The 144,179-nt window shown below is 34.6% G+C and overlaps 12 protein-coding genes and 1 long non-coding RNA gene across 18 annotated transcripts; 5 read left to right on the top strand and 8 right to left on the bottom strand.

The window, feature by feature from the left end:
* Nucleotides 1-684: 684 nt before the first annotated feature.
* On the bottom strand, nucleotides 685-2,475 carry LOC140884101 (uncharacterized). The gene is made up of 3 exons (XR_012150549.1): nucleotides 2,180-2,475; nucleotides 2,023-2,046; nucleotides 685-1,731 (listed from the first exon to the last, which is right to left on the bottom strand). It is a non-coding gene; the product is annotated as an uncharacterized lncRNA (long non-coding RNA).
* Nucleotides 2,476-26,331: 23,856 nt separating this feature from the next.
* Nucleotides 26,332-27,221, top strand: LOC140878545 (uncharacterized). Its single transcript, XM_073282149.1, has 2 exons — nucleotides 26,332-26,985; nucleotides 27,150-27,221. Exons 1-2 carry the CDS (start codon nucleotides 26,332-26,334, stop codon nucleotides 27,219-27,221), a joined length of 726 nt encoding a protein of 241 aa, XP_073138250.1.
* Nucleotides 27,222-30,433: 3,212 nt separating this feature from the next.
* On the top strand, nucleotides 30,434-31,199 carry LOC140879386 (uncharacterized). The gene is made up of 2 exons (XM_073283074.1): nucleotides 30,434-30,964; nucleotides 31,082-31,199. The coding sequence occupies exons 1-2, from the start codon at nucleotides 30,491-30,493 to the stop codon at nucleotides 31,151-31,153; spliced, it is 546 nt and encodes a 181-aa protein (XP_073139175.1). The 5' UTR covers nucleotides 30,434-30,490; the 3' UTR covers nucleotides 31,154-31,199.
* Nucleotides 31,200-36,546: 5,347 nt separating this feature from the next.
* Nucleotides 36,547-37,623, top strand: LOC140884913 (uncharacterized). Its single transcript, XM_073291804.1, has 2 exons — nucleotides 36,547-36,678; nucleotides 36,754-37,623. Exons 1-2 carry the CDS (start codon nucleotides 36,625-36,627, stop codon nucleotides 37,513-37,515), a joined length of 816 nt encoding a protein of 271 aa, XP_073147905.1. The 5' UTR covers nucleotides 36,547-36,624; the 3' UTR covers nucleotides 37,516-37,623.
* Nucleotides 37,624-44,816: 7,193 nt separating this feature from the next.
* On the top strand, nucleotides 44,817-48,234 carry LOC140881528 (protein SOSEKI 3-like). 5 transcript variants are annotated; one of them, XM_073286911.1, is made up of 8 exons: nucleotides 44,817-45,183; nucleotides 45,262-45,325; nucleotides 45,427-45,463; nucleotides 45,550-45,765; nucleotides 45,853-45,922; nucleotides 46,027-46,142; nucleotides 46,481-47,345; nucleotides 47,631-48,234. In XM_073286911.1, exons 4-8 carry the CDS (start codon nucleotides 45,555-45,557, stop codon nucleotides 47,932-47,934), a joined length of 1,566 nt encoding a protein of 521 aa, XP_073143012.1. In that variant the 5' UTR covers nucleotides 44,817-45,183; nucleotides 45,262-45,325; nucleotides 45,427-45,463; nucleotides 45,550-45,554; the 3' UTR covers nucleotides 47,935-48,234. The 5 variants fall into 5 exon arrangements, with proteins under 5 accessions (XP_073143012.1, XP_073143010.1, XP_073143007.1 ...); XM_073286909.1 differs by lacking the exon at nucleotides 45,427-45,463 and having other exon boundaries at nucleotides 45,521-45,765; XM_073286906.1 differs by having other exon boundaries at nucleotides 45,427-45,765.
* Nucleotides 48,235-48,941: 707 nt separating this feature from the next.
* On the bottom strand, nucleotides 48,942-51,811 carry LOC140880289 (E3 ubiquitin-protein ligase RZFP34-like). Its single transcript, XM_073284607.1, has 12 exons — nucleotides 51,476-51,811; nucleotides 51,240-51,327; nucleotides 51,010-51,069; nucleotides 50,586-50,618; nucleotides 50,409-50,486; nucleotides 50,267-50,310; nucleotides 50,142-50,182; nucleotides 49,965-50,047; nucleotides 49,680-49,771; nucleotides 49,509-49,578; nucleotides 49,374-49,415; nucleotides 48,942-49,273 (listed from the first exon to the last, which is right to left on the bottom strand). Exons 1-12 carry the CDS (start codon nucleotides 51,499-51,501, stop codon nucleotides 49,166-49,168), a joined length of 765 nt encoding a protein of 254 aa, XP_073140708.1. The 5' UTR covers nucleotides 51,502-51,811; the 3' UTR covers nucleotides 48,942-49,165.
* Nucleotides 51,812-55,705: 3,894 nt separating this feature from the next.
* On the top strand, nucleotides 55,706-57,890 carry LOC140878544 (uncharacterized). The gene is made up of 3 exons (XM_073282147.1): nucleotides 55,706-55,761; nucleotides 55,968-56,217; nucleotides 56,313-57,890. The coding sequence occupies exons 1-3, from the start codon at nucleotides 55,706-55,708 to the stop codon at nucleotides 57,888-57,890; spliced, it is 1,884 nt and encodes a 627-aa protein (XP_073138248.1).
* A 9,790-nt stretch (nucleotides 57,891-67,680) lies between these two features.
* On the bottom strand, nucleotides 67,681-69,074 carry LOC140881095 (probable aquaporin TIP-type). Its single transcript, XM_073286122.1, has 2 exons — nucleotides 68,535-69,074; nucleotides 67,681-68,174 (listed from the first exon to the last, which is right to left on the bottom strand). Exons 1-2 carry the CDS (start codon nucleotides 68,943-68,945, stop codon nucleotides 67,812-67,814), a joined length of 774 nt encoding a protein of 257 aa, XP_073142223.1. The 5' UTR covers nucleotides 68,946-69,074; the 3' UTR covers nucleotides 67,681-67,811.
* Nucleotides 69,075-70,031: 957 nt separating this feature from the next.
* On the bottom strand, nucleotides 70,032-71,208 carry LOC140881314 (probable aquaporin TIP1-1). Its single transcript, XM_073286516.1, has 2 exons — nucleotides 70,742-71,208; nucleotides 70,032-70,632 (listed from the first exon to the last, which is right to left on the bottom strand). The coding sequence occupies exons 1-2, from the start codon at nucleotides 71,150-71,152 to the stop codon at nucleotides 70,270-70,272; spliced, it is 774 nt and encodes a 257-aa protein (XP_073142617.1). The 5' UTR covers nucleotides 71,153-71,208; the 3' UTR covers nucleotides 70,032-70,269.
* Nucleotides 71,209-79,809: 8,601 nt separating this feature from the next.
* LOC140882438 (uncharacterized) lies at nucleotides 79,810-87,863 on the bottom strand. Of its 2 annotated transcripts, none has more exons than XM_073288436.1 (5): nucleotides 87,385-87,863; nucleotides 83,592-86,405; nucleotides 82,779-82,832; nucleotides 81,656-82,000; nucleotides 79,810-80,497 (listed from the first exon to the last, which is right to left on the bottom strand). In XM_073288436.1, exons 1-4 carry the CDS (start codon nucleotides 87,829-87,831, stop codon nucleotides 81,764-81,766), a joined length of 3,552 nt encoding a protein of 1,183 aa, XP_073144537.1. In that variant the 5' UTR covers nucleotides 87,832-87,863; the 3' UTR covers nucleotides 79,810-80,497; nucleotides 81,656-81,763. The 2 variants fall into 2 exon arrangements, with proteins under 2 accessions (XP_073144537.1, XP_073144538.1); XM_073288437.1 differs by having other exon boundaries at nucleotides 79,811-80,497; nucleotides 83,592-86,413; nucleotides 87,385-87,525.
* A 1,020-nt stretch (nucleotides 87,864-88,883) lies between these two features.
* On the bottom strand, nucleotides 88,884-91,111 carry LOC140883594 (large ribosomal subunit protein bL9c). The gene is made up of 6 exons (XM_073290133.1): nucleotides 90,924-91,111; nucleotides 90,694-90,821; nucleotides 89,853-89,898; nucleotides 89,458-89,555; nucleotides 89,331-89,378; nucleotides 88,884-89,237 (listed from the first exon to the last, which is right to left on the bottom strand). Exons 1-6 carry the CDS (start codon nucleotides 91,071-91,073, stop codon nucleotides 89,117-89,119), a joined length of 591 nt encoding a protein of 196 aa, XP_073146234.1. The 5' UTR covers nucleotides 91,074-91,111; the 3' UTR covers nucleotides 88,884-89,116.
* A 5,051-nt stretch (nucleotides 91,112-96,162) lies between these two features.
* Nucleotides 96,163-99,856, bottom strand: LOC140881822 (pheophorbide a oxygenase, chloroplastic). The gene is made up of 7 exons (XM_073287420.1): nucleotides 99,186-99,856; nucleotides 98,773-99,008; nucleotides 98,476-98,602; nucleotides 97,697-97,833; nucleotides 96,913-97,072; nucleotides 96,551-96,832; nucleotides 96,163-96,455 (listed from the first exon to the last, which is right to left on the bottom strand). Exons 1-7 carry the CDS (start codon nucleotides 99,612-99,614, stop codon nucleotides 96,201-96,203), a joined length of 1,626 nt encoding a protein of 541 aa, XP_073143521.1. The 5' UTR covers nucleotides 99,615-99,856; the 3' UTR covers nucleotides 96,163-96,200.
* A 12,230-nt stretch (nucleotides 99,857-112,086) lies between these two features.
* Nucleotides 112,087-115,742, bottom strand: LOC140878543 (increased DNA methylation 1-like). Its single transcript, XM_073282146.1, has 10 exons — nucleotides 115,738-115,742; nucleotides 115,458-115,515; nucleotides 115,274-115,330; nucleotides 114,928-115,176; nucleotides 114,281-114,348; nucleotides 114,120-114,176; nucleotides 113,911-114,004; nucleotides 113,682-113,822; nucleotides 113,362-113,430; nucleotides 112,087-112,143 (listed from the first exon to the last, which is right to left on the bottom strand). The coding sequence occupies exons 1-10, from the start codon at nucleotides 115,740-115,742 to the stop codon at nucleotides 112,087-112,089; spliced, it is 855 nt and encodes a 284-aa protein (XP_073138247.1).
* Nucleotides 115,743-144,179: the final 28,437 nt, after the last annotated feature.

Genomic DNA, 144,179 nt, shown 5'->3' with positions numbered 1-144,179 from the left:
TCCTGAATAAAAAAAAAAAAAAGAATATATGAAACCTCAGTTGTCTCTCGCATGGCGATTAATTGTGTTGGAATTCAAAGCATATAAAATGAAATGGAATTTAGGTAACATCTGAATTTGACTATAGTCAATAAGCCATTTTGTTACAACCTTTTTTCAGTGTGTTTGGTGGACAGGATTTGATGGGATTTGGATTTACAAATACTGTTTTGGTATTTGGCAAAATGAAATTTTAAAACGGAATTGGTATTTGATGGGATTTCATGGGATTTCATTTAACTAACTGAAATCCTTACAAAATTGGTTGGATTTCATGGGATTTGAGTTTATAAAAATAATAAAATTATTTCTAATAATAAATTTATAAACTTTAGTTATAAATTTAAGTTTTTCAAACATTTTTTTTTAAAAAAAATATCACTTTCCTAAAATGTATGCTAGCACCAAAATGGAATTTTAATTTCAAATTCAATTCCAATTCTATTTCTAAGGCGTCCAAACACACTAATTCCTTTGATGGATTTCGATTAAAGCAATTCACAAATTTCATACATTTACAACCCCGTGCGGCCCGTGCATAGAGAATCAGAGATATATATTGGTTCCAAATGAAAGGGCCCGTGTCCTGATTAATATTTAATGATCAAACAACCAGGATTAATTAATGTAAACAGCGAAAACGAGTTAAAAATTTGCGTTTGGGCCTACAGAAATTTCGGCATGACCTATTCGTAAATAGGACATCCCAAAAACCTGTACAACACAACCAACAATCTATACTCGAAAATAGAGTCACAACTCCAATTTACAAACCTATAGCCGCACTGGCCAGGACTAAACACATGCAGAGCCGGCAAGGCTCGATCACACAAATAACAATTCAAAATAAGGTCCAAACTATTTATACAGATACACAGGGCATCACCCTGGCAAATATAAAACTCGCTAAACTGATATATATACATATATCTGGGAACTCAACTCCACGTTCGCCTCACTGGGTACCACTAGATGACGCTCCACCAGATGCGTCAAATCCCCCTGGATAACCTGCTATGGAATCACAAACAACCACAGCATAAAAAGAAAACAGGGGTCGGACCCCAGTACGACGAACTATAAAAATTACGACAAATATAACTGACATGAATAAAATCAAGTACAATGCAATGAGATGCAATGTAATGCGTGACAGGTATCAATGAAATAAGGAATACCAAAAGGAGTCCAAATAATCGTATCACAATAAACTCAGTGGCCACCCGTGCCAGGAACGCAGCAGACCTCGAATCATCACTGCTAATCCATACACGTAGCATCGGAGGGTGACAGGAGCGACCCGTCCAGCCTCATGCTGTCATCAAGAGTGTCGTACGTAGCATCAGAGGGCGACAGGAGCTACCTGTCCGTGCCTCATGCTATCTCAGGAGTGCACTAAAATAATGTCACTCGCTCCATGATGACTCAATACATCTCAAGAGATCAATATCAATAGTAATCAAAGGAGTCAAGGCTCAACGTGCTATGTAAACTTATAAATGAGTGAATGCAATCATATAATCCACGTAAGCACATAAAACACATTATCACTCATTACAAAATATTTAATCTCATTACATGCCATTATAGGCGTCGTAATATAAACAGCTCATACGTACCTCAACCGACACTTAATTACCACAGAAATATCTCAAGTATTTCTCGGATAGTCCAATCCCAAATTTTCAGAATCTGTAATTCGAGAAAAATTGCTCATAAATCCTAAAATTCATATTTAATATTAAAACATCCTATCAATAACCAAATATCGAATTTACGACTCTAAAAGTCGAAATATCAAAAATATAATAATCTGAATTTTTCCAAAAAATTCCCAAAAATTCTGAAATTTATATATATTAATTCTAGCACATCTAGATATCCAAACAGTGATTTAAATAGCTCTAAACTTCAAAAATCCCAATTTAAATAATCTGGAAATTCAAAATAATGCTCCAATAATTTCTGAAAAATAGTCAATACCTCCAATCGAGTCCGGTATAATACCTACAACCAATAATAAATCAAATATCAATTATCGGATGTCAATTGAATCGAAATACCCAAAATTCGAAACCCTAAATTCAAAATTATACCGCAAAGCTTGGAATTAAAGGGTTAAACAACTAACACAACCTACCCCTAAACTCCGGCGACGATCGGCGGCGGTGAACGGCGGCGGACGGCGGCGGCAAACGGCGGCAGCTGTGCGACGGGTTTTCGGACAGTTCACTAAAAATATGAAATATGGGTACCAAAAGATAGCTCTCGTCGCGAGGATTCCGGAACTATATTTACTTTTGAAATCCGGCCAAAAACGAAGGAGATACGGAGATTTGAAGAAAGGAAGAAATTGAAAATAAAAGAAACAGAAGAAAACGAGGAAGAAAGAGAGACGGTGATATCTGATAGAAATATATATTATATATGTATATATAGATATGTATTAGTTTAATGTGTGTCTTATTTTATTCATTCGGGGTTCAACTACTGTGTGCTCTATAAATAACATATTCATTTAATATCGTCTATAAACCGATATTTAAAAATACATATTTTTAACACACAAATTAATTAATATATTAATATCGGGTCCTTACATTTCTCCCCCTCTAAAAAGAAGATTTTGTCCTCGAAATTAAACACACATCAAACTTATATACAAGGTGGTTAAACATCTACCACTGATAGTACATAGGAAAATCAGAGTACATGGCATAATTTATGACATTGTCAAACAAATGAGGCCATTTTTGACGCATTCGAGACTCCAATTCCCATGTAGCTTCTTCTCTCCCATGTCTACTCCATTCCACCATAACCAAAGGAATCGTCTTGTTCCTCAGTTGCTTTTCTTTACGATCAAGAATCTGCACTGGATACTCAACATAGCTAAGGGAACTATCCAACTCTACATCATCAGCCCTCAAGATATGAGAAGGATCTGGTTCATACTTCCGCAGCATAGATACGTGAAATACATCATGTATCGCAGACAAACTCTGCGGCAAGTTCAAACGATACGCCAAAATACCAATCTTCTCAACAATCTCGTATGGACCGATATAACGAGGAGCTAATTTCCCTTTACGCCCAAATCTCATAGTACCACGAAATGGTGATACTTTCAAGAAAACAAAATCGCCAACCTGAAATTCTAAAGGTCTACGTCTGTTATTAGCATAGCTGGCTTGACGATCCTGGGCTGCTTTCATTCTTTTCCTGATCAGGTCAACTTTTTCTTTCATCTCTTGAATAAACTCTGGTCCTGACAACTGTCGTTCTCCTACTTCTTCCCAACATATCGGAGATCTACATTTTCTGCCATACAAGGCTTCAAATGGTGCCATCCCGATAGATACATGATAACTATTATTGTAAGAGAATTCCACCAAAGCTAAAGATTCTTGCCAACCACCACTAAAATCCATCACAACAGCTCGTAATAAATCTTCAAGTGTCTGAATAGTTCTTTCAGATTGACCATCTGTCTGTGGATGATAGGCAGTACTCATGGCCAATTTAGAACCCAAAGCTGATTGTATACTAGACCAAAACTTAGATGTAAATCTGGGATCACGATCTGATACTATAGTAACTGGCACACCATGCAATCGCACTATCTGATCAATGTACATTTTTGCCATTTTCGTATATGTCCACGTACGATCATATGGAATAAAATGGGCAGATTTAGACAATCTATCCACAATAACCCAAATGGCATCACAACCACGATTAGATCGAGGTAGGTGTGTCACGAAATCCATAGTAATGTGTTCCCAATTCCACTGTGGTACTTCAAGACTAAGTAACATACCACCTGGTCTCATTCTTTCAGCCTTAACTTGTTGACACGTCAAACACTTAGCCACAAAATCAGAAATATCATTCTTCATACCTTCCCACCAGTAATGGGCTTTCAAGATATGATACATCTTTCTAATTCCAGGATGTACACTATATCGACTACAATGAGCTTCTCGTAGTATATCGTCTTTCAAATCTATCAAATTCGGAACCACAAGTCTACCATTATAACGCAAACATCCATCAGAAGCAACAAGAAATTTCCCTGACTGACCAGCTGGAGTTAATTCTTTCAAATGATGAATATATGGATCAGTCTTTTGTGCTGCTTTGATTTTCGAAATTATTCGTGGTTCAACTTGTATAGATGAAACTATGAAATGATTACCTTTAGCTCGATAAGTCCATCCTGAAGTTCTCAAATGTTCATGAACTTTAGAAATAGTTAAAAATGCCAACATCTTAGTATGAACTTTTCTGCTCAAAGCATCTGCAACTTGATTCACGTTTCTTGGCTGGTATTGAATATCACAGTCAAAATCCTTAAGCAGTTCCAACCATCGACGTTGTCTCATATTCAAATCAGACTGTGTGAATAAATATTTCAGACTCTTATGATCAGAATAAATCACAAACTGCTCACCGTACAGATAATGACGCCATATTTTCAATGCATGCACAATGGCAGCCAATTCTAAATCATGAACTGGATAACGAGTCTCATGTGGTTTCAATTGACGAGATGCATACGCAATCACGCGTCCATTTTGCATCAAAACACAACCCAGTCCATTCAAAGAAGCATCTGTACAGACAACAAATCCACCTGAGTCTGAAGGTAATGCTAGTACTGGAGCCGTAGTCAATTTCTCTTTCAAAGTCTGAAAACTAGCTTCACAATCCTCAGTCCACACAAAACGTCGATCTTTTTGCGTTAATATAGTCATAGGCCTAGCTATTTCAGAAAATCCCTTGATGAAACGCCTATAATATCCAGCCAAACCCAAAAAGCTACGAATCTCAAAGACATTGGTTGGTCGAGACCAATTAAGAACAGCTTCAATTTTACTAGGATCGACAGATACCCCTTGTGCTGATATCACATGTCCTAGAAATAATACTCTATCCAGCCAAAATTCACACTTCGAAAACTTAGCATATAATTGTGATGTTCTGAGTGTCTGAAGAACTAATGTTAAATGTTCTTTATGATCCTTCCTTGACTTAGAATAAATCAAAATGTCATCAATGAAAACGATAACAAATCGATCTATAAACTCCCGAAACACACGATTCATTAAATCCATAAAAACCGCTGGAGCATTAGTCAACCCGAAAGGCACAACCAAGAATTCATAATGTCCGTAACGCGTTCGAAATGCTGTCTTGGAAACATCTTCCTCTCGAACTCGAAGTTGATGATATCCGGAACGAAGATCAATTTTAGAATATACAGATGTACCCTGCAACTGATCAAACCAGTCATCAATTCGTGGCAAAGGATACTTATTCTTCACAGTAGCCTGATTCAATTGCCGATAATCGATGCACATTCTCATCGTTCCGTCTTTCTTCTTCACAAACAAGACTGGAGCACCCCAAGGTGATACACTTGGTCTAATATAACCTTTTTCCAGCAAATCTTGCAATTGCGTCTTGAGTTCTTTCAATTCTGCTGGAGCTAATCGATATGGGGCTCGAAAAATAGGACTTGTCCCTGGCATTAATTCAATGCTAAGATCTATTTCCCTTTGAGGCGGAAAACCCGGAATCTCATCAGGAAATACATCAGGAAAATCCTTAACGACAGGAATATCTGAAACTTTCAATTTCTCTTCCTTCGTCGTATCTAGAGCATAAATCATAAATCCTTCATTTCCTATCGACAATAATCTAAACATTTCCATTGCCGATACTAATGGAATGCGAGATTGTGAATCACTACCATAAAAATTCCACTTATTGCCATAATACGGTCTAAATCTCACAATACCATGGAAACAATCAACCGTAGCTCTATAATTCATCAGTGTATCCATACCCAAGATACAGTCAAAATCAGACATAGCTAGTTTGATTAAATTGGTTATCATGATCTTCTCCTCAAATCTAATCACACAATTCAAAACTATCTCATTAGACATCAAGAAAACACCAGCAGGAGTAGCAACAGACACAGTATCCAATAACGGAGTAAAAGCAATCTCATGCTCATCAGCAAATGTAACAAATAAAAACGAATGAGATGCTCCTGTGTCTATCAAGATACGTGCAGGATACTCAAAAATATAACAAATACCTGCAATAACGCCCCCAGGTGCATCTTGTGCCTGATCCTGAGTCATAGCATGGACTTGAGCCTGCTGTGGACCTGGAAAACGCTGCTGACTCTGAGAAGATGGATACCTAGGCTGCTGAGTTGACTGTACTGGAATATAAGGCTGTGTAGGAGCAAACTGTGGTACAGGAGCATATGGTCTGAATGATGGTCGTCCAGGAAACTGGCCAAACTGTTGTGGCTGAAATTGCTGTCTTCCAGCATTTGGACATACTCGAGACGAATGTCCAGCCTGCCCACAAGTATAACAAGTTCCTGGAAATCCTGTACAATGTGCACTCAAATGATTACCACCACATCTGTCACAGTACACTCTCCCAGATGATCCAACTGAACTTCCACCACGACTACCACTGGAACTGGAGGAACTAGATTGTGGTTTCTTTTTAAATGGCTTTCCTCTAGCTTTAAACCAAGGCCTTTTCGCTTGCTGAGAAGATTGAATAGGCTGATATGAAGGTAAACCCATTGGTGTCTGTGAACTGCTTCCAGCTCCTTGAGGAACAGATGCTGGGATTGATTGTGGTTCACTCCTTAGTAGACTTGCTTCAATTTTCTTGGCCTTTTCTACTGCTTTCATATAAGTAGATGGAGTTCCAGTAGTCACCACAGTATGGATCGTTCGTGTAAGCCCTTTCAGAAAATGTGAAAGCTTTGACCGATCATTCTTTGCAACATGTGGGACATAAGGCAGAAGAGCAGAGAACTGAGAAGCATATTCAGCAACAGATTTATTGCCTTGCACCAACAGATTAAATTCATCTTCTTTAGCAGAATAGTATGATGGTGGTGCATATTCTTGTGCAAACTGCTTACAAAATACTTCCCATGTGATCTTTTCACCAGAATCAGAAAGTGTTTCTGCTGTCGTTTCCCACCACAGTTGCGCTCGGTCTTTCAGCTGAAAAGGAACTAACTTCAATCGAATGTCATCAGGATACTCTAATCCATTAAACATATTGTTGAGACTTTTCAACCAACTAGTAGCTTTCTCACTTCCTTCATTGCCAAAGAACTTTTGCGGACGCAACTCCTGAAATTGAGAAATTATTAATCGTATTCCTCCCATTTTCTCAGTCAATTGGGTTACTGGATCAGCCTCAGCCTGAATCGCTTTTCCTTTGTCAGGATTTACCCGTGGTTGTTGTTCCACCTCTAATTCCACATCTTTCGGAGGCTGAACAGCTGGTCGACCACGTCTTCCCCTGACAATATCATCAAGATTTCTAACATTTATCGCTGCAGACTCTTCGACAACTTCCTTCCCTTTTCTACCTCTTCCTCCTGGTGCCATTCTACAAGACACAAGGATTTAAATACACAGGCAAAAATATCTTAACGAATAGAAAACGATGATAGAAATTCAGAGTTCTAATAGAATTCATAAACTAATTCTCAAGCCAAGAACTACTGGTTCTAACAAATACGTTCAAAAATAAACACCACAAGTAAGTCACGTAAGAACAAGTAGTCACACACATACGCAACCATTTTGTTAGTGTCTAAACTCGAGTGTCCTAGACTCTAATTCTAGCATATCCCAGTATATGCTCTGATACCAAATGAAAGGGCCCGTGTCCTGATTAATATTTAATGATCAAACAACCAGGATTAATTAATGTAAACAGCGAAAACGAGTTAAAAATTTGCGTTTGGGCCTACAGAAATTTCGGCATGACCTATTCGTAAATAGGACATCCCAAAAACCTGTACAACACAACCAACAATCTATACTCGAAAATAGAGTCACAACTCCAATTTACAAACCTATAGCCGCACTGGCCAGGACTAAACACATGCAGAGCCGGCAAGGCTCGATCACACAAATAACAATTCAAAATAAGGTCCAAACTATTTATACAGATACACAGGGCATCACCCTGGCAAATATAAAACTCGCTAAACTGATATATATACATATATCTGGGAACTCAACTCCACGTTCGCCTCACTGGGTACCACTAGATGACGCTCCACCAGATGCGTCAAATCCCCCTGGATAACCTGCTATGGAATCACAAACAACCACAGCATAAAAAGAAAACAGGGGTCGGACCCCAGTACGACGAACTATAAAAATTACGACAAATATAACTGACATGAATAAAATCAAGTACAATGCAATGAGATGCAATGTAATGCGTGACAGGTATCAATGAAATAAGGAATACCAAAAGGAGTCCAAATAATCGTATCACAATAAACTCAGTGGCCACCCGTGCCAGGAACGCAGCAGACCTCGAATCATCACTGCTAATCCATACACGTAGCATCGGAGGGTGACAGGAGCGACCCGTCCAGCCTCATGCTGTCATCAAGAGTGTCGTACGTAGCATCAGAGGGCGACAGGAGCTACCTGTCCGTGCCTCATGCTATCTCAGGAGTGCACTAAAATAATGTCACTCGCTCCATGATGACTCAATACATCTCAAGAGATCAATATCAATAGTAATCAAAGGAGTCAAGGCTCAACGTGCTATGTAAACTTATAAATGAGTGAATGCAATCATATAATCCACGTAAGCACATAAAACACATTATCACTCATTACAAAATATTTAATCTCATTACATGCCATTATAGGCGTCGTAATATAAACAGCTCATACGTACCTCAACCGACACTTAATTACCACAGAAATATCTCAAGTATTTCTCGGATAGTCCAATCCCAAATTTTCAGAATCTGTAATTCGAGAAAAATTGCTCATAAATCCTAAAATTCATATTTAATATTAAAACATCCTATCAATAACCAAATATCGAATTTACGACTCTAAAAGTCGAAATATCAAAAATATAATAATCTGAATTTTTCCAGAAAATTCCCAAAAATTCTGAAATTTATATATTAATTCTAGCACATCTAGATATCCAAACAGTGATTTAAATAGCTCTAAACTTCAAAAATCCCAATTTAAATAATCTGGAAATTCGAAATAATGCTCCAATAATTTCTGAAAAATAGTCAATACCTCCAATCGAGTCCGGTATAATACCTACAACCAATAATAAATCAAATATCAATTATCGGATGTCAATTGAATCGAAATACCCAAAATTCGAAACCCTAAATTCAAAATTATACCGCAAAGCTTGGAATTAAAGGGTTAAACAACTAACACAACCTACCCCTAAACTCCGGCGACGATCGGCGGCGGTGAACGGCGGCGGACGGCGGCGGCAAACGGCGGCAGCTGTGCGACGGGTTTTCGGACAGTTCACTAAAAATATGAAATATGGGTACCAAAAGATAGCTCTCGTCGCGAGGATTCCGGAACTATATTTACTTTTGAAATCCGGCCAAAAACGAAGGAGATACGGAGATTTGAAGAAAGGAAGAAATTGAAAATAAAAGAAACAGAAGAAAACGAGGAAGAAAGAGAGACGGTGATATCTGATAGAAATATATATATTATATATGTATATATAGATATGTATTAGTTTAATGTGTGTCTTATTTTATTCATTCGGGGTTCAACTCCTGTGTGCTCTATAAATAACATATTCATTTAATATCGTCTATAAACCGATATTTAAAAATACATATTTTTAACACACAAATTAATTAATATATTAATATCGGGTCCTTACATTTCTCCCCCTCTAAAAAGAAGATTTCGTCCTCGAAATTAAACACACATCAAACTTATATACAAGGTGGTTAAACATCTACCACTGATAGTACATAGGAAAATCAGAGTACATGGCATAATTTATGACATTGTCAAACAAATGAGGCCATTTTTGACGCATTCGAGACTCCAATTCCCATGTAGCTTCTTCTCTCCCATGTCTACTCCATTCCACCATAACCAAAGGAATCGTCTTGTTCCTCAGTTGCTTTTCTTTACGATCAAGAATCTGCACTGGATACTCAACATAGCTAAGGGAACTATCCAACTCTACATCATCAGCCCTCAAGATATGAGAAGGATCTGGTTCATACTTCCGCAGCATAGATACGTGAAATACATCATGTATCGCAGACAAACTCTGCGGCAAGTTCAAACGATACGCCAAAATACCAATCTTCTCAACAATCTCGTATGGACCGATATAACGAGGAGCTAATTTCCCTTTACGCCCAAATCTCATAGTACCACGAAATGGTGATACTTTCAAGAAAACAAAATCGCCAACCTGAAATTCTAAAGGTCTACGTCTGTTATTAGCATAGCTGGCTTGACGATCCTGGGCTGCTTTCATTCTTTTCCTGATCAGGTCAACTTTTTCTTTCATCTCTTGAATAAACTCTGGTCCTGACAACTGTCGTTCTCCTACTTCTTCCCAACATATCGGAGATCTACATTTTCTGCCATACAAGGCTTCAAATGGTGCCATCCCGATAGATACATGATAACTATTATTGTAAGAGAATTCCACCAAAGCTAAAGATTCTTGCCAACCACCACTAAAATCCATCACAACAGCTCGTAATAAATCTTCAAGTGTCTGAATAGTTCTTTCAGATTGACCATCTGTCTGTGGATGATAGGCAGTACTCATGGCCAATTTAGAACCCAAAGCTGATTGTATACTAGACCAAAACTTAGATGTAAATCTGGGATCACGATCTGATACTATAGTAACTGGCACACCATGCAATCGCACTATCTGATCAATGTACATTTTTGCCATTTTCGTATATGTCCACGTACGATCATATGGAATAAAATGGGCAGATTTAGACAATCTATCCACAATAACCCAAATGGCATCACAACCACGATTAGATCGAGGTAGGTGTGTCACGAAATCCATAGTAATGTGTTCCCAATTCCACTGTGGTACTTCAAGACTAAGTAACATACCACCTGGTCTCATTCTTTCAGCCTTAACTTGTTGACACGTCAAACACTTAGCCACAAAATCAGAAATATCATTCTTCATACCTTCCCACCAGTAATGGGCTTTCAAGATATGATACATCTTTCTAATTCCAGGATGTACACTATATCGACTACAATGAGCTTCTCGTAGTATATCGTCTTTCAAATCTATCAAATTCGGAACCACAAGTCTACCATTATAACGCAAACATCCATCAGAAGCAACAAGAAATTTCCCTGACTGACCAGCTGGAGTTAATTCTTTCAAATGATGAATATATGGATCAGTCTTTTGTGCTGCTTTGATTTTCGAAATTATTCGTGGTTCAACTTGTATAGATGAAACTATGAAATGATTACCTTTAGCTCGATAAGTCCATCCTGAAGTTCTCAAATGTTCATGAACTTTAGAAATAGTTAAAAATGCCAACATCTTAGTATGAACTTTTCTGCTCAAAGCATCTGCAACTTGATTCACGTTTCTTGGCTGGTATTGAATATCACAGTCAAAATCCTTAAGCAGTTCCAACCATCGACGTTGTCTCATATTCAAATCAGACTGTGTGAATAAATATTTCAGACTCTTATGATCAGAATAAATCACAAACTGCTCACCGTACAGATAATGACGCCATATTTTCAATGCATGCACAATGGCAGCCAATTCTAAATCATGAACTGGATAACGAGTCTCATGTGGTTTCAATTGACGAGATGCATACGCAATCACGCGTCCATTTTGCATCAAAACACAACCCAGTCCATTCAAAGAAGCATCTGTACAGACAACAAATCCACCTGAGTCTGAAGGTAATGCTAGTACTGGAGCCGTAGTCAATTTCTCTTTCAAAGTCTGAAAACTAGCTTCACAATCCTCAGTCCACACAAAACGTCGATCTTTTTGCGTTAATATAGTCATAGGCCTAGCTATTTCAGAAAATCCCTTGATGAAACGCCTATAATATCCAGCCAAACCCAAAAAGCTACGAATCTCAAAGACATTGGTTGGTCGAGACCAATTAAGAACAGCTTCAATTTTACTAGGATCGACAGATACCCCTTGTGCTGATATCACATGTCCTAGAAATAATACTCTATCCAGCCAAAATTCACACTTCGAAAACTTAGCATATAATTGTGATGTTCTGAGTGTCTGAAGAACTAATGTTAAATGTTCTTTATGATCCTTCCTTGACTTAGAATAAATCAAAATGTCATCAATGAAAACGATAACAAATCGATCTATAAACTCCCGAAACACACGATTCATTAAATCCATAAAAACCGCTGGAGCATTAGTCAACCCGAAAGGCACAACCAAGAATTCATAATGTCCGTAACGCGTTCGAAATGCTGTCTTGGAAACATCTTCCTCTCGAACTCGAAGTTGATGATATCCGGAACGAAGATCAATTTTAGAATATACAGATGTACCCTGCAACTGATCAAACCAGTCATCAATTCGTGGCAAAGGATACTTATTCTTCACAGTAGCCTGATTCAATTGCCGATAATCGATGCACATTCTCATCGTTCCGTCTTTCTTCTTCACAAACAAGACTGGAGCACCCCAAGGTGATACACTTGGTCTAATATAACCTTTTTCCAGCAAATCTTGCAATTGCGTCTTGAGTTCTTTCAATTCTGCTGGAGCTAATCGATATGGGGCTCGAAAAATAGGACTTGTCCCTGGCATTAATTCAATGCTAAGATCTATTTCCCTTTGAGGCGGAAAACCCGGAATCTCATCAGGAAATACATCAGGAAAATCCTTAACGACAGGAATATCTGAAACTTTCAATTTCTCTTCCTTCGTCGCATCTAGAGCATAAATCATAAATCCTTCATTTCCTATCGACAATAATCTAAACATTTCCATTGCCGATACTAATGGAATGCGAGATTGTGAATCACTACCATAAAAATTCCACTTATTTCCATAATACGGTCTAAATCTCACAATACCATGGAAACAATCAACCGTAGCTCTATAATTCATCAGTGTATCCATACCCAAGATACAGTCAAAATCAGACATAGCTAGTTTGATTAAATTGGTTATCATGATCTTCTCCTCAAATCTAATCACACAATTCAAAACTATCTCATTAGACATCAAGAAAACACCAGCAGGAGTAGCAACAGACACAGTATCCAATAACGGAGTAAAAGCAATCTCATGCTCATCAGCAAATGTAACAGATAAAAACGAATGAGATGCTCCTGTGTCTATCAAGATACGTGCAGGATACTCAAAAATATAACAAATACCTGCAATAACGCCCCCAGGTGCATCTTGTGCCTGATCCTGAGTCATAGCATGGACTTGAGCCTGCTGTGGACCTGGAAAACGCTGCTGACTCTGAGAAGATGGATACCTAGGCTGCTGAGTTGACTGTACTGGAATATAAGGCTGTGTAGGAGCAAACTGTGGTACAGGAGCATATGGTCTGAATGATGGTCGTCCAGGAAACTGGCCAAACTGTTGTGGCTGAAATTGCTGTCTTCCAGCATTTGGACATACTCGAGACGAATGTCCAGCCTGCCCACAAGTATAACAAGTTCCTGGAAATCCTGTACAATGTGCACTCAAATGATTACCACCACATCTGTCACAGTACACTCTCCCAGATGATCCAACTGAACTTCCACCACGACTACCACTGGAACTGGAGGAACTAGATTGTGGTTTCTTTTTAAATGGCTTTCCTCTAGCTTTAAACCAAGGCCTTTTCGCTTGCTGAGAAGATTGAATAGGCTGATATGAAGGTAAACCCATTGGTGTCTGTGAACTGCTTCCAGCTCCTTGAGGAACAGATGCTGGGATTGATTGTGGTTCACTCCTTAGTAGACTTGCTTCAATTTTCTTGGCCTTTTCTACTGCTTTCATATAAGTAGATGGAGTTCCAGTAGTCACCACAGTATGGATCGTTCGTGTAAGCCCTTTCAGAAAATGTGAAAGCTTTGACCGATCATTCTTTGCAACATGTGGGACATAAGGCAGAAGAGCAGAGAACTGAGAAGCATATTCAGCAACAGATTTATTGCCTTGCACCAACAGATTAAATTCATCTTCTTTAGCAGAATAGTATGATGGTGGTGCATATTCTTGTGCAAACTGCTTACAAAATACTTCCCATGTGATCTTTTCACCAGAATCAGAAAGTGTTTCTGCTGTCGTTTCCCACCACAGTTGCGCTCGGTCTTTCAGCTGAAAAGGAACTAACTTCAATCGAATGTCATCAGGATACTCTAATCCATTAAACATATTGTTGAGACTTTTCAACCAACTAGTAGCTTTCTCACTTCCTTCATTGCCAAAGAACTTTTGCGGACGCAACTCCTGAAATTGAGAAATTATTAATCGTATTCCTCCCATTTTCTCAGTCAATTGGGTTACTGGATCAGCCTCAGCCTGAATCGCTTTTCCTTTGTCAGGATTTACCCGTGGTTGTTGTTCCACCTCTAATTCCACATCTTTCGGAGGCTGAACAGCTGGTCGACCACGTCTTCCCCTGACAATATCATCAAGATTTCTAACATTTATCGCTGCAGACTCTTCGACAACTTCCTTCCCTTTTCTACCTCTTCCTCCTGGTGCCATTCTACAAGACACAAGGATTTAAATACACAGGCAAAAATATCTTAACGAATAGAAAACGATGATAGAAATTCAGAGTTCTAATAGAATTCATAAACTAATTCTCAAGCCAAGAACTACTGGTTCTAACAAATACGTTCAAAAATAAACACCACAAGTAAGTCACGTAAGAACAAGTAGTCACACACATACGCAACCATTTTGTTAGTGTCTAAACTCGAGTGTCCTAGACTCTAATTCTAGCATATCCCAGTATATGCTCTGATACCAAATGAAAGGGCCCGTGTCCTGATTAATATTTAATGATCAAACAACCAGGATTAATTAATGTAAACAGCGAAAACGAGTTAAAAATTTGCGTTTGGGCCTACAGAAATTTCGGCATGACCTATTCGTAAATAGGACATCCCAAAAACCTGTACAACACAACCAACAATCTATACTCGAAAATAGAGTCACAACTCCAATTTACAAACCTATAGCCGCACTGGCCAGGACTAAACACATGCAGAGCCGGCAAGGCTCGATCACACAAATAACAATTCAAAATAAGGTCCAAACTATTTATACAGATACACAGGGCATCACCCTGGCAAATATAAAACTCGCTAAACTGATATATATACATATATCTGGGAACTCAACTCCACGTTCGCCTCACTGGGTACCACTAGATGACGCTCCACCAGATGCGTCAAATCCCCCTGGATAACCTGCTATGGAATCACAAACAACCACAGCATAAAAAGAAAACAGGGGTCGGACCCCAGTACGACGAACTATAAAAATTACGACAAATATAACTGACATGAATAAAATCAAGTACAATGCAATGAGATGCAATGTAATGCGTGACAGGTATCAATGAAATAAGGAATACCAAAAGGAGTCCAAATAATCGTATCACAATAAACTCAGTGGCCACCCGTGCCAGGAACGCAGCAGACCTCGAATCATCACTGCTAATCCATACACGTAGCATCGGAGGGTGACAGGAGCGACCCGTCCAGCCTCATGCTGTCATCAAGAGTGTCGTACGTAGCATCAGAGGGCGACAGGAGCTACCTGTCCGTGCCTCATGCTATCTCAGGAGTGCACTAAAATAATGTCACTCGCTCCATGATGACTCAATACATCTCAAGAGATCAATATCAATAGTAATCAAAGGAGTCAAGGCTCAACGTGCTATGTAAACTTATAAATGAGTGAATGCAATCATATAATCCACGTAAGCACATAAAACACATTATCACTCATTACAAAATATTTAATCTCATTACATGCCATTATAGGCGTCGTAATATAAACAGCTCATACGTACCTCAACCGACACTTAATTACCACAGAAATATCTCAAGTATTTCTCGGATAGTCCAATCCCAAATTTTCAGAATCTGTAATTCGAGAAAAATTGCTCATAAATCCTAAAATTCATATTTAATATTAAAACATCCTATCAATAACCAAATATCGAATTTACGACTCTAAAAGTCGAAATATCAAAAATATAATAATCTGAATTTTTCCAGAAAATTCCCAAAAATTCTGAAATTTATATATATTAATTCTAGCACATCTAGATATCCAAACAGTGATTTAAATAGCTCTAAACTTCAAAAATCCCAATTTAAATAATCTGGAAATTCGAAATAATGCTCCAATAATTTCTGAAAAATAGTCAATACCTCCAATCGAGTCCGGTATAATACCTACAACCAATAATAAATCAAATATCAATTATCGGATGTCAATTGAATCGAAATACCCAAAATTCGAAACCCTAAATTCAAAATTATACCGCAAAGCTTGGAATTAAAGGGTTAAACAACTAACACAACCTACCCCTAAACTCCGGCGACGATCGGCGGCGGTGAACGGCGGCGGACGGCGGCGGCAAACGGCGGCAGCTGTGCGACGGGTTTTCGGACAGTTCACTAAAAATATGAAATATGGGTACCAAAAGATAGCTCTCGTCGCGAGGATTCCGGAACTATATTTACTTTTGAAATCCGGCCAAAAACGAAGGAGATACGGAGATTTGAAGAAAGGAAGAAATTGAAAATAAAAGAAACAGAAGAAAACGAGGAAGAAAGAGAGACGGTGATATCTGATAGAAATATATATATTATATATGTATATATAGATATGTATTAGTTTAATGTGTGTCTTATTTTATTCATTCGGGGTTCAACTCCTGTGTGCTCTATAAATAACATATTCATTTAATATCGTCTATAAACCGATATTTAAAAATACATATTTTTAACACACAAATTAATTAATATATTAATATCGGGTCCTTACATTTCTCCCCCTCTAAAAAGAAGATTTTGTCCTCGAAATTAAACACACATCAAACTTATATACAAGGTGGTTAAACATCTACCACTGATAGTACATAGGAAAATCAGAGTACATGGCATAATTTATGACATTGTCAAACAAATGAGGCCATTTTTGACGCATTCGAGACTCCAATTCCCATGTAGCTTCTTCTCTCCCATGTCTACTCCATTCCACCATAACCAAAGGAATCGTCTTGTTCCTCAGTTGCTTTTCTTTACGATCAAGAATCTGCACTGGATACTCAACATAGCTAAGGGAACTATCCAACTCTACATCATCAGCCCTCAAGATATGAGAAGGATCTGGTTCATACTTCCGCAGCATAGATACGTGAAATACATCATGTATCGCAGACAAACTCTGCGGCAAGTTCAAACGATACGCCAAAATACCAATCTTCTCAACAATCTCGTATGGACCGATATAACGAGGAGCTAATTTCCCTTTACGCCCAAATCTCATAGTACCACGAAATGGTGATACTTTCAAGAAAACAAAATCGCCAACCTGAAATTCTAAAGGTCTACGTCTGTTATTAGCATAGCTGGCTTGACGATCCTGGGCTGCTTTCATTCTTTTCCTGATCAGGTCAACTTTTTCTTTCATCTCTTGAATAAACTCTGGTCCTGACAACTGTCGTTCTCCTACTTCTTCCCAACATATCGGAGATCTACATTTTCTGCCATACAAGGCTTCAAATGGTGCCATCCCGATAGATACATGATAACTATTATTGTAAGAGAATTCCACCAAAGCTAAAGATTCTTGCCAACCACCACTAAAATCCATCACAACAGCTCGTAATAAATCTTCAAGTGTCTGAATAGTTCTTTCAGATTGACCATCTGTCTGTGGATGATAGGCAGTACTCATGGCCAATTTAGAACCCAAAGCTGATTGTATACTAGACCAAAACTTAGATGTAAATCTGGGATCACGATCTGATACTATAGTAACTGGCACACCATGCAATCGCACTATCTGATCAATGTACATTTTTGCCATTTTCGTATATGTCCACGTACGATCATATGGAATAAAATGGGCAGATTTAGACAATCTATCCACAATAACCCAAATGGCATCACAACCACGATTAGATCGAGGTAGGTGTGTCACGAAATCCATAGTAATGTGTTCCCAATTCCACTGTGGTACTTCAAGACTAAGTAACATACCACCTGGTCTCATTCTTTCAGCCTTAACTTGTTGACACGTCAAACACTTAGCCACAAAATCAGAAATATCATTCTTCATACCTTCCCACCAGTAATGGGCTTTCAAGATATGATACATCTTTCTAATTCCAGGATGTACACTATATCGACTACAATGAGCTTCTCGTAGTATATCGTCTTTCAAATCTATCAAATTCGGAACCACAAGTCTACCATTATAACGCAAACATCCATCAGAAGCAACAAGAAATTTCCCTGACTGACCAGCTGGAGTTAATTCTTTCAAATGATGAATATATGGATCAGTCTTTTGTGCTGCTTTGATTTTCGAAATTATTCGTGGTTCAACTTGTATAGATGAAACTATGAAATGATTACCTTTAGCTCGATAAGTCCATCCTGAAGTTCTCAAATGTTCATGAACTTTAGAAATAGTTAAAAATGCCAACATCTTAGTATGAACTTTTCTGCTCAAAGCATCTGCAACTTGATTCACGTTTCTTGGCTGGTATTGAATATCACAGTCAAAATCCTTAAGCAGTTCCAACCATCGACGTTGTCTCATATTCAAATCAGACTGTGTGAATAAATATTTCAGACTCTTATGATCAGAATAAATCACAAACTGCTCACCGTACAGATAATGACGCCATATTTTCAATGCATGCACAATGGCAGCCAATTCTAAATCATGAACTGGATAACGAGTCTCATGTGGTTTCAATTGACGAGATGCATACGCAATCACGCGTCCATTTTGCATCAAAACACAACCCAGTCCATTCAAAGAAGCATCTGTACAGACAACAAATCCACCTGAGTCTGAAGGTAATGCTAGTACTGGAGCCGTAGTCAATTTCTCTTTCAAAGTCTGAAAACTAGCTTCACAATCCTCAGTCCACACAAAACGTCGATCTTTTTGCGTTAATATAGTCATAGGCCTAGCTATTTCAGAAAATCCCTTGATGAAACGCCTATAATATCCAGCCAAACCCAAAAAGCTACGAATCTCAAAGACATTGGTTGGTCGAGACCAATTAAGAACAGCTTCAATTTTACTAGGATCGACAGATACCCCTTGTGCTGATATCACATGTCCTAGAAATAATACTCTATCCAGCCAAAATTCACACTTCGAAAACTTAGCATATAATTGTGATGTTCTGAGTGTCTGAAGAACTAATGTTAAATGTTCTTTATGATCCTTCCTTGACTTAGAATAAATCAAAATGTCATCAATGAAAACGATAACAAATCGATCTATAAACTCCCGAAACACACGATTCATTAAATCCATAAAAACCGCTGGAGCATTAGTCAACCCGAAAGGCACAACCAAGAATTCATAATGTCCGTAACGCGTTCGAAATGCTGTCTTGGAAACATCTTCCTCTCGAACTCGAAGTTGATGATATCCGGAACGAAGATCAATTTTAGAATATACAGATGTACCCTGCAACTGATCAAACCAGTCATCAATTCGTGGCAAAGGATACTTATTCTTCACAGTAGCCTGATTCAATTGCCGATAATCGATGCACATTCTCATCGTTCCGTCTTTCTTCTTCACAAACAAGACTGGAGCACCCCAAGGTGATACACTTGGTCTAATATAACCTTTTTCCAGCAAATCTTGCAATTGCGTCTTGAGTTCTTTCAATTCTGCTGGAGCTAATCGATATGGGGCTCGAAAAATAGGACTTGTCCCTGGCATTAATTCAATGCTAAGATCTATTTCCCTTTGAGGCGGAAAACCCGGAATCTCATCAGGAAATACATCAGGAAAATCCTTAACGACAGGAATATCTGAAACTTTCAATTTCTCTTCCTTCGTCGCATCTAGAGCATAAATCATAAATCCTTCATTTCCTATCGACAATAATCTAAACATTTCCATTGCCGATACTAATGGAATGCGAGATTGTGAATCACTACCATAAAAATTCCACTTATTTCCATAATACGGTCTAAATCTCACAATACCATGGAAACAATCAACCGTAGCTCTATAATTCATCAGTGTATCCATACCCAAGATACAGTCAAAATCAGACATAGCTAGTTTGATTAAATTGGTTATCATGATCTTCTCCTCAAATCTAATCACACAATTCAAAACTATCTCATTAGACATCAAGAAAACACCAGCAGGAGTAGCAACAGACACAGTATCCAATAACGGAGTAAAAGCAATCTCATGCTCATCAGCAAATGTAACAGATAAAAACGAATGAGATGCTCCTGTGTCTATCAAGATACGTGCAGGATACTCAAAAATATAACAAATACCTGCAATAACGCCCCCAGGTGCATCTTGTGCCTGATCCTGAGTCATAGCATGGACTTGAGCCTGCTGTGGACCTGGAAAACGCTGCTGACTCTGAGAAGATGGATACCTAGGCTGCTGAGTTGACTGTACTGGAATATAAGGCTGTGTAGGAGCAAACTGTGGTACAGGAGCATATGGTCTGAATGATGGTCGTCCAGGAAACTGGCCAAACTGTTGTGGCTGAAATTGCTGTCTTCCAGCATTTGGACATACTCGAGACGAATGTCCAGCCTGCCCACAAGTATAACAAGTTCCTGGAAATCCTGTACAATGTGCACTCAAATGATTACCACCACATCTGTCACAGTACACTCTCCCAGATGATCCAACTGAACTTCCACCACGACTACCACTGGAACTGGAGGAACTAGATTGTGGTTTCTTTTTAAATGGCTTTCCTCTAGCTTTAAACCAAGGCCTTTTCGCTTGCTGAGAAGATTGAATAGGCTGATATGAAGGTAAACCCATTGGTGTCTGTGAACTGCTTCCAGCTCCTTGAGGAACAGATGCTGGGATTGATTGTGGTTCACTCCTTAGTAGACTTGCTTCAATTTTCTTGGCCTTTTCTACTGCTTTCATATAAGTAGATGGAGTTCCAGTAGTCACCACAGTATGGATCGTTCGTGTAAGCCCTTTCAGAAAATGTGAAAGCTTTGACCGATCATTCTTTGCAACATGTGGGACATAAGGCAGAAGAGCAGAGAACTGAGAAGCATATTCAGCAACAGATTTATTGCCTTGCACCAACAGATTAAATTCATCTTCTTTAGCAGAATAGTATGATGGTGGTGCATATTCTTGTGCAAACTGCTTACAAAATACTTCCCATGTGATCTTTTCACCAGAATCAGAAAGTGTTTCTGCTGTCGTTTCCCACCACAGTTGCGCTCGGTCTTTCAGCTGAAAAGGAACTAACTTCAATCGAATGTCATCAGGATACTCTAATCCATTAAACATATTGTTGAGACTTTTCAACCAACTAGTAGCTTTCTCACTTCCTTCATTGCCAAAGAACTTTTGCGGACGCAACTCCTGAAATTGAGAAATTATTAATCGTATTCCTCCCATTTTCTCAGTCAATTGGGTTACTGGATCAGCCTCAGCCTGAATCGCTTTTCCTTTGTCAGGATTTACCCGTGGTTGTTGTTCCACCTCTAATTCCACATCTTTCGGAGGCTGAACAGCTGGTCGACCACGTCTTCCCCTGACAATATCATCAAGATTTCTAACATTTATCGCTGCAGACTCTTCGACAACTTCCTTCCCTTTTCTACCTCTTCCTCCTGGTGCCATTCTACAAGACACAAGGATTTAAATACACAGGCAAAAATATCTTAACGAATAGAAAACGATGATAGAAATTCAGAGTTCTAATAGAATTCATAAACTAATTCTCAAGCCAAGAACTACTGGTTCTAACAAATACGTTCAAAAATAAACACCACAAGTAAGTCACGTAAGAACAAGTAGTCACACACATACGCAACCATTTTGTTAGTGTCTAAACTCGAGTGTCCTAGACTCTAATTCTAGCATATCCCAGTATATGCTCTGATACCAAATGAAAGGGCCCGTGTCCTGATTAATATTTAATGATCAAACAACCAGGATTAATTAATGTAAACAGCGAAAACGAGTTAAAAATTTGCGTTTGGGCCTACAGAAATTTCGGCATGACCTATTCGTAAATAGGACATCCCAAAAACCTGTACAACACAACCAACAATCTATACTCGAAAATAGAGTCACAACTCCAATTTACAAACCTATAGCCGCACTGGCCAGGACTAAACACATGCAGAGCCGGCAAGGCTCGATCACACAAATAACAATTCAAAATAAGGTCCAAACTATTTATACAGATACACAGGGCATCACCCTGGCAAATATAAAACTCGCTAAACTGATATATATACATATATCTGGGAACTCAACTCCACGTTCGCCTCACTGGGTACCACTAGATGACGCTCCACCAGATGCGTCAAATCCCCCTGGATAACCTGCTATGGAATCACAAACAACCACAGCATAAAAAGAAAACAGGGGTCGGACCCCAGTACGACGAACTATAAAAATTACGACAAATATAACTGACATGAATAAAATCAAGTACAATGCAATGAGATGCAATGTAATGCGTGACAGGTATCAATGAAATAAGGAATACCAAAAGGAGTCCAAATAATCGTATCACAATAAACTCAGTGGCCACCCGTGCCAGGAACGCAGCAGACCTCGAATCATCACTGCTAATCCATACACGTAGCATCGGAGGGTGACAGGAGCGACCCGTCCAGCCTCATGCTGTCATCAAGAGTGTCGTACGTAGCATCAGAGGGCGACAGGAGCTACCTGTCCGTGCCTCATGCTATCTCAGGAGTGCACTAAAATAATGTCACTCGCTCCATGATGACTCAATACATCTCAAGAGATCAATATCAATAGTAATCAAAGGAGTCAAGGCTCAACGTGCTATGTAAACTTATAAATGAGTGAATGCAATCATATAATCCACGTAAGCACATAAAACACATTATCACTCATTACAAAATATTTAATCTCATTACATGCCATTATAGGCGTCGTAATATAAACAGCTCATACGTACCTCAACCGACACTTAATTACCACAGAAATATCTCAAGTATTTCTCGGATAGTCCAATCCCAAATTTTCAGAATCTGTAATTCGAGAAAAATTGCTCATAAATCCTAAAATTCATATTTAATATTAAAACATCCTATCAATAACCAAATATCGAATTTACGACTCTAAAAGTCGAAATATCAAAAATATAATAATCTGAATTTTTCCAGAAAATTCCCAAAAATTCTGAAATTTATATATATTAATTCTAGCACATCTAGATATCCAAACAGTGATTTAAATAGCTCTAAACTTCAAAAATCCCAATTTAAATAATCTGGAAATTCGAAATAATGCTCCAATAATTTCTGAAAAATAGTCAATACCTCCAATCGAGTCCGGTATAATACCTACAACCAATAATAAATCAAATATCAATTATCGGATGTCAATTGAATCGAAATACCCAAAATTCGAAACCCTAAATTCAAAATTATACCGCAAAGCTTGGAATTAAAGGGTTAAACAACTAACACAACCTACCCCTAAACTCCGGCGACGATCGGCGGCGGTGAACGGCGGCGGACGGCGGCGGAAAACGGCGGCAGCTGTGCGACGGGTTTTCGGACAGTTCACTAAAAATATGAAATATGGGTACCAAAAGATAGCTCTCGTCGCGAGGATTCCGGAACTATATTTACTTTTGAAATCCGGCCAAAAACGAAGGAGATACGGAGATTTGAAGAAAGGAAGAAATTGAAAATAAAAGAAACAGAAGAAAACGAGGAAGAAAGAGAGACGGTGATATCTGATAGAAATATATATATTATATATGTATATATAGATATGTATTAGTTTAATGTGTGTCTTATTTTATTCATTCGGGGTTCAACTCCTGTGTGCTCTATAAATAACATATTCATTTAATATCGTCTATAAACCGATATTTAAAAATACATATTTTTAACACACAAATTAATTAATATATTAATATCGGGTCCTTACACCAGAATTGAAGCATGTTGCCGTTTGAAAAGAAAGAAAGAAAGAAAAAACGAAAACGAAAATGAAAAATTATATAATTCACGAAATTTTTTATTGTGAGATGAGTTATCTAATGCACAAACAAAACCCTAATTAATTTAGGACATTCGTAATGGTGGACATTTGGGGAGACCCATATTAAAATTTAAATATTCACCATTTTGAAGAACATTTTATTAACCGGGTAGAATGTAAGATATTTGAAATATGAGATATTGGATAGATGATGTTGAATAATGAGTTCACAAACATTTGGGAGAAATGTCTCTGTGGTTGCCCTTATAACATATTTTATCAAGAACTCGACCCATATTGTTCACCAATGAACAAAATGGAGAATTATTTATGTCTAATTAAAGCAACTAGGTTAAGTGAAAATGTATTTACACAAATATAACTTTTATCTTCTAAACAAGTGCTAAAAAAATATTTTGCTTACGATGCCACTCCTCTAAGTCAACGCCAGCGATTAATAACTAAAATGTGTCTTAAAAATGAATGGCAACTAAAAAATATTGATTTGATTTCTATTGAAATGATCTCACAAATCTATATGTGTGAAACAAAATTAATCTGATCTAATATTAAAGTGAAAAATAATTATTTTTGAGATAAATTCATATTTTTTCATGAGTGCATAAGAAAAATGGACTTATGAATAGTCACACTGGAATTTTTGTTGAATTGTATCAATAAACAAATAATAACGGAGAACTTCAATTTATAATTCACGTCGAATCAACATTTATTTTTTGCTCATTCTATATGGTCGTCAAATTAATTAATGTGCTACCAAGACATTATTTCTTGCTATTATTATGAGGGTGTACACATGCATTTATTTTTTTTAATTCAATGCGGCTCACTTTATAGGAGCATTAAATTTTTAGGATTAATTAGATCATCTGTTCCAAAATAATAATAGTACTAATAAAAAAATAAATAGTAGGGACTTCCTCGAGCCCATTTGTTAATTTCTTTTATTTCCTTACTTTCACACATATTGCATAATGGCTTTAATTTAAAATAACAACTCGATCGGCCGCACCTACAAATATTCTCAAGACAAATACATAGGATCATACCATTTTCCTTGGGCTATACCCAAATTTTAATTACCATATTCAACGAATTTCTCGAAGTTCTAAACCAAAAGTTAATAAATAATAATATCTGATATCTTTTATCGCTTGGTTTATAATGTTTGGATTCAGGACTTTTGGCTTCATGAATATATAAATGTGCAACATTCTTCCAAATACTGCACGTCGATAAATAATTAATCTAATCTCATGATGATTAAAGCATCAATAAAGTATAGTCTATCTCGAGTAGCATCTCGATGCAGACCTTGTCAAATTTTTCGAAAATGATTTTAAGAATATTTAGACTTTATCCACCTCAGCCATATATAACAAATACCCCTATTTCATAAAAGATTTTTGTATAATTATTTAATGATATTAATTTAAAACGGGTATATTGATTAAAAAATAAGAAATTTAACATTAAATATAAAAACTATATAATATATTTGTGACAAATAAAAAAAATAGTGAAACGCGAGGAAGTGTTCATGTTTCGTGTTGACTTCGGTCTGAGAATTAGTTAGATCCTTCCATCTTTTCCTAAAACTTACCGGATTGATTAATTTCTGGTTCTCATCACTTCTCTCCACGCATGTACATAAACTGATGCACTCGTGTGGAAAATAAAAAGGGAAAATTGCTTTTTTGGTCCTGTATGTTTGTCACTTTGCGATTTTGGTCCTTTATATTTTCAGATTGCAGTTTTAGTCCGCTATCTTTATTTTTTTGGCAATTTTAGTCTTTTTTTCGATGTGGCGCTGATGTGGAGCTGACGTGTACAGTGCCACGTCAGCATTTTCGAAGAATAAGGACCGAAATTGCCAAAAATCGAAACATACAGAACTAAAACTGAAATGTGAAAACATAAAGGACCAAAATCGCAAAATGACAAACATACAGGACTAAATTTGCAATTTTCCCAAATAAAAATTACATACGTAATAAATTCACGAGATTTATAACAATGAAAAAGTAGCCTCGATAGCAGTAAAATCTGCTGCAACCACCGCCCGTTATCAACCTTGGAAACTTTAACGTCCTCGGAAAAAAGAATAAATTCAAAATTTTGGAACTGAATCGTCAGCCCCATATATCCCAACTATAAAATTCTCACAGCAAAACAGCCAATTCTATAATCATGGCGAGTTCCACAGTGAGCATGAAGCTGCTGATTGACAGCGAAAGCAAAAGAGTTCTATTCGCAGAAGCCAGCAAAGAAACCGTAGATTTCCTCTTCCACATCCTCTCTTTGCCTGTGGCGACTGTTGTTAGCCTCCTCAGGAAACAAGGAATGGTGGGTTCCTTAACAAACCTATACGAGAGCGTAGAAAAACTGAACGAATCATATATTCTACCAAACCAAAAAAAGGACACCCTTTTGAAGCCGATGCCTCCTGCAGTTGGCATTTCTCCAGTTCATGATCTGCTCCTGGCGAACGTCGATGCAACAACCGATAGAATATACTACGTTTGCGGAAATAATGTTCCAAACTGTTATGATTGTTGTTATGACAACTTTCAATTATGTTCTTATAGCGTTTCTGATGATCCAAGGGCTATTTGCCCCCAGTGCAACAAGACAATGAACAAAGTTTTTTCATACGTGGCTCCTCCGGGAGAAAAGGCATCGACTGAAGGGGGTTTTGTGAAGGGAGTAGTCACTTACATGATAATGGACAATTTGGTGGTGAATCCCATGTCTACTATCTCCAGTATTACTTTGATTAATAAGTTCAATGTCAAGGATGTGGGGATCTTGCAAGAAAAGGATGTAACTTTGGGAATGGATGAGGTATGAATTAATATATATATATATACATGCATCATTTCTTTTTTTCTTTTTTTTTTCTTCCATAAATTTTGTGCTTCGAAACCTATCAACCCATCTAGCATGCATGCACATGCACCCTCGTACCAATTACTTGTGGGAACTATAAGACTTTATTTCTTTCATAGGCTGTGAAGTTGCTCAAGGCTTCGTTGCAATCTCAGAAGGTGCTGACTGATGTATTCCTCAACTGTAAGTGAATTAATGGATGCATGGTTTGGATATATATGAAGAAAGTATTGGCATTGTATCAAGTTTTTTTTTTTTTTGAAGTGATCTCTGATTCTCTAGTTTCAAGTTAATTGTACTCTTTTTGTTGATCAACTTTATTTTGGTCTTTTTGGAACTTCGATTCAGCCTTAATTGTGTTGAATGGAATATAATTCGTAATTGTGTTTGAAGTCCTGAGTTAATCACAACATAAAATTGTAATTGGTGTATGTAATCATGTGGTTAACTTAGATTTTATGTAATTGTGTCCGTACGTTGGGAGCTTGTAAACTGTTCTTACTTCTTAGATTTTAATTTTAACTACTTAATTTAACCAAAGTTTGAAATATCGAATTAAAATAATGAAGGAATGTTTGTAAGTTATTCATAATCAAGAGTAAATAGAAAATTAGAAATGTTGAAATGGGTTGTCTTGTATGATTAAAAATACTTTTTTTTATTGACGGAGGCATGTTTTTTTAATAAAAGAAATGTATTTTAGTGTGTATGTTATCGTGAAACATTTGGTTTGAAATTAATATTTACAAGATATAATAGTTTAAAATCGTAGTTACGAGATTGGGGACTTGATATATTCTTGAAACCAGTCGCAGCTATGAATATTATTTATTGTATATATATGTATTAAATTTTTGTTTCAAATCATTATCATTTGTTTTTTAAAGCGAAAACAATTTTGCGCTCTAACGGTCGTTTTTGGACTCTCCAACGCGTTATAAAAAAAATTATCTTGTGGCGGATTTTAAAGAGGAAAGGCAAGGAACCAAGATTCTAGGTGTTTAAAAAGTGATTTTTATGCAAAGAAGGAGATCATTCAGATTAGGTGAACACGTCTAGCGGCTAGGGCAGAGAAAGGAGAAGATCTTTTAAGAACGTTGAGATTTCTTTCATATTTCACTTTTTCATTATTTTTTTGATGATAAAAACAATTTCTCTAGTAATTATGTTAATGTTAATGGAGTAGATTTTCTTCGACTAAAGCCGCGAGATTGGACCTAAACTGATTTATATATGTTGACATGTGGTTTAATGTTTAGAATATTTTGATTATTTTCAATTATTAATTGTTGGTGTTGTTCTATCAGATTGAATGGGAATAGAGAATAGATTAGATCGAATAGTACAGATCAGAAGAGCTCGGTGTTCAGAAGCATGTTCATGGCCCAGATCGTATATTGGGATCAGATCGATGTGATGGTCTGATTAGTCTTCTGATGAGTTTATGCAGATAGATTGCTCGAGTATTTTGACTTGGTTAGAAGTTAGATAAAGTGTCCGAAAAACTATACGCTTGTTGGCAAATCGATGCAGATCGAAATACGAGGACAGATCAGACTGATGAATGAAAGCTTATCGGTCTGGATCAGGTTGATTTTATATTTGGGTCGTAAGTTATTGTTGACCTAAAACCCAAGATGAAAGTCGGTGTAATTCTCTATATAAGCAGATGGAAGCTGGCCGCAACGAAGAAAATAACAGAAATTCAAAATTCTTCAGAATACATTGTGAGAGAAGGAGAGATTTCGGAGGAGAAAACTAAGCGTAGATTGTGACGGAAAGATTCAAGTATCAATAGCTTGAATCGTGTCTGTATCTAGTTTGATAGTTTGTCTGAGCTGTAATAAGCTCTGTTCTTGAGCTTGGGTTGTTCTGTTGGTGATTAATAAAAATGTTGTGTTACTCTCCTGTGGACGTGGGCAAATTCATTGCCGAACCACGTAAATGCTTGCGTCGTTTAATCGCTTTCGCGTGAGTTGGTTTATTGATCTGTGTGCGTTGGTTTTATTGGTTTTATCTGCTTTCTGAGATTATTGTTCTTATCTGTGTGTTTTGTTTGCTTGGTTAATTCTCGATAACCAAATTTCGGATTGATTCCTAACAGTTGGATTTTATGATATCTTTCCATTTAGTTGCAAAGCCCAATTTTGTTAATATACCCTGAAGATACCCCAATCGACACGATCATAAGCTTAGCCTATATCGATTTTCACAGCCACGTCTCCTTTGACCCCATTCCACTTCCTCTTCATGTCATGGAGTAATTCAAAAGCAATTAAGCTATTGTCAACAATCGATCTCCCTTTCACAAAAGCAGATTGAGAATCAGAGACAATATTCGGCAAGATGTTCCTCAATCTATTTGCCAAGACTTTAGAAATAATTCTATACAGGACATGACACAATGTTATAGGCCTATAGTCTTTTACCCATTTCGGCCTTTCACACTTCGGAATAAGAATGATATTTGTTTCGTATTGCTTGGAAGGAAAAGTTACCTGATATAGCCACGTTGAGGCATTCTGGAATACATCCAAACCAACGATTTCCCAGAACTACTGGTAAAAATTTGGATTGAAGCCATCCGGACCCGGGTACTTGTTTTGATCCATCTGAAAAATAACAGTTTTAAACTCCTCAATTGAGAAATGAGCTAAAAATTGTTTTCGTTTTAAAAAAACGAATGAAAAAATTCTTTTAAACATCGCTTAAACGAATTTGAATATCGCTCAAGCGAACTTTTTAAAAAACATTCATTTTTTATCCTTCAAATTTTTTAGTTTTTTGGATTCTTCCAGTATTGAAACTATATTTGAAAAAAAAAATTAAAGTTTGGATATTTTAAAAAAAATTATTGTAAAAATCCACTGTAGTCATCATGACCATTCCTTGAAATGTTCATACCCTCAACTGAGACATGCACGGGGAACCATGTAAATCCATAACTTTGTGGATGGTGACAATCAAATATATTTAAGTTGCGTGTTGATGTGTTCAGTCTGAGAAGTTAGATCCTTTTATCTAGTTAATTTGCTTGAAGTGACGCATTCGTGTGGAAATATAAAAATTACACCTGATTACGATTACATACGTAATAAATTCACTAGATTTCTATCAATGAAAAATTAAGTAGCCTCGTTAGAAGTAAAATCTTCTGCAACCACCGCCCATTATGAATCTTGAAAACTTTAACGTCTTCAGGAAAAAGAATAAAATGCAAATTCTTGGAACTGAAACGTCTGTGCCTGTGCCTCCTATATATATCTATAAAATTCTCACCGCTCCGAATTACACAGCAAGTCTAAACATGGCGTGTTCCACGGTGAGCATGAAGCTGCTAATCGACAGCCAAAACAAAAGAGTTTTATTCGCAGAAGGCGGCAAAGAAACCGTTGATTTCCTCTTCTACATCCTCTCTTTGCCAGTGGCGACTTTTATCAGGCTGTTGAAAAAACAAGGAATGGTGGGTTCGTTAGCAAACCTATACGACAGCGTAGAAAAGCTGAATGAATCATACATTCTACCAAACCAAACTAAGGATACCCTTTTGAAGCCGATGCCTCCTGTTGGCATTTCTTCTGTTCCTCTGCTCCTTACGAACAACAACAACACGACAAGTACTGGTAGAAATTACTATACGTGCAGTTGCAACCAACAACGGCTCCGTTCATACCGTGTTTCTGATGATCCAAGCGCCATTTGCCCAGCGTGCGGCGGAAGAATGAACGTGGCTGTTTCGTACGTGGCTCCTCCGGGAAAACAGGCGTCGACTGCTGAAGGGGGTTTTGTGAAGGGAGTTGTTACTTACATGATAATGGATAATTTGGTGGTCAAGCCCATGTCTACTATTTCGAGTATTGCTTTGCTCAATAAGTTCAATGTTGAGTGTGTGGGGAACTTGCTGGAAAAGGAGGTAACTTTGGGAATGAATGAGGTACGTACCTATATATAATATATATCATTTCTTCTTCTTATTTATTTTTCTCTCCAAAAATTTGTGTATATATATAGTACTTGTGGGAATTATAAGAGTACTTTATTTGTTTCATAGGCTGTGAAGTTGCTGAAGGCTTCGTTGAAATCTGAGAAGGTGCTGACTGATGTATTCCTCAACTGTAAGTGAATGGATGCATGCATGCATTGTGGTTCAATATCATGAAGAAATTAAGTATATATAATTGGCATTGGATCAAGTTTTTGTTTTTTTGAAGTCTGATAGATTCTCTAGTTTCACGTACGTACGTTTGGAATCTTTTTGTTGATCAAGAACTTTATATATGTTTGTCCTTTTGGAACTTCGAATTCGATCCAGGTAATTGCCTAATTAATTGTGTTGAATGGGAATATTAATGTTCCTAATTGTGTTTGAAGTCCTGAGTTAATTACAACATAAAATTCTCATTAGTGCAATGATCCGATTCTGTGGTTAACTAGTTCATGATCTTCATATATAGGTGTCTGACATGCATGCGCATGGAATTAATCGCCTTTGGGAACTCGTAAACTGTTCTCAGATTTTTTTAACTACTTTTGATCTAAGTTTTTTAATATCAAATTAAAATAATGAACGATGGTGTATGTTTTACATTATCACGAGCAAATAGAAATTAAACGTTGATTATAGACACAAGATTGGACTTTTGGAGTTAATTACTTGATATATTATAGGTAGTGCCCACCTACCATGCCCACTACCATGCCCACCAATGATGTGACACTATTTTATTGGACCACATCTTTATCACATCCAATAGAATAGTGTCACATCATTGGTGAGCATGGTAGTGAGCATGATAGGTAGACACTTGAAAAAAAACTATATATATATATATATATATATATATATATATATATATATATATATATATATATATATATAATTTTTGAAATTATTTGCTAGTAGCTTTATGAATTGATCTTGCATTCGTCCAGAATTTAAAAAAAAAAAAAAAAAGAATATATGAAACCTCAGTTGTCTCTCGCATGGCGATTAATTGTGTTGGAATTCAAAGCATATAAAATGAAATGGAATTTAGGTAATATCTGAATTTGACTATAGTCTATAAGCCATTTTGTTACAACCTTTTTTCAGCGTGTTTGGTGAACAGGATTTGGTGGGAATTTGATGGAATTTAGATTTACAAATACTGTTTTGGTATTTGGCAAAATGGAATTTTAAAACAAAATTGGTATTTGATGAGATTTCATAGAATTTCATTTAACTAACTGAAATCCTTACAAAATTGGTTGGATTTCATGGAATTTGAGTTTAAAAAAACAATAAAATTATTTCTAGCAATAAATTTATAAACTTTAGTTATAAATTTAAGTTTTTCAAACATTTTTTTTTTAAAAAAAATATCACTTTCCTAAAATGTATGCTAGCAAATTTCAATATGTATTTTAGCTTTTTTCCAAACATCAAAATGGAATTTTAAAATGAAATTGATATTTGATGGGATTTCATGGGATTTTATTTAACTAACTGAAATCCTTACAAAATATGTTGGATTTCATGGAATTTGAGTTTATAAAAATAATAAAATTATTTCTAGCAGTAAATTTATAAACTTTAGTTATAAATTTAAGTTTTTCAAACATTTTTTTAAAAAAAAATATCAGTTTCCTAAAATGTATGCTAGCAAATTCTAATATGTATTTTAACTTTTTTCCAAATACCAAAATGGAATTTGAATTCCAGGAATTTTAATTCCAAATCCAATTTTAAATTCCATTTTTTAGGCGTCTAAACACACTAATTCCTTTGATGGATTTCGATTAAAGCAATTCACAAATTTCATACATTTACAACCCCGTGCGGCCCGTGCATAGAGAATCAGAGATATACATTGGTTCCAGAATTGAAGCATGTTGCCGTTTGAAAAGAAAGAAAGAAAGAAAATACGAAAACGAAAATGGAAGATTATATAATTCACGAAATTTTTATTGTGAGATTAGTTATCTAATGCACAACGAAACCCTAATTAATTTAGGACACTCGTAATGGTGGACATCTGGGGAGACCCATATTAAAATTTAAATATTCACCATTGTGAAGAACATTTTATTTAGCAGGTAGAATGTAAGATATTTGAAATGTGAGATATTGGATAAATGATGTTGAATAATGAGTTCACAAACATTTGTGAGTAGGGCTGGGTACAGTACGGTATAACGTATCAAACTCTGATACGTATATCATATACCGTACCGTACCATATCGGTATGAAGAATTTCATACCGGTACCATACCGAATTTTCGGTATTGAGAATTTTTATACCGAATACCGTACCGAAAATAAATAAATTCGGTCTACCGACAAATTTCGATAAAATAAATTCGGTATATTCGGTTTATTCGGTATACCGTACCGAAATTTTTGGTATACCGATTTTTTGGTATATTCGATAAATTTTTTGATACGGTATGACGGTATTTTTGGCATTTCAATATTTTTCCTCAGCCCTATTTGTGAGAAATGTCTCTGTGGTTGCCCTTATAACATATTTGATCACGAACTCGACCCATATTGTTCACCAGAGAACAAAATGGAGAATTATTTATGTCTAATTAAAGCAACTATGTTAAGTGAAAATGTATTTACACAAATATAACTTTTATCTTCTAAACAAGTGCTAAAAAAATATTTTGCTTACGATGCCACTCCTATAAGTCAACGCCAGCGATTAATAACTAAAATGTGTCTTAAAAATGAATGGCAACTAAAAAATATTGATTTGATTTCTATTAAAATTATCTCACAAATCTATATCTGTGAAACAAAATTGATCTGATCTAATATTAAAGTAAAAAATAATTATTTTTGAGATAAATTCATATTTTTTCATGAATCTGATCGCATAAGAAAAATAGACTTATGGATAGTCACACTGGAATTTTTGTTGAATTGTATCAATAAACAAATAATAACGGAGAACTTCAATTTATAATTCACGTCGAATCAACATTTATTTTTTGCTCATTCTATATGGTCGTCAAATTAATTAATGTGCTACCAAGCCATTATTTCTTGCTATTATTATGAGTGTGTACACATGCATTTATTTTTTTTTAATTCAATGCGGCTCACTTTATAGGAGCATTAAATTTTTAGGATTAATTAGATCATCTGTTCCAAAATAATAATAGTACTAATAAAAAAATAAATAGTGGGGACTTCCTCGAGCCCATTTGTGAATTTCTTTTATTTCCTCACTTTCACACATATTGCATATATGGCTTTAATTTAAAATAACAACTCGGCCGCACCTACAAATATTCTCAAGACAAATACATAGGATCATACCATTTTCCTTGTGCTATACCCAAATTTTAATTACCATATTCAACGAATTTCTCGAAGTTCTAAACCAAAAGTTAATAAATAATAATATCTGATATCTTTTATCGCTTAGTTTATAATGTGTTTGGATTCAGGACTTTTGGCTTCATGAATATATAAATGTGCAACATTCTTCCAAATACTGCACGTCGATAAATAATTAATCTAATCTCATGATGATTAAAGCATCAATAAAGTATAGTCTATCTCAAGTAGCATCTCGATGCAGACCTTGTCAAATTTTTCGAAAATGATTTTAAGAATATTTAGACTTATCATTTATAATTGTTATTAATCATTTTTATTTTTTGAAAAAAAAAAAGGAAAAAAAAAAAAGAAAAAAAAAAGTAGTCCAACATATGGAAGATTCTGGTTTAAAGATGTATGCATAAGTCAAAAAGAGCGGGGGCCTTGGATCCTCATTTGACAAAGACCAATGCAACCATCATTTTGTTTTGCACTCGATGAATGCACTGTATTCATCAATCATGAATATATACCTTCTCATTTTCCCTCTAAAAAAGAGATGAAAAACTAGCTACGGATGTAACATTTATTGGCAGGTGGTTGAGTTTTATACGGATTTTAACAAAAACTATGCTCCATTAATGGGTGAGACCCGTGAATTGACTGATAACATAAACAAAAAATATGTTTTTGAAAAAAAAAAAACAAAGACCAAAAATACAATTTTTCGGGCATCAAACTATTAGACGACAGGAGATGATTTATTAATTGAGAAATTTCTAGAGGAACATGCATGGTTTATTTGGTGCATATGGAGTGGTTTTTTATTGGGAGGAGAGAATTCCAAGTTGGGGCACAAATCAAATCAGAGTTGTCTTAACTCCCGCATATGTCGCCGATACGTACATTCTATAGCCTCATATGCCTACACAACCTCCAAATGGCTAGACCCATTTACCTTACAGTCTATTTACCTTACTCGGTGTCGCTAGGGATCATAACAATAATAAAAACGCAATATTTTTTTATGTATTAAAAAATTTATATCATAAAATTAACTTATAAATTATGTCATAAGAGTTTTTGTGTTTTTATTTTGTATGTATAAAAAATAATAATATATATTCTAATGTCTTGTGACTCGTTTTTGTACAATAACCATAGCATAGAATTACCAAGGCCTTGACCGTGTAGTTTGTTGGCCTTTTCTGATTTAGTCGCAAGCTAATTAACTACCCCAAACCAAACCCCACACCCAACGACAATATAAATCTATATTAATATCTAGTTTGTTTTCTTTAGGGTGGCTAAAACGTACTGGTTGTGTGAATAATATGTTTTTTTGGGGGGATCCAATGGTATATTAATAATTTAGCTAGCCTTGGGTTTGAACTTATTGTGAGTACTGTGAGCAAAAAATCTTTAATATTTTTTTAAATTTTAATTTCTTTGAAAATTGAAAATGATGAAGATTGACTAAAATAAATCCCAACATATGTGTACCCCGTGTCCCCGTGCATGAACTATGTTGAATTGGTTAATACTCTTGCGAAAAAAGTCAATGAATTAAAACTCTTCTACATTTTACTAAATTTCAGCGTTTGTGCACAAAAATTACCTTGGATTTGGATGTTCAAATATTACCATTTTTAAACAAATATATTTGTCCTTTTGTAGCATCTAAAATTTCGTAATAATTTTCAGAGAGGCAATGTGCTAGAAACTTTATAATCACTACTTTAATTTTAATTAATTACACATATATTATATGACATGTATATTTATTTATTATTATAATATAAAAACGACGGCCAGAGATCTTAGCAATCGATATAAAATAAGAAAAATGCTAGATGTATATCTTGTAATGTACACCTTGGTTTACACTCTTACTTAAAATTTTTCTAATTTCCCTCATTAATTGCAAAATATTCATGATAAGAAATACATATTTAGTTAATCAAGGAAAGTTTTATAATTAATAAGTAAGAATGTAAACCAAAGTGTATACCGAGGTGTACATCTAGCATTACTCATAAAATAATACAAAGAGTTCTATTTCATTAATTAATTTTTTATAAAGTGTTTGTTTTTTAAAAAAAAAAATAATGAGGGATCCATATGCATTAATATTTATATATTTATGATGAAAATGCACGTTTAAACAGAGAATATAGAGAGCGGAGAAAAAGAGTGCCCGCAGATGGGATAGTCAATATAAAAGGCGTACTAGTCTGACCCCAATCTTTCTCCACACTGCAATTTGCTGAAAGGCCCAAATCCAATGGATATTCAAAAAGCTCTTCCTCTCAACTGGACTTACTTCTACCAAGAAAAGGTGAGATTTTTTTTTTTTTTACCGCCAAGTGATTTGATGTTGGTTTTTGGTGTAATTAAATTGGTGTTTGCACAGAGTATGGATGAGGTGCGGCATTCTCTGGTGCTGACAATGGAGCTTGAAGAAACCAGGTTCAAAGCACAGGAGGAGCTCAGGAACAGAGACGACCAAATCCTTCACCTCAAATTACTTCTCAACAGAGCAATCCAGGAGAGGGACGAAGCCAAAGAAAAGTGCCAAAGCGTCTTCTTCCAGAAACTCTTGCTTCAGCAGCAACTGGAGCACCAATCTGCTCCGGTTTCCGGGATTTCGGGCGTCGAAGATGATCCCAGAAGAGGAATCGACTCCAACTATGGCTTCTCCACTTCAGACAGTGACGAAAGCATCGTCTCGTCCCCGCACCAGCTCTCACCACCACTCGCTGCGCCGCCGCCGACGGCCGCAGAAGCTGAGCAAGAATTGGCGCCCGTAGTTCCCGACAGGCCATTGCCCGAAAAGGGTAAGCTTCTGCAAGCGGTGATGAAAGCAGGGCCTCTGCTTCAGACCCTCCTCCTCGCCGGCCCACTTCCGCGGTGGCGCCACCCTCCGCCACCGCTCGACACCTACCAGATTCCACCACCGCCGGTGGTGATTCCCTCGCCGTCGCCACTGCCAACACTTCCGCCGTTAATGCCCCTCCCTTCCATGTACCAAGATTCATCGCCCTACGATTACGATTACGATTGCGATAACAGCAATGTCCATGTAAACAGGAAACGGGGTCTCTCCGAAGGATCTGAATCTGATACCTCCACGGAGTTAAAACATCAGAAGGTTTTCTTCCTCAGTGGCCATTAACTTAGCAAAAATATGTCTACTTTTTTTTTTTTTTTGGGTGCTGTCTTTATCCATCAACTCGAGCAATTACTTAATTAATTACTAGGTTGAGAGTGATATTTTGATCCATCTTTTGACTCTGAGTAACGTTACTATGTGAATAATTATATATATATATATTTTAATTGTTCTATTTATAATCATCATTAAAAGTTACAATCTTTTATGATTAAGCCCTCAATGTGTGTCAACAAGGGCAGGCCGCTTATGCCCATAATGTGTTCAAGTTTGTGGAGTATGTGAATTTTTGGTCATGTTTTAGAAGTTTGATTTTTCTGTCAACATCTTTTTGGAATAGCTTGTTACACAGGGCTTGTATAGTGTGGTTTAACTGACTAGCGTAGTTTGCAAGTTATAATTGTGTTAGTCCGAAGATTTACCTGGAACGCATCGAAAAAGTAAAAAAAAAAAAAAAAAAAATAGTGAAGGCCGCTTATATATGTATATGATTCAAACAAGTATCTAGTTTTTCATATATATTTATGATTATATTATTTATACAATAAATATATAGTACTGGAACTATATATAGTGACCTTGAAATAGCAAGTGAAGTGAAGATCTAAAATATATTGACCAATCACCGAGTCTTGTGCATTTTGGTTGGGTTGTCTCCTTCCCACCATATAATTAATCTTCTTAATTTTTAGACTTTTTATTTCTTAATTATATATTGGCCATGTCAAGGTCATAGATGTAGCATTCAAATCTTTTAACCATATATGGCTAATGCGTGCTTCAGTATATATGTCCCCATTAAAGAATCAAGACTTTAGAGATGATTTGAGTGTCTCGAGTTATTTTACATATTCATGTTATTAGACATGATCCCGACTCGGTTTTCGGTGAAATGTGGAACATGAAATCAAAATTGTTTTTGAAAAAACTTGGATTGATTCTAATTTTTAACGAGTCGTTGCATGGCATATGAAAGTAAACAATTTGGTGATGAAAAGAGAGGCATGGCTCCATTCGTGCGTAGTGGTAGATGGGTGGGCAACAAATACAAGGTGTGAAAGGCCCCGGCTTGTCGGGTTGGGTGGGCTCCCACAGATCCAAATTGGGATCTATTACACGTCTTTATTATATATATTCATAATTAATCGTTAATCATGTCTTTAATCCTAGTTAAATATACCCTACGTCATCATCAAACAGTAAAATCATTATTTCACTGATGAGCTTTTACATGTACTAATAATTCATATCTGCGTATAATCATTTCAAAACTTTGAAAGTTACATCACTATTGAATAAATAATCAATTTCAATTCTTTACTATTACGGGTCGATTGGATATATATATATCTATCAAAAAGTAAATTTTGACATAAAAAATAATTTTTTTTATGAGTCGAGTTTAATAAAAAATATTTCACATGAAATTAACTCATGAGATGGTCATGAGTTTTTTTTTTTAATTATTAATTTCCTGCTCCTAATTTAGCTGACTTCTTGAGAAACGTTAATTGTCATTGAATGTGATACCAAATTTCCCCGTGAGTACACTAATCATTGCTGTTATTGAAAAAAAAATTCTTTATTATTACAGTACCATTGGTCCATTACTCATGTGAGGGTGGCAATTTGCCATTGCATAGAGCTGGGTGATGATCGATCATAAGTAAAAACAGTTGCATAACAAACAAAAAAAAAATGCCAGCGGTGTGAAATTATTGAAGAAAGTAGCACCATTTCTTGATTTGAACCATTTTGTTTTCTAATCATTATTAATATTCTTAGCTTCACAAAATGCACCAAAAGATACTAAAAAAAAAAAGAAAGAAAGAAAAGAAAGAGATGCGTTTGCGATTAAATTTGTCCACAATGTTATTTAAAGCCTCAAAGCCCAAAGGTGCCTGTTTCGTCCTTTCTGTTTAAGTCAATGATACAATAGGCGTGCCTTCACAAAAGTCAGCCGGTGTTTGTTGTTCGATGTTAACTTTGTAAGGAAAACTTGGCGTCGTGTTTCACACAAGTATACGTAACATGCATGGTCATCCTTTTGTACGTTACTATATCCGACCGATGCGTCGATAAACTATCAAAACTTGACTCACATTCAATCAAATTTCGTAACTCGAATCGAATTAGTATCCATGATTTTTTTATAAAACAAAATAAAATATCTGAAGTATTGATTATATCAAGTACCGGATGAATCACGATTGTAATGTGCATTGTTTGTGGCGCGAAACGCGGTCGATGGGTTACGGGGACCTGACCCAGCTCAAGACTGGACCACAAGGCACCATCGACCTCCAATCATTCATATAAATTTCATTTTTCACGTACGTAAGAGTCATTATATTTTAAATTATAATCAAGCGACTCGATTGAATAATGGTATGAATATGATAAATTTTAGAGTTGATAATGAAAAAAATTATACATGTATGAATTTACCTGGGGCCCATTGATTATACGGGCCTATTTAAATAATTTAGTCATGTGTGGCTTAAAGAGCCCGTTGTATTACCTGCTAGACAAAATAAGAGTTGGACATGGCCCATAGTAAATTGGCCCGTTGGACCAAAAAATCTTCATTTATTATCTTGTCTGCTACCACCAAAACATTATATAATAATATTAATAATAACAATAATCGGATTTTGTCGAGTTTGTAATAATGACGTTTAAAATTTGGGCTTTGGAATCGAAGTCCGAGCAGCTTGACATCGAAATTTTTTGTAAAAATCAAACACTCAAATTTTGAATCAAAACACATTTATTTTTTAACCTCAATCATCGATTATCGAACATTAATGTTAGGTTGCTACAATTAGTGATTTGGTGAAGCAAATATAAAAGTTTGAAGACAAAGGATAAAATTTGCGATATGCCATCCAAAAACTGATCATATCCATTAAAAAATGTGTTACCTCTCCAAATTGTGGTACTATATAATTAGCAAGGTTGCACGTGTATCGATATATTTGATTTAGATGAATTTCAAATGATATATATTTTGTGTGTATTTGAACTCCATCACAATCATTATTTAAAATTTAAATTGTAACTTGATATAGTGTGGATTTGAAAATCTTTTGAATGTTCTCGGAAAGACAGAGAATTTGAAATCAATGTATTTGAAATTCATCATTGATACACAACCTAAATTTCTTAATAATTATTTAAACCAACCAAAGCATTTACGTCCAATGCATGTGTGTATATTAAATTCAATGAGTTGTACTTTTACGTCATTAAATTTTTGTGTAGAGTAGTACTGCGACTTCGTTGGAGTAATTTGTACATCATGTGGAAGAAAATTTAATATCCAAGTGCTTAAATTCAAATTTAATCATGCAAAAATATTTTTACTTTAAAAATTTATTGGAAAAGAAAAATTAAAAATAATAATAAAAATAAATAAGAGGAAAGGAAAGGTAAATAATAGTTTTGTTCCACATATTTATATTTGTGAGGATTGGGGCATTCTCACATATTTATATTTGTGAGACTATTAATCCGATCTATATCTACTATAAAAAGGAATATTTTTGGCATAAAAATATATTTTTCATTTATCGGATCAAATAAGAGATATGTCTCATAAAAATGGTCTGTGAGACTGTCTCATAAGAGTTTTTGTGTTTTATCAAATCAAAACTAGCGAATGAACCATGGGCCCATGACTATATATGATATATTTTTTCCTATATATAAAAAATATCTCCCTTAGACACCATATTTTGTTTTGCCAAAATTGTCTTTATGTGATATAGATATTCTATTTTTGTTTTCTTTTTTTTTTTTTAATTTCGATATTTCAAATTACATATTAATCCCTAAATATTTTTTACAATATATTTATCATATTTGAATATAAATCAAATTAATTACAAAAATAAAAGTACGCAACGCGTGCACCAATACAGTAGTATTAATTAAAGTAACACATATTGATCGCTTTATAGGTGACACTCTTATATTGTATTTGGATAAGTGGATTTCAAACCAAATAATTTTAACATTTTCAACTTACTTAATTGGATGAATATTTTAATAGTAATTATAGATATTGGACATATACATATACATATATATATATATATATGAGTGTGAGTGTGAGTTCAAATGCACCAAACTACATTTTTTATAAAAAAAAATGCATCAAATCCACAATTCAAAACTCAACCTTGTTTTTTTTTATTATTATTTATAAAATCTTCAAGTAAATAGCAATAGTTTAAAACGGCAACGTTGACCTTTCTTTAGTAGACAGCTGATTTCAAATCAAGGAACCAGATGTGATCCAACTGCATGAATTATGAATCCATCATCGTTGCATTTATTGTGATGCCAAACTCTACTAACTTCCTTAACACCCCATAAATAATAGTGATATTGAATAATGATAATTACTATAATAGTAATAATAGCAACAATAATTATAATCATCGTCATTATTTTATCTGTTTGACGTTTAACTAACAAATGAGAATTTCTACCTATAAAATATACTTATATTTAAAAAAAAAACTCAAATTAACAATACTAAAATAATATTTTTAACAAAGTTCAAAATCCAAATAATCACACATACAAATATATATTTAACCAAAAACAAAATTTTAAATATAAGAAATAATTTTTTCAAAGGGGATATAAAAAATAATCAAATTTTAAAAAAAGTAGAAATTTTTTAAAAAAGGTGAGGCATTTCAAGTCAGTTTGATCGATCCGATCGTGAAAACATTGTTTACATGATATAATGATGTTAAAATATAAAAAGGCTAATCCAAATGGACCATAGACTAACACTCACACGGAAAAATGTCGAGCCACAATGGAAGTGAGATTATCATATAAGATAAGAACTTACTGTGTACTAATATTCTTCCACTACATGGCTTAATTACATCGGGTAACCTTAATAATAAGTATCTTAAAAGTAGTAAAGTCGCACATTATGGCTCATTATATCATTACAAATTAACATTGATAACAAAACTATTTATGATGAACGTTTAGACCATTTTAGATTACATGTGCTTAGATAGCTATAATGACTACAACAATATATCATCATAAGATTGGCCCCCTGGTGGGAAATGCATTTTTTTTTGTCACGTAAGTTTGTCTTTTATGATATCAAATTTAGGTTTTAATTCATTATCTTTGTTGTTTTTTACAATTTTAGTAATTTTTTTTACGTCACACAAATGTAATTAACTCTAACATGTAGTATCACATCGACGTCGATCTTCGATAAAAAAAACTAAAATCACAAAAAATAACAATAAAAAAATTGGAAAATACGAAATTATGACTGAAATTTGATGATATAGAGGATCAAAATCAACAAAAAAAACATATATACATGACAAATTTTGCAATTTTCCCTTGATTAATATATGAGCGATATGTTAATCTATACTCATCAATCTTTGTGTGTGTATACATACATTATATATATGTGTGTATGTATATATATATATATATATATATGAGTTTTGATCACATGAGCAACTATCATGAACAGTTCTACGTAAGCAATAACGACGTGACATCTTGTACATCCAATAAGTGACTGACAATACGTCTGTTGTTGCTCATATAGTTGCCCATGGTGGTTGATCATATGATCAAAACTATATATATATATATATATATATATATATATATATATATGTATATATATGTATTTATGTATGTGTATAATGCTTTTCGTTAATCAAACATCATACATAGAGTCTTCGGTCCTGAGAAATGAAATTACAAATACTACATGAGATATGATACGAAACAAAAATATTAGCTTGTTTTTTAGTATGTTAAATTTTAAAGATTTAAGTGTTTCGCTAAGAGTTGACAGCAGCTTGAAATTAAAAAATCCAAACATCGTTAAGTTCACATTCCGGGCAGATAATGTTTAAGAATAATAAGTCTAACGCTAAAAGTATTTCATTTGAATAAAGTTTTTTTAAAAAATAATTATTACCTTTTTTCTGACAAAGATCATGTTAAGAAGTTGTTAACTATGCCAGAATCGTATCTAGTGTGGACTACCTAGTGCAATATAGCAAAATATTACATGAAACTAAATCAAAGATATTGCTTATTCAAATCAATTTTAATGCAAGGATTGTTACAAATTGTTTCCTTTTATATGACCGATTTAGTAAACCCAACCTAATTCAGTTACCGAACCAAAGATATTGAACAAAATTATCGAACCATCAAACAAAACAAAAGTCAACGTAGAATTTTAAAAAGTAATATATGCTAACTAGTTGCTTACGAATTTGTGATTATTTTGAAATATGTTTTTGGACAACTTGATTATATCCACAAAGAGTCGAATTGCGTTGGAACATAGTCGAGCTCAATTATTTAATTTTGATTTAATTATCCACCGGCCAGCACCTCAATTATAATAGTTTTATGACTTCATTCATTTCGTTTAGCCACTGTATTTATCATCCTTCATTATATTACAACTATAATCAATCACAAAAACTTCATTAATATCATCAAACAATCAATCAACTACTAATATAATAGTCATAAACTCATATACGAGTCATTCGAACCCAAATTCTCTTCTAAATATGAGATTTTGGGATCTCCTCCTTTCGTCAATCTAATGGATCTATCTAGGGGTGCAAACGAACCGAATCGAGCCGAATAATGATAAAATTTTAAGGCTTGAAATTCGGCTCGATAAGAGTATATTCAAGTTCGAGCTCGATTCGAAGTTCGATAATTTCAAATATTTTGGCTCGAGCTCGGCTCGAAATAAAGTTCGAGTTCGGTTCGAAATATTCGAATCTATTCGTGAACTATTCGGATATTATGGTTCGAAAAGCTCGAAATGTTCGAAATGTATATATATTTATTATATAATTATATTATATTAATTAAATATTAAGGTTTGCGAACTATTCGCGAACTATCGAACAGGGTAATTACGGCTCGAGCTTGGCTCGAAAAAAAGTTCGAACATGTTCGAATTCGGCTCGAGTTCGATAAGCTCGAATACGAATCAAATATTAATCGAGCGAACTCGTAAAGCTCACGAATATGTTTGATTCGTTTGCACCCCTAGATTTATCACCCTCCACTCTTTAATCATTGGAACTAATATTTACAAAATTACAATAAAAACTTGTCCACTTAACCTATAATTACAAAAAAAAAAATATTTCTTTCATAAATCGAGTTGAATAAAAAAATCGTCTAACAAAATTAACTTATGAGCGGGGATGGTTTCATGAGAATTTTGTGACGTATAATTTGTTGTTTGGGGGGGATGAAAAAGGGTTTGGGGCGGAAGCTGACAAAGGGAAGGGGGTCGCCTCGCCCCCGCCTAACAATGAAACGAAACAATGCAGTAGAAGTCCGATGAATCAGCCAAAAGATGCACAGTCTCGATATCAGGCAAAAAGCCATTGTGTACTACATATTAACTCCTCCTTTCACTTGTCCCTTTCTCCCCTCCATCCATCTTCACTCCTATTCTCTGTCTATTCCATGATAAGTCACCTCACTCCCTTCAATGCGGAGCCGGAGCTCTTGGTTTTGGGTCTGGGGATCACTCGTAGCTGGATGCCTTTAATTTAATGTATCTTTTGAATTTTTTAGCCTCGACATTTTGCTGCCTTGGCTCGCCCTCTTCCCCAGGTTGGCCTTTTCTTTTTATCTTAAATTTCTAGGTCCATTTTTTTTAGACACCCGTGTGAGGGGTTTTTCTTTTTTCAGATTTTTTTGGTCCATTTCATCTTTCTTCGACTGGGTTTGCTTGCATTTAAGCATTTGTGTACGGGTACGTGTTATGAGCAGACAGTCTAAAGTGGGTCTTCTTTCTCTTCATCTTTTGTTTGCGCAAAAAAACTGGTTTTTTTCTTGTATCTGAGATTTTTGTAGGTGTAGGAGACTTTTCACTCTGGACTACTTAAGTCAGGTAGAAAAAAATATATGGGTTTTTGGTTAGAAGTTTATGATTGTTGAGAAAATTCAGGTTTGACTCATTTGAGGTGTGAAATAAAGAGAGAATGAAGAAATATCAGCAACTGAGCCCAGAAAGAGCCAAAGTATGGACTGAAAAATCACCCAAATATCACTACAATAATCAACATAATCTGCAGCAGCAAGACCACAAGCACAAAGTGCCTGTAGTTTACTATCTATGCAGGAATAGACAACTAGAGCATCCACATTTTATGGAAGTCCCCCTCTCCTCCCCTGATGGACTTTACCTGAGAGGTACCACAACGCGAGTTTGCTCATGAATATTTCCATTATTCAGCATCGTGATTTTCTTGATATTGGAATTTTGTTTATGTTATGAAGATGTGGTGGAAAGGCTGAATGGTTTGAGAGGCAGAGGCATGGCTTCAATGTATGCTTGGTCTTGCAAGAGGTGTATATGGTCCCATGACTTTGTGTTCGATTCTTTGTAAATGAATTCAAGTTTTCGACTTTATGAAATGTATGTAAAAGTTTTAGTGTAATTTTTTTATGCAGGACTTATAAGCATGGATTCGTATGGCACGATCTTTGTGAAGATGATTTAATCCTCCCGGCTCACGGGAACGAATATGTGCTCAAGGGCTCAGAGCTCTTTGAAGAATCCAATTCTGGTAAAGTGACACAAACCTTCCTTCTGCAATTATCAACCAAATGAAAAGTTTCTTTGCGAGTAACTTGAGCACCGGGATTTAGAAACTGGAGAGAAACTCTTTGGTGTTGTGGCGGAAATGTGTAGAACTAATTTTTACTGAAAGTTTAAGGTAATTGTAGAATCTGTCTCTGGACTTCCATTTCGGAAGTCATTTGTGCGAAGATAGGAGTAAAATTAGGCGATGTAATGCCATGTTTATTTCCTTTATTTTTCTGTGATCCTAAGATGGACTTGTGTTGGCATGTAAGTACACATCAAAATATGAGTTTTCTGATGATAGACTTCCATGTTTTCTAGGTCGCTTTAGTCCCGCTGGAAATCTCATGTCACAGAATCAGAGTGTATTACCAGAACCACCATCTTCCAGAAGCCAAGAAGAATCTTCTTCTTCATCTAGCCTGAATGGGAGAACTATAAAAAGTTCTCAGGATGACGAACTATCACCGCCTGCTCAGCGTCTTTGCACTTCTGCTGTGTCTCCAGACTCTAACACTGGGAAAAATTCCCCTTGGAATGGTTCTTTGAGCCTAATAGAATACAAGGTTAACAAGAAGGATGGCGTTGCTGATGCTTCCACCCAAACCGAGGATAAAGGCAAAACTCGAAGAATTTGTGCAAAAGGCGTATCAACTGATGACGGGTTATCGGATCCTAAATGCAGCAGTACACATCTAAACGAGGGTCTCAAAATAAAAGAGACTTCAGAAATTTGCAGAGATTTAACATCACCGCCTCCATCCACATCCAGTACATCATCGAGTGGTAGGACAGATACCTTGGAAGCTCTCATTAAAGCTGATGCTGGAAAGCTCAAGAGCTTTAGGATTCTTGAAGAGGAGGAATTAAGAATGCCATCTGGTACAAAACTCAAGGCTTCAAATCTCATAATGCAACTGATCTCCTGTGGCTCGGTTTCGGTGAAAGATCCCGGCTTTGGCTTGATCCCAACCTACAAGCCAAGGTTTTCTCACTCCAAAGTTTCCTCCCCGTTGTTCTCGACATCTTTGATGTTTGGAGAGTTTGATTGCCGTTCGGAGAATCCTCGCCTAACGGGAGTGAGAGCGGAAGATAAAGAATACTTCAGTGGGAGCTTTGTTGAAACAAATATGTTCAAGGAAGGGATACCAACTTTGAAACGATCATCTTCATACAACGCTGACAGGTCATTACGATATCTTCCCATCAGTTGATATTTTCATCAATTACTTGAGAAACTCTGATTCTGTGACATGAAAATTTTTCTTTTCCTGGTTGCTCTTATGTTAAGTCAAGATCATGCTTAGTGTTAATCACGCCACTTTCAACAAACCTTACAGCAAGTTTTAGCCTTCATTAATTGTAGTCTGGGTACGGTAGTTAGCTTTCAAGGGTTAGATTGAACTTGAAAACTTGTGGATATTTTCTTGCCCTCTTCATGTTGAGACATGTAGTGAATTATTTCATGCAGAAGTACTCAGGAACTTGGTTCTGTTGAGAACAATGAAGCGGAAAGTTCCACACATGTGAAGTGCATTCCAAGAGCACTGAAGGCTTCTATAACTAAGCATCCAAGATGCGAATCAATGAGATCTCCTCTTTCCAATGGACCAAGAATCTCATCTGAGAGAGTGGAAAGTTCAAGAACCCTTACACCAGGCACACCCAATGGTGGAAGCAAGAGAATTACTGAGCCATCATCGGGGAAAACACAACCAATAAACCTGGATTCTTGCAGAAATGAAAAGGAAAGTGCTAAGAAAGTTGAGTTCTGATTCCTCTTGATTGTTACCGTGCAACTTAGCCATGTGCCGAATTCTTGTAGGTTGAGATTTCTGTTTTTCTTTCCTCCTATCATGCTTGCTTGAGGAGCTCGGGTTATAACACAATCCAAAGCATGCAACATTTTTAAAGATTCGAGAGGCAATTTGTGCAGAATCCATAGAGATGACATCAAGCTATATTGTAACAAATGCTTCGTCTCTTGTTGCATTTGGATTTTGTGAATTATCTAACGTATTAGATTACATCAAGCTACACCGTAACAAATTGATTTTACTCTTGGTATTCCAAAACTGATGTGTTGTCGTATGCGTCCAGGTTAACCCGTCTAGTTCATATATAATAGAAGCTCTGTTCAAAGCAGGTTAGCACGTTTTCGACCAAAGACGAGAGAACTATACCTTGTGTATATTTCGTGCATGGTATGCCCAGTCTCGATAAATCTTGATCACTACTTGGTATAAAGCTTGAATTATTTGCAGTTAAAATCTTATTTCACATGAACCTAACCGCAACAATGTATGTGTAAGCACGTGAAAGCATTGGGAGTGAGTTCGTGTTTGTTTGTGCGTGTATTAATTGCTTTCTGGGAACTAATGACTTTCGTCTTCAGAGATTCTCGACAGTCAAAAAAGAAACGTTTTTGGATTCTCTGACTTTCAATGCAATGCATTCACGGTTGACCCAACACAAACTTCAAAGTCAAATGATATCATTAATCGATGCACAATCTAGCCTCATCCGGATCAATTAATTTCAGCTTTAAAAATATAATAGCTATTTTATAGAAATATTAGTTAATTTTTTTACATGAAAGGAAATTTTGGATTGTGAGAGAGATCATCGTCATTATATGAAATTAATTTTACAAGAGAGATCTTTGATATACTTATTTATTTTATCTCTTGAGCTCCTATACAGCTTTCCCTGTTTAGACTCAGTCCACTTTGAATAATTACTAAAAAAAAATAAAAAAATAATAATAAAGGCATCACGAGAATGACATGAAATTATATTCATTAAATCAAACTGATAGTGCAGATACAGATAGAACAACATCAATATGCTCTTAGACTAACAATAGAATTTGGTAAATAATGTAAATTAATTAAATGAATCCATCTTCCTTCATGTTCTTCCCTAATCTGCATTATTCACCATCCTCACTCTGTGCACACCATGGTCTCTGAATGCCATTGTTAAACAACCAAAGGGCGTCGTGACTCATTGAATTTGTCGAGTATTGTAAGAGCTGCATCGCAAGCATTTGTATGCCACAATGTGGTACTGCACCTCGCAAGTCGACTCACAGTCATTGCACAGTATCCACACCTATTTATGTATTTAAAAAGAAACATTCAATAAGAACAAGAGATTTCGTATATGTAATATTTTTTGTGCCTCGAATATTTCTACCAAATAAAATGATTACCATTTTGTTCTTGTACATTTCTGGCATAGGAGTTGAAGCAACCTGTCAATCAGATTTGCATAAGAAAACAAATGAGGGCGATAGGTTGTGCATAAATCATGGAAACGAAAAAATGGATGAATTTGAGTGGGGTACCTCTTCGTCGATCTTTCTCCATATGTTGGACATGTCACAAATGGATTTTGAGCAGACAGGACATGAATATCTGGATGTTTATAGAATCCAAGAAACCATTAGCACATGAAAATTAAATAGCCGACTCAAATGGTTTTGGACTATGACTGATACAAATATGAGAATCCTCACCTATGGTGAAGCTCCATTTCCTTGACACATTCTAAATGTATCGTATGTCCACATAGTAAAACAGTAATGTTCTTCATTGAGTCGAATAAAAACTGCAACCATAATACAGAAAACCAAACCTTTTCAGAATCCAACTTCAGTAAAACATTAACTATGATGCAGTAGGCGTGTAGGAAAAAAATTAAATGAAATTTTAGGACTTCTTATTTTATTTCAAGAGGGACAACTGTATGTTCATCCCTGGGTTGCCCAAGCATGCACGGTGACTCCAGGAAATCTTGTTACCTCAAAACAAACTGGACAATTATGATGCATTGCTCTTTCCACACAATGATGGGCACCTTTGATCAAATTTGAATAGCAACACCCTAAGTCATGCAATAGATTACGAGACTTAGAAAACAGAATTTGGACATCCAAGCAAAATTTAGTTTGAGACTGGAAGGAGTTAACTCTGCATACCACATTTGTGGCAGTGAAAAAAGTTCTCCTTGCCACCAGTTCTGCATGAATCATTTGGGAAAGTTTCACGACTGTTCTGGCTTGAATCAGCCAAGTAAATGGTAAGTGTAAGCAAATAGTCTCACCGGCATATTCCACATTCATCACAATGGAATTGTTCCTTTGAAACCTGAATCCATGAAAATGTAATGTGCAAGAATTCAATATTATGCACAAGGAAGAATGAGCGTCGATAAGACTGGGTACGAAATTTACGGAATATCTTACGTCATCATCAAAGAATTTGCATATTTGGCAGAAATAATTCCCCATGCAAACCCCACAACTTCTACAATTTTGTTGAACCTGGAAAGTGGAAATTATAAAGCACCCGTAAATAAAATGACAAGGTAAATTTCTCAAATTTAGATCTTTCATATAGATTAAGACGTGCATTCAACTTACATCTTGTTCAGTGTTGCAAACAGAACATATAACCTGCATTACAGTAAAATCGGGTCAGATAAGTCACGCCTTGGACAATTTGAGATCATATGATTAATCATAAGAAAAATGCATTATTCAACCCAAAACCAAAATAGGACTATGTTTTAATTGAATGAGTTTAAGTATTACTCCACATGGATGAATAAAAAGTTTGAAAGTGCTTGTTTACCTAATGATGGACTTCTTTTAAAAACTTAGATTAATCATTTCGTATATCGTGGTTAAATGCAATGTAATTGCTAACAGATTTGGCAAATGAACAGATACATCAATGGAAATTCATTATTATTCTCTTTTACCTACCAGATCTAATAGAGGAAAAATACAGAACCATTTGCATCATGAACTAGCTAGAGATAGAATCATGGACTAAAGAAATTACCCTTTTCACTTGATGCCGCGGAATATCGTGCCGATGCATGGGATCAATTTCAAGAGCATTCTGTCAAATGAAAACCACAAAATAAAGAAAACAAAGAGAGGAAATTGTTGCAGGATTTATTTTTTTTTTTTTAAAAAAACACGCATCCCAGATTGTCACGAGAAATTAAAATACATATTCTGGTAGTAAACAAGATCAAGGCTAAATCTCGATATTGAAACAAATCAAACCTTGGCTTCATTATGGCAATGCCGGCAATCAAAGATCTCATCACAACAAGGTGCCCTAATCTTGCATCTCCTTCTGTAATGCTTGCATCTAAAATTCGCACATTTACAATCAAAAGGAAGATCACATCGGAAAAGTCACGATCAACACATTTTCGAGCATTGGCATAATCTGAATGCTAAGAAAAAAGAATCCAAGAAAAGAAAAAAAGGGAAAAGCTTGGGAAAATAAAACGTACCCATGATTCCCGGAAACAGCCTCCATCTCAAAATTCTTGTCCAAAGTTTCAAATTTTCTTCAAAAGGGAGCAACACGCTGGTCACACGCGGAATATAAATTCAAGAAAATGAAGCCCGAGGTTTTTATAAGGCGGGAAAGGGAAGATTTTACAATGGGCGTGGATGGATTATGCCGATGAACCCAACATAAAGGTTCCAAAAGAATCGAAGACAGAGGCTACTTCTTGTGAAGCCGAACTCGTTTTCTTAAAATACTTTCTAGGGCTTGGGTACGGTTAGTCTAGGCTACGAGATCATTTGTGTTCTTTGTATTTTTGTGAAATTTGACCTATGAATTATTTGACACCGTTATAGCTATAAAAATAGCTCACGAACAGCATAGAATAATCTTCGGTGTACCCACGCTATATTGCTAACTCACATACTTATAATAATAACTTTTGATATCATTTTTTTTGTTGATATTCAGTAGGTTTTTAGTGAGACAAGTCAACCCTACACATATTTACAATAAAAAATAATGGCAAAAACTCCTGTGAGACAGTCTCAAGGGTCATTTTTATGAGACGGGTCTTTTATATGGGTTATCCATTAAAAAATATTATAATTTATGCTAAAAATATTACTTATTATTATAAATATGGGTAGGATAGATCCGTCTCACAGAAGTGCTACTCAAAAATAATATGTTTAGCATTATATTTAATTGATGTCTAATTAAGAGATTCATTTCACGAAATTAACTCGTAAAATCGTTTCACAAAAATTTTTGTGATATCTTGTTATATCTAATTCACTCTCATTTGATTTAATATTCGTCATTAAAAAATATTGGTTATCGAATATTCATCAGCTAGCATAATAATAATAATAATATCAATTACATATATATCATTGACAAGACAATCACTTTTAATAAAATATTGACTATACTCATAATATATATATATATATATATATATATATATATATCTAATATATTGACTATATATTATGGACAATTATATAATCACCAATAACTCTGTTTCCACCTACATAATTACATGGACCATTTCTTCAAGCGAGTAGTAATAAAATGATATTCCGAGTTTGCCCGACTCCTCATTATTCTCAACAGTCAATACGATGTTCTGATTGATGTTTGCGAATTCTCGATATGCAGATAAAATATGGGGAGAAAACAGACTAGTAAGTAGAATATAAGAATTGGGGCACATTATTTGTTATAAAAAAAAAATTTTAAAAAAAGCATTTGAGTTGAAGATTAGGGGAAAAAACATATCTGAAATGTTGGAGTGGATCGAGTCATCGAACGTCTTAAAGAAAATAAACGTGTCGATTATAATATAAATACTTCATGGAGCTTCAAATGAATACTAACAAATCTTTAGATTCCACTGAATAAATTAGCACAACATTAGTTTGCAGCATTTAATAATCTTATGATCTTAGATAGCATCGTCAATTCATAATACTAATATGTTGTTAATTGTTTGCAACCTTTAAATTAAAAATACATAATTATGAGTTTTTTCTTAACAAATTTGAATTTGTTGATAAATTCATAATTACATATTTTTTAAAATTGCAAATATTCTTTAAATAGTGTGCAAACAGCGTTAATGACATGAACATATATATCAATGAGTCAGAAGTCGATGTTTGCATGTGAATTTAAGCATGAAGTTATGGTCTAAAAATGCGACAGTTTTTGAATAAAAGCAGTTGAAATTTGAGAAAGCGAAACTTAGTGGAGGAGTGTTTAATTTTCTGAGTGCGACGTTTTTCTTTTGCGAAGGCAAAAAAAGTTGGATAAGAAGTGGAATGAGTAGATTCCACGTCACTATTTCATTAATATCTTAGGAGTTAGGAGTCACGAGAATATAAATATATCTTCATTCCACTTTAAGGATTTGCTGACTCGATTTTATCTCTATACAACTAACCAGACAATGACAGAATGACAGTGCCCCAAGAGACCCATTCTTTTAGTAAATCATATATATATTAAATCTTATACATATATAAATATTTAAAAATTAAGAATTTCCTATTTCATGAAAAATATACATTTTTTTTGTAGAATTATCAATATTTTTAGCACGTCTTTCTCTTATTTTTTATCCTTTTTTTCAATATATATGTATATATCAATTTAGAATCCTTGGAGGACAAAAGGAGGAGTAGTTCAGTGTATAACACTCGAAAGTCGAAAATATGACTAGCCCCCATTGTTCCAATCAACTGGCCCTTTTAAAAAGATACATCTCCTTTGGAAAAAAAAATGCAAATATATTTTTGAGATAAGCATCTTTACCAAAAAGCATCCGGAACATAGGTTTACAGTTCAAAAATAACCCCATTTTCAATTAAAAATAAAAGCAGATCTCGGCTATTTCGTGAGACGAGTCAATTCGGGTCATATCTACAATAAAATTAATATTTTCATTGGTCGAGTCGAACATGATATATGTCTCATAAAATTGACTTATAAAACTGGCTCATATGAGTTTTTGTGATAGATCTCACATATATTTATCCGTGAGACGCGTGAATCCTCTCATATTTACAATATAAAGTAATCATTTTGGCACAAAAAAATAATATTTTTCATGCGTGATCCAAATAAGAGATATGTTTTACAAAATTAACTTGTGAAATCGTCTCACATGAGTTTTTGTGATCTATGTCACACCCCGAAACCGGAGTTGGTTGACATCAGCGTTGTTCTTCAACATTAATTTGAAAACAATAAGTCTCGATTTTTAGAAATTCAAAACCCAATTTATCGTATTCATAAAACTAAAATTTATATTGTCTTTACAATTGAATTGAATACGAAATCTAATGCAGAAACTAAACTAATACATAGTTTAATGCAGCAGACAGAAAATAAAAATTCTAAGTTGCAAGAATCAATCTTCTTCCTCTTCACCAGTCAGAAAACTGAATTTGCTCATCATCTTCAATTTCTTATTCGTTATTATCTGAGATGTTTGGGTGGGTGAGTGGGTGATATGATCGTCGCTCAGTAAATGGGGGAATCATCTCAGTTTTTTAAATCGTTTTAACGGAAATCTCATATACATATCAAAACAGAACGCAACAGAACATAACATAACAAGAATTCGGTGTCCATCAGTAATAACAGAAATCGGTTTTATGCACACTTATGAAGTTAATGGCTAGCTAACTGATATATGTTCCTTATATGATAATCCTCTAAAAAGTGAGACCATCAATCAGTAATCATTAATCAGAATTCAAGAATGTTCATAATAAATATCCCTACCACTAGTTTTAAGATTCAATGCATTAGAAATCAGTAATGTCGTTTTCAAAAATCAAGATTTGATCACAATATCATGTTGGATCAGTTTTAAAGCATGTGATCAGTTTTAAATCAGAAAGCCCACATACCGAAAGTTGTTAAAAATGTTTCGGTTGTTCTTGGAATTATCTTGCCCTTGATCAACTGAATTGGTCGCTCAATCGACTTCTTTGCTCAACTGAACTGTTTTTTTTGACCTTTTCTCACTCGAAATTCTATGTGTTTATGCTCAGAGTTTGTGTAACATTGTATCATAATCTGACTGCTATTTATAGGCACAATTTTGACTGTTACGCTTACATTTAATGTCATTTATTTGCATTGATTTTGAGTTAATTCGTCTATTACAAAATCTCAAACGATCAGTTGTATGTTACGAAATGACAACTGGATGTTCAAATGAATTGGTTAACTGGACTACGATCTAACTGATCCAGTTTTCCTCACTCCAGCTGTTCAGTTTCAGTTTTCGTGGTCAGTCAGTTTCAGTTTCCTCGACTTATTTTCATAGTCATATTTCTTTCAGTTTCCTCAACTGATTTTCGTGGTCATTTTTCTTTAGTCCAAATGATTAGTTTTCTTTCCATTTTTTAGTTTCCTCGATACTCGACTGCTTATGTACACTCAACTGCTCTAGTTCTTGTGAGCTAATTTTTGAGTTCTCACAATTTATCTATTTTATAATTCAAGAGATATATAGAGTGATGTCCCGGTAAGCCAGGGGGCCCGGAGCACGAATGACCCAGACTGGTAGGGCTGTATTAAGGTAGCCCAGTAGCCTCAGGAGCCCGAAAAACCAGGTTTGCAGGACTTATTTAAGGCCCGTGTTTTAGGGGCATGATCCCCACGATTATCACAAACCCTAGCTTTCTGGGTTCATCGTACGTGACAGGCAAACATGGGCAACTACCACACCCACGATCCAGATCGTGGCCACTATCCTGGAATTGCGGGGTGACACTCTCACTCCAAGGCCTTTAAATATCTGGTCACAGATATTGGTAGAGGTATGTTTACTAAAAGTTAAAAAAGCACTATATTCATTTTTCCTAAAAAAGCCCACTCTATTTCTAAGTCTAACTTAAGCATCGGAGTGGCCCTGCCGAAACTTCCTCCGGCGTCCTACTAACGTGCTTTTTGTCCCCTTCTTTGGTGTGCAGTTCATCTCGAGTAAGGAGGGGCAGTCCATATATCACTTTCATTAGCCCGGTTTCCACATCAGGCCCACAAAACTACCCTGATAGCCCGGGCCCTGGTTTTACCGACCATCATCATTGGCGCCGTCTGTGGGAAGCTTGTTCTATAGACGTAGATATGGCTTCTCATGATCAAACATTACCTGGAGACCATCAGCCAGGAAGGAATATTACCATTCCCTTGGAGCAGTTAGAATCATTTGTCCAAGATGTGGTACGGAAGTCGTTGATAGCTGCAAAGCAACCACAATCAAAGGACATAACGGTGGAGGAAGAAGGAAACAGGGTAATCCAAACCCTATTTCCCAGGTTCAAGAAGGAGAAGAAGAAGAAAGCTCTTGGATGCATTCAATACAGCCGTCCATGGCAGATGAGTTGCATGAGCTCAGGAGAAAGGTACAGAAGTTGGAGGAGGGGGGTTCCCAAATGGCTTGCCCCATCAAAATTCCGGGTTGCCCTTTTTCACAGGAGGTGATAGAGGAACCCTTGCCACTAAATTACAAGTCGGCTAAAATCCGGGAATACGATGGGAGCACAGACCCAGAGGAGCACCTGGCTCGGTTTGAAAATGTAGCCATGCTACATTGCTATGGAGATAAGATCAAATGCAAAGTCTTCCTAACCACTTTGGTGGATTCTTCCCAAAGATGGTTTGAGAAGTTGGAGCCCCAGAGTGTTCAGTCATTTGCTAAGTTCAAGCAAGTGTTTTTGCAGCACTTTGGCAGTAGCAAGAGGTATAGGAAAACTGCCTATAGCCTTTTTGAAGCAAAGCAGTCAGGAGAGGAGTCTTTACGAACCTACATCAAAAGGTTTAACAAAATTGCTTTGGAGGTCCCGACTTGTGCCCAGGAGACCAAGATCACGGCTTTCACTCAAGGTCTTCGGGAGGGGGAATTTTTCAAATCGCTGGTGAAAAAAGCACCCCGGACCTTCGAAAATTTGCTGGCTCGGGCTGAAAAATACATTAACATGGAGGAAGCTCAGAAGCAGAAAAGGGAAGTGGCCCGGCGGGAGGGAGGCCGGGAACAAGGGAGAAGTAGGGAGAACCATGATCCCATGGGGCGATTGTCCCGGTATGCTCCGTACCGAGGAACTCGAGATAAGGCTGTTCATATGTGTGAAGAAAGGGTCGACACGCAGACCCCTGTTTCTAAGGAGAAGCTCTGGAAGTACTGTGCCCTTCATCAAGAGTGCACTCATGACACCAGTGAGTGTCGAACTCTGCAGCAAAGACACCAACTGCCTTATGCTAGAGATGGTAGGCCGGTCCCAAAAAAGCCTCGAAGCGTTGCAAAAAAAGACAAAATATCGGGAGATGGGCCGGCCAAAGGTATCATTAACATGATATCGGGAGGATCTACGGATGGAGATTCCAATCGGGCTAGGAAGTCCTGGAGTCGGAGGGAAAGCTTAGGGGTGGAGGAAGGAAGGCAGGGGGCGGGGCCAATCATTACATTTGGACCCCAAGACCTGGAGGGAGTAAACTTACCCCATAATGACGCCTTGCTTATACAAGCTCGGATCGCCAATTATGATGTTCGAAGGGTGTTCGTTGACTCGGGAAGCTCGATGAATGTCCTTTTTCAAGAAGCATTCGAGCAGATGAATTTGCAGGGGTATGAGTTGAGTCCGGTAAAAACCGCCTTATATGGTTTTGCCGGGCACACTGTCCAACCCCAAGGGGAAATGTTGCTGCCTATCACCTTGGGATCAGGAGATGAGAAGAGGACGGTCATGACAAGATTCACATTAGTGGAAGCACCTTCTTCCTATAATGTCATCTTGGGTAGGCCGGCTATGAACTCTTTCAAAGCTGTAGCCTCAGCTTACCATCAAAAGATCAAGTTCCCAGTAGGAGATAAAGTCGGAGAAGTTCGAGGAGATTAGCCTTCCTCCCGAAAATGCTATGCTGAGACAGTGAAGATAGACTACAAGAGGGCAAAACAGAATGGAAAGGTGGGAGCCTTGGGGGGAAGAGAAGTCTGTTCGGTGGAGGAATCTAAAAGCGAGTATGAAGAGGTAGAGATGGAACCCGGGCAAACAGGGAAGTCTGTTAAGATAGCTCGGGATGTAGATGCATGGTTGAGGGAAGCATTGAGAGGCTGCCTCATCCAGAATAAAGATGTGTTCGCCTGGGCTCAGGGTGATCTGGTGGGAGTTTCATCTCGGGTGGCGGAACACAAATTAAACATCAGCCCAGGTTCCCGACCTGTTATACAAAAGAAGAGACATTTTGGGGCCGAGAAGGATAAGGTGATAGCGGAGCAGGTTCAAGAGCTACTGCGGGCCGGGCACATTAAGGAAATACAATTTCCTACTTGGTTGTCCAACGTAGTGCTAGTACCAAAGGCCACGGGGAAGTGGAGAATGTGTGTGGATTTTCGGGATTTAAATAAAGCTTGTCCCAAAGATTGTTACCCTCTGCCCCGAATTGACCAGTTGGTGGACTCTACATCCGGGTGTGAGTTGCTGAGCTTCATGGATGCATACCAGGGCTATCATCAAATTTCTTTAGCCCTGGAAGATCAAGACAAAGTCAGCTTTGTTACCTCGGGAGGTACTTTCTGCTACATAGTGATGCCATTTGGTTTGAAGAATGCAGGAGCTACGTATCAGCGGATGATGGACAGAGTGTTCCGGGAACAGGTGGGCCGAAATGTGGAGGTATATGTGGATGATATATTGGTGAAGTCCAGGACCCGGGATAGTTTCTTATCCGACTTGGAGGAAACTTTTGCGACAGTTCGGCGATATGGGATCAAATTGAACCCGGTTAAGTGTATGTTTGGGGTGAAGAGTGGCAAGTTTCTGGGGTTCATGGTCACTGAACGGGGGATAGAAGTCAACCCTGAAAAAGTGAAGCTGTTGCGGGAAATGCCTTCACCAACATCTATTAAAGAGGTACAACGATTAACCGGCCGGATTACAGCCGTGGCCCGGTTTATAGCTCGATCAGCTCATCGCAGCTATCATTTTTTCCAAGTGTTGCGAAAAGCCCAGAGGTTCGGCTGGACTGAGCAATGCGAGCAGGCCTTTCAGGAGTTGAAGGAGCATCTGGCTAGCTTGCCTATCTTGGTTAAGCCGGAACCAGGGGAACAATTGTGGATATATCTATCCACTACAGAAAAAGCGGTCAGCACTGTCTTGGTAAAAGAGGAAAAGGGAGATCAGAGGCCTGTGTACTACGTCAGCCATGCTTTGAAGGGGGCGGAAGTTAGATATACGGAAATTGAGAAGATGGCCTTGGCTATAGTAATAACGGCCCGGAGATTGAGACCTTATTTTTTGTCTCACCCGGTGACTGTTCTTACTAATAGCCTCCTGGGGCGTATTATGACTCATCCAGATGCCTCGGGAAGACTCGTGAAATGGTCGGTGGAATTAGGAGAATATGATATTGAGTACCAGCCACGTAAGGCCATCAAAGCCCAGGCTTTGTCAGATTTTTTGACAGAGGTGGCCGTTTTTGGCCGAGAAGAAGTGTGGAGGGTTTTTGTAGATGGAGCAAGTGGTGCTGGAGGCAGTGGTGTGGGGATCATCCTGATCTCACCGGCCCAAGAGAAGATTGAGATAGCCGTGAAGCTAGACTTCCAGGCCTCCAACAACGAAGCTGAATACGAGGCTGTGATAGCGGGGATGCAACGAGCCCGGGATGTCGGGGTAAGTCATATTATAATTTATTCTGACTCTCAGTTGGTTGTTCAACAAGTAAACAAAGCCTTCTGTACTCGAGAGGAGAAATTGATAAAATATTGTAAGATGATTGAAGAGCTCGGGGCCAGTTTCGACACTTGGAGTATAGAGCAGATACCCCGAGAAAGAAATATGGAAGCAGACGCCTTGGCTAAGAAAGCGGCCGCGGGGGAAGGTGATTGTAGCGAAGCCCTTCTGCAAAGGGAAACGGTGGCTGCCATAGAAGCCGGGGAACCGGTCCTCCAAGTAAACACATGGAAAGCCCCGATTGTCAAGTACCTAACTCAGGGGACCCTCCCGGACGACAAAGGACGAGCTCGGATCATACGAAGACAGGCAGCCAGGTTTGCTATCTTGGGAGGAAGCCTGTATAGGCGTTCCTACCAGGGCCCTTTGCTCAAATGTTTGGAGGAAGGAGAAACCGAATATGTCTTGCGGGAAGTGCATGAAGGATGTTGTGGAAACCATGGAGGGTCTATGAGTCTGGTCCGAAGGGTGTTGCTGTCAGGATATTGGTGGCCAACTATGCAGGCAGACGCATACAAGATTTCCCGGTCTTGTGAAGGATGTCAGAGGTTCGGAATTATACAACATAGCCCGGCAAGCAACTTGACTCCGATATGGGCATCCTGCCCCTTTGATCAATGGGGTCTGGACATAGTGGGCCCTTTTCCACTAGCCAAGGCACAGAAGAAGTTCTTGTTGGTAGCTGTGGATTCTTTTTCCAAGTGGATGGAGGCAGAGCCTTTGGCGAAAATTACAGAGGCCGAGGTGATGAAGTTTTTATGGAAAAGTATAGTATGTCGATTTGGGCTACCAAGAAAGCTGGTCTCGGATAATGGCAGGCAGTTTCAGGGCCAAAAATTGGCAGACTGGTGTGCTGAGATGGGCATCAAGCAGGTTTTCACCTCGGTCGCTTATCCTCAAGCTAATGGCCAAACAGAGGTAACCAATCGTACTATTGTTCGGTCTTTACAGGCGCGATTGCATGGAATGGGGAAAGATTGGGTTGAAGAGATCCCGAGTGTGTTATGGGTCTATCGCACCACTCCACACACTGCAACACAAGAATCACCTTTTAGCCTGGTATATGGGTCGGAGGCTATTTTTCCTGTAGAGATTGGACAGCCTTCAGCTCGGATTAAAGCATACGAGGACACAGATGAAGGAGCCCGGGCACAAGAATTGGATCTCATTGAAGAGCGAAGAGAGAAGGCGGCTCGTAGAATGGAGGCCTACAGAGCTCGGGTGATGAGAGCCTATAATCAGAAGGTGAAGGAGCGACGACCTCGGAGATGACAACTGCAGTGGCAGCTTCCTCACCTAGGCCTTGTTGAGCCCTGCGTTCCTCCGCTAGCTGAAGAACTCGGGCTTTTCTCGCTGCCTCTGCAGCCCTGGCTTCTTCCTTTTCCCGGGCAGCTGCCTTCTCGGCTGCCCGTTTCTGAGAAAAGGCCTGCTTCATCAGTCGAGATTTTTTCTTCTTAGGTGGGGCTGGGGATGCTGTGCAAAAATGATAAAAATCGGTACATTACAAACAACATATAAGAGAAGCAAATATATGGTAACAGTACAGCATACCAGCGACTGGGGCCGACTCATCATATGCATCAATAATCCGGTCAACCGGATCAGTTACCCGAGCACCCAGCCCGTAATCATTCAAACTTTTTTCCTCCAGTAGAGGGGCTGAAGGAAACTTCTGGTTTTCCACTAGCTCTTGGGTTCGAAGGTAGGGCTCCTCCAACTTATAATTTTTAGGGAGCTCGGGTTGAGGAGGAAGGGCTGTCAAGAATTGGGTAGGTCTGGTTCGGGCACCAGGGAGTTGAATATAAAAGAATCTCTCTTTCCATCCCTTCCACGAGGACGGGGTATCCTCTAGAAACCGGGCATTCTGCCGGGCATTCAAAGAGAAAGCCATCTCCGTGAAACGGCAGGCATAATAGTAGTGAAAGATGAGAGGGGTGATGGCTAAGTTGTTCGCTTTAAAAAGAACATAAGTGGCAGCCATCATGCGGAAGGCATTGGGATGAAATTGGTTCAAAGGAACCTTGTAAAAAGAAGCAATTTTATAATAAAAGGGATGAATAAACGAAGCCCATTCCTGAGCTGTTCCCTGAAGAAGGTATAGAACCCCTCGGGCGGCTGGTCAGCCCGACCTAGGGGCCCCGGAATGATAATCGAGTACGCCGGGGGAATGTTACCCATAAGCTTAAGCTCCTCTATGGATTCTGGGCGGAGGGTACTGGTAACGTGGGAGAACCAGGGACCTTCGGGGTTTGGTTTGGGCAAAAGAAGGAGAGGCCCAGACTCGGATACTTTAGCCTTACCCTTGTCCTTAGAAGGTCCGATTTTAGCCTTCTTCGGACGAGAGGAGGAGGGAGCTGCTGTGGATCGAACATGGGAGGTGACAGGAGGGGGAGAATCGTGGCGTAAGGCCTCGGATTCTATATCAGAGGAGCCACGAACGTGGCCACCGGAAGTTGAAGATGTGGAATTCGACATGTTCAAAGGACAAGGAAATTTTAAGGTAAGATAGATAGAAAACTTACAGAAGAAAGCAAGCTTGTTACGCGGAGTCGCCGGAGCCGGAGAAGTTTGGTAGCAGGGAGGGAATACGCGAATAGGGAAGGTAAAGAAGCAGTGGAGAAAGGGGGTTTTATAGGCGAAGAGCTTTAATCCTGGCCGCCGATGAAACGATGAACGAAGGGTATGGATGATCTTGGGAAGTTGAACCGGGCAGCGTAATGATGACACGGGCAGTCGAAAGGACAGGTAACGGCTTCTGACACCTGCCCGTCTTTTCAAAATTCTAGGGTTAACGTCAGCCCTACAATTTTTGGACATTACTGGACGATACACCTACAAGGCCGGGGTATCAAACCTTTGAACAGCCAGGGGCAGGACCGTAAGTCGGGACACCGATTAAGACTTTAGCCCGACTATTTTTGGGCTGAGTAGTGATGTCTCGGCAAGACAGGGGCATAAACAGTCAGGGATTACAGGGTTGTACTAAAGCAAGGGTGGCGGAATCGTAAGTCGGGACAGCGATTAAGACTCTAGCCCGACTATTTTTGGGCTGAGTAGTGATGTCTCGGCAAGACAGAGGCATAAACAGTCAGGGATTACAGGGTTGTATTAAAGCAAGGGTGGCGGAACCGTAAGTCGGGACAGCGATTAAGACTCTAGCCCGACTATTTTTGGGCTGAGTAGTGATGTCTCGGCAAGACAGAGGCATAAACAGTCAGGGATTACAGGGTTGTATTAAAGCAAGGGTGGCGGAACCGTAAGTCGGGACAGCGATTAAGACTCTAACCCGACTATTTTTGGGATGAGTAGTGATGTCCCGGTAAGCCAGGGGGCCCAGAGCACGAATGACCCAGACTGGTAGGGCTGTATTAAGGTAGCCCAGTAGCCTCAGGAGCCCGGAAAACCAGGTTTGCAGGACTTATTTAAGGCCCGTGTTTTAGGGGCATGATCCCCACGATTATCACAAACCCTAGCTTTCTGGGTTCATCGTACGTGACAGGCAAACATGGGCAACTACCACACCCACGATCCAGATCGTGGCCACTATCCTGGAATTGCGGGGTGACACTCTCACTCCAAGGCCTTTAAATATCTGGTCACAGATATTGGTAGAGGTATGTTCACTAAAAGTTAAAAAAGCACTATATTCATTTTTCCTAAAAAAGCCCACTCTATTTCTAAGTCTAACTTAAGCATCGGAGTGGCCCTGCCGGAACTTCCTCCGGCGTCCCACTAACGTGCTTTTTGTCCCCTTCTTTGGTGTGCAGTTCATCTCGAGTAAGGAGGGGCAGTCCATATATCACTTTCATTAGCCCGGTTTCCACATCAGGCCCACAAAACTACCCTGATAGCCCGGGCCCTGGTTTTACCGACCATCATCATAGAGTAATTAATATGTTCACATTATAATTGTTTATAAAGATTACAAAATTCGCACACTGTTTATTTACACATTAGTTTTTTAATTAGAATGAATTTGAAATGACATTATTATTGGATGTACTTGAAACTATCTTAATTAACATAAAGTTTCTATAAACATGAAACTAGTGAATTTGAAGTTTATGGTGTTACTTATCTAAACAACAAAAATATATTTGAATATATTTTAAATTCATGTATTTGAAGTGCTTAATTCCAAGTAACAATCTAGATTTTTAGTCAAAATGTACACATTGTTCTTTAAAATAGTTGTAACGGTATTTAAGTCTGAGTTATTGACTATTTGACTTTTTGATACGTTTGGATTTTTATGTATGAAAATAATTTAGATAAAAACTTTAAAATTCAAATATCTTTCATATACATAAAAATTTTAAAATTTTTATGTAGTGGCTTGATTATTCGTGGAAAATACATATTTCAAAATATTATCTGTTTAACATGATAATGTGATCCCAACGACACGGGCCTCAGTAGAAGCAATCAATGGGTTGACCAAAAACATGGGCCTCGATAAAAGAAAGGCTTTGCAACATTTGTAAATCCCCAATAATATGCCGCCAGTTTGGTTTCAAGAAAAATCGCGGAAAAGGCCAAGAAAATGCACGTAAACGAACCGAATAAACACGAATATTAACAAAAAAATTAAGGATCGAATGGGATATAATCTAGTTGAGAAATGAAACTCTTTTTTATCCTCGAGTTTGGTTAAAAATGAAGTTAAAATTCGCCTCGAAAGGATCGAACTTATTCACAAGCGATCTGAACTACTGATTGAACATTAAGGTCCGATAATAAAAGTTTGAAAGCTTGAAATACCCGAAAAACTCAAAATATAAATCTATTTAATATATAATTATATTAATAAACTAATAGAACTCGTGAATTATCGAATAAAATAATTTTTACTCGAGTTCGGTTCGAAAAAAATTCGAAACGTTCAAATTCATTAAGTTCAAATATGAATCGAATATTTATCGAGTCAGATCACGAACATGTTCAATTCGCTAATTGTCCTAGATAGATAGTCCGATTACCGAAATGAAAAATAAAAAGATAAAACAAATTTCACCGTTGAAATAAACTCAGAAAAAAACTGGTGCACCTCGGGCTACGTGAGATTGATGCATTATTTCTTGATTGATTAGGAAACAGGAACAGCATAATCCAACATTTGTATTTTGTTTAAAAAAAAAAGAATATTACCAAACATATAGAAGACAATTTTTCGTTTCCAGAAAGACATGAGCCAGAGCTCCAAAAATAAAATCTGAATAAAATTTATTTATTTATTGTTTTTTTAGAAAAATGATCATAAATAATTTGAAAAAGGTACATTAAATTACCACCACTCCAAAAGAATCAAAATCACTGATTATTTTTCACGTGATTACAAAGGACATGGGCCACAGGCCCACAGTTTCCCTTTCACACAGTGCACACCCAACCTACCCATTTTGTTTTATGGATATTAATTATTTATTTATATCAAATATTCAATCACTCTTTCAAAAAAAAAAAAATTGTTCAATCAAAAAAAAAATTAATTGATTATAATACATATCCACATGCCATGTGAAACACAAGGCATGCCACAGTTTAAAGTCTTCCTACTTTGTAATCTAATCTACATAATTGAATTGTCCTTTTTGTCGTTCAAATTATATGGGGACCTCCTCCACTTTCCACGAGAGCCACGTTACTTTTTTACAAGGTCACAATCATGATCATCCCAATTTTTTAAAAAAGATTTTCCCCCTACTGTTTTTAGTTTTTACTATCAAATTACATCTCTTTTATTTAATAAATAAGTAGTTTTTCGAATTTCCGAGCATCCATAATCCATACAAACGTATTTATCGATGTGTAAAATGTCTTATAGTTTAATCATTTAAGCTTTCGTTTGCATTGATGCATTTGATTTCGACGAAAAAATCAGATTTCGAAAATGATGTTAAACATAGATTTTTATTTTTTTAAAAGGGTTGATCCTGAAGGGGACCTCATTCCACATGAGTCAGAGGTTCATTGGCTCATACGGATGTTAAATCGAGGGATGTGCACGAGCAGCAGAGACCTAAAGGAGGGAGCAACATGGTCAACCCCAGAGCATACCCTAACAATATTTTCGCAGAGAATATGCTCCACACGAAGATCGAACCCGCAACGCTGATAAATCTCTTTCCACGTCACATCAGGTCTTACCAATCTCAGCTATGCCCTTATAGGCAACATAAATTTCTAATAATATCTAAGATACAGGTATTTGAAAATTGAAACAATCCACTTGAATTTAATACTAGTACACATTAAAAATTCGAAAATAATATGGAGCCAAAAAAGATAAAGACCTGTTTTGTCTATTTATTTTGAAATAAAAGGACAAAATTCAAATTTTGGTACGCAAATTAAAACATACAAGGGCCACAGGCTGACCCACAAAGAAAAGGATTGCGAGCGAGTATATCATTTCGCGGATGAAATACTCCGAAGATAAACTCGAACTACATGATGATTTTTTAAAACTTTAAACTAATGATGATTATTTGTCCGTGAGTATGTATACTGCGAGACGTTTTCATAAATTTATATTTATGAAACAGGTATTTCATACATACAATGTGAAATAATATTTTTGCCCTTCTTTTATTTCTATTAAATTCTCAATCAATCAAAATATCGTGGTCAAATTTGCTGATGTAGAGTAAATTAAATAAGACATAATTTTACACGTGAATGACGTATTGACATTTATAAATATCCAAACCATCTATAACAATTTAATTTGGCACACATCACTATAAGCATTGAAACCTTCCACATTATCTAATGTTTTTAAGCAATCAGGAGCAGTATGTATCGAACATATTTTATTCTTTACATTAATTTACACACAAAAAAAAATCAATTTAATCTACTTATTTACATTCATCATAATTGATTTCAAATCTTTAGAATAATGGACACATTCGAAAATTTGAAATCTAGTGTGATTAATATAATCATAGTAAAAAAAAGTTGTATATGAATTTGAGTTTACTCTATTTAACTTATTTTTAAAAATGAAAATAAATTCGAAATCAGAAATTTCAAAATGAGTATTGAATTTAAATGCAGAATAAAATTTTGGAGAACTTCTCAACAAGGGAAATACGTCCAATGTTGGCCAAGAATTTTAAAACCTAATTTAGTTGAGATATGTTATATTACATAGATGTGGGTGTCACTACAAAAATATCATGATCAACCATTAATCTTTTGTAGAATTTAATTCATTCATGAAACAAAACAAAGATGAGTAATCAGTCATGTTTTATCGTCTACATCTATTTTTTGTAATCCATATGATGGTTGTGTAAGATAGATTATATGTTTTATCGTCTGCATCTATTTTTTGTAATCGACGTGATGGTTGTGTAAGATATATTATAAGTCATCAACGAACCATTTAATAATGTGACATTCATCCTAACTATATCATTATATTCATTAGCATTTCGATAACGATCTTACAGGTCAATTTTGTGAGAATAATATTTTATTTGAGTTAACCATTAAAAAATATTACTTTTTATGCTAAAATTATTATTTCTTTAGTATATATAAATAGTGTTAACCTCTATCACAGTAAAAATACTTGAAACCGTATCACACAACATCTTGCGTATATCCTTAATCATTGCCTTACCTAATTTTTTTGTATAGTAAGTAAGTATGACAAGAAATAAGACGAATATATGGTATCCGTTGATTGATTCTGCTTTAGATAGGGCAACAATATTGTGGTCCATGCCCATAATGTTTGGCCGGAATTAAATATTTGTCTCTAATTCAAATATTTTACTTCATGATCATTAAATTAAGTGAAATTAATTAAACTTTATAATCGTAAATTAGAAATCACACATTCATGTATTAGCAAGCTAGGTAACCAAAAAATAATACACTATTCCGAGAAAATAAGTAAGCAATGCATTTCAAGGGGAGAAAATTCCATTCCACGCAGAAATAAGAGAGAAGAACAATAATAATAATAATAAAAGCCAAATATATAAAATGACCAATCAACAAAGTGAAATAATACTAAGCACAGTACAGATAATTATAGAGATTAATGTCGGCATGCTGCACGAGGAAACACGTCTCTCAGAAATCAACGGGCACGGGCTCGTGAGTGTGGCTGATGAAGAAGACCTCGTAAACAACGCCGGCCAGCCCAGCCCCGATCAGAGGGCCCGCCCAGTAAACCCATTGGTTGGCCCAGGACCAGCCGATCACAGCTGGACCAAACGAAACTGCCGGGTTCATAGAAGCTCCGGTGTATGGGCCGCCGGCGAGGATGTTGGCCCCCACGATGAAGCCGATAGCAATGGGTGCGATGATTCCTACTTCACCTTTCTTCGGGTCGACGGCCGTGGCGTAGACCGTGTAAACAAGCCCAAAAGTCATCACTATCTCGAATATTAAGCCGCTCCATACAGATACGCCGCTCACGGAGAATCCCGGCGCCTGGGTTTACAAAATTTGATTAATTATATGGAAAAATTGCAAATTTAGTTATGTATATTTGTCATTTTGTGATTTTAGTCCTCTATATTTTTACATATCAGTTTTAATCATGCATGTTCTATTTTTGGCAATTTCGGTTCTTTTTATTTGAAAATGCTTACGTTGCATTGTACATATCACCTTCACATCATCATTAAATTGATGACACGTCAGCGTCATATAAAAAAAAGATTAAAATTAAAAAAAAAAAAATAAAGATAATAAAGTAAAACTAAAAATATCGACTAAAAAAGTAATTTTTCCAAATTATATTAATTTTAATGAAAATTACTTGAGAGGTAGAATTTGAGTATTACGTACCGTGGCGCCAGTTGTGAAAAGGAGGAGAGCGCAAGCGGCGACGGAACCCAATAGTTGTGCGATGATGTAGAGAATACCGCGGATAAGGGAGATGTTTCCACCGACGAACAATCCAAAAGTGACGGCGGGGTTGACGTGGCCTCCTGAGATGTTAGCGGCAATCGAAACCGCGACGAAGAGCGCGAAACCGTGGGCTACGGCGGCAGATATGAGTCCTGGAGGGGAGGCGGAGCCGTCGCCGGTGAGCTTGTTGTAGGCAATGCCTGAACCAGAGCCAGCAAACACGAAGATGAGCGTGCTGAAGAACTCGGCTATAGCAGCCTTGATGGCACCGGGTTGCTGGAATTCATTGCGGTGCCCGATGGCGACGCGGCGGAGAGGGACGTTGAAGTACTCGTTCGGCGGCGGCATGGTCGGAAAATTAACGAATTAGAAATTGTGGGGGGAGTTGAAGAAATATTGGTATGATGATAATGGAGGTGCATGGCAAAGTACTTATAATAAAATGGAAATATTCTTCAGTGGACATGTTTGGCCAGCTGTGAGCTGTGCATGGTCTACGATAATAATTGCCATTGTATTCTTTACCTTCTCCACGTACAGCATTAAGTAACTTTACTTCTTTCTCTATAAATTATTTATAGCCGTGATTATTTATGCACAGTTTTCCAAAACTTGGATCATAAGTATAGATCATCTATGACACGCCATGATTCAACATTTTTTTTAAGTTAATTAATTAATTTATTCGTTTACAGCTGAAAATAAATTTGTTTAATTTTTAAAATCAATCGATTCAGGGCAGTTATTTTTATTTCATTATATATATTTTGATATAATAATGAGAATGAGAACATTTTCGATATAATTTAATTACTATCTATATATGTAGGGATTAAACTCAAAATCATACAAATCTCGGAGTCTCACTCTTGTGATCACGAACCCAACTCATATTGTGTGTATTGTGTAAGAAAATTATGATTAGAAAAATAAAAATGTACAGCATGTGAGGTCATAAAATGTATATATATATATATATATTAGGAACTGAAATTGTAATTTCACAACGTCCCAAAGGCCAAAAGTGTAAAAAAAAAAAAAAGGAGTTGAATTTTTTTTTGAAATTATGGACGGCACCGTACTTAATTAATTTATGCCCATGTATATAAATTGTCAAGTCAGTTAAGATATGTTGATCAAATTACTCAAAAAATCTTGTTGATGCTTGAATGGATAAATTTGCTTAAATTTTGTTAATTGTTGATTTTGAAATAAATAAACAAGAAATAATAAAGTCAATGGTACAGTGTCGTGGTCCCTGTGTTTATTTTATTTATGCGTTTGATATATATATATATATATATATATATATATAAATGTTATACGGATTACGCGTTAAATTTAAAGTTACATATTGCATGTGCTACAAACTTTTTTTTTATTTTTTTTTATTTTTATGGAACATGTGCTACAAACTTAAGCTAAGTAGTCAAATATTTAATTGTCTCGTAGTATATCACATTGATTCCTGGGAAAAGCAGAATTGATACACGAACATATATTGGGTACCAAGAAAATAAATGGTACTGAAATTTGACATAAAACATAGTCTGAAATAGTAGATATTCAAATAAGCAAAAGCATGCGCATATCGGTTCAAAGGAAACGATATATATAGATGATAAACAAAATAAAAATGACCATTAATTTATAAATAACGTCACATAATCTCTCAGTAATCAAGGGGCACTGGTTCGTGAGTGTGGCTGATGAAGAACACTTCGTAAACTATGGCGGCCAGCCCAGCCCCTATGAGAGGACCCGCCCAGTAAGCCCACTGGTTACTCCAGTTCCACCCGAGTAAAGCCGGACCAAATGAAACTGCTGGGTTCATCGAAGCTCCGGTGAACGGCCCACCGGCGAGGATGTTGGCCGCCACAATCAGACCAATGGCAATGGGTGCGATGATCCCTACTTCACCTTTCTTCGGGTCTACGGCGGTGGCGTAGACTGTGTAAACCAGCCCGAAAGTCATCACTATCTCGAATACTATACCTCTCCACAAGGATCCGGTCATGGCGAACTCGGCCGGTTCCTGGGTTAATTTATACGTAGAATATATATATATTCTAATTAGCTACTGTTACTTAACGAATGCAAATTTGAGAGAGAGGAGAATCTAGCTTGCTAATTATTAAACGTACAATGATACCGGTTGTCAATACGAGGAGAGCACAAGCGGCGATGGATCCCAGCAATTGAGCATTGATGTAGAGAATACAGCGGACAAGGGAGATGTTTCCACCGATAAACAATCCGAAAGTGACGGCGGGGTTGACATGGCCGCCGGAGATGTTGGCGGAGATGGAAACGGCGACGAACAGGGCGAAACCGTGTGCTATGGCGGCGGATATGAGTCCTGAAGGGGAGGTGGGGGCGCCATTCGTGACAACGCTACTGGCGATTCCAGAACCAGCGCCGGCAAACACGAAGATGAGTGTGCTGAAGAACTCGGCTAGTGCAGCCTTGATGGCTCCCGGTTGCTGCAGTTCACCACGGTGTCCGATGGCGACGCGGCGGAGAGGGACGTTGAAGTACTCGTTCCGCGGCGGCATGGTCGATCGGAAAACTTATTACAAATAATGGTATGGTGATAATGGAGGTGCATGAGATGGGAGTACTACTTATATATATATAAGATGGAAAATTACTCTTCAGAGTTCAGTGGACTTGTTTGGCCAGCTGTGGCCTACAATAATGGCGCCATTGATTCTAGAGCAAACATAGACTTCTCCAAATAAATTTATTTTTTTTTTAATTTATAATTTATATTAAATAATAGGCGTGATTTTAGGCAGACTTGGTCACAAGTTTTGTTTTGTTTTGTTTTGCTGTTGAATTTTTATTTTTTTTTCAAGAAGAAAATTTAATTTTGACCACACAAATTGTTAAATTAAGATTTTGCGCGCCTGCCATTTTACTTGTTTCAAAATTTCAAATATATATATATAATATTATGTTAAAAATAATAGTTCCACTATTTCGAGATGTGGAACCGCGCGACTGAAGAAAATTATATGAAATGAACGTGCATACTACATTATTGTTGTTTTTGTTTGTCCCATCAGTTGGTTGAGTTTGCCCTACATCTAGAATGCCACTTTTCACACGTTTTTATTTTATAATGTAATATATTTAATTTATTAGGCACCTTTGATTTGGTTTGAAGTATGATATAAGTAATATATAGATAAGTAATATAATGTAATAAAAATTAAATAAAAAATGATGGTTACAATTGTATTGGATTTGATTGATAGATTATGGTTTATTTGATTTGATTGGTTAAATTTTATATAAAAATGTTAAATAACTATTTTTTTCTTTTAACAATAAATAAAATAAAAATTATATTATTTATAAGGGGTAATATAGTAATTTGAATTCAATGATTTGATTGATGTGAGATAAATAATTAATGATTTGATTGATGTAAAATAAATAGTTAATATATAGATAAATAATATGATGAGAAAAACGTGAGATGAGATATGATGAGTTATACATATATTAGTAATACCGTGAACAAAACGGTGTCTTATATGATAAATCTTGTGTGATTTAATTTTGAATTCAGAGCATAAATTGAACACGATGCTTTAAAATACGGAGCGAGTGTTATTGTAGAAGTAACATAGACTGAACCATGGATTAGTTTCTAAACAACAAAAATCATGGGTTTTTTTTATTAAAAAAATAAAATAAAATTGAAAGTTGGTGTATATATATATTGGATAGAAAATGTTCAGTTTTTATTGTTATGTTCAGGGTTATATTTTTAAAAGTTATAATATTTCATGAGAATGGATTGCAAATATAATTTTGGGAGAAAAATCGAAGCGAGAGTGTGGATCTTATTTTTATTTTCAAAGATGAACAATATCTCGAAGAAAAACAACAATCTAACACTTCATATATATACCAGTAATTGTTTACCATTTGGATTTAGTGATGGAAGATTGAGTTCCACAAATATGCATGTGATTAATTACCACAAATCGAAACAGTTATGGTATCTATTTGATATTACTGAGACATAACAATAATTTTCTTTTTAAATGTAGATGGGTTTAAAAAATAACAGATTGATACAGTTTTGCACAAAAACTTCTACCGGATCGTTTCACGAATCAATTTTATGAGACATATATCTAAATCGACCTGAAACATGAAAAATTATTATTATTATTATTATTATTATTATTATTATTATTATTATGTCAAAAATCGGATCAATATGTCTCATGGACATAGATATATGAAACTATATCACAAAAAACTTAATCATAATTTCGTATAAAGTAGGAAAGAATACATTGCTAGTGTTTGTATTTATTAAACTTATTTTGAAAAAGACACATGGACCATACGCGCCATATATATACAAAGAAAAAGATTGTGAGAATACCGTTGTCGAAATATCCCAATCGAGGATATATTTTGGAATATGTAATCCTAGATTGCGTGTCGATAGAAGAATTTGAAGCTATGTATTTTAATTACATGAATTTTAAATTAATCTTATAGCCTGAATGAATTTATGAATTTATAAATTTATGTTCAATGAATTTCAAATTTATTTCTTGTTAATATAAATAAATACCTGGATAGTATGGATTTGAAATGACATCCAAAATAAACGTTATTTCAAGCTCCCTTCAAATCCATGGTCAAATCAAGCTTTTGATTTTAAATCAAAACCTCTAGCTTGCCCATGTGTAACCAATTTTTCAAAATAGGGTTTTTTTAATTAAAAATTTTAAATTCTTAATAAATCAAAATATATGTCAAATATAATGATGTGGAGATTCTTTTGGGATTAAAATAACTTTTACTCATAATTTTATAATATATATACATATTTCTGCACGTGAATAACATTTATATTGAAACCCTCTATGATACGTCGTGCATGATTGAACATTATTTAAATTTTTCCACTAGACAGCTGAAAATAATAAATAAATAAATTTGCTTAATTTTTAAATCAGTCAATCGGGGAATTGCGCGCGTATTGTGTGAAAATATATACTATATTATATATATGTGTGTGTGAGGACATAAATTGTAATTTCACAACGTCCCAAAGGCCAAAATCGTCAATAAAAGCGTTGAATTGTTTTTTATTTTAAAATTATAGACCCCGTACGTAATTTATGCTTGCATAATGCCAAGCACGTTCATATGTGTAATTGTCGATTTAATTAAGATGCGTTGATCGAATCATTCAAACATGTTGATGCTTGATTTATATAAATTTTTAAATTTTTATAAACAAGAAATAATCGAGACAAATGGTCCAATGTTTTGGTCCATATATATGTTAATTTATTTTATTTGTCCGATCGATATATGATTTTTATTATATCTTTAATTCAAATAAGTATATTATATTGTATTATAGAAATTCCTGAAAAAAGTAAATAGGGTGTAACGATATAAGAAATTAGGGCACAGTGATAATAGAGTACATGGCCTGCGGTACGTAATAAGTTATAATGGAAATTGAGTGGACTAATGACTAGACTTGGTTGGAAAATAAATGCATGGCGTATAAGTTAAAGGGTATTTATTAAACGGTTTAAATCGAAACAATCGATGGGATATTAAATTTATATGGTTGGGTTTGAATGAACTTTTTGTGATCCAACTTGATTTAGCTAAAATTTAGCTTGAATGTTGAATCTAAGAATCCGAGGACCTTGCATATAAACAAAAAAGCGCGTAGTTTCCCAATAGTTTCTAGATTTATAAAATATAAATATAACTATATATATATATATATATATATATATATTGTAATAGTAAAATCATTATCAGTTTATTCAATTATAAATAATTTTTATAATATATTTTAATTAATACACGTTTGTACATTCACAAACAGATGAAATATGTCTTCAATTCTGTTAATTGTAGCTAAACTAAATATGAATTAGTAATTATTCAATTGCAATTATTTGAATTTTTCCAGAATATTTATATAAAAGCATTTTGTTGGATAATTAATTTTGTGTGGAAATAAAATATTTTTTAGTATCGTTCTGGGAGGAAATCATTGTTATTTTAAAAATCTAACTGTACCAGAAGACAGAAGTTATTTGATACTCATATTTTTAATAAATAATAAATATATAACGCCAAGTAGAAAAAATGGGGCATACCCTAATGTAATATAATATATAGGTTCAAATATATATTGTATAAAATAAAATAAGAAATAGAATGCGGACAGCTAATATGATATTGAAGGCGCTTGTGGAGTGGCCCGTGATCGTACTGGATATTCGATTTTTACTGTATATTCGAGTAACTTGTACGCTACATATTCATATAAATATTTGTTGATGTTTGAAAATGAAACATGAAAAAAAATTTAGGTTTTGTTTTAATAAGTATTTTACAAATATTTTTAGTAATTTATAAATGAAAAAATCCTTAAAGTATATATTTTAAAAACATATAAAAAATTTATGATTTTTTTAAAAAAGATGTTTAATTTTTTTAAAAAAAATATATTAAAGGTATTTTTAATGTTTGCTGTTTTTTTAAGAAAAACTCTGGTCAAATGGGTAATAACCCGCAAATAAGAAAAGATTGAGAAAAGGAAAAAATAAAAATAAAACTTTTTACAGGATAGGTGTTCAAAATATATATTTATTTTCAAACAAAATTTAAATGTTTATAATTTTTTGTTATTAAAAACACTTTAATACGAACGTTTTTTTGTGCTTGTTTATATACTCTTATTATTTGTTTTGGCCGAGCAAAAAAGAAGGGATAAAGCAAAAGTTCTGGAAACAAATAGACAGATGATAAAGGAAACAAAGAACAAAGCAACAAGGGAAAAGTTTAAATATAAAGATTCCTCTAACCCAAACTAATGAAATATTTAGTGCATCAGAAGGAACACTAGCTAGATTAATTTTTTTATTTTTAATATATATATATATATATATATATATATGAATTTCGTATGAATGTTCGATCCTCTGACTCCACCAATATATACAATTTAAAATATGAAAATTAAAAGATAATAAAAACATTTCTTTAAATTTATCGCTGGAATCATTAGACATTAGTTGAAACATGAAATAATTTTTCCCTCTTCTTCTTGACTTTCCTAATAGCTTAATTAGTTACTTTCCTGAGAGAAATTCCCTGTAAATTTGAGTGATTTTTATAGGACAAACTTGGATCATATTTGTATCCGTTAATGATGGTGATGAATCTAATGAGAATGAGTATTGCTTGTCAACGAATGTAGACGATTAATCGTCGAACCCCGTCGTATTTTTGATTTGTGTTGTCTCATGTCTGGTGATAAAGTGAATCCAAGTTGCAGTCATAAGATTATAATTGGTGACGTTGGTCATTCTCAACATAAATATTTCTTTTTTTATAAAAACACAATAAAGAATATGTGAAGTTGATAAATAATTGATAATTGAGAGGTTTTTTTTAACAAAAATATATGAAATGGAGATGTGGTTTTTTTTTTTTAAAAAAAATTAAAATTAAAATCCATATATGATCTTTCTAAATGTTTCATTTGATGAATGTCATTTTTTTATGACAGTGGGAACCCGCAACTGCTATTTTTTGGTGTGTACTGGGTAAACCTTCGAACTAACTCAATAGCCTGCAAACTATGCTAGTCAGGTAAACCACATTAGACATGTCATGTGTGAGAGACTATTCCAAGAATGTGCTGATAGAAAGAATTAAACTCTTAACCTCTTGCCAATAGTTCACCTAATCCACTAACTTAAATTTATTTACTAGACCTCTATCTTCAAATTAAATCCACTAATTCAAATATAACATTCGGTCATGCTTAATATATCTCGCACGTTTTTAATTGCTTTATATATTGAGTTCCTAAATTTATTATATTAATATTTTTTTATCTCTAATATAATCCAATAATAATTAATTTAAAAGTAGAGGGGAAAAGCATTAATGGTGTACCCGTGCACCCGTGCCGTGAGCCCCGGATATTTTACAGAATTTAAATTTATTTTTCATTCAAATTTTTAAATATTTAATGAATTGAAATAAGATAATATATGTGTTTCAAATTAATAATCCAGATAATAGATAACCAAATCAAATTAAACTCACATTTAGAATAATTATATTCAGTTTATCATTACTCTAACCACAAAACAATTATTCTAGAGATTGAGTAATTATTTTAAGAATTGAGTAATTATTTAATTTTTTGAGTATAAGAAAAATTATTTAAATGATATCGCGCTACATTTATGGTGATAATTTTGTATGGAACTATTAAAATTAATAAAACGTTGTTATACTCTATTTATCGTATAAAAAAACCAGAAAACACATATAATTTTAATTATACAAACTTTGAAAAATGTTCTATTTTTATAATTTTTGATTTTTTATATTTGATAAAAAAATTCATTGTTATTATAGAGAGAAGAAATAAGCCGATCGTATTGTATATATTTCGATTTATATATAATATTTTGTTTTTAGTGAAATAAAATAGGATTAGATGGCTTTTTTTAAAAAAAATTATATAAAAATTATAAAACTAATGCAGTTGTTTGAAAATATAATAATCCGAAACAGATCAAATTTTTGTAATTTTTAATTTTTAACCAATAAATAACCGGTTGACCAAAAATATCGACTGAAACATGACATGTTAAAACAACCAATTTTTTCATAATTAAATATACAAAAATAGAATCCGTTTGAATTCAATACACCATGAATATAATCAAGCAATAAAAATTTAACAATTCAAGTGCAACTATTTAAAATTAAATATCAACTATTATCTAAGTGAGATTATAATTTGATTTGGTTATCTATTATCTCGATTTAACTTGAAATATATATATTATCTTATTTCAATTCATTAAAAATTTGAACGAAAAATAAATTTAATGTCTGTAATTTTTTTTTATAGAAAATATCTGCTCGTTTGACGTTTCGGGTCCAATTCGGGACGAGTTGTAGCAGAAAGTCTGACAAATACGGGATAGTGAGGGGTGAGACTATGCTGCGCAGCATAGCCCTTGGATCAATAGGGCCCACATGATAACATGTGGGACTCACATGTTATCATGTGGGCCCTCCCTTGATCCAAGGGCTTAGCTTCAGTAGGTGTAGCACACTTGGTGAAGCATAGTCTCACCTGGATAGTGAGTCTCGGATTACAATAAATTGATTAACTTTTTCAAAATGCTATATTTTTATATTATTTTAATAAAAAAGCCCTCCATCAACATCATTGTCCATTTTGTTTTTTTGTTTTTTTTTTATTAAATAAATTGTCTATATACCATTGATTTTGGTTCAATGTGTTGTGTTACGACGTACGGGGAGAATTTCAAGTTACCACTAGGTATTAATATCTTTTCAAGTTACCATTAGATATTAATATATTTTCAAGTTACCATTAGATATTAATATCTTAGCAGTATTTTGGTTCAATATGCTTTGGGAGAGAATTTTAAGCTATTTTTAGATATTATTGTCCAAACCGAACAAACAAATATGAATATTTAATCATTGTGAAATTCACTAAAAATGTTTTATTTCCAACTTTTTCTCTCCGTACATCCACATATAGCCCAATATACATTCTCTCACCGGGTTAGGGTTGTAATTTTATTATGAATAAAGGTAATTTGGTCTAATTGTCTAAAGTTAATACAAGTCTTAATTTATCTCACACATAAAAATCATATTAAACGTAATATTTTTTTATCACCCTACATTACATTTCTATATCAACAATTCTTTTTATCATTTATGTACTAATCATTCAATAACATCATCAATACGAACCCAACGGAACCTAACAATACTTTGGTTCAATATGTTTTGGGGAGAATTGTAAGCCATCTTTAGGTATTATTATCTAAACCGTAAATCTAAATGTAAATATTTAAATAGTACTTGAGATTACTTACAGCTTGCCCAATGGATGAGGAAGACGTGCCGTTTTGTTTACTAGCCCCTCCAAGAGGCGTGTATATTGCACACGGAAGTCTTTTGCTTGTGATGAAGTGGTGGGCCCCATGTGAAGACCTTTCGCGCGGTGAAGTCCACCAATATTCTTTTTTTTTTAAAAAAATCAACGGTTCGTTCATCTCAACTTTTGTTTTAATTTTTAAAAATAATTTTAATTAAATATAAATCAAATAAATAATAAAATAAAGCAAAAAAATGAATAATAAAATAAAAATACCAACGGCTATAATTTTCAAAATTCATAAATTTTTTTATAAATACACTCATTTTCTTTTTTTTTTTTTTTTTTTTCATTTTTTTTAGATGCACTCATTTTCTTTTCATTTACATATACTCCCATTTGTTTACACAATCTGTCTCACACAAACTTCAATATTTTTCATGGCATACATGAGTTCTTTATCATCGAACGATGAAATTATGCTACATGATCCGATGATGGACGAATTTCTCTTCCCACCAACACGTTAACTAACCCAGAACTTAATATGTTTCATGGAGAATTTAAATTTATTTTTAGGTATAATTATTCAAACCGTACATCTAAAGGTGAATATTGAACAATACATGTTAAATCTACTGAAAATTTTCTTATTTCCAACTTTATCCTTTGTTGTACACCAAATACACCTAATAATACCTCCTCTCACTTGTAAATTTAATAATTTAGTATGAATGAAAGGTAATTTGATCTAAAATTACTAAAGGTGTCAATTTATCTCTCACAAAAAAAATAATACAAAACGTAATTTTTTTTATCACCATATATTATATTTCTACATCAATAATTCTTTTCACCATTTATATACTAATCATTCAATAATCTAATTGAACCAAACATATCCCAACAATACTCTGGTTCAATATGTTTCGAGGAGAATTTTAAGCAATCTTTAGGTATTATTATCTAAACCATACATCTAAATGTCAGTGTTTAGATAGTGTTTAAAATTGGTTGTAAAAAACGTTTATGAGATTTTCATTCGAAATTTTGTGAATGGACCCACCTAGTGTTGAATTCAACTTCCGCACACATTTGCATGTTTGCCTCGTCCATGGACACTGCTAAATTGATCCACGTTGGATACTCTTAATCCACTTTAAATTTTTTCTTATATTTCATTTGCTATTTACCAATATCTTTGTTGTATATACAACAGATGATTTATTTAGACTTCAAGTAATTAATTAAACATCTCATACATACATGACACAGGCATACAGCCGACAATAAGACAATGTGCATATTGGCTACAACTTACAAGTGACAAATTTCCTATATATACACACACCCACACACATACATCGATGCTTTATAGTTTCAGAATTAGCACTGGCAGCATATTTAACCTGCAAACCTCATAATCACCAAAACCGTCTGATAACAAATTCATCGTCACCCGTCAACGAAAGGCAGATTCAGAATTCATGGATAATTATCAAAGTTTCGGATATATGTCGCCATATTATAAAAATGAAAATGTCTGAAACGAAAAGAAGAAAGAAAAACATTGTTCCAATTTCATGGATGATAGGTGAAAATGAGAGGCGACGGGCGTACAAATTCCAGAGAGAAATTAAACAGGGCCATAAAACTTTCCAGCACGAAAAGTATGCTGGGATACTGAACATATTAGGTATAGCTCGACTTTCTGGAATCAAAGGAATCAACAGAGAGACCTGAATCCAAATTGATGCTTCAATTGTTGCTGCTTTTCCAAAAAATTGTTCTTGGGAACAGCATGTTCATTCGGTAAGTACCAGCAGCGTTTTGTGATAAGCAGGATGGAAAGAGTTTTACAGATGGTGTGCTACTTGACATCATGTCAAAATATGATGAACTCCATCCCAGCAGCCCATCAAAAGAATCTTGATGACGAGTCCTGAAAGCCATGGAGGTTTAGCGAGACCATAAACATACAAATCAAATGATAGTAAAATAAGAGACCATCAACAGTTCTTTTCAAATAAGAAATGGAATGAGAAACTAATACTATGCTTTCTCGCCGAGTAAATCAAAGCAAGCAGCCACTATTACATGGTCTTTAATCAATCAGGGAAGTCCTAAATGTGCAGAGCTACTATCTATTCGAAAGCACCTAGTTTGAGAAGTTTCAGCGTTCTGGAATTCGTGGTTTCACCATACAGGGGAATGCACCGTGATCTGAAATATCATTTTTCAGAATCTGTGCGCCCCAATATGACCAATCTATAAGATTAACCATGTATTAATCTCGATATAGTGATGATAGAAGTCAACTCACAGAACAAAATCACCCCAATGAGCAATAGACGGTGTGTGCATTGTCTGGGTAAATGTTAACCACCACATGGGGTTCCGTGATTCTAGCACTTCCTAATTCAATGACTCGCACAAAATTCTTTGAATACTCCTACATCACTAATACTAGCACTTTAGAATGCTTTAGCCAAGGATGCTACTAATAATCTTTGTTGCGACTCCAAGAGAGTTCGATAACTTCATTAAACAAGAGGTGAGTAAACAGTTATTTCAAGACAGCAAATTTTACAATCTTAGTTGCCTCATCAAAGTTCACTAAGTTTCAGCTGAAAGAAGTCTTAAAAGACGTAAGAAACAGTAAATAAAATTCAGCTAAATCGAGATGAAAAAACATGGAAGTGGTAAAGCCCCCAGCTTTTCCATTGGGAAAACGCAAAGCAAATCAGGTAGAAAGAATCACTTCCTCCACCCACTCAATAACCATGTAGATTCATTTGATCAAACACAGGAACCTTATGCATATAGTGACAACTCAGCATCTTTCAACTCCTTCAAATAATTTTTAATTACTTGGTAATGCACAAAACATACACTTCTATGTAAAATACTTGAGCGATCTCGTAATGACTTGACTATTTGAATATCCCAGTCTGTTTACAAGAAATATGAAGTAGAAAAAGTGAAGGTAGAAGAGCAAAGTGTCAATCTGGAAAACAGCAAAAAGATTTCAACACTTAATATAAGGCTTCTCAGAATCGCCACATGCATGAATCCATACTCAAATATAAGAGGAATGTACCTTAGGCTCATGGGAATTCTTCGCTGCTGAAGCCTCGTGAGACTTGAAAGTAGCAACTTTCAAAGATATAGGCAGAACTTCCACTTCAATTATATCACTAATCCCAAATCAAGATTTTTTATTCGACACAACCTGCAATGTGGTTCCTTTTGTGATCCAGGCTGTGAGTTCTGGTTGATCTTCAGAAGGCTTAAGAGAATGTAAAATTCCATCCTCCAGTTCCAACCCATAAACAAATGGAAGCCTTAAAGAGAGAAAGCTATCTGGCGGCAAAATCACTGGACAACCCAAACTAAACTGTAGTTTTTGGTCTCGGTCAGGAACAGAAGAAGGTAGACATGACACCTGCAGTTTAGACAAATAGGTCAAGCACAAAATCACAGCATCCAAATTTTCAGTGGAGGAATTCCAACTTCCTGGAAGGAGTGCAAATGTGACTCCGAACTCAATGCTTACATAGAGCTCACACAATGACACAGTTCAGCATATTTATTCCATAAATCTTTAATACACTTCAACTTATATGCGACAGAAGCAAAATTTATTCATCAGTCACTATGTGAGAAACTAAGGGGGTAAGAACATTAAACAGAGTTATTAAAATTACAAATAAAAAAATCACACTTCCACGAATTAGTACGCATTTATATTTCGGAATGGTATGATTCATTTTTAAAGATCAGGCAACAAACTGGTTGATCTTGTTTCTGTCATCTAATAGCAAAAAGGGAAGCAAAATCAAAAGAAGACACAGGTCACCTTAGTTTTATATGGATTCCTAGAAAAGGTTTCTGTTAGTTAGGTTATGAATGATACACAAAAAAGGTTGCCTAAGTGAGAATTTTGAAAGTTATTCATGAAATACAAGTATTTCACAATGGTACCTTAACCACACACAAAAAAAAAAAAGACTTATTTTGGCCGAAGGAGCAACAAAATTCAATATCTTATGCTTTTAACTTCTTGTCTATCACTTTCCTCTGCTTAAATATGAGTTCACAGTCACATGACATTACCAAAAAAACATCGGTAATTCGTGCATTGCATACAGATTTTTCTGCTTTTTTTAACAACCGTGTACAAATTATTAACAATAAGTTCCTATTCATAAACTTGTTCATACCTCAAATTGTATAGTTGGGTTTACCGCCAAAAGGACAGGAAAGGAAGGTGTCACCTGTTCATAAAAAATAATCAGTACACCTTCAAGCCAACCATAAGAATATACATGTATATACATAAAACCATATTTGAAACCGCTGAATTAAAGTGAAAATATTTAGAATTTGAGTATTATTCGTCGGGCTCTAAAAGTTCACATTCAGGTTTTATGAGAAGTATCTATTTATCTTGTTTTAAAATAACCAAAATACATACAATTGTTCGCAAAAACGTAACATTATAAATTAGATACAAAATGTGTGCATAAATGACATCTACTGTCACCGGTCTTAAATGATGAGGAAAAACAAAGGAAAGGAAAGGAAAAGCAGCACAGATACCAGGCACAGAAAATCCTAAAAGAATCAAGTATGAGAAAATGCTTAGTGGTATAAAGTTGAACCACCAAAAATTCTTGGTTGTACTTGCTTTGAAATCTACCTCATCTGCTCATAGTCATCAGTTAAAAACCAAAATTACTAGACTTGTAATTATTTCCAAGAGGGAGAACTAGGTGAGGGTAACACTGAAGAAACAAAAACACCACCAGTTGGCAGGTTTTACATTGCTAATACAGAATTATAATGAACCTTTTCAAAAAAGACATTGAAACAGTCAACATGTAGTTCATCAAGTGATTGGACAAAAAAGATGTAAATTTTTTTATGATTTCCAAGCAAGGTGAAATGGGCAAAAAAAAAGATGTCAGATGAATCTTGTTGATCATAATTTCACTAACATAATCCCGATAATGTAATAGAAGAAAGATTCATACCACAAATATCCTTTGCAATTGTGAAATGGTGCTAGCAAATTTAATATTTGAAGCATCAGTCTGGGTCACGGAGTCCCTACAATATGGGCAGTTCATATAGATGGGCAAACTTCTATTTATCAAGGAGAAGGCACAATCACCATCTACAGAAGTCGATTGCACAAAAGTATCGAGATCTTTCATAACATTCGTCCCATTGATGAACGGTTCCTTGTTCGGCTTCGTTGATTGCATAACTTTACTAGCATATTTGTTCCCATTAGCTACTTGCTCTCGAGACTTCTCTAGGTTTTTTGCTTTACCACCACTACCACCACCAATAATTATGCCATTCGTCTGCCGTCGGGTTTTACCATGGCCAAAAATTTTACCAAGTTTTGCAGGCTCTTGTTTTTGTCCTGATTTTCCCATCGAAGATAGGACAACATTCTCTTCTTGCCCAGCGCATGATGAAATAAGCTCACTAAGATGATCTGGAGTTAGAATAAATCGGTGGCCATGGGGACACTCGTGCTCAAATCCAACGTATGCCATAACATGACCCACAGAACTGGAACTTCTAATCTGCCCATCACTGCTGTCAACATGTGAAAAGGGACCGTATTTCTGGCCACCTGAAGCAATCCCACTGAAGTTCAGTTTTTTATCAACTGAATCAATATCTTCAGAAATTGGTAGTTCAACATTATAAAAACTTTCACCAATATTCTCCAGACCCCTATATCCAGAATCATGTTTCCGAACGACTTTATTGGCATCCGGAATAGGTTGCTTTCTAGAAAACAGTGGAGGAAATCCAGATCGAGCAGCAGCTGATCCCGAAACAACTTCTGAAAATGGTTTTTTCATTGTAAAGTTGAATCCAACAACAGTATTCCTACTTCCCATATCCATCATGTCTGAAGAGAGCCCTATTTGTATTCCTGATTTATTTTGTTTTGGATCAGCACTCAACAGGGACAGAGCACCATCAAATGTCTTAGTCTCTCCCGGTGTACCAGTTTCAACTTTGATGTTTGTATCTAAGGAAACTTTCTGAAAGTCTTTCAACATTATACAATTTTCTTCTATTAGCTTCTCATGGAATATAGTCCACCTGAAGAGAAACTTTTGTGTGGCACGGAAGCCACTCTGAAGTAAACCTTTTGAAGGGTCATAATACCTGGCACTTCCAATTCGGATTAAATTCCATGATGCGGGTTTAATGGGTCCTTTCATGCTTTGTTCTGGAAGCTGGACAGCGGGAAAAAGCTTGTCGCAATCAGCAAGAAAATTGTACGTAACATTCGCGGTTTCATAATCAAAGGGATCTGGCCGGAGTTGCCTAGAACGGCCACATGCACATGCATGAAGGTAAACAAATCCACTGGAATGAGGCTTACTTACATCAGTCGAAAGGATTTTTTGATCATGTCTTTGATGCATACAAGGTTTTCCTGTCAGACTCACAGCATCACATAGTTGCCTTCCACAAGTCCACATAGATGTGCATTCATCCTTCAATTTATCCATATACAGACGCACAGCAGGTCCCTTTGCCATCAAGGAGAAGGCAACCAAAGCATTCTTTAGATGGTCCTCATGCTGAGAACTTGGATAACAATGAGGTAATTCATCTAAATAAACTTTCTTGGCAACCGGAAAGGCTTTTTGGCACCAAATATTGGAAAATCTAGAGTTCAGTGCAGTAACACCCTCTAGATGAGATACTGCAGATTCTAATGGGTCAGATGAACTTGCATCCTGTTCATCAGTTCTGTTGATCTCAGTTTCACACCCGCGAGATCGTTTGGCAGAAGTTATTCCACGAAGAATAAGCAGAGAAGAAGACAACCAGATCTCTAAACTAGGGAGCTCAGGAACATTTATTGTCTTTCCAGAAGCAGCTGCAGCTGCTGCTGCAGCTGCTGCAACAGCAACCATGCCACCGCCAGCAGAAGAGCCAGTGTTGGTGCTAGCAACCGAAATGCCTCTCCCTCTTAGGAGCTCACACTGCCTATGGATGAACTCCTTCAAGGAGAGAATATCATCTTTGTTAGCATATTGTTTATGGTTTTCAAGAAGAAGAGAATCTGATGTTTCTTTCCCCTCTAGTACGTCTTCAACCAGGCCAATAGCAAACTCAAGAGATTCACCACTGCGGATTGAACCAAAATCAACAAGTGCAACAGCCTTTGATGAATCAACAGAAAATAGAGGAGACGAACAAAAAATCTCCCCCCTCCTTGACCCAGTATGACTGCTTTCAGAACCAGAAAGTGTACGGCATTTTTTAATTGAGAAACGAATTTGTGCCTCAAGAGACGATTGCATTTTCTTTCTGACTCCACCTTCAGATTTGTTTGCAGGTCGAGCAAGTACAACAACAGAACTAGATCCTTTCATGGGCAGGCTGGGTCTAGCCGAATTGCTCGAACTAGGTAAATTTAGCAAGGAGTCTTCTGCAGGCTCTTCCATTTTGCTGCTGTGTTGAATATCATCGAAGTCATCAAGAAAAACAAAAAGCACAACCGGGGTACATTGACCAGGTAACAGAGAGGTATAAGAACCTAGACCTGACATTAGTGTGCTCGCTGAAGCATTACGCTTTAGAATACCTCGACTTTTACCAGGGGAGGGATTGTTAATTGAAGTTCCAAAAGCATTCATTGTTGAAGAAGCTGAAGAGTGTGACCTAGACGTCTGAGGTAGCTCATTTTGAGATCTTATAAATGCAGCAATTGATTGCTTAGCAGCTTGCAAAAGCCGAAACTTTTTTAACAACTGAGTATCAAAGCGTGACCCCTCTTCAATAAGTATAATTATGTGACAGACCTGAAATGCTAAGGAAAGATTACATAACTCACTAACTTTGAAGATTTCAGAGAAATAATAGAAGGAAAAGGAAGTTCTCCTCAGCAATATACATTATAATAACATTTAAAAAGAAATTGACCCAACCCAATATACAGAGTTATGAATGTAGTGACGAGACTTATACCCCACAAACTACAAAAACAAGAAAAATAAAAGGACAAGGAACAAAGTAAGACACATCCTCCAACTAAAGAACACACATGATCTATTAGAAGAGTTACATGGGAGTAAAAAACTCAAGCTTAATATATCCTTGAGGAAAACCGGAAAATATATTTTGCCAAAAAAAGAAGATAGTGCATCCATCATGGAGAAAGCATCTAAGGGGTATCTTCCTATCACAAAATCCTGAAACCTTAAAATCATCAACATAAAACTAAGATTTAAGGAACTCTGAGCCAAATTTAATCAGGTAAATTTCAAAGCTATGCAAATAATCTTGAATGATCTCATGGTGTGAATGAATCACCACTTCAAATTCAATCGTAAAAGGAGTATACATTATCTTAAGCACATTTCTTTATAAAAAACATCAATAGCAAAACCAAATTCATCACTAGTAGATAATCTTTCAGCAGCAAACTTCAACAAATCCCTTCCCTTTTGGAGTTTAAAACAATATAAAACTTAATTTCACGAAGGAAAAAAAACATGCAGCATAGCCAGTTTTCATACTAAAACATCTTGCTGAAAGTACTTCTGCTAACTTCACGGCGCTAGGATGCCATAATATTTGGAATTAGAATCCCCAAAAAATTGCGCGCATTCGAACAGGAAATTTCTGCAAGTGCAAAAATCCCAGTAATATTTAATTTTCAGTTATATTTGAACTCCAAACTGTACTTGCACGGTCGAATCCTACTCGAAAGGCCACATAAACCAAACTGAAACTCGACGAGCAGTGATGATCGAAATCCACAAGCAAAACCGAACTTACAGAAAACATAAAAAGTAAACCCTGAAGATCCCCGCACTCATGGTCCTCGAAAACCGAGACTGACGCCGGCTGAGTCTCAAAAAATCCTTCCGAAGTCACTGGGAAACTAGTCGTCGAAAACTGCAGGTACAAAATTCCCTTGTTCCGATAGAAACTTAATCTCCTGCTCCTAAACCATTTATCTATCTCCGGGTTGCTATCACCGCCTTCAAGTGGAAAAGACCGGTCCAAATTTCCGGAGCCGAAAACGTTGGAGTCGATGATTTTGTTGATCAGATGAGCCACATCCTCGTGGCATTTCCCGACGAATCCTACGACGGTGATGCCTTTCTGAGGGGAAGTGGAAGGGGGGTCCGGCGGAGTGGGAGATGGCTGTGGCTGAGGTGGGCGGGGAGGGGTGGAGGCGGGGCGGACAAGAACCCGCATGGAGGGGGAACGGGTGTCCATGGAAACGTGAACTGTAGCAGGTGTGGAGGTCTTAGGGACTTCTCCGGAGATTAAGGGCCGTTGGAGCTCCAGACCCGAAAAGGTGCTGACCCGCTAAACCTGGTTTTGCTTAATCGGGTCATGACATCGAACCCATTTATTCTGGTATCAAGCCCATGTTGTTTGGATGATTCAACCCATTTGCCATCAAGTTAGTTGTATTGTTTTATGGCTGGCCCAACTTACCATTTAGTTATGAAATAGTTTATTTCTGAATTTACATAATAATTTGGCTAATATTATCGAATTGTTTTTTTAAAAAAATATGAAGTATTGATAAAAAAAAATCGACTCCAATCTTTTTTTTGGTTCTCAAAATTTTTTCAAAGGTTTCCCCAAATAAATTCGAGTAACACCAACATAGCAAAAGAGGTCTACCCAACTTTTTTTAATGTTTACCGCGGTTTCATGTCTCTCCAGATTTATGCCATAGCTACGAGCACTGTTCTAAATGGCAGTCGAGGCGACCCTCGACCGCTCCGCCTTTGTTTAAGTCGGTGTGAGGCTATCCGACGGACAAACATTCGATCAATGATTTTAAAATTTCAGTCAACTATCAAAGTTAAATAATTTTAAAAACCAACCAAAATCAATCAATTAAAAAAACCTACATATAATAAAAACATCTCTAATTTGTATTTACTTTTTGTTTCAATTGTCATCCACCATTAACCACCACCAGCCTCCAGCCGTTATCAACCATCACCTTAATTGTCTTGTTAGTTTGTATTTATATATTTATTTACACTTTGTCTAAATTGTCTAAATTGTATTATATTATATGAAGCTTTTCTTTATGCATAATCATTATTTAATTTAATTACATATATATTACATAAAATTATGACTATTTCTAGCTACATTTCATGATTATATATAATTACCTTAAAAAAATAGCTAAAAACCTTCAATCGCCTAGGTGGTCGCTGACCACCCCACCACCACCTCCCGACATTTACAACATCGGCTACAAGTGGTGGCTGGATTTGGCTATTATGAAAAAAATTCGAACGGAAGTAGAACCATATTAATACTCAAATTTAACCAAATCAGATGAAACTACAAGGAAAAGGGAAATAAAGAGAGGAGATAATTAATTGAAAAATGAATAAAAGAAATCCAAATCAAATGATACCAGGCACACAAAACTCAAACGTATATAAGAAAGACCAACAGAGAACCAACTTTCTTGGCTTGTATACACGGTGAACCAGGTTAGGAGGAGATGGCGAGGAATACCGCCCCCTTAATTAGCATAAACGTTCAGTTTTACTGTAGCTACAACTTCAGGATGGAGCTTTATTTCTGCAATATATTCTCCAGTTTCTCTGATCTCTGGAAGTGACACAATTCTTTTGTCCACGTCCCTATCAAGATCGAATACGGACAGGCACCGTGAGAACCGATATTGTATGAAGAATGTTGACATGGTTGATATAGAAATGGTATAGAGTGAGTACCTCTGAAGCTGTGCCTTAATTATATCAACAAGATCTTGAGCAGTAACACTATGAAAACAGGTATGTGTTAGCGATCATGGGAAGAGATTTAGTGCATCGTGCTACTTACTATAAGCACCAAACTTACCTTCCGAATATTAGTTTTCCTTTGCCACCCTTGCGCTTAACCTTGAAAGCTCCAACAGTTTCAAATATTCGAGCAAGCTGCTGTGCCTCTTCTTTTACCTGATTGGCAGGTACGTGAGAAAAATCTTACTCGAAAGAATAATCTAAGACTCCTTTAAGTCGTGTATGTTTGAATTGATGAAAAATGGGATTAAAGTATTGACTTTGTGACCTATTTTTGCAAGAAAAGAACTAGAGACATCATCAATATGTTGGCATTTTACACGGTGAATGAAACATGAAAGTGAAATTACTCTGGCTGTGCTAGTGATCAAAATACTAACATTGCAGCAAGGAAACAGATCATGGCTTGGATAAATAATTAAAGCATGATTAAGGATATGCAAGGTTCATTACACGTTTCTTTTCGGCCTCAATTCTCTCGTCTTCCAACTTCATTTCCCTACAAAGAAACAGAAAACATGAAATGACATCCAAGTACAAAGAGAGATTGCAGGCCTGATCCTCCAAGGATTGGTTCAGTGTTATTGACACCACAACATGCCATTTCTTATCAAATCTAAGAGTGACTTGCTGTGAAAAAATGGAGAACTCCGAAAGAAAAACAATAAGACTTTCTCAGACTTGAATAGTTGAATTGCTGGAAAATAACAAGAAGATTGCTGCAAATTTATAGTCGAAGTTAACAACACACATAGATACACATTAACCTACGAAGACAATAACTAGCAAAAATGAACCAGTGAAACAAATGAAAATTTCAACACCAACAAGCAACTGAATGAAGCTATATCAAGAGTTAGCAAGCAAATGAGACTTCTTGCTCGGATCAAATCAAGTTTCTGCAGACGGATTTGTTCCAACAAATGAGCTTTCAAATTCAAGCTCCAAATCCTCTTCTTTCACATTGAGATTGAAACAGGAATGAAATTTGGGTTCTTAAAGTGACTCCACCTTATCAATTATAGATGCCAATCCGTTTCCACTGTTCTTCATAAAAATACTACCAGCCTCCTCCACTTTTTCTCCCTGATCTTTCACTTCTCCCGCAGGAAATCATGTTAAAGCATGCCAAGAATTTTAACCGAAGAAACTCCAACATTAAGTGCAATGAAGCAAAAGAAACATAACCAAACACAATAATGCAATTTAAAAAAGTAATACATGAGTCCAAAAGAACAGAATTTGAAACAACGGTTACTCTTAATATTAATCATAACCAACGGAAGATAATTACTTGATAAGGCCGGGCGTAACAATTTGCGCCATGCCCATGGGCAGCAGAAAGTTCCTAAAATACCCAGCTTTCACATCCAAAAGCTCCCCCTTTTTCCCCAACTTAGTCACATCCTCCTTCAATATCACCTGAAAATGGAAATGCAAATTGTAAAGAAATGCAAAGATAAAAAAAGGAACACGATTAAAGATATCTCAAGGAACCCATTTCGTGACAAAGGATTCCCATACCTTCCGAACTTTCTTGGCTTTTTTCTGAGCCACGACCTTTAAAACTGGAACCCCGTCGGAGACTTTCGCCGTATCGGCATTCACAGTCTTCGTCAAGGTTGAATTTTGCAGCCACGAAGATGAAACCCAAGAAAAACTAGTGGACGCCATGGACAGAAAACACTCTTGCGCAATTCAGTGTGGAGTTGGCTGTTTTCTCATCATCTTATCTGGATTCCGGATTCTGTCGAGGATGCAACATTTGGGCCAAAATAGGTTTGGTCCAGTGCAAAACGTATAAGCCCACAGGAGAATATCCAAAAAAAGAAGAGTTCCAGTGTGATTAGTGATCGAATTTGTTTCTTTTCTTAGTACGTGAGTTGTATTAATTTTTTTTAATGAAGCTGAAACCGTAGCCACTGAGGTAAAATATCAAATTAACACATTAGTCTTGTAAACCAAGTTATCCAAGTAAAATGTACTGGAAAAGTATAGAGTGACCCGAGAAGTTGTTGACGGAGAGAATTGAATTTCTGAATATTCTTCCATTACTTACATATTTCACCAATTCATACACACATTTGGAGGCATGTGAGTTGTATTGTTAATTTATTGTTGTGCATAGGGACAGAGTCAAGATTTTGGTCAATTGTAGGCAAAAATATACTACAATTAATTAAAAAGAAAGAAAAAAGAGCACCGCTTGATCAATTGACAACAAAAAATAATATTTTCTAAGGTTTGAACATATTCTACACACAATTAGTAGCAACTGTTAATTGATATTAAAATGGCAGAAAAATGATGAAGAATAGCGAGCACTGAACCCACAATAAAAATTTTTGATAGAAAATTTAAGCTCTACGTTCGAAAAATAAGCATGAATTCTTTTTCGATAGCAAAAAGAACACAAAATTTTAAAACAATTGAATGATTGACTAACAGCCGAAAAAAAAACAAAACCTAGATTTTTGGAATTTATAGAGAATGTGGAAGGTGAATATTGTAAGTAATATGAACTGAAATGTTTGTTAATCAAAGCGTATGATTTCGTGACTCGTGAGGAGAAAACATCGTAACAAAAGTTATAGATTGATACCTCGGTAATAATTATAAGTAAAAATTTGAGCCTAAAATTCCGAACTAAAAATTATAAAAGGAAAAAAATTGTTATTTTTTAGATCCAATATAGATATTTGAGCATGTAATAATAGTATATAAAATTTTATAAATTATGTAACTTTTATATAGATATATATTCTTTATTTTTTTTGGCCAAATGTAGGCAAAATCCCACATTGGGCCGAAACTAGCTCCGACAATGGTTTTGTCAATTAATGATATATATTATGTACTATGTAGGCATTGTGCATTAAATTGTCTTTACTCTTTACTTAGTGTCGACATCCATTATATTTAGAGTTAGGTTAATCGTTACGTATTGAATTTTTCATTGTCGGATGAATAGAATATAGCCAGACCACATGCTAATATCTCACGCCCAGGCTACAATATTTGCAGCGTCCGCTCATGCCAGCAGCGGATGCTGCCAACATAATCACATGGGGACTTGCAATTTTTGCATGTCCCCATGTGCAACCCCCTCCCCCCTTTTTTTGTTTTTGTTTTTTTTGCTTTTAAATTAATTATACAATTAATTATGTTTTATAAAATTATTATTTATTTAGTATCATTATGCTTTTTTTTTCAAAAATCTGAATTTTAGTTCTAATTTTCGAATTTGATGATCGGGCTAAAAAATTGTTAAGAAAACAAAACAAAAAATTTACGGTTAAAAAATTAAATTGATTAAATAATTTTTTTGATCAGATATATTTATAAAAAAATTATTTAATATAAATAAACATATTTTCATTAAATTTATTTTATTTTTAAAATATAAATTCTATTTTTAACTTAAATTTGGGTAGCAAAGTTATATATTTATTTTAATTTGTTTGGATTTGTAAATGTCTCTCGGTTCTGTGGATAAATTTAGAGAAGTTGATTCAAATTTATTTGAGACAAATTTATGCAAAAACGATAATAAAAAAATTTTCATCCCGAATTCGAGTCGAAAAGAAATTATATCAAAAATTGTAAACTACAACCGACCCGAATATATCCGAATTAATTCTCTAGGTTTGATAAAAAAAAATATTATATCAATAATAAATAAATAATGGTTTTACAAAATATTATTAATTATATAATTTATTTAAAAAAACTAAAAACTAAAAAAAAGAAAATGTTGTATATGAGGACTTTGTGATCAGAAAAATTAGTTAACCTAAATAAACATATTTAGATAAATTTATTTTATATCATATTTTTAATATAAATTTTATTGTAATATTAAAAAATTGATTAGCGGAGTTATTGACTTATTTTAATTTGTTTGGATCTCTGCAAGTCTTTTTAGTTCTATGGATAAACCTAGAGGATTAATTCAGATATATTTGGGTCGGTTGGAGTTTACAATTTTTGATATGATTTTTTTTCGGCTCGAATTCGGGTTGAAATTTTTTTATTAGCATTTTTGCATAAATTTGTCTCAAATAAATTTGAATCAACTCCTCTAAATTTATCCACAGAACTGAGAGACATTTACAAATTTAAACAAATTAAAATAAATATATAATTTTTCTACCCAAATTTAAGTTAAAAATAAAATTTATATTTTAAAAATAAAATAAATTTAACGAAAATATGTTTATTTAGATTAAATAATTTTTTTTATAAATATATCTGATCAAAAAAATTATTCAATCAATTTAATTTTTTTAACCGTAGTTTTGTTAATAATTTTTTAGCCCGGTCATCAAATTCGAAAATTAGAACTAAAATTAAAATTTTTGAAAAAAAATTATCATAATGACTCTAAATAAATAATAATTTTACAAAATATAATTAATTATTTAATTAATTTAAAAGCAAAAAAAAAACAAAAAAAAGGGGGAGGGGGTTGCACGTGGGGACGTGCAAAATTTCAAGTAAAAATCGAAAAACTTTTTATCTCCCGATCCTGTACCCGACACATTTCGGGACCCAAATATTCGGGATCCCGAACATTTGGTATCGGTCGGGTATGAAGAGGAAATCCCGATTTTTTTTTCAAATTCAAAATTTCGTTATAAAAACAAAAAAATGTGATTATTTTATAAAAAATACTAATTAGAAACTTATATTTTTAATAAAAAATAAATATTCAAATTAAAACATATAATATTAAAATATTTTGGATATATTCCGGATAATGCTTCAAGGTTTTGGTAAGAAAAAGAAGTGCATCGAGTAATTATTAATAAAATATTCAGATATAATTAATAAATAAATTTTGTTAAATAGATAGTCAAATTGATCTCTTGGTCTACATATTTGTTCTAATTAGATAATTATAAATATGAATTAATTAAATTATTAAATTATTTTTTTAAAAAATACACAAATAAAAAGTCATTTCATGATTTCACGATTCGATCGTTCCAACAATAAAAATTATGCGAATTAAATCTATAATTAATTGTTAAATGTGTTGAAACATAATAATATTTACCTCATATATTAATAAATTTATTAATAAAATATATTACTATATTATTTCGGGACGGGTCGGGAATCACGTCGGGATAAGGTTTTTTCCCGATCTCTCTCCCGATATTAATCGGGACGGGAAATGTCGGATAGAGATTTTTTCGGGACGAAAATGTGATGGGATTCGGGAAGGGTTGGGATTTCGGGAATTTTTGCCACCCCTACCTAATACCGCATAACGAGTGGAAGGCTGGTTCAAAGAAAGGGTTAACCCAATCGCCAAACACACTAAATGGTCGTGTGACAGTGAGAAAAGAGCTCAAGAACTGTAATAACCCCATCAAGTTTACCAGCCACAAATCTCACAAGGAAAGGTGATCTAACCACAACCCAAAATGAGTTGAGGCCCAAGGTCTATTAACAATAGACGAAACCCATGTTGTACCAAATAACAACTCCATAAGAGTGTAAATGATCACCAAAGGCCATCGATCGGTCGCTGATTTAAGGCCAGGGGTGCTGATTTAAGGTCAGGGGTGATTTAAGGTCAGGGGTGTCGAGATATCTCACGTCGGCTGAATAAAGTTCTTTAGAGTTTCATAGAGCTTCTTTTTAGGGGTGGGATCGGGTCGGAACCCATCCCGTAACCCCCTTACTCGATTCCCGTCCCGATAAGAATTGAAATATTTTTTTTCTCGCGATCCCGCATCCGAGAAGTTTCCCGAACATTCGGATCCCGTCTGATCGAGAGAGGGTAATCCCGAACAATATTTTTTTAAAAAAATTCTATGAATTTTTTTTAAAATTTATAAAAAAACTCAAAAAATTTCTTAGTACATTCCAAATAAATTAAAATTTCTTTGTATATAACCATTAAAAACTAAAAAATCTTCATAGTACATTACAAATAAACTAAATTTACTTGATTAATACAATAAAAACATATAATTATTTATAATAATAATAAAAACAAAATAAAAATTTATAACTCAATGTTAATATTAAAAAATAATTATATGGTAGATAATTATAAAACATTAATATTAAAACATAAAATTATAAAAAAATTTATTCTTTAATTAAAAATATTATTGAAAAATATTATTAATATATTCGGGTCGGGTCGAGAATCCCGTCGAATAGATTTGCCTATCCCTATCCCTATCCCGATCCCGATCCCGAAATTGATCGGGTCAGGATACTCGGGTCGAAAAAAGTTCGGGACGAGAAAAATTCGGGACGAGAACGGGTTGAGAATAGGGAAGAGTCAGGAATTTTCAGAATTTTGTCAGCCCTACTTCTTTTTATATATGAAATTGGACAATCCTCGTATGAACTTTTGAAGTTAGTTAGATGCAAGTCCAAATATTAACAAAATAAATTAAATATAGTGCTCGTGTCAAATTTAAATATTTAAAAGTTTGAAACCAAGTATTTCAAATCTATATCAATATGAAGCCCATTTCAAATCTAAATTCCGAATCCTTTCCGTCCAAACACATGAAATTTTGATAATTAAAATGGGATCATGAATGTCAAAGAACGCAATTAATTTTACCGAACATCTATTCCTATTGCGTCACGATTAGCTGTGACATACCGAAGCACGACACAACCTAAAACAGGAACCAAGTTCACGAGTGCTTAGATTTTGTGAAGTTTTCTTTAATGGTGGTTTTTGTTGATCAGATGCAAATGATTTGGTCCTAAAACCTCATTTACTAGATTATGGTGAACCTTTTTTTTTATATAAAAAAAAAATAATCAATCAATGTCAGCGTGTACGTAATCAACAAACACAAAGTTCTTTTGGAGTTCATTTACAGCATAGGCCAAACCAGCACTCAAAATCGAAAAAGCCCCCAAAGCAATACGAATCTGCATGTCCGGAGGAATCCCGGCTGTCGCAGCGCAGACAATAGCGGCACCGATCAAGAACTTCTGCAGTGTCTGGAAACTAGAATGAGCACTTCTACACGAAGAACACTTTAGAGTGTGCTGCTCAAATCTATCCAACATCTGCACAAATACAATATCGACTATTATTTGATGCCAAATGGTGTAGGATTCAAATGTTTACTACATTCATGTTATAGATTGAAGAATTCCAATACCTGGCGTTTGGACATTGTAATAGAAGGTAATGTCTGCAGATCATCGGTGACACCAAACCACTCCGGCTGGCTGTTGCCATGTCGCCGCAGCCAATTCCTGAATGCCAAAACAAAACGATCCGCTTGTGTTGGGGTGAAGGTTATTTTTGTGTACTCCTTGTTGACATCACCCACCCCATCCTTCGACTTTGAAAGAAAGATCTTCTCTTGACCTTGAAGCACTATCATATCTCCATCATATACTTTGTTTGATGTCCAATGCTCGTGCCATCGAGGAACCACCTGTCGTCAAAATCAGTTCATTAATTATTTTTAAAATTGTTCCCGATAAATGAGAAAAGGCATAGGATGATGAGACCTACCTGCCACCATTTGGGACCTGGCATAGTAACCTGGAAAAAGTTTCGGGCACTGCAAACAATTGAGCGAGTCTTCCCTGGTGCCATTGGAACGTTGAAGGAGCAAATCCATATGACCCATTTTTGGTCGCCTAGGACCGGAAGTTCGGTATCTATCTCAACTCTGACATTACCAGAATGGTAAAATAAGAGAATGGTAAAACGATTCTGAATAACTAACTATTCACGATGCCTTTTTTCCACAGCTAGTGTACCTTTAATAATACATGGCCAAGAGATTTATTTATAAACATACAAACTAGAACACTTGATTAAACTTATATTATATGACCTTTGATTTGCAGTAATTCACTGGCAACACACATAAAGAGAAAGAAGCACCGCTGACAATTGAAATAATATATTTACTACTTGAAACAGATATCTTTTACTAAATTACTTACTCATCCAAAATTTATATGATAATGACGTCAACAAACTAGGAAAATCCGGGTTTGATAGATAAAAGGAGTAGAGAGCACGGGCACTCAAATAACTAAGGATATTAGACCATGATCAAATCTGTTATTCATTTAATTCAAAACATTTAACAGTAAAATAACTCTCCAGGCTAAACGCATATACCGGAATAAAATCTAGAATATACTGGAGAGCACTTGAAAATTGTGTGACACTTTTGCAGCTTATTATTTAACCATGGATTTGGGGAATGCCACTGGGCCAATTATACAGCGGTGTGATTTGCATGTTGTTTTACACAAGTACCATATGCCACAGATAAACTTACTTATTTATATAGTAGCAAGGCGCAACAAACTTAGTGCTGATTCTTGGATTACCCTCATTTGCACCAGAAAAACCCCATGGTCCAGTTGATTGCATTTTGAATGGTAATGGCTTTGCTCGATCTCTTCTTCCTGTAACCTGTCAATGCATATTTGTTTTAAGTGACTACTAAAAAGACTTGTTTATAGAGTCTTGGCAGGACATTTAAACTCATGGAATCTCAAAACAAATTCTGCAGTAACCGGATGGATGTTGACAGTAGCAAATACATTTCTATTTGAACTCCATTTCAGAAAAATCAAATATATGCAGTATTGATTTCAAGCAGGAAGCTTGTTATTCGTTCAACATAGCTCACTGCGCGTTTTTTCAACAAACTTGCTTCATGTCTTGAGATTTGGTTACATAATCTAGCTCCGCTAACCAACCATGCAAGGAATCACATCCAAATCCAAATAATTCCAACATGAACTTTGAATTGCGAGACTTGAAATATTTCCACCAGCGAATACTTAAAAAGACACTTCTTAGAAACTAAATTCCTTTCTATGTTTTGATTTATCAATCTTGCATCAACTCATTCTTCTACAGCTTTAACTAATCATGTGATTTACCCTGAAAATATATAAAGAAAAAAATTTCTGGATCTTGTATAATATTTAGAGATAAGCTACATTTATACAGATGGTTAATATCCACATAAGCTGTAACAACAGAACAACAAAACATTATAGAATTATATTATGATTGAGAACTCTTTCAACTATATAACAACGTTACCTTATGGTGCGCAAAATCAATGTGTGAAGGGTCAGACACATTTTCCATCAGAGTATCATAGCTATAATACAGATCGCGTTGAATTGTCACCGACGAAAACTCGGGCTTATCAAAATCATCAGGCAACCTAAACAATTCCCCATAATCAGAAGAACATTAATATTCTTATTCCAGCAAAAAATATTGCTTAAAAAACCAAATCAATCAAGGTAACTGGAAACATTGTTCATATACTCTATATAATATTTCTCCAAGGTTACGTATTAAATGATAAACCACCAATTTAAAGACTTTTACATTGGAGGCTTCGTGGCTTGAGCTCTCTCCCAGTCATTCTCATTAGGCCAAACAAAGAGAAGGCCCTGAGAAACCATGGTTGGAAACCTGGTGGCACATGCCCTCGGAGACTCAACGGCACGAGACTCGGGTCCTTCAGGAGCTGCCTGCGGTATCCGAGTACACGAGCCGCACCCGTCAAACGACCATCCGTGATACGAACACTGCAAGTGCCCATTCTCATCAATCCTCCCCTCCTGCGATACATTTGAACACAAATTCAAGATCAAGACAATTAATTATGGCCAAGAAACAGAGCATTAAGGAACAAATTTCAAGGGTTAACAAGATTTCTCTACAAAGATTGAATCTTGAGGAAAGGTTTCCAAGAACTTGCAAAAAATTAAGAGAAGAAAGAATGAAGAGAAATTCACCGATAAGGGAGCAAGCCTGTGGGGGCATTTATCATCAAAAGCAACCCACTGAGCAGCCGATTTATCAAACCAGATAACAAGATCTCGATTCAGGAGCTGAAATGGTGTGGGATAACGAGGGTCAAGATCTTCAACAAGGGAAACTGGATACCAATGATCTCTCCAAGAAAACTTCGACGACGAGACCTCTTCAGAATCTGCCGTCTCGATCAAAGGTTCCGCATCTTCTGCGCCATCTTCCGGTATTGTAGCCGGAGTGATTGCCGGAGAAGCTACATGAATCGGAGTTTTCAAAAGTTTGCTTCTTTTTGGTGAAGTGATAGTCTTACAAACGAAGGGCAATGAAACAGACTGGTGGTGTAGACTACTGCTACTGGCATTGTAAGAGGCGCTGAATACGGGCGTAGCTGAAGCAAATGAAACCGCCATCGAGTATTCCGGTAATTCAAGAATCTCTAATCCCACCAACTAATTTATCTTTATAGCACACAAATGCATCATATCGCGTTTAAATTTCTCAAAGCAGTTTCATTTAATGATTTCGAGACACACCAGCCTGTTTCTTCTTTTGTAAAACGATGGTGTGTAATGGAAATGGAGGTTGGCTTTGCGTACAAGACTGAAATTGGATTTTCTTGGAATTATATGTCCTAAATGTGAATCAAGGCTGCTGGGCGAAATTTGAGACTGTAAATTGGGAGTTATTGGACGTGACATGTGAGATATTTTTCATATGTTTTCCTGTTGTGTGGAGTAGAACTACGCCACGAAGTAGTTGTTTTAACTTTTAATTTCAATGAGGAAATAATATCATGGAAGGTTTTATTTATTTGTTTATTTTTATTTTTGGGAAGAATCATAAAAAATTTCCAAACATAATACTAAAGATAACCAGAATCATACATTTTATTGTAATCCAGTTCATTAATTTTTTTATCATCCAAAGGTATGTTTTTTACTAGAGAAATTGTATTGATAAATAAACCGTGGCACTATTATAGCACATGTTTTGCATTGGTCTATTTGTATCCCTTTTTTTTTTTTTTTAAAACCCAAACAAAAGACGCTATTAATAATGATTGAGATTATTACAAATCTGATCCAAATGCGAAAAAATAAAATTCGGAGGCTCGTTCCAATTCATGGGACTAGCATAGGAATGAGAGACTTTTGCTAATGCATGAGCACACTCGTTCGCTTATCGCCGAGCAAAAACTGTTATGAAATCGTGCTCACTTCTGATTATATCTTTGCATTTGTGCACGATATAGGGCTAAATTCTGAGATGCCAACATACACTGAGTTGATTGTGTCCACTACTCCCTTCGCATAAAGTTCAAAACATACCTTCTTCCACCCCAAACTTCGAACCCATGAGAGTGTTTCAAGAAGTCTCATTGCTTCTCCATCCTTCACATCAACAACACCATTAAAAATACGAGTCCTACATCCTATTACCCGGCCTTCCTCATCCCTCAATATGCATCCAATCCCAATCTTTTGTTCCTCACCAAAAAATGCAGCATCCATGTTGCATTTGATAAATGAGTGTGCTGGTTTATGCCACCAGGTACACATGCATTTTCATGGGTGTTAATCTCATTGATAATCTGTTTGGCTCCTGATAAGAATCTTGGATGCATGAAAGGCAAACACGACTATATTAAAATCGTACCCACAATTCAATAACAAACAAATTCTATAATGTTGTCCCGATCTTTTGAACAAGTAAGTTTTTGGATATCCACCTCTAATTTACTTGAAATTAGCAACAGATAATCACGAAGGAAACAATTGATCACAACGGAACCTTCAGAAAACCTGTTTCTGACAACCCACGAGGATAATCAATCGACAAACGCCACAAAGTTGAAAACTTTGATAAGTTTGATTTGATAAACAAAGCATAGCTTTGCCATAATTCTAGAAAGAATTATAATTGATAAAAATCAATTTCCATAATTTTCAATCTATTGTATTGTATATTCAATAATAAATGTATATGTTATATTTATAATACAACTATAAAATAATAAAAGATAACGCAAAATAATGCAAAAGATATCAAAAGATATCATCTAAAAGTTTCCTAGTAGACTTGTAATACTCAAAATAATCAAAAATACTCAAAATAATAAAATAATACTCAAAAATCCGAAAACACACACTACACGCCAAGTGTGTGTAAATCCCGTACCGGCGCCTAGGCGCTTGAAACTGGAGCCTAGGCTCTGAAACTGTCCGAATTGTGCATTATTCTTGCAAAAATAATTTAAAATCTAGCCGTCGGATCAAGCTGAAATTTTAACCGTAGCTTCATAACATCCTAAAATAAATTTGGACGGTGGAGATTGGATTTTGATCTCTCTAAAATCTTCATAAAATTTAAGTACTCCACCACGAACTCCATGCTTTCCAACTTGGCTTCCTTGCTCCCCAACTTGATTGTCATTGATCCCAATCCTACTAATCTTGATGGCAAATTATGAGAGAAATATTGGAACAATATGAATCTTCGATAGCTTAGACTCATCTTCTTCAAAAAGATTTATCCTCAAATCTTGCCCTTTACTTGCAAGAAATTTAGCCACAAGTTTTCTCGTTTCTTCTTTCCTCTTTTTTTTTTCACCCCTTTTTTTTCTCACCAATTTCGAAATCCTCTTTTTTTTTTTTTTTTTTTTTAATTTTCGAATTTTTTTGTTTTTTAATTTATAACTTGTAACACAAGACGCGAGACTTGGATAACAAGTTTGAAAGAAACGACACATAAATTCGACGAAGGAAAGATTATAACGAAGAACGAAGAATGATGAAGAACGGATAAGAAAAACGAAGAACAGATAAGAAGAACGAAGAACAAATAAGAAGAACAAATAGAAAGATACGACTTACTTGAATCAATGGAACCTTAAGCTTTAATACCAAATGATAAGAATCTTCGATAGCTTTTTAGATTCCTCCCATCCAATATGCTCCCATCCAATCACATAGATACTCCTGTGCAAATCTATTTGTTTGGATCGAGTTTTTACTGTTATTGCTCCAAACTTTGTCAGTTTTGTTGTCGCCAAATACTTTATACTCCATAATAGCATGCAAAACCTATCCCTCTCGTAGCCCCCTATTCGTATCTCTGCCATTAGTGCAAAAAATAATTCCAAAAACGATTCGGCCGTTTGTGCCCCAGCTTCTATTTTTCCTTGTAATTTTGCATGCTGCCAGCACTCTTGTGCAAAAGGACATGAGATTAATGGTAGACAATTTCTTACAAGTCTCCAGATGAAGATCTTTACCTTTGGTGGAAGTTTTAGTGCCCATAACATTTTCCAATCTCTTTGTATTTGTACTTCCGTGCTTTGCCCAGTTGAGCATGCAAGATGATACCCTGTTTTAACCGTATTACAGCCATTTTCTGAGTGATGCCAGATAATGCGATCTTCATGATTCGAGATGTCCAGTGATATATGCTTGTAATCTGAGTTATATCTCTGGTATTGAAGAGTTCATGTAAAAGTTCAATGTCCCATTCTTTTTGGCCTGGCACCATGAGCTCATTGACTCTTATTATCCGAAAGCTCAGGGATAATCGATGATTCCAGCTTTTTATTGCTTGAATCTCTCAACCACGGGTCGTCCCATACCTTGATGTGTCGTCCGTATCCAATTTTCCAACGAATTTCTTTTGCTAGCAATACTCGTGAATCCAAACATAACTTGGATTATGCCCAAGTGTGGCATTTAGGAAATTTCCATGTGGATAATATCTAGCTTTGAAAACCTTTGCAAATAAGAGCATCACGATCAGAGATCAATCTCCAGCCCTGTTTCCCAAAGCATTGCTATGTTGAAGTTCGAGAATTCTCGGAAGCCCAGACCACCCATTTTTTTTCCAGCGCACATTTTATTCCATTCCAACCAGAGCCGTACCTGTTCCGATGGGCCTGAGGCGAAAGTAACAAAGTGGACCCTATTATTTGGGCAAATAATTGTAAAGTTTAGTTTGAAAATAACAAATACAATAAACAATAAATTAATACACCAAAAATAATATATAACATCAATAAAAAGTCAACAAATATTTGTAATAATTACATAACTATATACTACCCGTCTAGCTGTTTTAGAGGTGATAATATTTTCAAATCCGTGTAATCCAGTTTTTGGATAATTTCTTTGTAAATATACAACATAGCTAGCTCATTTAATCTATCATGTGCCATTGCTGATCAGAAAATAATTCTTGATTAACTTCAACTTTGAGAAATTTTTTTTTGCTGATTAACTGTTACTAATATGTTTAACAAAATCTTATAGGCAATATAAGTATTTGGGAATAAACCATTCAGTTTTGTCAAACATTGTAGCGAATCAGTTGCTGTTTTTACATTTGTTAAATATAATCTCATGACCATCAACTCCGAACGCAAATCATCACCATTAATGTCTTAACGTTAAATGTTAAAGCTCCATACAAGACTTCATCAAGCTAGTTAAAGACACATTCTTTAACTTCTTCAAATTTAACATAAATCTAAAAGTATTTTGAAATTATTTAAATTGTTCAAACCGAACTTGAAAAAAAGATAAGACTTAATCAATTACTAGTGTCACTCTGCACGTGTTGCGTGCTTGTACCGTTAGAATAATTATTTAAATATGATAATTTTTCGTTATTTTCAAATTTATAAATTTTAACACTATTTTTTTTATTATGAGTGATATAAATATTTACAAATTTAGAAGTATAGATATGGATTTAAAAAATACTTAAGTAATTTAAATTTTCTGAAAAGTGGATAATGTTACACCAAAACACCAAAAGTTGTTACTCTAATGTTCTAATTCTTTATAAGATAGTATAGATAACATAAAATATTCAAACTAGTTTTTTTATTTAATATTAATATTGGATTAGATTTTTTTAATTCAATGGACCACTAAATCAACATATATATAATATTTTTTTAAAAAAATTATTTTGGACCCCTTCCAGGGCTGGCCCTGAGGCGGAGACCTCATTGGCCTCATAGAAGTTACAGCCAGAAGGAATTTAGCATCCTTTGTAATTCATCAGCAAGCGAGATCGGAAGTAAGAAGGTGCTCATACAATATGAAGGTATTGCTTGAGCCGCTGATTTGATGAGCACTGCTCGACCTGCCTGAGAAAGTGGCCTTCTGTTATAATATCTCACATTGAAATACTAAACTAATAAAGAGTTGGTTATAAACCCTTGAGGCAACCCACCCAATAGGTAAGCCTTTTGAGATGGACACCTCATGAGTTTATAACCTAACACCTTCCCCGCCATGATTGAATTTTCTTCCACATCCAATCCTTGAGATACTGAAAAATAGCTCTTTTCCGACTTCCGATCAATGATGGAAGACCAAGATATCTTCCAGTATGAAGTGGTTCATAGACTCGAAGGATATTTGCCAATGTGGTTCTGTCTCCTTCTGTCACATTTTTGCTGAAAAAGATTCCTGACTTACCAAAGTTTACTGCTTGTCCAGAGGCTTGCTCATAGGTATTCAATATCTCCTTACTTGAAATCAATTGTTATGGGGGAAATGAGATGAAACATTCACCAGGAAATGGCACACCCACCACTCTCAGCTTCAAAACTTCCATTAATACGAATTCATCAATAGTTAATTTCTTCAATAAGGTCAACCACCAAAAGAAACAAATCTCATGCAACAAAGGGAAGGATGATGACATTATACACAGTAAATTGATTAAGGTTTAGAGGAACAAGAGCTAAGAAAACTACCGATAACGTTTTTAACAAGTGCGATTCTAATTAATATTATTTTTTTAGAGCGAATATTATCCTCGCACAATGCACAAGTATTGCACACATGAATCATGATATATTTTTTTGAAAATAATAATAATAATAATAATAATAATAATAATAATAATAATAATAATAATAATAATATTTGTCAAACTGATTTCATAGATCTAACTTCAATACAAGGTTTGAATCATCATTTTGGGTAAAAAATAAAAATAAAAAAATCAATGTCTTGCTATGCAAACATGACATTTAATTTGTACAACTATCGCTAAAGGAAAGGGCAGAGTCAAATGCTTATTAATAGAAGGAAAATATGTGAAGGGAAGTATATAATTAAAATAGAAATCCTTAATAATTTTTTAAAAATTATATTATGAAAGAACTTTAATAATAGCATGAATGTCGCACATGAATAAGTAATTTATATATCAAATAAACACGTAATTTCTTAATGAATATTTAATCTGACCAGTCAAAAAATTTTCCTATGACAAATGTAACGTTAAATACATATGCATTAATGAATTCACAATCTATTTGTAGAAAACAAAAAGATGGCATGCATTTCAAGAAACCAATATTGGTCTGTGCAAAAACGATTTCCATCAAATGCCATCATGGGGTAACTCTTCATGTATTGATCCAGCTGCAGAGTAGAATATAAAATAATGAACATGAAAAATATTTTAAATTGCCAATAGCCTCCATTAAAACAAGCACATGACAAACCTGTTCCTGCATGCCAAGGTTTTCGAAACCAAATTTCTTTCTCGACACTGATTCTGCTTCATGGCCAGCAGGAAGAAAGAAGATTCTCAATGCAAAAGAAGAGAGATTGGAAGTATCCCTGAGAAATGTTATTTTTCATTTAAAGACATATAATTTGTACTCGTTTACATTTCTAGTATTAGGGTGAACATGCCCCACCTTGCCCAGGCAATCAGGTCTTGTTGCAACTAAGGGAATTATTTACCAAGGAATTCAACATGTTTTCCTGCATACATCTATCTTACTCACTTTGCTATCAAAATGACACAATACATGCCACAGAAATCTTGATCCTTGACCTTCCTCCTGAAAAGCAGAAGCCATATATTAAAGTACTCATTCATATTCACAAAAAACAACAATTAATGCATAGAATTGTGAAGCACATACGACGCCTTACCCATAAACCATGTTCGGAATAAGATCATGACGGCTGTTGCTGGAAACAACAATCGCTTCAAAACATTAATCCTGCAACAATTTGATTGATTGAAAATCACTTATCATATTCTTTTCAATAAGGGAGTGTTTGCAATCACTAAAAAAAAGTGATTATTAGCTTTTGGCTTAAAAAAATCATTTCTATGTGTTTCTTAAACCTAGATTATGTGTTAGCTTATATTTAACTTAATTGAAATCCAAAAGCTAGTCATGTGGTGATTATGATTCTCCAAAAGTGATTCTAATAAGAAGGTCATTGTTAAAATCAATCTAATAATCACTTATTTATCAAACACTACCAAACTTTGATTTTTAGATTTTCACATTTGTTTCCAAACACTACCAACTTTTGATTTTTCTTAACTTTTTTATAATCTATAAATTAATCAATTCTACAAAAGCAAAATCTATTGCAAACACTCCCTAAATAAACTTACATAATACAATCAATAAAAGACAAAAACCATGTTAGCTATATAATTCTAAAAGACAACTTTTCTCACGTGGAAAAAACGAAAGCTTTACCAGAAAGCCACACCCTCGTGACTTCAGAAGCTTTTTTTCCTTTAAAAAGCCTCCATCTGATTATTTCAAGCGCTAGATTATGTTGTGAACCATGCTCTTCAAATTTTTTTATTCATGAAGCTTCCAATATTTGGAGGGAGCATTTGTTCACCAGCCTCGGCCAACTGCTTCAGGGTGGAGTTGATATTGTTGCATTCTATACAACAAAACCAGTCATCTTCTGGAAATATCAGTATTTTTAATTGTTTGTTAGAAAAAAATAAAATAAAATGTTACAAAACCAAAGAAACATAGTGCATATAGAGTGCGAAATTAAATTTTGGTAGGCACAAAATTAGCACTCCTTTTGCACAAATATAATTAATTGTTTAAGTCAATTGATATAGTCAAAATTAGAGGAAAAATTTACCGGCAAGTGTCAATAAATCATCACTTTTTAAGGTTTTTATAAATAAATAAATAACAAGTGTATTATTTATTTCATATTTTCACAAAATGATTTCAAAAATCTAATTTCCATAAAAGTTTTAATTGAGTCACCATTTGGGTAAAATCAATTAATAATTAATTTTTCATTTCGATTTCTTCACAAAATCTGAAATCACAAACATACATATATATGTGTGTGTGGAAAACATAAACATGAAACAAGTCTAAGTATAGGAGCCACATTTCTAATTAATAAAGATAAATTTATACCTGATAAATTAGATCTTTTAGTGGTGGTAAGAATCACATTCGAGAAGCCAAATCACGGGGATTTAGAAATGAGAGACAGGAGATAAATGAGAAATCTATAGACAATTGAAGAAAATTTTGACAAAATTCGACTGTGTCAGAGATCGAATAGCCGTCGACAAAAACAATTCTCAGACAAGAGAGTGATAGATAATGACGTTACATATAGTGAACTTATTAGGGTTATAGGAACAAGAGTCGCTAAGAAAAAATACTATATTAATTAAAAAATATAAGTGCGATTTTGTTTCATATTAATTTTGTAGAGCGACTTGTATATATTTTTTGAAGAATTTTTGTTACACAATTATGAGATAAAAAAAATTAAAAGAAAATAACCAAAATTCAATATGACTAAAATGTAAAAATCTATTACATATATATGAAAAATTAAAGGTCAAATTAATATTTATTTAGGAAATTATATTTTTTCGAACATAATTTTTTTTTTTGCAAATGAAATTTAAAACCACGAATAATTGAATTGTGCGAATTAAATAACGTTAAATAAATTCATAATTATCTCATGACTTTGTAAAATTCGCTAAGAAATTTCTCTATTAATTAAAATGTTTTCGTAATCGTAAATACGATTTCTATTTTATATTAGTTTTACATTTTGAAGAATTTTTAAAATCTATGCCCGAGTAATAGTTATCCTCGTGTGATGCACGTGCATCGCACACATGATATATATATGTTGGAGCATAAGTAGTTTTGATGTTGTCGAAAACTACATGAGAAAAACTGAAGAAGAAGATTGAACAAGCCTTCAAGCAAACTGCATAGATAAAGTAAGTTGACTTTGACCAGAGCCCAACTGAAATCATCTCGAGTCAAACTAAGTTCACTTGGTAAACTACATTCAGTTTAAGGAGCTAAACTAAATCAGCTCTCTCAAGGCCAAATCTATTCAGAAAGCCAAACTGCTTCAAAGTCAAAACCGAATTACCCAGACTGAACATTGGGCCACTAAACCATCCAAGAGACTGTGTAAGCAAGACTGGCTCAAACTAACTCCCGTGGATATACTTTTCCATACACAGCTGATGCCGCAAAGCTAGAGCACAACATCGTACTATCATGTTAGAGAATGTACGAGGAAAATAAAGTTAATGGCCTCAATTGGAATTTGAAAGAGCCGTTGTCCGCAAAGTATAAATACATATCAAGGAATGGTTGAAAAGACATCCGGTTCCTTAGAAAAGAAATCACGCATATATTCAACCTATTAGAGGTAAACTGAACACTTTCTGTTTACTCACATATGAACATTCGAGCAGTTCAAAGCTTACTTCAAAAGTATACATCTAGAGCCGAAGAACACAAACAAGCATATCATTGTATTAGATCAGTTGGATCACATTATGCTTAAGTGTTGAGTTGTAATACAAGTATTGTATTTGTGTTTATCAGTTGAGGTGCTGCAAACCTAGTTGTAACAAGAATCAGTCGAGGGCTGAGTTTTTGAGTCTAGGAGTTTTGAGATAGGCAGTGGAGTGTAAGTCCTAGTCTTGGATTGGGATATTGCAAAGTGTTGTAATAGTCAAAGTCTTCTAAAGTGAATCTTTTCGAGGTGGAAGAAGGGGCGACGTAAAAGATTTAGCTCCAAAGATCCAGAAACAAACACTTGCGTATTTTCTTATTGTTTTACTTTCAGACGAGCACTCTCACTCACTCACTGCTCAAATCAAGACATTTGATCATAAGTTCTAATATGTTAGTTTGCATCATTCCGCACATAATATATGTTTTCCAATTAACATCGACACACGTGAAGAAAACTGTTCAGTTGACCAACCTCACCTGAACCGATCAATTTAGAAGGTTCAGGAGTTAATAAAATCAGTTAGGGAAATTTGCATTCACACCCAAACTGATCCCATCGAGAAAGCAGTTTACGACACCCCAATCGATCCTGATAATATATATACATATTAGGATTACATAATTTTATTTAATGAAATTAATGTATAGTTTATGTATTAACATTGAGATTGGTCCACTTAATTTTTCAATAATTAAAATCAATAAAATATTTTGTTGAATAGATCGTAAATTTAAGAAAAAATATAATATATATCCTTTGGCATTACAGAAGAATCGGGCGTATAATTTTTTACTGTTAGTAATAACTTATATTAATTTTTGAATTCATGTAATAATTTAGATTAGGTGTGCATGATTACATACACATATAATTTTATCTAAAAATTACGTACTTTCAATATAATTAACTTTAATTACTTTTTACATCATAAAAAATGGAACAAAGTCTCTTGAAATCATAAGAATTCATTGATTTATTCAATTTTTTTTATAATACCAACCTGTCCCATGTTTTTTGATTAATTTATTTCATAGATCTAAAGCAATTAAGAATTTTTTTTGTCAATAAATCATCACTTTGTATGGTTTTTATTAATAAGTAAATAACAAGCGTATTATTTATTTCATATTTTCACAAAATGAATATTTCACAAATCTAACTTGCATAAAAGTTTTGAGTCACCATTCGGGTAAAATCAATTAATAATTAATTTTTTTAGTTCGATCTCTACACAAAATCTGAAATCACACACACATACAAACATATATATGATGTGTGTGTGGAAAACATAAACATGAAACGAGTCTAAGTATATATAGGAGCCACATTTCTAATTAATGAAGAGAAATTTATACCTGATAAATTAGATCTTTTAGTAGTGGTAAGAATCACAACGGGGAAAACAAACCACGGAGTTGTAGAAAGAGAGAAACGAGATAAATGAGAAATCTATAGACAATTGAAGAAATTTTTGACAAAATTCGATCAGAAATTAAATAGTCATCGACAGAAACAAATCTCAGATAAAAGAATGATAGATAATGACGTTATATATAATGAACTTATTAGGGTTTAGGAACAAGAGTAGCTAAGAATACTACTATATTAATTAAAAATTATAGGTGCGATTATGTTTCATATTAATTTTGTAGCGCGACTTGTATATATTTTTGAAGAATTTTTGTTAGAGAATTATGAGATAAAAAAATAATCAACCAAAATTCAATATGATAGATAACGAACACTTCATAATTTTGGTGATGATTAACAGATCAATCGAACAAGTTAAACAAAACCAAGAACAAAGTAAAATCAGTCTGATATCAAGTTTGTAGATTGATCTGGATATGTTAAAATGCTTAAATATCTCTCGTCTTACATACTCGATTGATCAGACAAGACAAGAGAGACCACATCAAAGTTATTTCATCTCGACTTAGCAGAAGTACTCGGTAAATTAATGAGACCACATCAAAGACAAGCCAGATCAAAGCCTAGACCAGATCAAATCCACTCAGTTCAATGTCAATCCGATTTGTTAGACTAAATGACAAAATAAGTTGTTGGTGATATAAAGATATACGTTATCCTCCGTGCTCGACAATGATTCAAATGTTTCACTATATTTGGAAAGGTACGAGGACACGTGCCATCTTCTGGTTCAAATGTCGGACAAAACCAAAACAAACATTCTACCGGATACTTTTTTGAACGTTGAAGAAGATCACCTATAAATACTTGATGACATTCAAAGATTCATAACTCTCACTCTCACAATTCTGAACTTAAAGATTATTGAACTTTTATCAGTGTATTTTAAAATCACGCAGTCAGACAAGAAGCATATCAAAGAGATCAAAACACTGAATTCAAACTTACTATTCTATATCAGATCAATTGATTGAGATCATTCAGTGATCAACGAACCAGCTTATTGAAGCATATTTCTTACTGAATCTAAGTTGTAACTCAATCAGAGTTTGATCTGATTTGAGAAGTTGAAACTACGAGTTCCTTTTAAGGGTGGATTGGATCGGATTTGTTCAAGTTGTTGTGTAAATCAAACTCTTCTAGTGAAATACTTCTGGAAACAGAAGAAAGGCAGACATAGAAGTTTTAGCTTTGAACTTTCATAAAAATCTCGTGTTCCTTATCTTTTTTTACTGCTCTTACTTATTTGATTAATTGCCTTAGCTATTCAGTTCAATTTTGCAAGGAAAATATATTCCGCCTAATCAGATGAGTTCCTTCATCAAAGGAAAAAGTAAAGCAATTAAAACATATATGATAGAAAAGAAAATAGATTGCACACAAGTTAACCTCTCGGTTAAAACTTGTATTAAGTTGTTATTTGTAAAAAAAAAATTTACAAACTGATCGGTAGCAGATATAATTATTAATTGTGATTAAGGATACACTTTGGAAAATTGATTTCGAAACTACTTTTTCTAATTCATTTTATACCAAAAAAATATTGTGCATATAGTGTGCAAAATTAATTTTGGTTAGACACAAAATTAGCACTTTTTGCACGGGTATAATTATCAAATTGTTGAATTCAATTGGTATAGCCAAAATTGGATGAAATATTTACCAGCAAATGGAACATCCACCAATCTTAGCTTCAGAAATTCCTATAACACTAATGCACAGTTGGTTTAATTCGTCAATAGGGTTTGTTCCAGCAGCAATAGCATTGCATTTTGATTTGAAAACCTTTTTCTTTCCGAACATGTTTTCGCAATATTTACAATACCATTTACTTTGGGGAATACCTGAACGACCAGCGCACATTCTACAACACAAGAAACTTTGGGGGCAATTTCCACAACTTATCAAATCTCCCCTGAACCTGCATATAGAAAACAAATCATCTAAGAATATGATATTCCAATATGAAAATCATGTGATGCACAGACTTCAGATTGGGCCTTAAAAATTTGAAACGAAGTGCATAATTAATGACAAATTGAAAAGAGAGTTGCTAATTGACCCACATGATATAGATATAGCTTCAGCAAAAAAAAATCGAATAATTATATTCCTATTGGGCACGATATCTATATCGTATTAATTTTTTTTGTCTCATTAAATTATCTTGCTTTGCGTAAATTCTTAATATTTAAGTTAATGAAGGGAGAATTAAGAATCAATCAATTGAATGGTAATCATTAAATTGCAATGTACGTATATTAATCAAAACTTCATATAATTAAGCTGTGAATTAGTATCTGAGTTTTTTTTTTCCCTTAAATAAATTATTGAATTGTTGAATAACAATTACACTTTTATAAATAAATAAATTTAATCACGAGGCCATATAGTTTGTGGACACCGATCGACAACTAATAATAAAAAATAAAATCAAGATCTAACTATAGTCCTTTTATGCATTTGATAGCAAAGATACCCAGTGCATATCGAGTGCAAAATTAAATTTTGGTGAGCGCAAAATAAGCTCTGATCCATTCACTAACATAATTATCAAATACTTGAAATCAATTGTTATGGGGGGAAATGAGATGAAACATTTCTTCAATAAGGTCAACCACCAACAGAAACAAATCTCATGCAACAAAGGGAAGGATGATAATGACATTATACATGGTAAATTGATTAAGGTTTAGAGGAACAAGAGCTAAGGAAACTACCGATATTAATTAATTAACATTTTTATTAAGTGCGATTTCTAATTAATATTAATTTTTTAGAGCGAACATTATCCTCGCTATGCAAACATGTCATTTAATTTGTACAACTATCGATCGCTAGAGGGCAGAGTCAAATGCTTATAAATGGAAGGAAAGTATGTGAAGGTAAGTATAGATTTAAAATAAAAATCCGTAATAATTTTCTTAAAAATATATTATGAAAGAACTTTAATAATAACAGGAATGTCGCACAAAAATAAGTAATTTATATATCAAATAAAACACGTAATTTCTTAATGCATATTAATCTGACCAGCCAAAAAAATTTCCTATGACAAATATACAACGTTAACCAAGATTTATACATATGCGTTGACGAATTCACACTCTATTTGTAGAAAATTTCAAGAACCCAATACTATTGGTTTGTGCAAAAACGATGTCCCTTCAAATGCCATCATGGGGTAACTCTTCATGTATTGATCCAACTGCAGAGTAGAATATAGAATAATGAGGGTAAATTTCAACCTAGCATATGAGTAATACCCCAATGATAGATCTAATGTCCTATGATTTGCCACGTCAACAATATATAATTAATTACGCCTATGTGTAAAAATACGAATCGTTGTATGCATGATTTGGGTATTACCCATATGCTAGGATCATCTACTAATAATGAGCATGAAAAGTATTTTAAATTTCCAATAGCCTCCATTAAAACAAGCACAAGATAAACCTGTTCCGGGCCAAGGTTTTCGAAACCAAATTTCTTTCTCCACATTGATTCTGCTTCATGGGCAGCAGGAAGCACAAGATTTTTGACATTGAGGTGTGAAAGAAGCTTCTCAATGCAAAAGAAGAGAGATTGGAAGTATCCCTGAGAAATGTTATTTTTTCATTAAAAGACATATAATTTGTACTCGTTTACATGATTTCTAGTATATATTAGGGTGGACATGCCCCACCTTGCCCTGGCAATCAGGTCTTGTTGCAACTAAGGGAAGCTCTGCTACCTCCGAACCAAATATTCGAATAATTCCAGCGGACACCGCAACAGAGCTATTCAAAATAGACAAAATATATGAATTAAAATAAAGTTTCAATATTCAAACGATGATTTACCAAGGAATTCAACATGTTTTCCTGCATATATAAATCTATATATATTACTCACTTTGCTGTCAAAATGGCACAATACATGCCACAGAAATCTTGATCCTTGACCTTCCTCCTGGAAAGCAGCAGCCATATGTTAAAGTACCCATTCATATTCACAAAAACAACTTAAAACAACAATTAATGCATAGAATTTTTGAAGCACATACGACGTCTTACCCATAAACCATGTTCGGAATAAGATCATGACTGCTATTGCTGGGAACAACAATCGGTTCAAAACATTCCTGGAACAATTTGATTGATTGAAAATCACTTCTCAAATTCTTTTCATTGAATAAACTCACAAAATACAATCAATCAAAGAAAAAAACCATGTTAACTATAATTATAAAAGGCAACTTTAGACGTGTGGGCTCGAGTCTGCGCGACCTCGATTTACAAAAATGATTAACTGCCAAGTGAGCTCCTATTCGTCCACACTTTACGAAAATGATTAATACAAATTGCTATAGAATTTCATTGTTGCCCATTATAAATTATTTTTAAATATTTTTATTTTTTCCATGTGTGACAGAGATCTAAAAATGATGTCTTTCTTCTTAAGATCATATAATTTTAATGGGCCATAAAATAAATTTGAAAGATGTAACATCAACTCTTGTGCAAATTGCATGCTGAAAAAGTGTTAAACAGAAAAGTATGACAAGAGGATCGAAGATGATACCAAAATTTTTAAGTCCATCCAAATGATGAAAATATCTTAAATTGACACGAAATTTAAAGAGCTGGAATATGATGGGAAAATTTCAGAACAACAATGCAAATAGTAGATTCATAGAAGCACAAGTTGAAAGTTAACTTACATGAAAAATATTAACAGCACCAGAAAGCCACACCCTGGTGACTTCAGAAGCTTTTTTCCCTTTAAAAAGCCTCCATCTGATTATTTCAAGCTCTGGATTATGTTGTAAACCATGCTCCTCAAATTTTTTATTCATGAAGCTTCCAATATTTGGAGGGAGCATTTGTTCTCCAGCCTCTACCAACTCCTTCAGAGTGGAGTTGATATTGTTGCATTCTATGCAACAAAACCAGTCATCTTCTGGCAATATCTGTATTTTTAATTGTTTGTTATAAAATCAAAAAGAAAAAAGAAAATGTTACAAAACCAAAAGATAATGAACATGTTTTCTGTATCGACATATATACCTCTAAATTAGCAATATTTTGCTTCTTCAGACAACAAACGTGATATTCCCTGTCACACTAGAATAACAGATACTCAATGATTATGCTTTGGGGATATATAATAATAGATATTAATAAATTATATATGCAAACCGATAATTCAAAGGAGCGTAATCATGTCTAAAATTAAGAAAGCGAGTTATACCTGATCACATATGATTATTGTGTTGTCTTTTATTCTGAACTTGCTGAACCCATGATCCCTATAAGAACAAGACCATGATTAGTCATTAAAGGAAAAATAAAGCAAAATATAATAGAAAAGAAAATAGATTGCACACAATTCAATCTCTCGATTAATGAGACTTGTATTTTCTTGTTATTTGTAAAAATAATTTACAGATTGATTTATAGTAGATATAATTATTAATTGTACGTACGTGATTAAGGATGCACTTTGAAAATTGATTTCGAAGATATATAACTTCATAAATTCATTGTATGCCAAAGAAACATATATAGTGCATATAGAGTGCGAAATTAATTTTTGGGAGGCATGCACAAAATTAGCACTCAATTTGCACGCACGGATATAATTATCATGAAATTCTTGAATGAAAAATTTACCGACAAATGGAACATCCACCAATCTCAGCTTCAAAATTTCCAACAACACGAATGCATCGCTGGTTTAATTCTTCAAGAGGGTTTGCGCCAGCAGCAGCAAGAACATTTGCATTGCGCTTTGAAAACTTTTTCTTCCCAAACATGTTTTCACAGTATTTGCAATACCATTTACCTTGGGGAATACCTGGAGGACCAGCGCATTCTACAACGGAAAGTACTTGAAAGGTTAGAATATATATATAGATTTACTGAAAAAACTGGGAACAACTAAATCTACTTACCAACGTGAAAACTTCGCGGGCAATTTCCACAACTTATCATATCTCCCCTAAGCTTGCATATAGAACACAAATCATCTTTCTCCCTCGAAGACGATTCACTGTTTTTCACTTGGTCAACATATAGCTGATGGAGGGACATACCGTTTGCTATAAATATGTTGTGGTAACTGCCAGAACAAGTATATATATTCAAGTTTAAGTAACCTAATTAAGTACTCCACATGTGCAAAAAATTGTGACGTTTGCTTGAAAATTAAAAAATCGCTCACGGTTTCTTGTGGGAACCACAACCAGCATGCTTCTCAAACTGTGAGGGGCTAACCTGTTCTGTAACAAAATGATGTCAACTTCATAGATAGGATAGGTATTGTACATCTACAACTGATTCAATATCAAACAAATATTAATTAATTAATTAAAAAGCTCTAAATTACCAATTTATTGCAGCACGAGCAAGAAATTGCACCATCCTTCTTATAACCCTCAAGTTTTACCTGCTTAAAAGTAAGAATGTAGAGGTTGAACACTAATTTCTATATACGATTATCGTATATATGTTAAATTGAATTTACCTGTCCACGTATGATGTATGACAAAGCCGTTCCATCGGGAAGTGCATTCCCTGCTAATATTGATTTGTGCATTCCTAAATCCCTGCAAGACAAGAGCGACAATAATAATTTTCATAAATGCATGATCAGATGAGTTCACATGAAAAACTATAGAACTTATGATTAATAAGAAACAAATTAAGACATGATGGGCACTTACTTATTCGTTAGTTTCCCCTCATGTTTCAATTTGCTTCGACTACTTGATGAAGACATTTGAGGCAAATGGATCAAGTAGAAGTTAAGGACCTGAAATGATCGCCATAAACAACTGTTCGGTTGATTATCTAATTCAATATACAACTAATTGTGAAGATGCACATCCAATGCACATCAATTGCACGCATTTTCAGCATAATAATCAGTATTCAACAATTAACAATAAGTTCAAACGGTCATCTAAAACATGTATTTTCCAAAGTTTTTTCATATCCCCGCGGCCTTGTTCATATATTTCACCTTTAATGTAAGGTAAAACTGTAAATTTGATCATGTATGTTTCGATTTTTTGCAATTTCAGTTTTAGTCCTGCATGTTCCGATTTTTGGCAATTTCTGTCCTTTTTATTCGAAAATGTTTACGTGACACTGTACACGTTAGCTCCACATCAGCACTGAATTGGTGCCACGTCAACGTCACATCGGAAAAAAAGACTAAATTAAATTGCCAAAAAAAAAATAAAGACTACAGAGTGAAATCGCAAAGTGACAAATATATACATGACCACAAAAGAAATTTTCCCTTAATGTAATAATATGGTATTCCAATGAGAAAATCATGCCATGCACGGACTTCATTGTTCATTTCACCTTTAATGTAATAATATGGTATTCCAATGAGAAAATCATGCCATGCACGTACGGACTACAGATTGATCAGTCTTAAAATTTGAATAGAAGTGTATAATTAATGACACATTGAATATCCACTAATTAATATTCCTATTCCGCATGATATTATAAGCATCGTATTAATTCTTTTCCGATCTCATTAAAATTTATCTTGCTTTGCATAGATTCTTAATATTTCAAATGCATTCAAAAGTCTCGTCAAATCCAAAATTTATTTATGTAAAACATATTCACATACATAACTAAGAATGTTTTTTTAATTTTAATGAATACCATATTTTTTTCATTCCACACGTCATCCATCTATATCTAACATGAAGTCATGCAATTTTTTTTAAATTTATAACTTCATTATGCTTTTTATCACCCCTTGAATGGGTAAGAAATGAAATAATACAATTTTACATTATTTGATTCTAAAAGATTTTCATATATATGAAAAATTAATGGTCAAAATAATATGTATTTAGGATAATACAATTAAATTTTTTCAAACATAAATTTTTATCACCCCTTGAATGGGTAAGAAATGAAATAATAAAATTTTACATTATTTGATTCTAAAAGATTTTCATATATATGAAAAATTAAAGGTCAAAATAATATATATTTAGGATAATACAATTAATTTTTTTCGAACATAAATTTTTTTAAGTAAATTAAATTTAAAACCATCATGAATAATTGAATTTTGCAATAACATTAAATAAATACATAATTTTTTCATGACTTCCGAAACCTATATGAATTTAAAAATCTGATTTCCATACAAGTTTTTTTTCCCAAAGACTCCTTTTGTGGCGAGAGGTTAGGCAGACAAATTTTCATACAAGTTTAGAATCACTAATTCGGGCACAAATCAAATTAATCTACAGGTGGTAAGAACCGACAAGGCAAGAATTTAATGGACTAACTTTATAAGGGAATTTGTACCTGATCAAAAAGTACTAGATCTTCTAGAGGTGGTAAGAACCGAACAACGAAAGAAAACCTTAATCAAGATTGAATAAGAAAAAAGTTACAGAATTGAGATAAACGAGATAAATAATTAGAATTTCAATGGATAATTTAATAGATTTTTATTGCAATTCCATTGAGGTTAGAGGTAAATTCTCCGCCGACCAAAAAAAAAACATCAAGAGAACGAAAATGATGATTGAAGAAATGCTATATATACCAAATTGATTAGGGCTTAGAGGAAATTCAATAAGAAATTTATCTATTCTTAATTAAATTTTTTTTCGTAAATACGATTTCTGTTTTACATATACTAGCTATCAATGCACATGCGATGCATGTGCAATAAAATGAAAAAAAATATATGTAAATAAAAAATTGAGCAAGGAATATATCAAGTGAAAAGATGTTGATAAACCGTTCTTTTAAATTTTAAATTGAATATGATAATGGATTCTATCATAGAAGAGAAAGAAATTTTGATATAGACCTTTTTGTCCTTTATATATAGAAATAAATTATTAACTTTTAAGGTTAGATGGGTAATGTGACTTTGGTGTGTCACATGAACGGAACAATTCGATTAGTATAACTGCCTCAAGTTTTATATATAGATTAGTTTTACATAGAAACTTTTATACATGCTTAAAGAATTTATAAAATCTATGCCTGAGTAGTTGAGTCAGAGTGTCCTCGTGCGATGCACGTGCATCGCACACATGATATATATATATATATATATTATAAATACATAATTTTATTTAATGAAATTAATATATAGTTTATGTATTAAAATTGAGATTGGTCCCCTTGATTTTCCAATAATTAAAATTATTAAAATATTTTTGTTGAATATAGATCGTAAATTTAAGAAAAATATAATATCCTTTGGCATTTAAGAAGAATCGGGCGTACAATTTTGACTGTTTGTAATAACTTAATTAATTTTTGACTTCATGTAATAATTTAGATTAGATGTGCATGTTTACATGCATACACATAATTTTATCTAGAAATTACGTATGTTCAATATAATATTAACTTTACCTTTTACATCATATAAAATGGAACAAAGTCTCTTGAAAACATAAGAATTCGTTGATTTATTCAATTTTTTTTTTATCATACCAACCTGTCCTAGGGATGACAAAAGGTCGGGTGCATTGAAACTGGCCCGGCGGGGCAGGTTTAAACCCGATCAAGCGGGTCCACATGCGGGTCCGGGGCGGATCCCGGGTTTGGCCGGACCCCCCGAACCCGCTCCGCCAAAAATATATATATTAAATATACTTTAATATAAATATAAAATATACATGTATATATATTAATAATATATAATTATATTATTTTTATTACATAATCAATATTTTATTCCTAATTTGAGTTTATAATATTTTTGGATTTAAATAATTTAAATATATTATGATATTTTTAATATGAAAATATATTATTATGATTTTTATTTTTTTATTAATTATTAATTAAATAAAAAATGATATATTTTAACTTGTAGGAATATTTTTTTGTCATAAATATTATTAATATAAATTTAAAAAATAAATTTAATGATGAATTGTTAATTTTTTAAATTATTTAATTTTTTATTTAATAAAATTTAAATTATATTTAATTTGACGGGTCCAACGGGTCTAACCCGCATTAGACCCGCCGGGTCCACGGGTTGGCGGGGCGGGTCTCGGGTTTTCCCAAACACGTCCCAAACCCGCTCCGTTGTCATCCCTAACCTGTCCCATACTCCCATGTTTGATTAATTTATTCCATAGATCTTAAGCTATTAAGAAATTTTTTTTGTCAATAAATCATCACTTTTTAAGGTTTTTATAAATAAATAAATAACAAGTGTATTATTCATATTTTCACAAAATGATTTCACAAATCTAACTTCCATAAAAGTTTTGAGTCACCATTTGGGTAAAATCAATTAATAATTAATTTTTCAGTTCGATTTCTCACGAAATCTGAAATCACAAACATACATACATACATATGTGTGTGGAAAACATAAACATGAAACAAGTTAAATATAGGAGCCACATTTCTAATTAATAAAGATAAATTTATACCTGATAAATTAGATCTTTTAGTGGTGGTAAGAATCACATTCGAGAAGCCAAATCACGAGGATTTAGAAATGAGAGAAAGGTGATAAATGAAAAATCTATAGACAACTGAAGAAAATTTTGACAAAATTCGACTGTGGTCAATGATCGAATAGTCGTCGACAGAAACAATTTTCAGACAAGGAAATGATAGATAATAACGTTATATATAGTGAACTTATTAGGGTTTTAGGAACAAGAGTCGCTAAGAAAAACTACTATATCAAATGAAAATTATAAGTGCGATTTTGTTTCATATTAATTTTGTAGAGCGATTTTTATATATTTTTTAAAGAATTTTTTTGTTACACAATTATGAGATAAAAAAAATTAAAAGAAAATAACCAAAATTCAATATGACAAAAATTTAAAAATTTATTATATATATGAAAAATTAAAGGTCAAATTAATATTTATTTAGGATCGAAATTAAATTTTTTCGAACATAATTTTTTTTTTTTTTTTGCAAATTAAATTTAAAACCACGAATAATTGAATTGTGCAAATTAAATAACGTTAAATAAATTCATAATTTTCTCATGACTTTGGAAACCTATGAATTTAAAATTTTGTTTTCCTTACAATTTTAGAATCACCAATTCGTGGACAAATCAAATTAATCTAGACGCTCAGCAAATTCATGGATGCACATTCGAATTAAATTTAATTTGGTGAAACTAAAGAAGAAATATCTAAAATATCCTTCAAAAAGTAAAAACAAAAAAAATAAAAATAAAGAAAGGAACAAAATCTATATCTCTCTATTTTAAATTAACTTCATTTGTCCATGATAATTTCCATTTTTGTGATTTCATTTTATTTTCAAACTTAAATTGATTTGAAACAAAAATATAATACATGTACACAATAAATACTATTCATATTTTAATCACACACGCAACTCATTTAATATTTCAAATTTAAATTGATTTGAACAAACATATAATATATGTATACAATATTAAGGATTTAAGAAAATCCCCTGTAGTAAGTCCTTAATTGGGTGGAAGCGCTGATGAGCAGATCAGTAGTGGAAGTAGGTACTTAAATGGCCAAAGCACTAAATCGACGGATATATGCTTGCAAATCTTCTTGACCTTGCTGTTTGATAGCGAAAAGACTGAGAGTTGTTGTGGGGTGCTTTTTGCTACTAGCAAAATGGTGTAGAAAGACCTTGCTGAAATCCTTGAATTTCTTGATATCCCCTGGACGCAATAGGTTGAACCATTGTTGTGTTGGCCCTATCAGAGTATTGAGGAAGACCCGGCACTTGATCGGGTCAGAATATTTGGGCAACAACGCAGCATTTTCAAAACGGGATAGGTGCTCTTCCGGATCCTCTTTTCTATCATATTCCCCAACATGTGGAAACTTAAAGTTTTTGGGGAGTTTGGAATCCAGTATTTCAGCAGAGAAAGGAATATTTCGGACAGGCGTGGCTAGGTATCCGGACTCTTTCTTCTTTAAGAGCTCCATCTCTTCTTTCAATTTCTTGATCTCCTCCAATTGTGTGTTCTGATCTGGTGGGGGGGGGGGGGGGGGATTGGCTTCCCCCCTTACAGCTAACGCTCGTTTGACAACGGCTGTGACAAGTTGATTTATTTGTGCGTTGACTCCGTTCGCATCAGCCATCTCAATTCTTTTTCTTCAAATTCCCACAGACGGCGGCAATTGATGATATCAAAATTTTCCTCTGAGTTCGGTCTGGTAGAGTGGATTTCCACATCTTCAATAAACTGGGTAGGGTCGGGCAGGATGAATTTCTGCACAGACAGAAGCCAAGTTAGGGGGCGCCGAAGGTGTTTTTGGCGTGACCCCTCCGATGCCTAAGTCAGTGCTCGAAAGTGAAAGAGCTTGACTAAAAGTAAGAACAAGAGAATATGCGTGCGTGAGTGTGTGAATAAAAAGTGAATAGAAGAGATGATATCAATAAACTATGAACCATACCTGTATTTATAGTGGCTTGGAGGGGTAGGTTACCTTGTCAAGGTAGAACATGTGTTAGAGTAGGACTCTAATTGATATATCTGAAATCATATCAAATCTTGGATTCATAAGATATTGTCCTTATCTGTTGCAGATCTTCATGTGTCCGAGAGTACTGGAAGGTTCTAGATATTGGGCCCGTCCTGGACCCGGGTCGGGCTCCAACCATCCCAGTTAGGGCTCAAGCCCATGAATTTATGGTCATGAGCCTGATAAGCACAAATCTTATAGATTATTTTGCATTTTATTTTGTCGTATTCATACTTATCTGGCATTTTTATTCCGAATTTTGTGCCTAAATCGTCATACTTTTATGTGTTTAATTGTAGGTTTGACTAAAAGTTGAGAAGACTTAAATATTGAAGAAAAAGTCAAACAATGCGATGCCACGTCGAAACTTGACCGAAAAACACGGAAAAATACTATGAAGCCAAGAAGAGTGAGAGAAGAATAATACACGGACCCTGGGCTTGCTCTGGAAGGGGTCCGTGCATTTTAGAGAGAAAAAAGGATTCGGCCCAGTTTATTGTCCGACCCCGTGCCTCTTCTGGACCAACATCCGTGCCTATGTAAATGAAGAAATCCGAGACAGAAGACCTCCGGAGGGGTACACAGACCCCGATCCGAGGTCCGTGTGGTTACTGTTCACGTGTTAGGAAAAATGTCCGGAGGTGTACCCGGACCCTTATCCGGGGTCCGTGTGTTTCGCGAATGTGAAAAAATATATTGCCAAAATTTGGAAATTTTGGGACTTTTTTATTGGAGGCAATTATTGGATATTATTTTGGACGAAAAATAAGGTTTTTTGAGAGAAAAATATAAAAGAGAATCAAGCCCTAATTGGAAAGAGACTTTTGACTGGAGAACTTTTGGCCAGATTGGAAAATTGACGGCTGGGAATAGAAACGAAGAACACAAGCAAGATTCGGCACCATCGCTGAGATTTTTCTTTATTTCTTCTTTTTTGATTTATTTACGTTGAATTCAAACATGAGAATTTTGTCTCTTTTTGATATAATGGAGTAGTCGTCTTTTGATCGGGGTCACGATAGGGCCAGACTATTGATTTTTGTTTATGGAATGGATTGATTGATTTTTTATTTATGAAATATTTATTGATTGATATTAATTTGTGCATAATTCTTGCTTTTAATCTGGCCAATTAATTGCATGTTTGTTGTTCGATCTGGACTTGAAAAAGAAAAGATTGAAATTAGCTTCAAAAATATTGATCAACACATGGTTAAACCGACTAGAAATAGTATTCGGTTTCATTGTGCGATTTTAGGCGAAAACTGAAGTTCCATAACTAGTGAATGCGTTTTTATTTAATTAAATTCAATTAGAAATAATTGGACTGTTAAATGAAATTAGGATTATTAATTCTAGAAATAGATTAATAATTATTCTAGGGAATTTTGTCGTGAATATGAATGAGTCTTGTTTGATTAAATCCAATACGTGGCAATTATCGATGTCTGGTACCGTTGTGTGTTCCTGGTCATTTTCTTGAAATTTGAATCAGTCGTAAATTTATTATGCTCTTTTAAGTTAATTAAAATTTCTGCTTTAGAATAAGTTATTTTATTTTAATTAGTAGTTAATCCATAAAAATCTCTTATTTTAATTAGTCTAGATTAATTTGAATAGTCACTACAACAAAAAAGGCCAACAACAACGCTTTTTCTGCGTTGTCTATGTAGCTGAAAAAGCGTTGTTAAAGCCAGTGTTGTAAAAAAACCCGCTCAAAAACAACGCTTTTTTCGCGTTGTCTTTTTGAGAAAAGACAACACTTTTTTTTTCAACGACAACGCTTTTTCCGCGTTGTCTTTTTGAGAAAAGACAACACTTTTTAAGTGTTGTCTTTTCTCAAAAATACAACGCGGAAAAAGCGTTGTCGTTGAGCAGGCTTTTTTACAACACTGGCTTTAACAACGCTTTTTCAGCCACATAGACAACGCGGAAGAATCGTTGTCTTTTTTTGAATAAAAAAATAAAAATAAATAAAATTTAATTAACAAATTTTCAATATTATAAACCGCTCAAAATTCAAAAATTTGAAAAATAAAATTTAATATACAATATTCCAATATTATAAGTCATTCAAATGTAAAAAAATAATCAAATTAATTCTAACGCTATAAACACTAGGAAAAAAAACTATACATTAATCCATCCTACAACATAGGATCTATCATATTTGTAGGTGTTCCCTCACGCCAATGCCTCCAAGCCTGAATCAATCCAGAGACATATATCCTTGATCAATAACTAATACTTGCAACAAACTTAGAATGCAAAGATTTGAGACATTTGTATAATTTGAATTTGAATTTATCAATATACACTACAACAAAAAAGGCCAACGACAACGCTTTTTCCGCGTTGTCTATGTAGCTGAAAAAGCGTTGTTAAAGCCAGTGTTGTAAAAAATCCCGCTCAATGACAACGCTGTTTCCGCGTTGTCTTTTTTAGAAAAGATAACACTTTTTTTTTCAACGACAACGCTTTTTTCGCGTTGTCTTTTTGAGAAAAAACAACACTTAAAAAGCGTTGTCTTTTCTCAAAAAGACAAAGCGGAAAAATCGTTGTCGTTGAGCGGGCTTTTTTACAACATTGGCTTTAACAACGTTATTTCAGCCAAATAGACAACGCGGAAAAAGCGTTGTATTTTTTCGAATAAAAAACAAAAAAAAATAAAATTTAATTAACAAATTTTCAATATTATAAACCGCTCAAAATTCAAAAATTTGAAAAATAAAATTTAATATACAATATTCCAATATTATAAATCATTCAAATGTAAAAAAATAATCAAATTAATTCTAACGCTATAAACACTAGGAAAAAAAACTATACATTAATCCATCCTATAACATAGGATCTATCATATTTGTAGGTGTTCCCTCACGCCAATGCCTCCAAGCCTGGATCAATCCAGAGACATATATCATTGATTAATAACTAATACTTGCAACAAACTTAGAATGCAAAGATTTGAGACATTTGTATAATTTGAATTTGAATTTATCAATATACTTGCAAAAAATTATTTAAACGGACAACATAAGAAGCTTACCCCCACTGGCACTTCAAGGTTGTCCAAGGCAAGCTAAGCCTGGGAAGAGAGAGGTTGAAATAATCATAATCATGTCAAGATAATCTGACAACAGTTCAATAACTTTCACACCCAAAGCACTCAATTATATTAGTCTCTGTGGGATCGACTTGGACTCTGTCCAACTATATTATAACTTGACCTAGTTCACTTGCTAGAATTTTCCCAACCGAAATCGTCGGTCAGAGCCCATTCCCTAACAAGGTCATCCCAGACTGGGCATCTCATAAAACAAGACCAGATGGGCCTCAAAGTATATTTCCAAAAATATGGATTATTGGGTTCGGGTCGGGCTTTTACCATGCCTAGATAGGGCTCAGCCCAGTGAGCTCAGCAGCCAGGGCTTGAGTCAAGGGCTCTTCCATTTGTCTTGAATAGGTCCATCTAACTTGAATTGGTACATGGGGGCATGATCGAATGAGCTTTATATTGTTTTAAATCTTGTCTCATAACAATAGTAGGTGATTTCTGAACCACGTTCCCTGACTATGGGTTGTCGGGTTCGGGTCGAATCAGACCCAATTATTTATGGAGGCATCAAAATTTAATCACGAGGCCATGCATATAGTTTGTGGACACCGATCGACAACAAATAATAAAAAAATAAAATCAAGATCTAGCTATAGTCCATTAGCCCTTTTATGCATTTGATACCAAAGATACCTAGTGCATATCGAGTGCAAAATTAAATTTTGGTGAGCACGAAATAAGCTCTGATCCATTCACTAACATAATTATCAAATACTTGAAATCAATTGTTATGGGGGGAAATGAGATGAAACATTTCTTCAATAAGGTCAACCACCAACAGAAACAAATCTCATGCAACAAAGGGAAGGATGATAATGACATTATACAAAGTAAATTGATTAAGGTTTAGAGGAACAAGAGCTATGGAAACTACCGAAATTAATTAATTAACGGTTTTATTAAGAAGTGTGATTTCTAATTAATATTAATTTTTTAGAGCGAATATTATCCTCGCGCGACGTACGTGCATTGCACACATGATATATTTTTTGAAATAATAATAATAATATATAAAAAATAAAAAATCAATGTCTTGCATGCTATGCAAACATGTCATTTAATTTGTACAACTATCGATCGCTAGAGGGCAGAGTCAAATGCTTATAAATGGAAGGAAAGTATGTGAAGGTAAGTATAGATTTAAAATAAAAATCCGTAATAATTTTCTTAAAAATATATTATGAAAGAACTTTAATAATAACAGGAAAGTCGCACAAAATAAGTAATTTATATATCAAATAAAACACGTAATTTCTTAATGCATATTAATCTGACCAGCCAAAAAAATTTCCTATGACAATTAAATATACAACGTTAACCAAGATTTATACATTTGCGTTGACGAATTCACACTCTATTTGTAGAAAACAAAAAAAAAAATGGCATTTCAAGAACCCAATATTGGTTTGTGCAAAAACGATGTCCCTTGAAATTCCATCATGGGGTAACTCTTCATGTATTGATCCAACTGCAGAGTAGAATATAGAATAATGAGCATGAAAAGTATTTTAAATTTCCAATAGCCTCCATTAAAACAAGCACAAGACAAACCTGTTCCGGGCCAAGGTTTTCGAAACCAAATTTCTTTCTCCACATTGATTCTGCTTCATGGGCAGCAGGAAGCACAAGATTTTTGACATTGAGGTGTGAAAGAAGCTTCTCAATGCAAAAGAAGAGAGATTGGAAGTATCCCTGATAAATGTTATTATTTCATTAAAAGACATATAATTTGTACTCGTTTACATGATTTCTAGTATATATTAGGGTGGACATGCCCCACCTTGCCTTGGCAATCAGGTCTTGATCCTTGACCTTCCTCCTGGAAAGCAGCAGCCATATATTAAAGTACACCATTCATATTCACAAAAACAACTTAAAAGAACAATTAATGCATAGAATTTTTGAAGCACATACAACGCGCGTCTTACCAATAAACCATGTTCGGAATAAGATCATGACTGCTATTGCTTGGAACAACAATCGGTTCAAAACATTCCTGGAACAATTTGATTGATTGAAAATCACTTCTCAAATTCTTTTCATTAAATAAACTCACAAAAGACAATCAATCAAAGAAAAAAACCATGTTAACCATAATTATAAAAGGCAACTTTTGATGAAAAATGTGCATGGATGGTGTCTTTCTTCTTTAGATCATATGATTTTAAAGGGCGTTAAAAATATTTGAAAGATGTAACAGCAACTCTCGTGCAAATTGCATGCTGAAAAAGTGTCAAGAGCAAAGTATGACAAGATGATCGAAGATGATACCAAAATTTTTAAGTCCATCCTGTGACCCATGTCCAACATAGAAAAAATAAAAGCTTTAAAATGAGTTTAAAATGGGCTACAATGGACTTTTATAGCAACTTGAGTTAATCATTTTGGTAAAGCGAGGACAGATACGAATTAGTTTCTATAGGGGCCTATTGTGCAGTCGCGCTTGTGCGGGCTTGGACCCGAGGTCTGACAGAATGGTATCAGAGACGGTCACCAGCCGAAACCCGGGAAATAAGTGTATGCAACACATGAGTTTTTGTAAAGTGAGGACAGATACAAAGTAGTTGTTATAGAGGCCCGGGAAATAAGTGCTATGCAGCACATGAGTTTTCGTAAAGTGAGAACAGATACGAATTAGTTTCTATAGGGGCCTATTGTGCAGTCGCGTTTGCGCGGGCATGTGCCTGGGGAGCTACACATCCAAATGAGGAAAATAACTTAAATATTTGACACGAAATTTAAAGAGCTGGAATATGATGGGAAAATTTCAGAACAACAATGCAAATAATAGATTCATAGAAGCACAAGTTGATAGTTAACTTACGTGAAAAATATTAACAGCACCAGAAAGCCACACCCTGGTGACTTCAAAAGCTTTTTTTCCTTTAAAAAGCCTCCATCTGATTATTTCAAGCTCTAGATTATGTTGTGAACCATGCTCCTCAAATTTTTTTATTCATGAAGCTTCCAATATTTGGAGGGAGCATTTGTTCACCAGACTCGGCCAACTGCTTCAGGGTGGAGTTGATATTGTTGCATTCTATACAACAAAACCAAAAGATAATGAACATATTTTGTTTATCGACATACCTCTAAGTTATCAATATTTTGCTTCTTCAGACAACAAATGTGATATTCCCGGTCACACTAGAATAAAAAATACTCAATCATTATGCTTTAGACATATATAATAATTGATATTAATTAATTATGCAAACCGTCCTGTGAATGGATCGTAATGTCTAAAATTAAGCGAGTTATACTTGATCACATATGATTATTGTGTTGTCTTTTATTCTGGACTTGCTGAACCCATGATCCCTACAAGAACAAGACCATGATAAGTCATTAAAGGAAAAATAAAGCAAAATATAATAGAAAAGAAAATAGATTGCACACAATTCAATCTCTCGATTGAGACTTTTGTTTTCTTGTTAAATTTTTTTTTTGGGAAAATAAGTTTTTTGGTCTATTAACTTGTCCATGTTTTGGTTTGGTCCATTAACTTTTCCAATGTGGGTTTTGGTACACTAACTTTGCAATTTCATTGTTTTTTGGTCCAACTGCATATGTGTCAACTTTTGATTGGTCCAAAATGATGACGTGGACCAATCAGAAGCTGACACATATGCAGTTGGACAAAAAAACAATGAAATTGCAAAGTTAGTGTACCAAAACTCACATCGGAAAAGTTAATGGACCAAAACCCAAAGGAAGTAAATTTATTGGACTAAAAAATTTATTTTCCCTTTTTTTTTTTTTTTTACAGATTGATCTGTAGTAGATATAATTATTAATTGTGAATAAGGATGTACTTTGAAAATTGATTTCTAAGATAACTTTTTAAATTCATTGTGTACCAAAGAAACATAGTGCATATAGAGTGAGAAATTAAATTTTGGTATGCACAAAATTAGCACTCCTTTTGCACAAATATAATTAATTGTTTAAGTCAATTGATATAGTGAAAATTAGAGGAAAAATTTACCGGCAAATGGAACATCCACCAATCCCAGCTTCAAAACCTCCAACAACACGAATGCATCGCTGGTTTAATTCTTCAAGAGGGTTTGTGCCAGCAACAAGAACATTTGCATTGCGCTTTGAAAACTTTTTCTTCCCGAACATGAATACCATTTACCTTGGGGAATACCTGAAGGACCAGCGCCTTCTACAACGAAAAGAGAGGCGGGAAAAACAAGACTTGAAAGGTTAGAATAGATTTATTGAAAAAACTGGAACTACTATATATACTTCTCAGAGTGAAAACTTCGCTGGCAATTTCCACAACTTATCAAATCTCCCCTGAGATTGCATATAGAACACAAATCATCTTTTTCCCTCGAAGATGATTCACTGTTTTTCCTTGGTCAATATATAGCTGATGGAGAAACATACCGTTTGATGTAAATATATTGTGGTACGTAACTGCCAGAACAAGTATATTCAAGTTTAAGTAATTACCTAAGTACTCCACAATAACCAAAGTTACTGTGCAAAAAATTATGACGATTCAATATCAAACAAATATTAATTAATTAAAAAGCTCTAAATTACCAATTTATTGCAGCACGAGCAAACAGTTGCACCATCTTTCTTATAACCCTCAAGTTGTACCTGCTTAAAAGTAAGAATGTAGAGGTTGAACACTAATTTCTATATACGATTATCGTATGGTAAATTGAATTTACCTGTCCACGTATGATGTATGACAAACATACGTACATATATATGTGTGTGTGGAAAACATAAACATGAAACAAGTCTAAGTATAGGAGCCACATTTCTAATTAATAAAGATAAATTTATACCTGATAAATTAGATCTTTTAGTGGTGGTAAGAATCACATTCGAGAAGCCAAATCACGGGGATTTAGAAATGAGAGAAAGGTGATAAATGAGAAATCTATAGACAATTGAAGAAAATTTTTACAAAATTCGACTGTGGTCAATGATCGAATAGCCGTCGACAGAAACAATTCTCAGACAAGGGAGTGATAGATAATGACGTTATATATAGTGAACTTATTAGGGTTTTAGTAACAAGAGTCGCTAAGAAAAACTACTATATCAATTAAAAATTATAAGTGCGATTCTGTTTCATATTTATTTTGTAGGGCGATTTGTATATATTTTTTAAGAATTTTTTTGTTAAACAATTATGAGATAAAAAAAATTAAAAGAAAATAACCAAAATTCAATTTGAAAAAAATTTAAAAATTTATTTACATGTATATGAAAAATTAAAGGTCAAATTAATATTTATTTAGGGTCGAAATTAAAATTTTTTGAACATAATTTTTTTTTGAAAATTAAATTTAAAACCACGAATAATTGAATTGTGCAAATTAAATAACGTTAAATAAATTCATAATTTTCTCATGACTTTGGAAACCTATGAATTTAAAATTTTGATTTCCTTACGAGTTTAGATCACCAATTCGTGGACAAATCAAATTAATCTAGACGCTCAGCAAATTCATGGATGCACATTCGGTATGTTTGGATACACATCTTACTTTATATTATATTATCAAAAAAGAGCACAGTACTTAGTAACCAAATTAAATTTAGTTTGGTGAAACTGAAGAAGAAATATCTAAAATATCTTTCAAAAAGTAAAAACAAAAAAAAAAATAAAAATAAAGAAAGGAACAAAATCTATATCTCTCTATTTTAAATTAACTTCATTTGTCCATGATAATCTTCATTTTTGTGATTTCATTTTATTTTCAAACTTAAATTGATTTGAAACAAAAATATAATACATGTACACAATAAATACTATTCATATTTTAATCGATAAGAAAAACTACCATATAAATTAAAAATTATAAGTGCGTTTATGTTTCATATATATATATATATATATATATATATATATATATATATATATTAATTTTGAGGCGCGACTTGTATATATTTTTGAAGAGTTTTGTTACACAATTATGAGATAAAAAAAATAATCAGCCAAAATTTAATATAACCAAAATATGAAAGAAAATAACTAGGGTATTCAACATAATAATCAGTATTCAACAATTAACAAAAAGTTCAAATGGTCATCTAAAACATGTATGATTCTCACTAAAATTTGATGGTCCGGATTTCAATTCAAACCCAAAGCTTCAAGTCCGAAGATGAACTTGAAATCAAGAAATTAAATAATGTTAGAGGGGGTCGGGAGCGAGAATGTTTCGGCGTAGCCCCTCCGACGCTCAAGTCAGAGATATGAATGAATATATAAGAGGAAGAGGTGCTTGGACGCCTCTCAAAATGAAAGTGAATGAATGCAAATGAAGGGAGCAAACCCCTTATTTATAGGAAGCAAGCTAGGTAGGGGACCAAGAGCGTGTAATTCACGCACCTCTCCTTCAGGGCTCGCCCTCCAAAGACAATCCAAGACACAAAGCCAAGCTTACCTTCTTAAGGCTCGTCTAACCCAGGGCTTGCCCACCTTAGGCAAGCCCCTCCCCCACTTCTTTCCTCTACACTCCTCCCATCTAATTTCACCTTTTCATTTCATATTGCCATAAGCTCTTGACTTACCCTAGGGATCCCATGGCTAAGGTTCAACTTCGTTCATAGTGCTCTCTTCATCCCTTGGGAGCCAACATACCTCTTATTCAACACTTAATTTTCTCATGGGCCGACCCTACTCCTTATAATGAGATTCGAACTTTAGTCTTTGATTATGGGCCTTCATTGGGCTCAAGCACGTGATGGACCCACTAATGGGATATCAATGTATTTTTCAAAGTTTCATATCCCCGCGGCCTTGTTCATTCACCTTTAATGCAATAATATGATATTCCAATGAGAATATAATGCCATGCACATGCACGTACGGACTTCAGATTGATCAGTCTTAAAATTTGAAACGAATTGTATAATTAATGACACATTGAATATCGACTAATTAATATTCCTATTGGGCGTGATATTAGCATCATATTAATTCTTTTCGGTGATCTCATTAAAATTTATCTTGCTTTGCATAGATTCTTTAATATTTCAACTGCGTTCAAAAGTCTCTTCAAATCCCAAATTTATGTAAAACAATTTGACATATATAACTAAGAATATTTTTTTAATTTTAAAAATAATATATTTTTTCATGTCGCACGTCATCCATCTATATCTAACATGAAGTCATGCAATTATTTTTTAAAATTTATAACGTCATTGCGCTTTTTATCACCCCTTGAATGGGTAAGAAATCAAATAATAAATTTTACATTATTTGATTCTAAAAGATTTTCATATATATGAAAAATTAAAGGTCAAATTAATATGTATTTAGGAAAATACAATTAATTTTTTTCGAACATAAATTTTTTTAAGTATATTAAATTTAAAAACATGAAAAATTGAATTTTGCAGATTAAATAACGTAAAAATTTTCATGACTTCGGAAACCTATGAATTTAAAAATCTGATTTCCATAAAGTTTAGAATCACCAAATTGGGTACAAATTATCAAATTAATCATTCGGTATGTTTGGATGCATAAGCATGATAACCAACAAGGCAAGAATTTGAACTAATTTTATAAGAGAATTTGTACCTGATAACACTAGCTAGATCTTCTTGAGGTGGTAAGAACCGAACAACGAAAGAAAACCTTAATCAAGATTAAACAAGAGAAAATTTACAGGATTGAGATAAACGAGATAAATAAGAATTTCAACGAAAGAATATATTTTTATTGCAAATTCACTGAGGTCAGAGGTAAATTCTCCGTAGACAAAAACATCTAGAGAACTAAAATGATTATTGAAGAAATGCTATATATACCAAATTCACTACAAAAAAATCCTGCATTTGCCACGGTTCTAGCGTCGCAAAAATCGTGACAAAATTGAGTTTGCCACGGTTCCGACAAACCGTCCCAAAACACATCGTCGCATTCATTTGCCGCGGTTGATGTCAATCGTGGCAAACGTTGCGACGGTTTAAAAAAACCGTGGCAAACTATTGACACGGTTTACCAAAAAGCGTGGCAATGTATAATTGCCACGCTTTTGCACAACCATGACAATAATTTTCCACGGTTAGGATAAACCGTGACAAAATTTACCACGGTTTATCCTAATCGTGGAAAATTTTTAATGTTTTATATTAAAAACATTTATTTATATATATTATTAATCATTTATAAACTTTTAATATTAGTAAAATAATATAATTAATACAATCACAAATTTGAAAATTAAATTGAAATAATTCATATATTAAACCAAAATGCACACAAATTATCCAAATTTCAATACATGCAGTAGTCTATTGAAACATAAACTGTGATCAATCCTTCGGCGGCTGTGTCTCGTCGTCATCGCCCCCGTCATCGTCGTCGTCGTCGTCTTCGTCATCGTCATCATCATCATCGTCATCGCCGTCGGGCTGAGTGGGCTCCTGAATACGCAACGAGTAAGATGGAACGAAAGACTGAGCAGCACATGTGTCTTCTGCGGATTGTTTCTTCTTCTTGTTCATCGCATGCAGAGAAGAAATTAAAGTAACCATCATCTTCTCCATCTTACATAGGCGTGACTGAGTCTGCTCGTGCTCTGCTCGAAGATACCGCGTCTCCAATCTGGATGTCTGGGTCTCCTCTCTCGCATCCTGCGCCTCAGCTCTGGCGGCCTGTATCGCCTCGTTCTGTGACGCCATCGTCGACTTCATCTGACTAGACCCGCGAGGACGAGGTGTCATCTCATCCGGGTATATGGTCTGTGCGGTAGACCCGATACCATATATCCGTCGATGACTCACACCACCGACGACGTCGAAATAAATCACATTCACCTCCTCAAGTGTCGGATAGTGTTGAACATCTCCAATATGCCTCAATGGGAACTGCTCGTTGATTCGACGCTCAACCTCCTCCTGTTTTCACAAACGACAGAGATACATGTATAAATATTACTCAATTGTATAATTTATTAAAAAATAAAACTCAATTGAATTACGACGTACACTGATCTGTTGGGACTTGCCATCGGCAAAGGTCCCGTTTTGCCGCCTATGCATCTTCAAATGAAGCTCGTAACTGTTCGGATCTTTGTTCAGCTCCTGACGCTGCATTGCATGCACGTGTACATATAATTACAATTAACAAAGAGTGAATATATATGAAAGTAATATGTACTCAAAATTTTGCTTACCAGGCTCGCAGCGTGCACCGCATAGGGTCTCGAGCCGGCAATGTGCTTCGTAAGACCAGTCCCTGGTCCAGCAGGCTCGCTACGTCTGTTATTCCCGTACGCCCTAGACAGCTTCTGCCACTCTTCCTTCTCCCAATGGGCAAGATAGGTAGCCCAGATCGCCGGATCTATAGTACGAGGCACATTGCCACGCTTCCTCCAGCGATGCAATGTGCCGCGGTGCGTATCATCACACATTTGGTGCCAAATTTCTCTAATTTTATCTTGGTACTGTGGCTCCCACCTGTACGCAGCCTGTTATTGCAACACAAAATTGAATCAATTTAATCATCTTGCATGTTAGAGAACTAAGAACCAGTATAAAATATTGTTATCAACTTTGGGAAATTAAAAAAATAATGTGCCACAAACTGATCCCAATAAAAGTCACACTGAGGCTGCGTCACGTACCTCCAAGAGTAGCCACCTGGAAAGATTTGTTGCTTAAACGTTTTTTTATGAACGTACTTACGGAGTTCTTCACTGGAAGAAGCCTGCAAAACATATTTGATAACATTTATGAAATTTTAATGTATATTTATTGAATAGCTGCTACGGTTGGTTGTAACCGTGGCAAATTTCCACGGTTAATTTACAATGTGGCAACATTTGCCATGGCTTAAAACAAACCGTGGCAAATTGTCGTTTTTTTGTAGTGAAATTGATTAGGGTTTAGAGGAAAATTCAATAAGAAATTTATCTATTCTTAATTAAATTTTTTTCGTAAGTACGATTTCTGTTTTATATTAGTTTTACATAGCAACTTTTATACATGTTTAAAGAATTTAAAAAATCTATGAATTATCTTCGTGCAATGCACGCGCATCGCACACATGATATATATATTTAAAAATATTAGAATTACATAATTTTATTTAATGAAATTAATATATAGTTTATGTATTAACATTGAGATTGGTCCCCTTGATTTTTCAATAATTAAAATCATTAAAATATTTTTTTTGAATATAGATTGTAATTTAAGAAAAATATAATATCCTTTGGAATTACAGAAGAATCGGGCGTACAATTTTGATTGTTTGTAATAATTACTTATATTAATTTTTGACTTGTCATGTAATAATTTAGATTAGATGTGCATGTTTACACACATATAATTTTATCTAGAAATTGCGTACGTTCAATATAATTAACTTTACCTTTTACATCATATAAAATGGAACAAAGTCTCTTGAAAACATAAGAATTCGTTGATTTATGCCAATGAGCCCTTAGCCCAATGTCTAAGGGTGAGGCCCTGATACCAATTGGTCTCAGGTGCAACTCCTGTTGATTGCGGGTATTTTTTTTAATTTATTTAGGTAGATTTAAGTAGTTTATTTACCCGAGATAAACAAATCTCGGGTCAATGCTCAAGTCCCGTCGGTTATGCGGACAATTTCATTAATTTGTTGTAATTGATTACTTGTACTTGTACTATAAAAAAAAAAAAAAAGAATTCGTTGATTTATTCATTTTTTTTAATCATACCAACCTATCCCATACTCACAAGTTTGATTAATTTATTCCATAGATCTAAAGCTATTAAGAATTTTGTTGTCAATAAATCATCACTTTTTAAGGTTTTTATAAATAAATAAATAACAAGTGTATTATTTATTTCATATTTTCACAAAATGATTTCACAAATCTAATTTCCATAAAAGTAATTTTGAGTCACCATTTGGGTAAAATCAATTAATAATTAATTTTTCATTTCGATTTCTACACGAAATCTGAAATCACAAACATACATATATATGTGTGCATGTGTGGAAAACATAAACATGAAACAAGTCTAAGCATATGAGCCACATTTCTAATTAATAAAGATAAATTTATACCTGATAAATTAGATCTTTTAGTGGTGGTAAGAATCACATTCGAGAAGCCAAATCACGGGGATTTAGAAATGAGAGAAAGGAGATAAATGAGAAATCTATAGACAATTGAAGAAAATTTTGACAAAATTCGACTGTGGTCAGAGATCGAATAGCCGTCGACAGAAACATTTCTCAGACAAGAAAGTGATAGATAATGACGTTATATATAGTGAACTTATTAGGGTTATAGGAACAAGAGTCGCTAAGAAAAACTACTATATTAATTAAAAATTATAAGTGCGAGATCTGTTTCATATTAATTTTGTAGAGCAACTTGTATATATTTTTTGAAGAATTTTTGTTACACAATTATGAGATAAAAAAATTAAATTAAAGAAAATAACCAAAATTCAATATGACCAAAATGTAAAAATCTATTACATATATATGAAAAATTAAAGGTCAAATTAATATTTATTTAGGAAATTATATTTTTTCGAACATAATTTTTTTTTTTTGCAAATGAAATTTAAAACCACGAATAATTGAATTGTGCGAATTAAATAACGTTAAATAAATTAATAATTATCTCATGAATTTGTTTCGCTAAGAAATTTCTCTATTAATTAAAATGTTTTCGTAAATACGATTTCTATTTTATATTAGTTTTACATACGAATTTTATACATGTTTGAAGAATTTTTAAAATCTATGCCCGAGTCATAGTTATCCTCGTGCGATGCACGTGCATCGCACACATGATATATATATGTTGGAGCATAAGTAGTTTTGATGTTGTCGAAACTACACGAGAAAAATTGAAGAAGAAGATTGAACAAGCCTTCAAGAAAACTGCATAGATAAAGTAAGTTGACTTTGACCAGAGCCCAACTGAAATCATCTCGAGTCAAACTAAGTTCACTTGGTAAACTGCATTCAGTTTAAGGAGCTAAACTAAATCAGCTCTCTCAAGGCCAAAACTATTCAGAAAGCCAAACTGCTTCAAAGCCAAAACCGAATTACCCAGACTGAACATTGGGACACTAAACTATCCAAGAGACTGTGTAAGCAAGACTGGCTCAAACTAACTCCCGTGGATATAATTTTCCATACACAGCTGATGCCGCAAAGCCAAAACACAACATCGTACTATCATGTTAGAGAATGTACGAGGAAAATAAAGTTAATGGACTCAATTGGAATTTGAAAGAGCCGTTGTCCGCAAAGTATAAATACATATCAAGGAATGCTTGAAAAGACATCCGGTTCTTTAGAAAAGAAATCACGCATAAATTCAACCTATTAGAGGTAAACTGAACACTTTCAGTTTACTCACATACGAACAGTCGAGCAGTTCAAAGCTTACTTCAAAAGTATACATCTAGAGCCGAAGAACACAAACAAGCATATCATTGTATTAGATCAATTGGATCACATTATGCTTAAGTGTTGAGTTGTAATACAAGTATTGTATTTGTGTTTATCAATTGAGGTGCTGCAAACCTCGTTGTAACAAGAACCAGTCGAGAGCTGAGTTTTTGAGTCTAGGAGTTTTGGGATAGGCAGTGGAGTGTAAGTCCTAGTCTTGGTGTGGGATATTGCAAAGTGTTGTAATAGTCAAAGTCTTCTAGAGTGAATCTTTTCGATGTGGAATAAGGGGTGACGTAAAAGATTTAGCTCCGAAGATCCAAAAACAAACACTTGCGTATTTTCTTATTGTTATACTTTCAGTCGAGCAATCTCACTCACTCACTGCTCAAATCAAGACATTTGATCATTAGTTCCAATATGTTAGTTGACATCATTCCGCACATAATATTTGTTTTCCAATTAACATCGACACACGTGAAGAAAACTGTTCAGTTGACCAACCTCAACTGAACTCAATTTAGAAGATTCAAGAGTTAATTGCTACAGTGCAAATCAGTTAGGGAAATTTGCATTCACGCCCAAACTGATCCCATCGAGAAAGCAGTTTACGGCACCCCAATCGATCTTGACAATATATATAAATATTAGGATTACATAATTTTATTTAATGAAATTAATATATAGTTTATGTATTAACATTGATATTGGTCCACTTGATTTTTCAATAATTAAAATCAATAAAATATTTTGTTGAATAGATCGTAAATTTAAGAAAAAATATAATATCCTTTGGCATTACAGAAGAATCGGGCGTATATTTTTTTACTGTTAGTAATAACTTATATTAATTTTTGACTTCATGTAATAATTTAGATTAGGTGTGCATGATTACATACACATATAATTTTATCTAAAAATTACGTACTTTTAATATAATTAACTTTAATTACTTTTTACATCATAAAAAATGGAACAAAGTCTCTTGAAATCATAAGAATTCATTGATTTATTCATTTTTTTTAATAATACCAACCTGTCCCATGTTTGATTAATTTATTTCATAGATCTAAAGAAATTAAGAATTTTTTTTTTGTCAATAAATCATCACTTTGTATGGTTTTTATTAATAAGTAAATAACAAGCGTATTATTTATTTCATATTTTCACAAAATGAATATTTCACAAATCTAACTTCCATAAATGTTTTGAGTCACCATTTGGGTAAAATCAATTAATAATTAATTTTTTCAGTTCGATTTCTACACAAAATCTGAAATCACACACACACACAAACATATAAATGATATGTGTGTGTGGAAAACATAAACATGAAACAAGTCTAAGTATATATAGGAGCCACAATTCTAATTAATGAAGAGAAATTTATACCTGATAAATTAGATATATCTTTTAGTAGTGGTAAGAATCACAACGGAGAAAACAAACCACGGAGTTGTAGAAAGAGAGAAACGAGATAAATGAGAAATCTATAGACAATTGAAGAAATTTTTGACAAAACTCGATCAGAAATTAAATAGCCATAGACAGAAACAAATCTCAGATAAGGGAGTGATAGATAATGACGTTATATATAATGAACTTATTAGGGTTTAGGAACAAGAGTAGCTAAGAATACTACTATATTGATTAAAAATTATAAGTGCAATTATGTTTCATATTAATTTTGTAGCGCGACTTGTATATATTTTTGAAGAATTTTCGTTAGAGAATTATGTGATAAAAAAATAATCAACCAAAATTCAATATGATAGATAACGAACACTTCGTAATTTTGGTGATGATTAACAGATCAATCGAACAAGTTAAACAAAACCAAGAACAAAGAAAAATCACTCTGATATCAAGTTTGTAGATTGATCTGGACATGTTAAAATGCCTAAGTATCTCTCATCTGACATACTCGATTGATCAGACAAGACAAGAGAGACCACATCAAAGTTATTTCATCTCGACTCAGCAGAAGTAATCGGTAAATGAATGAGACCAGATCAAAGACAAGCCAGATCAAAGCCTAGACCAGATCAAATCCACTCAGTTCAATATCAATCCGATTTGTTAGACTAAAGGACAAAATAAGTTGTTGGTGATATAAAGATATACGTTATCCTCCGTGCTCGACAATGATTCAAATGTTCCACTATATTTGGATAAGTACGAGGACACGTGTCATCTTCTGGTTCAAATGTCGGACAAAACCAAAACAAACATTTTACCGACTACTTTTTTGAACGTTGAAGAAGATCGCCTATAAGTACTTGATGACATTCAGAGATTCATAACTCTCGCTCTCGCAATTCTGAACTTAAAGATTATTGAACTTTTATCAGTGTATTTTAAGATCACGCAGTCAGACAAGAAGCAGATCAAAGAGATCAAAACACTGAATTCAAACTTACTGTCTATATCAGATCAATTGATTGAGATCATTCAGTGATCAACGGACCATCTTATTGAAGCATATTTCTTACTGAATCTAAGTTGTAACTCAATTAGAGTTTGATCTGATTTGAGAAGTTGAAACTACGAGTTCCTTTCAAGGGTGGATTGGATCGGATTTGTTCAAGTTGTTGTGTAAATCAAACTCTTCTAGTGAAATCTTTCTGGAAACAGAAGAAAGGCAGACATAGAAGTTTTAGCTTCGAACTTCCATAAAAATCTCGTGTTCCTTATCTTTTTTTTACTGCTCTTACTTATTTGATCTTCCTTAGCTATTCAGTTCAATTTTGCAAGGAAAATATATTTCGCCTAATCAGATCAGTTCCTTCATCAAAGGAAAAAGTAAAGCAAAACATATATGATAGAAAAGAAAATAGATTGCACACAAGTTAACCTCTCGGTTAAAACTTGTATTAAGTTGTTATTTGTAAAAAATATTTTACAAACTGATCGGTAGCAGATATAATTATTAATTGTGATTAAGGATACACTTTGTAAAATTGATTTCAAAACTACTTTTTCTAATTAATTTTATACCAAAAAAATATTGTGCATATAGTGTGCAAAATTAATTTTGGTTAGACACAAAATTAGCACTTTTTGCACGGGTATAATTATCATTGTTGAATTCAATTGGTATAGCCAAAATTGGATGAAATATTTACCAGCAAATGGAACATCCACCAATCTTAGCTTCAGAAATTCCTATAACACTAATGCACAGTTGGTTTAATTCTTCAATAGGGTTTGTTCTAGCAACCGTTCCAGCAGCAGTAGCATTGCATTGCATTGCGCTTTGAAAACCTTTTTCTTTCTGAACAAGTTTTCGCAATATTTACATTACCATTTACCTTGGGGAATACCTGAACGACCAGCACATTCTACAACATAAGAAACTTTGTGGGCAATTTCCACAACTTATCAAAACTCCCCTGACCTCCATATAGAAAACAAATAATTTTTTTCCTTCAATTTGTTTTCTAGAACAAGTATATTCAAGTTTAAGAAACCTAATTACTCCGCAATACCAAAGTTATCGTTGCCACAAATTGTGATGTTTGCTTGAAAATTAAAAAAAAAACTAAAAGAATCCCACAACAAGAGACTTCAAAGATGTGAGGATCCGAGTATTAATCTCTCTGTTCCAACTCAATGAATATTGTTCCAACTCAATGAATATAAGATAAATAAATATTAGACTAGCATCAAAGACTAAGTAAATTTTTTTTAAAAAAAAAAAAATTGGAACACCTCGCTCGATCGGGTGAATTCACCCGATCGAGCGAGCCCCCAAGCTGAGCTCCTCGGGTGAAACTTAAAAATGTCCTCGCTCGATCGGTGATATCTCTCCGATCGAGCGGGCTCCAAACACAAAAACTTCTGTTTCTGCAAATAGTGGCCTCGCTCGATCGGTGAAGTACACCCGATCGAGCGGGCTCACAATTCAGAAAAACAGCAGAAGCTTTTGTTGTCAAACCATGAAATTCTTTCAACATGCTCTAGTAGTCTCATGCTATAATGGTGCATCAACTCTTCAATCTTATAACCAAAACTAACATGCATATTAATCGTGATGCAGGTGAAGATAAACAATATCATATCATAACTTGAATCCAATCCAAAACTAACTCAATATCATACAAAAAGATCATTGCACAAGAACATGTTATATTAAAGGAATACAACTATGTTCAACGAGTCTTGACAAGGATAAATACAACATGATCATTTATTCTACACTTTCAAGTTATCAGATTCCGAAACTTCATATCAAGTTTAGCTAATACAAGATCATGCTATAGACCTAACACAAGACTTTACATCTAACTCGGATCTCCACTCTATCTCTCAATCTCTGTTCTTCATGCTCGCTTTTGTCCTGTTCCAGTCCCTCCTATTGCCATGACACATACAACATAACAATAGCCGGATAACTCCGGTGAGAAATATATTTTTCAGTAAAAGCAACTAAAATGCATAGCAAAGCATATATCAAATTCATGATATAAAAGTAACTACAATGCATGTTTTAAAACAAGGTTCTCTAGTTCATCGTTTGGGATCCCGAGAAGAAGATATCATAACTAACCACCGACTCTCCCGATCGAGGTGGGGCTACTTATCTTGCTTCTCTAGACTTTGAAGCCATTATATATGTAAATCAAATGCTAGGCTAAGTCAACCACCCAGGCCATACATATATAATCCCTCAAATCGTCTAATCGAACGTTTTCGTTCATTTCAAAATCAAAGAAACAAGTCTTACAAGATGAATGCAATATATATCAATAAGATCACATTCATTAACATCAAGACTTATTCAATCATTCATAGGAAAACATATAAAAGCAACTAAGCAAATAAGTATGTGATTTAGGGAACTCGATACAAACCATCTCGAGTTATAATCTCATTCAAGTAGTAGTCCACTTTTACCTTTCGATTGTGAGATTTTAAGGCAACTTCAAGCTATCCAAATCTTGTTCTTTCTTCTATCAGTTTCGAAGTCGACGTTCTCAAGCTCGATATCCCTTGATTACAAGCTGAAACCATAACATAATTACCAAGAAACATCAGCTTAAACTTATCTCAATAGCAGCTCACGCATAAGATAGTAAAATAGTCTCAAATCAAAAATTCGACGGCATATCGGTATTATTCGGCAATCCCGAACTCAACTAAGTCAATTCTATCATCATATACATCATATATCAGCTGCATATCAACTCAAACCCATCATATCAGCAAGCATATAAGTCGACTAGTAGCTGGGAAATCAGAAAAACTGATCCAACAACCATTCTTTAACCCAACTTCAATATAATCAAGGAATAAAACTCCATAACATCAAATCATAAACACAACTGATCTCTGCCATTTTCGACTTCTCAAATCATAAGGAACTAAAAGACAACTTACATCAAATCGAAGGTCTTCTTGCAAGGAGTCCAGAACTCTTTTCGAAATCGAATTCGGATACCCGAAACTCAAGATATAGCAATTTAAAGATGAAGAAGAAGCTTGGAGTTTCTTGCTCTTTTCTCTCGGTTCCTTCTCTAATGTTTCTGATGAAAATATGGTCATACACACGTGAGTACCTATTTTGCATACCAAGTGTCCACCAAGTTTCCATTATTTGCACTTTGGCCCCTCAAGTCTTCAATAAATGCAATTCAGTCCTCAAATTTTCAATTCATTCAATTTCAATCCTAATCAATTTAAGAATATTAGAATTTAAATCAAAACTCCAAATATTCCCAAATTAAATATTTTTGGATTAAAATTAAATAATTTCGGGCGTTACAATTCTCCCCCACTAAGACACGATTTCGTCCTCGAAATCTCAAATACGAATAGCACATAAGATATATCGGATAACAGAAAACTAAAGGAGAACTCACATCATTGAAACATCTCTGGAAATCGTTGCCTCATATCTGATTATGTCTCCCAAGTTGATTCTTCAATACCATGACGACTCCACTGGAC

Source organism: Henckelia pumila, chromosome 2, assembly GCF_033568475.1.
Source record: "Henckelia pumila isolate YLH828 chromosome 2, ASM3356847v2, whole genome shotgun sequence".
Taxonomy (NCBI): Eukaryota; Viridiplantae; Streptophyta; class Magnoliopsida; order Lamiales; family Gesneriaceae; genus Henckelia; species Henckelia pumila.
Note: the sequence above shows the minus strand (reverse complement) of the source record. Positions and strands in the feature narration are given on the sequence as shown.

Coding starts and splice junctions, on each gene's coding strand:
- LOC140878544 (XM_073282147.1), top strand. CDS start 55,706: ATGGGCAACTACCACACCCACGATCCAGATCGTGGCCACTATCCTGGA. Junction 55,762..55,967: donor CACTATCCTGGAATTGCGGG/GTGACACTCTCA, acceptor TTTGGTGTGCAG/TTCATCTCGAGTAAGGAGGG. Junction 56,218..56,312: donor AATCATTTGTCCAAGATGTG/GTACGGAAGTCG, acceptor CCTATTTCCCAG/GTTCAAGAAGGAGAAGAAGA.
- LOC140884913 (XM_073291804.1), top strand. CDS start 36,625: ATGGATATTCAAAAAGCTCTTCCTCTCAACTGGACTTACTTCTACCAA. Junction 36,679..36,753: donor CTTACTTCTACCAAGAAAAG/GTGAGATTTTTT, acceptor GTGTTTGCACAG/AGTATGGATGAGGTGCGGCA.
- LOC140881822 (XM_073287420.1), bottom strand. CDS start 99,614: ATGGCGGTTTCATTTGCTTCAGCTACGCCCGTATTCAGCGCCTCTTAC. Junction 97,834..98,475: donor TTGATTTTGCGCACCATAAG/GTAACGTTGTTA, acceptor ATGCATTGACAG/GTTACAGGAAGAAGAGATCG. Junction 96,456..96,550: donor TTACAATGTCCAAACGCCAG/GTATTGGAATTC, acceptor GTATTTGTGCAG/ATGTTGGATAGATTTGAGCA.
- LOC140883594 (XM_073290133.1), bottom strand. CDS start 91,073: ATGGCGTCCACTAGTTTTTCTTGGGTTTCATCTTCGTGGCTGCAAAAT. Junction 89,556..89,852: donor TTGAGGCCGAAAAGAAACGT/GTAATGAACCTT, acceptor CCTGCCAATCAG/GTAAAAGAAGAGGCACAGCA. Junction 89,379..89,457: donor GGAAAACTAATATTCGGAAG/GTAAGTTTGGTG, acceptor CTGTTTTCATAG/TGTTACTGCTCAAGATCTTG.
- LOC140879386 (XM_073283074.1), top strand. CDS start 30,491: ATGGTGGGTTCGTTAGCAAACCTATACGACAGCGTAGAAAAGCTGAAT. Junction 30,965..31,081: donor TAACTTTGGGAATGAATGAG/GTACGTACCTAT, acceptor TTTGTTTCATAG/GCTGTGAAGTTGCTGAAGGC.
- LOC140881095 (XM_073286122.1), bottom strand. CDS start 68,945: ATGCCGCCGCCGAACGAGTACTTCAACGTCCCTCTCCGCCGCGTCGCC. Junction 68,175..68,534: donor TTTTCACAACTGGCGCCACG/GTACGTAATACT, acceptor TTGTAAACCCAG/GCGCCGGGATTCTCCGTGAG.
- LOC140878545 (XM_073282149.1), top strand. CDS start 26,332: ATGGCGAGTTCCACAGTGAGCATGAAGCTGCTGATTGACAGCGAAAGC. Junction 26,986..27,149: donor TAACTTTGGGAATGGATGAG/GTATGAATTAAT, acceptor TTTCTTTCATAG/GCTGTGAAGTTGCTCAAGGC.
- LOC140878543 (XM_073282146.1), bottom strand. Junction 114,349..114,927: donor GTGCTGTTAATATTTTTCAT/GTAAGTTAACTT, acceptor AAATTGTTCCAG/GAATGTTTTGAACCGATTGT. Junction 114,005..114,119: donor TGTGCCATTTTGACAGCAAA/GTGAGTAATATA, acceptor TATTTTGAATAG/CTCTGTTGCGGTGTCCGCTG.
- LOC140881528 (XM_073286910.1), top strand. CDS start 45,555: ATGAAGAAATATCAGCAACTGAGCCCAGAAAGAGCCAAAGTATGGACT. Junction 45,923..46,026: donor TATGCTTGGTCTTGCAAGAG/GTGTATATGGTC, acceptor TTTTTTATGCAG/GACTTATAAGCATGGATTCG. Junction 47,346..47,630: donor TCTTCATACAACGCTGACAG/GTCATTACGATA, acceptor TATTTCATGCAG/AAGTACTCAGGAACTTGGTT.
- LOC140882438 (XM_073288436.1), bottom strand. CDS start 87,831: ATGGACACCCGTTCCCCCTCCATGCGGGTTCTTGTCCGCCCCGCCTCC. Junction 82,833..83,591: donor AATTGCAAAGGATATTTGTG/GTATGAATCTTT, acceptor TTTTATGAACAG/GTGACACCTTCCTTTCCTGT. Junction 82,001..82,778: donor ACCCAACTATACAATTTGAG/GTATGAACAAGT, acceptor TCTAAACTGCAG/GTGTCATGTCTACCTTCTTC.
- LOC140881314 (XM_073286516.1), bottom strand. CDS start 71,152: ATGCCGCCGCGGAACGAGTACTTCAACGTCCCTCTCCGCCGCGTCGCC. Junction 70,633..70,741: donor TATTGACAACCGGTATCATT/GTACGTTTAATA, acceptor AAATTAACCCAG/GAACCGGCCGAGTTCGCCAT.
- LOC140880289 (XM_073284607.1), bottom strand. CDS start 51,501: ATGGAGGCTGTTTCCGGGAATCATGG. Junction 49,579..49,679: donor GAAATGGAGCTTCACCATAG/GTGAGGATTCTC, acceptor ATAAACATCCAG/ATATTCATGTCCTGTCTGCT. Junction 49,416..49,508: donor GGAGAAAGATCGACGAAGAG/GTACCCCACTCA, acceptor TCTGATTGACAG/GTTGCTTCAACTCCTATGCC.